Source organism: Dipteris shenzhenensis, chromosome 8 (genome assembly GCF_047967505.1).
Source record: "Dipteris shenzhenensis isolate YYH24624 ecotype China chromosome 8, Dip_SZ_1.0, whole genome shotgun sequence".
Classification (NCBI taxonomy): Eukaryota; Viridiplantae; Streptophyta; class Polypodiopsida; order Gleicheniales; family Dipteridaceae; genus Dipteris; species Dipteris shenzhenensis.
The window spans coordinates 3,703,406-3,804,989 of NC_141603.1; the positions used below are offsets into that span (position 1 = coordinate 3,703,406).

Below are 101,584 nucleotides of genomic sequence, written 5' to 3' on the forward strand. Positions count from 1 at the left end.
TTTTGTTGCCTGGGTTTTGGAGATGAATAGACTTGCATAGGGATGAACATCCAAATCACAAGAAACTCAAGCACACTCATCGTTCTTCTCAAAAGGAGCAAAAGAGAGGGAAGATGGATGTTTAGGCCTAGGATAATGTCTTTTCTGAAGAGACATGGAGGCAGGAGAATTCCAAGCAAAAATATGGAAAGCAAATGAAATAACAAGTGCTAGGTAATGATAACCAAAATACTCACATGATATAAAGCTTGATGTTGACTGATGTGTATGAATCAAGACAAGTACAACACTATATAGTGTGACACTAGACTCTAGAAAGCCATAGTGTATATGGGATAACTCCCAATATGACACGTGGCATGTCTAGGACTCACTAGACTATAAAACACCTCCTAGACACCTAGTACACTCATTTTTGACTCACGTTGGCTTCATATTCCAACACCCCCCCATGAAGGCAAGGTGAGAGACTACTAGAATGGAACCAAGAACAAAACATGACAATGACAGTCATCAAAATTGTGCATGCTGGTCTAGAACTAGACATGGTTCCCACTCAATCTCACAGGCAAGTGAGCATGGCTCAGAGGCTAGTGAGCATAACATAGAAATATCATCTAGCATGGCTCAGAGGCTCATCATGCATGGATGCATGACCACCTCAGAGGTCTAGGAGACCAATGCACCAACATCTTGGAACTCTCAAGCCAGGCTTGATAAACAAATAGACCTATCAATGCCAATACATATGGCTCCCACAGTACATCCCCCCTTGGCTTCATAACAGGACATGTTAGGAAGCCACATACCAAAAAAATAGGAAAACCAATACATCTTTTTAGGAGGACTATCTAAGGCAGAGGACCTTTAGACTCAATGAAAACCAAACACTCAATACATATCATTTGAGGGGGACTACCCAGGGCAGAGGACCCCAAAATACATCAAGCTGTAGGAATAATAAAAATTGATCTCTTAGCAGTAAGAGTTGTCCTCCAAGTAGCTAATGCACATGTGTGCACATCCTTGCAAGTCGATGATGATGTCAATGAAGCACTAGGCATGGATGCCCCAAAATATGTGTCGGTGAAGTCCATGGGGTAGCTACATGGAGCAGTCACGACGTGACTCTCAAAATGTCAGAGTGAGAGTCACCCAAAATTCGATGTAGAGGCCTCAGGTACCACGAGCAATTGGGAGTCAATCAATGTTTAGTACCTCAAGTGCCAATCGGAGAGCAAGGTCAGAGAAATCACTTGTTGATGGAGAGTGGTCTACATCATATTAAGAAAAAAACAAGAAGAGAGATATAGGAAGCAACCAGGGGGGGAGCAACAGTGTCCTCCACACTCAGCTCATATTCGCCCCACACAATACAATTGAACACTACTAAGGTCAACACCCATACATAGTAGATAAGAACTAACTATGGTTGAGTCAGTGTGACTCACCTTATTCACCTACTCACACAACAAGAACAATAACCGAGAGCTTGATTGCCAACACTCCCCCTCAAGCTCAAGTAGGGAGCATAACACCAAGTAGCTCTCTAAAGTATGTAAACTTATCTCTACCCAATGACTTGGTAAAGATATCGGCAACCTGATCTTCAGTCTTCACATGTATGAGATCAATCTTCTTTGATAACACCATCTCTCTGATGAAATGGTAGTGTACCTCAATATGCTTAGTTCTAGCATGATAAACCGGATTACTTGCCAATTGCACACTACTCATGTTATCACAATAAAGTATGACTAGTTTTTCCACATGCAGTCCCAAATCCTGCAAAAGCTTCTAAAGCCAAGCCATCTCACATCTAGCCAATGTTGCACCTCTATACTCTGCTTTTGTACCAGACAGTGCCACTGTGGGTTGCTTTTTACTACTCCAACTCACCACTGCACTACCAAGACTCAATGCATAACCACTGGTGGATCTCCTGTCATAGGCACATCCTGCCCAATCTCCATCTGTGTATCCAACTAGTTCTATATCATTTCCATACTCATAAAAGAGTCCATACTGATATGTTGCCTTGACATAGTGCATAATCCTCCTCACTGCATCCAAGTGAGGCTTCCGTGGCTTTTGCATAAACTGACTAATGAGTCCCACAGCATATATTAAATCAGGTCTGGTAATAGTCAGATAAATCAAGCTTCCAACCATCTGCCTATACATGGTAATGTCATCAATCTTAACTCCAGAATCAGCCATCATCTTCAAGTTTTGATCCAAGGGGATATCCATTGGTTTGCAATCCTTCATGCCAAACCTCTCCAGCATATTCAAGGCATACTGCCTCTGCATAAGCCAAATGCCATCAGGTGTTCTCAACACCTCTATGCCAAGAAAGAACTTCAAGTCCCCTAGATCCTTCATATCAAACTCCATTTTCAGCTTGCTCTTAATTTCAGCAATGCCATCATCATCACTACCAGTCAGAATCAGATCATCAACATAAATCACAATCACAACATATCTAGCAATTGTCTTCTTTGTGAACAGTGAATGATCAGCCTTCCCAACTGCAAAACCAAGCTCCTGCAGGCATCTACTGATCCTTTCATTCCATGCTCTAGGTGCTTGCTTCAGCCCATAGAGAGCTTTCTTCAACCTGCAAACATAGTTGGGACAGTCAGGGTGCACATAACCCTTAGGCTAAACCATATAGACTTCCTCCAACAAGTCACCATTTAGGAAAGCATTCTTGACATCCATTTGCTGCAATTTCTAGCCATTTGCAGCAGCCAATGCTATGACAGTTCTCACAGTTGCCATCTTGGCAACAGGGCTGAAAGTTTCCTCATAATCTAGCCCATACTGCTGTGCATACCCTTTGGCAACCAGCCTTGCTTTATACCTTTCCACTGATCCATCAGACTTGCATTTTACTTTGTAGACCCATTTGCAACCAATAGGATTCTTGCCTTCAGGCAACTCCACCAAATCCCAAGTTTGATTAGTGGCAAGGGCATCCATCTCCTCATCCATGGCATTCTGCCAATGACCATGTTGCACAGCCTCACCAAAGATAGTTGGCTTAGTATGTCCCATAACTTTTGTCATATATGCATAATGCCGAGTAGCATAACCACTATAATTTAACCTGTCAACAGGATACCTGACTCTCTGTGACCTTCTCACTGGAGTGCCTGACTCTCCTCGTTCATGAGGACATATGTACTTGCTTCCCTTGACTCCAAGTGTAGACACAGATGGTATACCCAGCTCACTATCCAAACTGTCACTACATGACGAATCATAGCCACAATTTGATCACCTAGGGACATCATTTTTAGCTTGCAAAAGCACCTCAACAACCTTGATTGTGACCTTCTCACTGGAGTGCTTGACTCTCCTCATTCATTAGGAGGTATGTACTGCTTCCCTTGACTCCAGGTGTAGACACAGATGGTATACCCAACTCACTATCCAAACTATCACTACATGACGAATCATAGCCACAATTTGATGGCCCAGGGACATCATTTTTAGCTTGCGAAAGCACCTCAACAACCTTGACTTTCCCTTTATCTCTCCCCCTCACTGACATAGCAGTGTCAGTGGAATTGCATAACCTGCCAGACCAAGGATTCACTGTACTAGAACCTATAGATGTAGGCCCATATATGGATGTACTAATTTGCTGATTTTTTTCATATGCATGACCTGCAGATGCATCATTTGGAACAGCCACTTTTGGCTTGCCATACCAAGATTCTAGCTCATCAGAAACAACATCCCGACTCACCATAGTCTTCTTGGTCGATGGGTTGTAGCATTTGTAACCCTTTCGGTTTTGTGCATAGCCAATAAACACACATCTTTCAGCTTTCGGATCTAATTTTCTCCTCTTCTCATCTGGTATATGCACATATGCCAAGCTGCGAAACACTTTTAAATGATTGACATCAGGCTTTTGTCGATACAATTTCTCATATGGTGTGAGCATATGAATGCCAGCAGTAGGAGTGCGATTCAACACATACACTGTAGTTGCAAGTGCTTCTGCCCAATAATAATCAGGTAAGTTCTTTTCATTCAACATGGCTCTACCACACGAACCAATCAACCCATTCTTACGTTCAGCCACTCCATTCTGCTGTGGTGTATATGGGCATGTAAGCTCCTGTCTAATCCCATGATAGGCCAAGAAGTCATCAAATTCATTTGATAGATATTCACCTCCATTATCTGATCTCAAGCATGTGATATATGACCCAAACTCCTTTTCAGCATGTTGTTTGAAATGCTTGAAGGCAGGCAGGACCTCATCCTTATGTTTCAAAAAATACAACCATGTATACCGGCTGAAATCATCAATAAATGTGACATAATATGATGAACCTCCCATCGAGGTAGTCTGAGCTGGAGCCCAGACATCAGAGTGAATCAACTACAAAGGTCTACTACTTTCCCGCATATGCTTAGTGAATGGCAACCTTGATTGTTTTCCAAACTGGCATGTAGGACAAACATTCTCGAAAGCATTATACTTAAACTTTGGTAGGCCAACAACAATGCCTTTATGCTGCATATTTTTCAGCTTCAGAAATTAATATGACCAATGCGTTTGTGCCAAATTTCCAAATCAGAGACAATACCCATACCATGGGCAAACATGGTAGCCTTTAGTTCTGGCATGCCTGCATCTAAAGTAAACATTCTTCCTTGCCTTTTCCCTTTCGCAATCAACTTGCAACCATTACCAAACTCCTCAATGAAGCATCCATCCTTATTAACCCGGACTTGCAAGTTCTGCTCAGCCATTTGTCCAACAGACAACAAGTTCTTGGTGATTGAAGGCACATGCAACACTTCACGCAGCTAGGTTTGACCATCATGCATCACCAGAGGCACAACACCCTTGTGTTTAATGTCATGCTGTGTATCATCTCCTGTGCAAACATAACCATGCACACCAGGAGTCATCTCATCAAACCACTCTCCATGTGGTGTCATGTGATTAGATGCTCTTGAATCAATATACCATATATCATCCAAGCCACCATCAGTAGACTTATGACCTTGCACATGCATCATAACAAATAGCTAATCTAAGGATGTCTCATGCGCATGACTAGAAGAGGCAAAATGACCATGCTGATTTGCCTTTCCTCTTTGATTTGCTTGCTTCTTGAAACAGTCTCTGGCAATATGGCCAACCTTGCCACAATAATGACATGTCTTATCACTATTAGGATTATGCACTATTTGTTGCGGTTGCTGCCAAGTACCTCTACCATGAGAAGCACCTCTCCCCCTACCTCTAAAGGCTCCACCTCCTCTCTGAGGTCCCTGCCATCACCTCTACCATAGAATGAACCTTTGTGTCATCCACCACGGCCTCTCTGATCAGAGTAGAACGCTACATCACTATTCCTTGAGCTACTTCCATTGGTATTCAGCCCAAGCTTCACTTCCTCATGGATCAAAAGAGCAACTAGCTCATTAAAATCTGGCATATTCTGTCTCACAGAAATAGAAGTGTCAAATGACTTATATTCGGGACTGCCATAATACCTCGTCAAGATATCCCAGGCATTCTTGGGGGATGTGCAACTCATAATCTGCATGACCATGGCATCTGAAATACAAAGAGAAAGCTAGTGTAGCACCTTCCGTGCTCTCTCTAGCCAAGCCTTGTGGCTTTTGATTTGATCCTGAGTAAGATTCTTGACAGGCATGTCAGGCTTTGCCTCATCACCAGTAATGAGATCCCAATACCCTTTTCCAATTAGGAAATTTTCCATCCGAAACTTCCAAATGGCATGATTATTTTGATCGAACTTCTCTCCAACAATCTGTGTAATGTTGTCACTGCCACTAGCATTAGCCCTGGTTTCCAATAGCAGATTTCTACAACTTTTTGATGTTTTGCACAGTCAATAACTTCTGCACGTTACCTTAGATGCAAAAACTATCAACAAACAAATTGTAGCCAATCCACAGGTCTACAACTTTCCAGTTTAGTGCAGGTCCAAATTTCGTAAGTTTTCACTATTATTTGCTGCTAAAAATAGGCACCTGCACACTTTTGATAGCAGTTCGGAAACTTCTAGTTACATGTTCACTGGATCAACTGGACTTAAAATGCCACTTTGCTACTATCACTGGCAAGGCGTAGCATCTTTCAAGCTACTTGACATTAACATCCAACCACTAGGCATCCAAATACCATCACATATATCCATTAACATTGCAATATCATGCCTGCAACTGCATCTGACAATTTGACAGTAAGTTGTAAACTATGACTTTTTCTGATTTTCCCAAGCTCATAACTTTTAACAATAAATCCAAATGAACTTGCAGTCCGGAAAATGACAATTTGATCACTTTTGAACAAAAAAACAGCAGCAACACTTTGTGTTTGGAGGAACACGGGAGTCCTGGTAGCTCACAGAGAGGCTAAGACTCCACAAAAATGATGTATGAGGATGTAGCAAACCTTTGGGGTGTTGGAAAAGGAAGAAAGCAAGTCGTATATCACTTTTGAAGTCTCCAAAAGCTGTCCAGGAGCAAAAAAACGAGATCTACAAGTTGAAGGTTCTCCTCACTTGATAGGAGATGTAGGAGAGTTTTTTTTTTTTTTCAACCACAAACAACCTCCAAAGAGAGACGTTTTTGCTTCTTACTACTGTATATACCTCTTGCTTGGCTCAAACCAAGTAGTAGTTGTCTAGAAAAGAGATCAGGTCCGTTCTATCACACCCAAACAGTAAAAACGAGTTGTGTTTGGTCAAAATACATCTCCCACAAGCAACCTATGGTAATAGCAATCTCCCCTTAGCAAGAAGACATCAATTGGACAGCTCCCAAGCCAAAGCAGAAGCTGAAAATTGCTACTTCAGCCCAAAAAACGAGATCTCTTCTCATTGTTTCGAAGCTTCAGAGTAGGAGAAACACTCCCGCAAGCTTCCACAAGCAGTGGGCAACCAGAAGGCAAGGAACGGTGGCTCTGATACCATATTAAGAAAAAAACAAGAAGAGAGATATAGGAAGCAACATAGGGGGGAGCAACAATCTCCTCCACACTCAGCTCATATTCGCCCCACATAATACAATTGAACACTACTAAGTCAACACCCATACATAGTAGATAAGAACTATGGTTGAGTCAGTGTGACTCACCTTATTCACCTACTCACACAACAGGAACAATAACCGAGAGCTTGATTCCCAACACATCAAGTTCGAGGCAATACACCAATGTCGAAGTAGAAGAGAGTGACCAAGGGTAAGAGCAGCTCCAAATCTTCCTGTGGGCAGTTGGAATAATCTCGAGCAAAGGCACGGGCTGCTAAACAATGTTGATGAGGGCAGAGAAGGCAGAGGCAACGTGGACAGCAAGTGCTGCGTGGGCTATTGAAGTGAGTGAAAGTTTGGAGCAGAGAGAGGTTGGACAAGGCGACGTGGGCATTAGCATTAGCGATGGACATGGAAAGCCAATTGATGAACGGAGCCTTTTGCTTCCTACGTGGTCGTTGGAGCGAGCGGTTCTATAGTGATGGAAGCTTGTTGGAGTTTGGTCGTCACAGCAGTGGTGTTGCCTTAGTTTGTTGAAGGCGAGGCTTATGAAGCTACTGGTCGTAACAAGCTTTGGAGAGGTGGGGAAGTCGATAGCTAGTGTTGTACCGTTGTATGCAGGCCGTAGAATACGATATAGGCGCTGAAGAGCAAAGCATTCTGAGCTATGTGGGCAACAGGAGCTGCATGGGCTACTAGATGGCCAGCAGAGGGGAGCTGAGTAGATTGCAGGTGGAGCCAGATGGTCTGCTGTAGATCACGGATGCAGAAGAAGAGGCTTGGGTAGGAGGAGGAGAGCTCACGGTGGAAGAGAGGAGAGCTCAAGGGAGAGGTCAAGTGGAGGAGAAGACCTTCCAAGGAGGAGGGAAGGTAGCTTCATGGCTACTCTCTTACCTCAACCTCTTGGAGGTGGCTCTGATACCATATGAAGAGACATGGAGGTAGGAGAATGCCAAGCTAACTAGGAACGGAATGGAAATATGGAAAGCATAATGGAAAGGCAAAATGGAAAGCAAATGAAATAACAAGTGCTAGGCAATGATAACCAAAATACTCACATGATATAAAGCTTGATGTTGACTGATGTGTATGACTCAAGACAAGTACAACACTATATAGTGTGACACTAGACTCTAGAAAGCCATAGTGTATATGGGATAACTGCCAATATGACATGTGGCATGTCTAGTACTCACTAGACTATAAAACACCTCCTAGACACCTAGTACACTCATTTTTGACTCACGTTGGCTTCATATTCCAACATTTTTATCCATTGTCTCACACTTTTACCCCTAGGCGAGCATTATTATTTGAACCCTAATAAAGGGTCTTGGTTTGATTCTCCCTTTCACAACTTTGGAAAGAGAGAGTCTCTACATGGAGCTTATGACTTCTAATTTTAGAATCCTTGAACCAGTTCCCTGGTGTGTGTCACTTGGACCTCATATCTTGTGTCTGTCATGATGAGAAATGGCCTTAGCTACTCAATTTAGAATAGAACATGCATGACATTTGGAAGACAAAATAGAACTATGAAAATGATGATACTTATGCCTTGAATTTATCTTGATAATTGCCATGAAAACCTTTTCAAGTAGCTGGGCATCCCTGATGAGTTTTGATCCAAGTGTTTTGCAAATTTGAATCACATTGTTTCTCCCCCATGAAAAGACCAATCAATTGCTTTATAGGTTGCAACACTTTGTAGCAACTCCCTACAAAAATGTAGTAATTGGATTAAGAAGTGTCTTGACTCTTACTGGTTTTTGTTGCATTCGTAAATCAAACACAGACTTTTTGAATAAGAGTGGAATAGGAGAAGGGAGAAAGAGAAGGGCATACACAATAGCAAAGAGACAAATGATACATGAACCTGCAAGCATCATTGATATGAGATCCTTTGGCATTGCCACTATGTAGAAAAGGAAGTATTGAGACAAATCTTGATTCTCTATTGTTCCTCCATAGCTAGACTAGTTGCATGATAACGTTGGGAGGAGTCCCATAAAGACTAGTATAAAAAATTATAAAGAGTTTATATACAATTCAAATACTTGAACATCTTCCCAATGTGCAAGGAGTTTATATACTATTTAAATACCTTAACATCTTACCAATGTCGTATATTAAAAAGTATATATATCCTCTTTAGAAAACTTGCATACACGTCAAACTTGCAATTCATGAAAATCGTTGTTTGGAGATCAAATTTCAAAAAGTGCTGAGGTGCAGCGTGGATGTAGGATTTGTGGAGGTGGGAATGTTTGGTGAGGTGGAAAGGGAAGAGCGTTGACTTGGAAGAGTGGTGGTCACATAATTCCATACCAAAGACTATCCTGCTAAGTTACGTGTCAAGTTTGAACACATTATTGCCCTGCCCCTGCGAGGCCGAGGCGGCGGCAACCCAACGAGGAGACGTTGTTGTTGACACAATCGTCAAATTCACAAGGAAACACAGGAGAAGGAAGAAGAAGACGAAGCGAAGCAGCTGAATTCGAGGCGCAGGGAAAGGGCGCCAAGCTCAAGAGGTAGACCCAGAAACGGAGGACCATCTTCTCCCCATTCAAGCCCTCGCACAGCCCATCCTTCCTCCATTCCATGGCTCCCACCCTTCTCCCTACCGTCTCCGCCGTTTCCAGCGTCAGAGAGGTGCCCGGTGCTGCCACTGCTTTGGCCAGCTGCCCCACTTCCTCGCAGCCCCTTTGTCACCACGGAAGCCGACGATCTTCGCAGAGTAGACCAACGCAGAATCCTATTTTGTATGCCCAAACGTGTCAACAACTCGTTGATCTCAAGGCTCGGACCAGGCGTTTAGCCAGAAGGCCGACTAGAGCCTCAACGATCATTTGTGCTCTTGTCGAAGACGACATAGGAATACAGGCTCTTCCCCCGGATTCAGAGGAGTCGTCTCGAAATGTCAAATTGATGATTATGCTTTCCGAGTTAAAGTCAATCAGTGACGCTAGAGAGCGTGCTGGAAAGTTGCTAACATATGCGTCCCAGATCCCTCCGTTTCCTGAGTTTCATCGAATCGCAGAAAATCGGGTGATGGGATGCACAGCACAGGTCTGGCTCACCGCCGAGTTAGGAAAGGATGGGAAAATGTATTTTGCTGTGGATAGCGATTCTGAGCTAACGCGAGGTTTCTGTGCCATACTTATTCAAGCTTTAAATGGGGCTCGGCCCCAAGAAGTACTAGCAGTCTCTTTGGAAACATTGGCCGGAATGGGTGTAGGACTTTTTGGAGGGACTGCATCGAGGGCAAATTCCTGGTACAATATCTTAATTACCATGCAGAAAAGAACACAGATGGCGCTCGCTAAGTCGGGCTTTGAACCATTTCCCTCGTTGCTCGTTACGGCTGATGATATGACGGCGCAGGGCAGTTTCGCACTTGCACAGGTTCGCTGATTGCTCTTCTAGGCTTCGTAGCGTGCCTTTAAGAAAATGGAATTTGATTCTGTTGGCTAATTTTAAAGCTTTTATGCTCCCCTTAGTGTGCGTATAAATGAAAGGGCAGAATAAATTATCCATTTCGGAATCTCTTTTACGGTTCTCTACTTGTTTCAGGAACGCAACCTTCCCGGTTCTATTCTCATCCTCTTACCCATTGTGTGCTTGCTGTAGCATATCCCTGCCGCTGAATACACACGAGACATTTCAAAGTCTCTCCAATCTCACTCATACAAGTACATAAAGATGAACCCACAAAACTGGAATTGCACAGCAGGAAGTATACCCAAAATATCCGTCTAAAAACCTCCACAAAGTGTGGGAAGAATCCTCAAAGGCGAGCTACATCCATGGGCGCCTGCAAACAGCCATCAGATGAGTGCAAATACACGTGTCATGGTCCTGTTCTCCTACCCCGCATTTACTGTGGTCTACTGCCCCTAGATCACAGGTGGGGCAATGGCCTCCAACACCCTCTCGTTGACATCACTGCCCATATGTTGCATGAGCGAGATGCTTATTCAAGCATGGAATACCGGGTCATTGGCAATCAGTTGCATAACTGATCTCTGTTGCCCGCATCCTCTAAAAGGCTTCCATGTCCTTCAGGATCCACATAAGCCATACAGACTCACAAGCTGTTGTCTAGACTTGCCTAGTTCGACTATCTTAGAAAAGTTGTGAATATCCTTAGTCTCTTTGGCTTTTACTAGAGATTCGTCCAGGCTTATACTGATTCTTCCCTGAAAGTCGTTGATCCTAATGAACTTTTTGTACTTGACAGAGTTGCAAGCAATAGGGCTGTGGAAGCTGTGTTGATTCTGAGCAGATGCCAATAAAGGAGCAGATCTCTCGAGCTGTTTCGGGGATAATCCGATTCGTGATGGCCTGAACCTTTTTGGGATCCAAACTAATGCCGTCTACACTGATAAAATATTGGATCTCCATCAGCCCAAATTCAATGTTTCTGGCATTTAAGTAGAGCTGATTGTCTCGTAATACTTGACAAGTATTCCGCACATCCTTGACAGGCTGCTTCGCAATAGCTTAAAATATGAGAATATCATCGAGAAAGTTGAATAGGCACACTTCTATATATTGAGAAAACACTCTCGACATCATTTTGTTTGACGTTGGTAGTTCATTCTTGAGTCTAAATGGCATAACCACAAACTCATAATGGGGGCATAACCACAAACTCATAATGGGCTGATTCTGTCGTGAACGCGGTTTTTGGAATGTCAGTGTTGGAAATGTGGACTTGTTAGCAGCCACTTTTCAGATCCCAATCTTTGAAGAATACTTTGCACCGTTGAGTCTCTCCAAAATGTACTCAATGCAAGGCTGGTTGAGGCTCTATAGTCAACAGAGAAGCATGCTGACTTATTCTGTTTCTGTACGAAAAGTATCAGGGCTGCGAATGGTAAACATGACAGTCGGATAAACCCTATACGCAGTATTGAGACAACTGCTGCTCCAATTCTCCCTCCATAGACTTGTAAAGCCAGTAGGGAAACTTACCGGGTGGAGTGGAACCTGAAACCAAATGAACACGATGAGCCGCAGAACTATTGGGCAGAAATTGGGGTGGAAGATCATCTTGGAGCATAATATCCTAGAACTCTTGGAAGTTGGAAAAGTCACCTCCCAATTGTAAGGCTCCATATGAGGAGAGCATGGGGGAGGTGGAATTAGGGTAGATGTAGTTGCCACATGGGCAGCACCTAGGCTGCCATGTGGGCAGCAAACTCAGAAGGAAAATCAAGAAGAGGGGGCTGCCACATGGGCAGCACAGCTAAGGGCATACGTGGCAAGGTGGAGCCTCCAAGGTGGACTGAATGTGTATGGAATTGCCTCGTAGTCACCTGGAACATTAAGGCGCAGTGTGAGGGAGGTTTGGTAATCTAGATCAGGTCGCAATAAGCCAGGAATGTACAATGCGGGTGCTTTACGGCTGCCCGTTGGAGCTTGTACGGAGCTGTGGTAGCAGGGCCAGGACAAGTGTGCAGCCAGAGGCAAGATATATGCAGGTAAAAGGTGCCTGTTTGGAGCAGGTCTATGGCCAGGAACAGACTCCATTTGGGGCTGTTATGGGCCTAGGCCACTGGCCGTATGCCACATGGCCAGGCGGTTACTTGTGGACCTCATTGGGCTGTTCAAAGCCTGCCAGCCAGGGTCGGTTGGACAGGCCAGTCAGGGTCGGTTGGCCTGGGTTGGCCATATTGAGCTGCCTGGGTTGGTCCATATGGAGGGCATTCAGCCCTGTAAAATCCCGGGAGCCCATTGGGGCTCATAAGCCATCCATTGTAGTAGCACTTGAAGAGCAGTTTGGAGCAGCAGATCAGCACGGTTTTGGGCCATGGCTCGTCATTCAGAGCAACCAGAGAGAGCTGGGTGCTGCATACATAGCTCAGGAAAGGGCTTCACCCTTGGCTGTCTTCCAGGGCAGCAGGCTGCAGGGATCCAGGAAGCTTTCACTGCCTCACGTGTGGCTATTCGGGAGGGATAGCTTGGAGTCTGATTGTGGGCACGGTGACAAAGCCAACTTACGCTCTATGGGAGCACGCATGCTGAGGGATCTAGAAGTGCCACGGAGATAGGTGGGGATATTTTGGTAAGGACGGAGGACCATGCTCTGGTGGGACTCTGGACTCATGTTGTATTGTGTCCATTGGACGGAAATATATTTACTAGTGGTTCTATATCTCTCCTGTGAGCATTGCCGATTTACTGGCTTGCACATGTATGTTGAGTACACTAAGTAAAGAAGTTTTAGATTCCACCCCTTACACCTCTGTGTGAGTTTTTGGGCTATTCTATCTATCTTCCATTGTGTATACCCTCTGTTGTGGTGTTTTGTAACAGTGGAGTTGATCGACCATGCTCTATCCTGGTGAAGGAACTGGCTGAAGTGCGGCCTACTGGCAACGGACATAGATAGGCGCACATATTGTGCCCTTGTGGATGGCATGACGAGCCTGAATATGTGAAATCAATGGAATCCACGGAATACTCCTATCCTCGCGAATGATAGCAGGTTCAAGAAGATATTCTACGATAGTGAAGGTATCTTGCAGCCAATCGGGAATATGTGAATGCTCACGGAACTACTAAATCCCTAAAATCACGTCGCAACTAAGCAAAGGCTCAGGAAGATCTTCTTTGATGATGAAGCTATCTTGCCGATAATTGGGAATAGGTGAGTGATCACATAACTACTAAATTCCTGAAATCATGTCACTACCAAGGAAAGGTGTAATAAGAGAACCTTGCTGAAGGGAGGCCTTCCGAACTGAAAATGAAAACTGAGTGGCCTTGTGCGTGATGTGAGTGCATAAACGTGGCGTGATGAGGTATGAGATTGCAACCCATCTTCTTGGTCAACTACGAGGAGATGGCGTCTTCTGAACTCCCCATATCGACAAGGACAATATTGCTTTCCTTTACCTGTATCATAAGCCCTGATAAGAGCCTTCTTTTGTTCTTTGAGCTCACCCTCCTCCTTACCTTCGAACACCAATGAATGTACTGGGTTCAATGAAGGTAAGGATGAATTGCTAGCTGAAGTCAGAGTAGTTGGAGCGGACACTGCAGAAGCAATGGCGGAAGCTGGTGACTTGGCAGCGTTCTCAGCCAACCACTTTGGGTAAACCTTCTTCTCGTGTCGTACAAATGATGTTAAAAGAAACAATGGTTTTCTGATTCGCACCGTTTCTATTCGTCGGGCTGTAGGTAATCTCCCGTAATGCCCTCCTTTGCTTTCTCATCTGGGGTCTTCTTAGGCTTGTTGTGTTTCTTTCCCTAGTCAACTCTACTGATCTTTCTTCTGGTTCTGAGTGTCTTGCTGTGTGCCCTTGCCCACTATGTTGGTGGCTGCTGCGGGGCCTTGGCACTTGATTGGACCTGCTTGGGCTATCTCCCATTCAGTATCATCTCTTGATTGTGAGTGAGGTGTAGCGCCCGCTAACAATAAGCGGGTCAAAGTTCCATATTTGAAAGTGGATATTGGAGTCCAGACCTCTGCTCAATTGTTGTCTTTAGATACTTCCAATTGTGCGCCAGTGTGGTGACCTTGTTAGCATAGGGCAACATAAGCAAACCATTCTAGGATAAACGAGATGACTCATCCTCTAGGCTAAGCATATACTGGGGAGGCAAAAAACGTGACTTAAAATTGGACACAAATGTATTCCAAATGAAATCCTTGACTTTCGTGATAGGGTCAGTATGACTACTGGCCCAATGCTTCCACCAAGTAACTGCCTCCTCTATTAGATGAAGGGCCATGAGATGGACTTTATCTTGCTCATCCTAACTACGTGCAAGAAGAAAATGTGCTAAGAATTGATGAACAAACTATAAAGTAGTTGAGGGGTCACACTTACCATCGTACTTGGTGAAGTTTGGGGTGGACCTCTGAGAAACGCAGCAATGCGGAGCGATGAAGGAGAGAAAAAAGCAAACACTCGCAAGAGAGAACCAAAGAACAAGAGAGACTGCATAGGATCTCGGGAAAAACCTCCTCAACTGTTGGAGAAAAACCCTCCACTGGTGGTTGCACAAGGGTGCACCGAGATGGAAAACAATGAGGGGAGGGGGCCCTATTTATAGGGTCACCCCTGCCTAGAAAACGGACCAGAGGGGGAGGGAAATAGCCAACCAGGGGGCCGACCTTGGGTCGGGTCAGGCTGTCCAGCAGGTTGGGTCTTATGGCCCTGGTAGGGCTTGTATACCCGCCAAGCAGGGTGCCACCTAGGCACCATGTGTGCGGCCTAGTAATTGGGCTCTTGTGCCCCCGCAACAGGCGCGTGTATCCCCGCGCTGTCCTGCAGCAGCCCTGGATTGGTGGCGAGCAGATACGGGCTCCATATGCCTATGCTCTTGCTCTGTACGGTCTGGGTGCATGGACAGCTATCAAGGTGATCCCCCTTTGCCTCTCCAAGGCCCTCACTCTCCCTCACATGGGCGGGAAAACCCACAATCAAGGCCCTCGCTCTCCCTCACATGGGCGGGCAGACCCACAACCAAGGCCCTCACTCAAGGAGACATGAGATGAACTCTAACACCCCCTCTCAGCTCTTGGATCATAAATCATCCGAAGAAAGCTGGAATGATCAGCGATGGCAGCCGAGCCGAGAGTGAAATAGTACCCAGTGGTGGAATGGCGAGTGTTGGAATCACCTCCCCAGTCGGAGTCACTCCAACCTGAAAGCTGGATCGTGGAATGCTATTTGGACTAACAGGACAACCCACAATTGCGAGACCCTTGAAGATACCGAAGAATTCGAAGACCAGCATCCCAATAAGTCTTCTTAGGTGTCTGCATGAAAGAGTTGAGAAGACCAACGGGATAACATAGATCTAGTCAGGTATTGAGGAGCCAAATCAGAGATCCAATCAACTTACGGTAGTTGTTGGCATCCACAGGATCACTGGGATCATACTTGGTCAACTTGGTACTGGGGTCCATGGGTGAGGAAATGGCACAACAGTCAAACATATGAAATGCCTCCAAAAGCTCCCGAGTATAACGTTTCTGTGACACAAAGTAACCCTCCGGTCCCTTTGAAATCTCCATTCCCAGGAAGAAGTGTAGAAGATCAAGGTTTATCATCTCAAAGTCCTGAGAGAGAGCTGCCTTGGTCTCAGCAATATGAGCAGTATGACTTCTTGTAATGAACAGATCAATGACATATAGGATGATGAGGGAAAGAAGTCTTCCTTGATGGTAAATGTACAAGTTGGGATCAGCATGGGATCGGCGGAAATGCTTGCGAACAAAGAACTCATCAATCTTTTGATTCCGAACTCGAGGAGCTTAAGTCCATACAAAGCTTTATGGAGCTTGTAAACCATTCCTTCAGTCATGGAAAACCCCGGCGATTGCTCTGCATAGATCTCTTCCTTCAAATCACCATTGAGAAATGCAGATTTAACATCCATTTGATAGATGGGCCACTGCTCATGAGTTGCAACTACTAGGACTGTACGAAGAGTGGCCATCTTGGCAGAGGAGCAAATGTGTCATCATAATCAATCCCAAGGCGCTGAGAGTATCCTTTTATAAAGAAACTACTTGGAGACAAATAAAACAACACTGAAGACTAATCATAGCTGAAGAAGAAATATATATCACCAAAGGAACTCAATACAAGATAAGAGATATCTGAGAGAGAAACTGTGGAGGGAGCAAACAGCAGTCCTCCAGAACAGCCAACTGAAGTGGGCTCTGCACTAGCTCCACTAGCTGGAACTGAACCAGATCTGGGTCAGCAACCTATTGCCAAAAGAGCAAAGGTTTGCTGCAGATCTGGAGGAAATAATACAGCAGTAGAGAAATAAGTTGATGCTGATCTGGAGCAGCAGCAGGAGAGGATGATGAAGCGGAGACAGAGGAGGCAGAGATGCTGGAGCTGAAGCAGAGGAGGCAGAGATGCTGGAGCTGAGGCAGAGGAGGCAGAGATGCTGGAGCGGAAGCAGGAGTGGAGGCAGAGGATGCTGGAGAGGATGCAGGAGTGGAGGCAGAAATGCTGGAGCGCAGGTGTGCAGCAGCCTGTTCCAACAAGAGGTGAGTGAGTAGCCAGGGGGCCACTGCCTTTATAGGCCTGACCCATCTGGTCGGCCAGTTATGGCCTTTTTGGCCATTTGTTTGGCCCTGGTTCCTGTGTTTGGAGATTTGCCAGTTTTGGCCTTTCTGGCCATTTGTTTGGCCCTGGCCTCTGCATTTGGAGATTGCCTATCTTAACACCCCCTCTCAATGTCCAAGGTAGAATGGTTCCAGGGGTAATTAAAAAATAGTTCCAGGGGTGATCTATCTTCTTCATCAGCCCTTTTTTTTTTTTTTTTAATTTTAAATTTTAAAAGAGGGTTTTCATTTAGATGGCAAAGTAGGTTTTCATCTTCGCTAAATGCCCAATAGTGATGGTACAATCATAAAGTACAGAAAGAGAGGTGCTTAAGGAGTGCCCTCGCAGGGGATTTGTTCACTTCCTTAAGCACTAGTATACAAACACTGCTAAGGAGAAGGAGGCGGTGCACCAATCCCAAGCTGTGGGCTAAGATGCTCAAGAATAGGTCGGTTAACTGGCTTGGTAAGAATATCAGCATGATTATTGGCAGCTGGAACATATATCAATTGAATAGTACCCAATTCCACTTGCTCGTGAGTAAAATGAAAGTGTACGCCAACATGTTTGGTGCGGTTGGAGAAAATGGGATTGCCGGCGAGAGCGATGGCACTTTTGTTGTCGACGTAGAGGACCGTTGGTTCAGTACAAGGAAAGTGTAGCTCTGCCAGAAACTGCCGGAGATATATGGCCTTTGTGGTACAATCATACAAGGCCCGGTATTCAGCCTTAGTAGAAGATCCAGCAACAGTTTCTTGTTTACGGTTGGACCAAGAAACAGGTGCCGAGCCGAACGAGAAAATGTAGCCGCCATGAGAATGGCGATTGTCCGAGTCGCCAGCCCAGTCGGAATCAGTGTAACCGTATGTAAACCATAAGAGTAAGTACCACGTATGAACCGCAAGATACGAATACATGCATGCCAATGAGTGTGCTTGGGTTCATTAAAGTACTGATTGAGAATAGAAACTGAGTAAGAAAGATCCGGACAAGTGTGAATGAGCCAGAGCAACTTGCCAACAACCTGACGATAGAGATGCTCATCAAAGGGAGGAGACTTCAAGTGCTTTGAGAGCTTGACTGTGGGATCCAAGGGAGTGGCAGCTGGCTTAGGCTCGTGGGGGATGATCTGATCAAGGAGTTGAAGAGCATATTTCTGTTGAGAAACAAAGATACCACCAGAATGCTCGACAACTTCCATGCCCAAGAAATAAGAGAGAAGACCGAGATCGGTCATCTCGAATGTGGTGCTGAGTTGTGTTTTAATGAATTGAAGTGTGGTGGTGGTAGAGCCCAAAAGCAAAAGATCATCCACGTAAAGTAAGATAAAGCAGACCCCCTCTGAAGATTGATGTATGTATAAATTCGGATCAAAAGGAGTGGAATGAAACCCATTAGTTTTGAGAAAGGTGTCTATTCGGTGGAACCAGGACCAAGGTGCTTGTTTAAGCCCATAAAGAGCTTTGCGGAGACAGAATACCTTATTTTCATGGCCAGGAGGAGAAAAACCTGGTGGGGTAGCCACATAGACTTCCTCATCGAGGTAGCCATTGAGAAAGGCACTCTTGACATCCATCTGATAGATAGACCAGCTGTGATGAGCGGCTAGGGCGAGGGAAAGGCGAAAGGATGTTAATCGAGCAGTAGGGGCAAAGGTTTTCTCATAATTGATACCATGTTTTTGGCGAAATCCTTGCACTACTAAGCGAGCTTTGCACTTGTCTAGTGTTCCATCTCCTTTGAGTTTTGTTCGGAAGATCCACTTTGTTGCTATGATCTTTTTGTGAATGGGTCTATCGACCAAAATCCAGGTCTCATTGCGATCAATGCTCTCAAGCTCCTGTTCCATGGCACAATGCCACTCAGGATGTTGAACTGCCTCCTGCCAAGTGGCAGGTTCAGAATGTACGATATAGGCTGTGGTAAAAATGGAGGTAGTGGTAGTGGAAGAAGCTGTCCGGGTAGAGCGTCAAGGACCGGGAGGAGGAAGTTTTAAGGGAACAATCCCGGAATCCTTCATAGTTTGTCGATACCAACGTGGCAGCGGGTCGAGAGAAGAGGATCAAGGAACGGGAGAAGCAATGGGTGGAGAGAAAGAAGTTTCGGGGGGAGAGAAAGAGGTTTCAGGGGGAACGGGAGAAGGTGCATCATCAGCAGGGAGAATAGAGGAATTTTTTAGAACATCTCTTTCATCGAAGACCACATCACGGCGAACCAAAACTTTGTTTGTGCGAGGATCAAATAAGCGATAAGCTTTGGCTTCCGCTGAGTAGCCAACGAGAAGTAGAAGTTCAGCACGAGGTTCTAGTTTACCACGAGTATCATCGGGAGTATGAGTGTACGTGCGGCATCCAAAGATGTGGATACGAGAAATAGAGGGTCGGTAGCCATAGAAAGCCTCAAAAGGCGTCATGTTCGGGATGGGCTCAGTAGGGCAACGATTAAGGAGATAGACAGAAGTGTTCACGGCTTTTGGCCAGAGACGTTTGGGCAACTTGGTTGCAAAAAGCATGGAGCGTGCCATGTTCATGACTGTGCGCTGTCTCCTTTCGACACGAGCATTTTGGGAGGGCGAATTGGGAGATGTAAGATGGCGTTGGATACCATGCTCGTGAAGGAAGTGAGTGAATTCATGGGAAATGAATTCACCACCATTATCACTACGAGCAATCCCAATAGGCTTCCCCGTTTGATTCATGACCAATCGAGCCCAAGTAGCAAAGAAGGAAAAAGTGTCAGATTTTTCTTTCATGAAGAACACCCATTGATATCGAGAGTAATCATCCACAATTAAGAAGAAATATTGTGAGCCATTCAATGAAGGAACAGGAGATTTGCCACTAATATCGAGGTGGATTAGACGCAATATCTCACTAGCTCGAGAAGTGGAATGAGAAGGAATAGGAGTTCGGCTTTGTTTGCCTAATTGGCATGGACAGCAAATATCTTTGGCTCGCGAAAATTGAGGTAGGCCGTCAACCAAATGATCCCGAGACATTTCATATAAAGAGTCATAGGACAAATGTCCCAGACGATAATGCCACAATCGTTCTGTGTCAGTTGGATCTTTCAGGATAGCAAGACCATGAAGCCGATGAAACTCAGAGCTGGTATTGGAAGGAGTCGCAAGAAATTGTGTCATGAGGTACAGACCATGAGGTTGGGCTTCGTTCGCCCCGAGCTAAAAGGAGTCCCGATGTCTCATCTATGATTTCGACATGCATCTTTGTAAATAGTACCGCGCGGCCAAGAAGGCAAAGTTGATGGACGGAAAGAAGATTGACCCCTAATTGGGGGACATAAAACACTTGATCCAAGTGAGCAAGATTGGGGCCTTTGTCGGTATCAAATGTGATTGAACCAACGCCACGAATAGGAGTGACAAAGTTATTGCCACAACGGACTCCCCCTGTTGCCGGTTGGCGAGAAATGAAGAGATCACGATGAGGGGTCATATGATGAGTGGCTCCACTATCCACAATCCAAGGGGCTTTAGGGCCACATGGAAGAGTATGAAAAGCTGATACAGATATGGATGGGGAGGAGTCAAGCTCGGTGATATGAATCAAGGCTTGAGAATTGAAGTCTAGAGAATCTCCAGTGGACCAGTCAGACAGGCCTTCGGGAGTGATGAAGGGAGGGGATGGGGTGAAATGATTAGTGACATGGCCCGTGGTCTCCAAGGACCAGTGTTAGGTGGAGGAGGAGCACTCCTAGGGCGCCAACGAGGTGGCAGAGGAGTCGTGGTGGGGGCTGTGGGAGAATGCCTTTGGCTTTGGAGAGACATTCGTCATCAACATGCCCAACTTTCTGGCAATGTTGACAAAACCGGTTCTTTTTGGGAAGGTTGTGCTAGGCGGGTTCAATACTAGAGGAGTTATTGGAGTCAGGAGTGGGAGAGGGCTTGCCGGAGCTGAGTTGATCTTTTTGAATCCCGGAGAGAAGAGCCCCCTCTGAAGCAAGAACACTATGTTTTTGGTGGACCTGAGAGTAGAGACGAGCATAACGCAAGAGTTGACATTCGAACTCATAAAAAGTAGGAAGGGAGGGTTGAGAAATGATTTGCTGCGCATAAAACTAAAATACTTGGGCGGGAATTTGTTCAAAAAGAAAGTAACTTGGTCATCCTCGGATTTGGAAGGACCAGTTGTGGCAAATTCAGCAATTAACTGCCGGTAGTCTGCCAGTTTGACCTTAAGATCATCGTCAGTAGTGATCTGGAATTGCTGGAGATCGTGGTCAAGGTTGATGCGACAAGTACGATCTCGGGTCGCATAGCGGTCAGTGATGTCACACACCGTTCTTTCACAATCACGATCAAAATTGTAGCAAGATAATAATCACGAATGAACAAGAAGAGAGATTGCAGTATGGATCAAACTGATGAGTCTTTACAATAATTTTGGAGAAGAATCACTCCGTAAAGGAGCTCGATACCACCCGTCCACCCCCGAGCTATCTCACTCTCACTCGCATGAAGATGTTCAAATCAGATGATCAAATGGTCAAATCTCAATCACACTCTCACTCTCACTCTCACTCTCACTCTCAAAATATCTTGATCTTATCTTCTTCTTTGCGCTGCCTCGATTCGCGTGCGCTATTGTCACTTTCGCAGCGTCTCGATATGCATGCCTTCTCTTCGTTCGAGCAACCTCGAGATGTGTGCCTTCTCTTCTCTTTCGCTCAGCCTCGATATGCGTGCGTTGGGATTGTGTGTTCTCCTTCTCACGATCTCCTCTTCTTTTATAGCCTTTCATGACTCCAAAAAAAGACGGCCAAAAGCCCCCTAATTCGGCCAAAAACAGCTTTTCTCGAAAAGCGTGCGTGTGCTTTTCACCTTCTTTTAGCGTGCGCTTTTGATAGCAACCGCGTACGGAATCTCGACGTCTCTCTTTTTTTTTTTTTCTTAAATAAATAATTTTTTTAAAAAGGCATGAAAACGGCCCTGTTCAAAGCATCACCACGCCTGCCTTGTAGATCCAATGGACAAGCTCAATAGCTCATCTCGAAGATCGGACCCTCTTCTTTCCCTTTGCATTTGACCTTTCGTGGCTAACTCTTCCATCTCGACCTCCGTCTAATGCCTGCAACTCTTGACACGGAAATCTAGAGGCACTTTTAGCTCAAAACCACTTTGTTAGCAACTTCTGACCTCCATACAGACATGCAAAGGAGTGAACCACAAATTTTTCACTAGGACAAAGTTTTTCTACTCAACAAGATCTAAAACTCTCTCATACAGAGTTTCTTCAAATTATTTCTCTAACCAACTCAAAATCAAGCCGCAAAATCCAGCCGACACCATAATGGACAAAAACCAAAATTTTTCGACCAACACCAAACTTTTCCAAAACCTTTAAAACATCAAAACCATCCTTTTTGAACACTATCTGTGATATATATTCCAAAATATTTCATATACAAAATTGGAGCGTCACAAGTGAGATGTGCCCATCGCTCAGAGGCAAGGTCAAAATGCTGTAATTGAGAGTGAAATTCAGGCAAAAGACCTTGCATGATTTCGACAATGGCAGTGGCATTACGATGTCGCCACGAGCGAACTACCTGATAAGGATAAACATGAGGATCAGGTTGCGGTTCAGTACCTTGAACGAGTTCCCATAGGTCTTGAGAATGAAGCACATGGTGCATGAGATTTGACCAAGTGGTATAATTAGACCCGTTAAAACGAGTCATATCAGTAAAAGCATGTTTGACTGTTTCAGAGACAGGGTGAGAGGAAGAAAGGGATTGATAGGGAGAAGCAACCGGTGGATGCGTGAGAGGACTCAAAACAGGAGCGGAGTGAGAAGGAGGGAGAGGCGGCACCACCGGAGGAACAAAAGGATTTGGAGAAGGCCTTGAGGGGGAGGGATAAACATGAGAGGCGGGATACGACATGAGAGGGAAAAAAGGGACAGCGGGAGAGATAGAGGGAAATAAACTATAGGAGCCCAGTGGCATGGGAGAAGACAGAGGATGAGAAGCCCCTAGAGGAAAGATGGTAGCAGAAGATATGAGAGGGATGGGAGGGAAGGAAGAATGAGAATCGAAAGCAAACTCATTGTCTGACGCATTTCTCCTTTCTCGTCTATGAGTGTTCACATGCATGTATGGATCTGTGTCCTCGTGATTACTTGTTCCTATGCCTTGCATAACAGACGGAGTTGCACCAAGGGAATAGGACAACATACCTTGCACTGATTCTTGTGGATAGGCATTGTCGAATAATCCATTGTCCTCATGCCGGCCTGTCCTCTTTCGTCAGGGTATGCTTGTTCTTCGTTGGCACCGAACTTGAAATGTTGCTCAGCTTCTTGCGAGTTGAATAGAGGTCCTTGTTGACGTTATCAGAGAAAAACGTGGAGAAGAAGAAGCACGGGGTGTGCGGGTACCTGCTTCAACTTCCTTCCATTTCTGAAATTCAGCAAATTCTTTAAAGAGTTGGAGAGGTATTCATCACCTTTGTTCCTTGCAGACTCTCTCTCGACATATGACGAGGGTAGTGGTTGAATAGAGGTCGATTCAGGCTGAGATCGCTTCGGGGAAGAAGGAGAAGACATCTTCAGTTGATGATCTATCTTCCAAGCTTTCCAGGTCAAGGCTCAGGTGTCGATAGGCACACCTTGCTCTGATACCGTATAAAGAAAGTACTTGGAGACAAATAAAACAACACTGAAGACTAATGATAGCTGAAGAAGAAATATATATCACCAAAGGAACTCAATACAAGATAAGAGATATCTGAGAAAGAAACTGTGGAGGGAGCAAACAGCAGTCCTCGAGAACAGCCAACTGAAGTGGGCTCTACACTAGCTCCACTAGCTGGAACTGAACCAGATCTGGGTGAGCAACCTATTGCCAGAAGAGCAAAGGTTTGCTGCAGATCTGGAGGAAATAATACAGCAGTAGAGAAATAAGTCGATGCTGATCTGGAGCAGCAGCAGGAGAGGATGATGAAGCGGAGACAGAGGAGGCAGAGATGCTGGAGCGGAAGCAGCAGGAGTGGAGGCAGAGGATGCTGGAGAGGATGCAGGAGTGGAGGCAGAGGAGCCAGAGGCGGCAGAAATGCTGGAGCGCAGGTGTGCAGCAGCCTGTTGCAACAAGAGGTGAGTGAGTAGCCAGGGGGCTACTGCCTTTTATAGGCCTGACCCATCTGGTCGGCCAGTTCTGGTCGGTCAGGTCGGCCAGTTCTGGTCGGCCAGTTATGGCCTTTTTGGCCATTTGTTTGGCCCTGGTTCCTGTGTTTGGAGATTTGCCAGTTTTGGCCTTTCTGGCCATTTGTTTGGCCCTGGCCTCTGCATTTGGAGATTGCCTGTCTTAACACCTTTGGCCACAAGTAGGGCTTGGTATAGAGGGAAGCCAAATGCTTCCAGATACTCTTTGATGCTGTCGTGTGCTTTACATGATTAATGACCTGAGGAGTAGAGTACAAGAAAATGAACGATCGGACCCTGGTGTTGACACAGTCCTAGATCTGGGCCAGATTCACGGTCGTCTGCTGTTCCAGAATGCCCAACCTTTAATCAAGAGGATCTGGCCTTGTGACACCTACTAGGATGAAGTTTGCCAAGTCATAAGACTGCAATACTGACTCCATCATTTTTTTTGCGCAAAAAGTAGTGCTAGTTATATTACTTGAAAACGAGAGTACAAGAGGGCCTAAAGGCCAGCGGGCTGCAATCACAAAATGGATACAGCCCGAGAAGCCAAAATGCTAATTACAAGCCTCTGAGGGCATAATCATCGGAGAGTGGACAAACAGCCACGGTGGGGGGGAGTAATGCCACTGAAGACTCTGAGCAGAGTGCTGGAAGAACAGCTCTTGGTGGTCCCAGTCGCGAAGGAAGCGCCGTCTCTTTTCCTTCCCTGCCCGGGACTCCCCCTGAATCTGATCCCACTGACCCTTGAGCGTGTGAATGATCGTGCTCCAAATGTCTGCTAGGGTCTGGGTAGCAGAAGAAGCTTGATCTCCTAGGGTCTGCGAGCATCTGGAAGTCCAGATATGCCAGCCTGCAATGCTCCCTATGATCTCCCAAACTGGGTGCCAAGTCATCGCTCCTGCATCTCTCTCTGTCAGATGCCAAGGGAAGCTGTCCATGTATGCCCAGGTGGCCTGCGTGATGAAGAAGACTGGATCCTGCCTAGAGAACTCATAAGCCAAGTGATGTCCCATCTCGGTGCTACACCAGCAAATGACTCCCCAAGTGACCAGTCCTAGCTCGGGTGCAGCGCTCGCTAAGATCCCCATGACTCCCTTCCAAACTGTCTGCGCATGCGAGCAGCTCCAAAGGCAGTGCTTCAGGGACGACTCCTCCTGAAAACACATATGGCAGTGCCCCTCTTGCCCCATCTGCCTCAGCCAACTGCCAACTGGTAGCCCCTTGTGTGCCACCATCCAAAGAAAGTAAGAGATCTTCCTCGGCCGCCAGCTTGCCCAAAAAGTCTTCCAGAATGTGCGAAGAAAGACCAAAGATATCCCTTGGGCATACCAACTATGTGCCTGTGTGGGTAGCCCGCGCTGGAGAGCCCCAAGAGCACGCCTACCAGTACGCGCACTGTAAGAGAAGAAGGGGGTAGGGTTCTCTGAGGTCTCCATCCTGCATAATCAGGGGGTCTATATGCCACGTTTTCCCTTGCAGCCCTATGATGCGAAGGCGCTGCCAGGGAAGCTGGGGGTCGATCACGGCCTCTCTGCTTTGGAGGCGGCTATCATCAGCAACGGAGAAGAAGTGGATCGAGGAGTCCGAGAAAAGGTGTGCAACCACCAAAGGAATGCCCCGGGGTGTGAACTGTCGTAGCCACCTCTCATCTCCCGGGAAGAGCTGTCTGGTGACCATGGGAATCCTCCAATTTGCAGGAATGGTAGCATCGATCTCCGCTCATCGAGCGTGGATCCCACGTGCCGTACCTACTACTGCTGCCAGCTCGCCTGGGCTCAGCTGGCTGTAGACGTCCCTCCAAACCCGGAGCGAGCACGCGGGCCCACGCGCCCAGAGCGCCCAAGGGATATGGGATCTCTCTCCAAGCTGGTGACCTGTATCATCTGTCACCTGGCTGCTCCAGATCAGGGGCTGTCTGTCTATCTCCTCTCGGCAGCTAGGGGGAACCTGGGAGAGGCTGTGTCGCAACTTCCTCCAGACCGAGACGAGGCTACGGAGGAAGGGGGAACGGGGCTGAGTCAATGGGGCAGAAGTGAAGTTCGTTGAGTCGATGGGGCAGAAGTGAAGATCCACCGGATAGATGGTTGCAAATCACCCCCTCTCTAGGGGGTACACGCGCTGAGACCATGCTGAAGCAAGAGCTTCCACGTCTGCCCTCCTGGGGTCAGACCGTGGATGACTAACTTGCCAAGTAGTGCATGACTCTGCAGTTCTGGATCTATGATGCCAAGGCCGCCCTCTGTCTGGGGGAGAATGACCGTCTGCCAGGCGACCCGGGCTCTGGTGGTGCCGGAACCATCTGAGCCAGACCAAAGGAAGTTCCGCACCAGTCTCCTCAGCTGGGCTACACATGATCTCGAGAAACACCAGCAAGAGGCCACATACCAAGCGGTGGCAAGAAGGACCTAGTTGACCACAAGGGCCTTGCCTGCCAAGGATAGCGGAGCTGTGCTCCAGAAGGCTAGCTTCCGTCGTATGGAGGCTAGGACCGGGGTAAGAATTGCTGAGCCGACGTGATGTCCAGGCCTACCTGGAATCCTAGGTAACGTGTCGTATGTCCTCTAGGGATCCAGCGAAACCCCAGGAAAATACCCCACTGTGAGCTGGCTTCTGGATCCATAAGAAAACCAATAGACTTATGCCAATTGATTTTCGCCCCAACGGCTAGGCAAAAAACGTCTAAGGACATCATCCTGCACATATAGGGCTGTGTCATCTGCATACTCGGAGTCGAGAAGTTCTGCATCGTCTCGAATAGGGAGACGCATCCCGTGAAGACCAGTGGTACGGGCTCGTAGGAAGTGGGTCATGGCCTCTGCAAAAAATAGGAAGAGGTAGGGCGCAAGCAGATAGCCCTGACGCACCGAGTGCTCGAGGGTGAATCTCTCCCCCATCTTGCCGCTGATGATAACCCGGCTGGAGGCCGACCTATAGAGGCTAGCAATACCTCTGATCCACTCGTCCGGGAAACCGAACCGAGAGTGTACCTTCCAAGAAGGACCAGTCTACCCTGTCGTACGCCTTCTCAAAGTCAAGAAGGAGTATGGCAAGGTGCTGGCCACTGTGCTGGGCCCACTCCGTCGCCTCTGAGAAAGTGAAAATGTTGTCCAAAATGCTGCAATCTTGGACAAAACCAGTCTGGGTGTCATGGATCAAGTCGTGTAGCAGAGGGCGGATGCGGCTACTGATCATCTTGGCGAGGATTTTGTAGGCAGTCGGGAGGACGGTGATAGGGCGCCACTGTCTGATCTCCTGACGGTCCCCCCCTTTGGGGATGAGGCAAATCAAGCCTGTCGCAAGGCTCTTTGGCATCTGTCCGCTGAAGAAGATATGCTGGAAGGCTGTGAGCAAGGGCTGTTGGACCTGCTCCCAGAAGGTGGTGAAGAAAGCTCTAGAGAGGCCATCCTCACTTGGGCATTTTTGCCCATCAATAGCGCTCACCGCATCCTGCATCTCTGCCACGGTGAAAGGGGCGAGAAGGGAATCACTCGTGCTAGGCTGCACGAGCAACGGTGTATACCTCCACACCTCCTCCCTGCATAGGCGGCCACGAGGGTCTGGGGGCTCCTGCTGGAACAGGGATCTGTAGAAATCTGTCGCCAAGTCCCGGGACCTCGTCTGGATCTGTCCTGACACTACCATCCTGCGCTCTAAGAGATCGGAGCTGTTCCCCTGCTGACCTCTGGCCATGAGTCCTGAAGAACTCTCTGCACATCTTGTCGCCTTTCCTAGCTCAGAAGGACTTGGAAGCATGAAACGAGAACTGTGAGCGTCGCTGGGTGATCTCCTCTAGCATGGCTCGGGCTCGAACCTCCTGCCGTGTGAGCTCCTCAGAGCCTGGAGAAGACTGCTGCATTCACTGAATCAAGGCGAGATCTCGTCTGAGACCCCTCTCCTTCGCCCACCACTGTTGCCTGGCCTGAATCGCCTCCTGCTGACAAATGAGACTAGACTCGGCAAGCGCCTGAGCTACCTGTGCTGCCATATCCCCCATGGGGTCCCAATCCTGCTCCCACAGGTCCACTATCCTGCTGCGAACCGCTGCTTTGGAGTAGATGGAGTTTGGGATGCGGCATGAGCGTGGAGGTGAGGAGTGAGAGGCTGAGTCCAGGACTAGGATGACTTGGGCATGGTTAGAGAGTGTTGTCCCTGGAACCACTACTTACTCTCCACCTCTACCAAGCGCCCAATCGCTGACATAGAAACGGTCCAGCCGCTCCAGAAGTCTACCTCCCTCCCTCCTGTAACCCCAAGAGAAGTCCAGACTCCCTGTCCATCTGCGAAAGGAAGGCTCCCTCCAGCTGTCCTGACCTCCCACTGCGAACAGGAAGAAGTCCCAATTTGCCTGCTCCGCCTGAGCTATACCGAGGAACTCTGGGCCCCGTCCCTGCTAATCCTCTAAGGTCTCAAGGTTGTTGAAGTCCCCTCCTACAATCCAAGAATCCATCTTTGGCAATAAGTCTGTCAAAGAGCTCCAAAAAGTGGCTCTCCGTCTGAGGTCGGTCGGGGCATAGATATTGAGGATGCCGATACGGGATCCCTCAATATTCAAGCCCACCCAAAGCGCACGTCCTGGGATCAGGGTGCCAAAACCACACACATGCTGAACTAGAGAAGCGTTGATGGAGGTACAGACACCCCCGCTTCTCCCCTGCTCGCCAATCGAAGGTTCCCAGTAGGTGTGGGAGCATCCTGTGAGGACCTTCCCCACAATTACTGGTTTGAGAAGCCGAAAGCTTGTGTTCTTGCAATAGGAGCACATCTACCCTTCCCACCAATGCTAGCTGGAGCTTCTGTTTGAGCACCATCTTCCTGGGGCAGCGGGTTCCTGATGAGTGAAACCCGTTGACGTTCCAAGAGATAATGCGTGAACTCATGAAGAGGGGAGATGGGCCACAAATAGCTGTCTGCTTGCGGTCGATGTTGAGGTGGTCGGAGGATGTCCAATGTGCAGACGAAGGCGCTTCTGTGAGGGTTTCGAAGGAGAGGCCGGATTATCAGACCCATCCTCTAAAACCTTCAACAGAGGGGAGAGGCCCTTCGTCCCATGGTGGCAAGCTCTCTTTAACCAGCTCGATGCCTCTGCCAGGGAAATACTATAGAAGCCCGCTACCTTTGAGGTCCTCCACGGGCGGAGCCCTTCCGCGTAGACCCACTCCAGAGTCGGCCGAATAATGACAAAAAGGCGGAATCGTTTGGCGCTGTGGCGCCATCTCAGACGAACGTCACCCTCCTTCCATTGCTGCTAAAGAAGCTCCGCTGCTCTGCTACCGATCTAGTCCTGCACCTGCTCCTGGGACTGATCTCGAATCGTCTCCCAAACATTTTCATTCGTCCATTGCTCATTCCCGTCACTGGTGATAGTGAAGGAATAGCTAGGACCATCGTGGGGGGCAAGGACAGACACCTTACCCTCCGCCCCCTTGCGGAGGAAGAAGATGCTGATGTCTAGGCATGCAGGGAAGGATCCAATACCCGCTGCATCCAGATAATCCCAAGGTCCTGCTCGGTAAAACTTGCTCGGTAAAACTCCAAAGGTAGAGCTCTAGGAGCAGCCCTTGGGTGTGGGGACGAGGATGAGGAGTCTGAACCAGAGAGAGGGGTGCTGGCTATCGAACAAGCTGGAGTGGTGCTGGCCTTCTGCGGGGAAGGGCCTCTCCCCTCCGCCGGGCCAGGAGAGATAGGCGCTGGGGAGGTCTGTGCTGGATTCGGGGCTGCAGGTGGCGTTGGCGGAGAGGGGGGTTCCCTCTGGATCATGCTCGAGGAAGAGAGGGGAGCGGAAACCACCGGTGCTGGGGGGGATCCTAGAGGGGGTGGAGGTCGGGGGACCGAGGAGGAGGGGGGAGGGGCGGGAGGGCGGGGTGAAGGATGAGGGGGAGGCTGGCTGATCTTCTCCTTCCCTTTCTCCTTCCCTTTACCGCGGTGGCTGCTGCTGATTGGTGACCACAGGGGGGGGCTCTTGCTGTAGATGGGAAGGCTTTTTTGGTCCTGCTTTGTTTCCTTTCCGTTTTCTTTTGACCTCAGTCCAGCCTTCCCCTTCGGGAGGGGGTGTCGATGCCTGGCGGGGGGGATCCTGAGTTGCCTGGATGGGGGCCTTCTGAGGTTGTGTCCTCGTGAAGCGAGGGCAGGAGCGCGCCTGGTGCCCGAAGCCGTGGCATCTCAGACACTGATCTGGGCGACCAGTGACCATAATGCACTGCGTCACCACACCTGTGTCCGTCTCGATCTCGAACTCCGAGGGGATACTCTGCGGATCTAGGATTGCCACTTTGACACGTGGCACCCCTTGGGCTGCCGCCGCATCAACGTAGGTGTCCTGCATGGGCCAGCCAAAGTGCGTCCCCAGGTCCTTGATGATCGGGCGAAGCTCGGTTGCGAGGCCTGGGAAAATGAGGGTAACTGGATGGCGAGGAATGCGGAAGCGGGCATCGAAGTCCGCTACACTGAAACCCCTATACCATGGGACCATAAGGATGATCTTCCCACCCACAGAAGTAGGGGATCGTCTGACTATATCGCTCGCAGCCTGTGCTGAGGAGAGCTTGAGCCAGAAGATACCACGTCCCATGAGTGCAACCTCCTCAATGTGGCTGTCCTCAAGGTAGAGGGTGGACTGCAACCAGTCCCTGATGTCTGCTCGTGAAGGGGAGTAGCCAATGACTCTCCCATAAACGGATGTCTGGGAGAAGTCCGTGGCGGCCTGCTTCACCAAGGAGACCTGGTGCTCTATCAGTGTTACGCGGTAGGCTGATGGAGGGGGGGGGTCCGTCTAGGCAGCCGGTTCCGGGCTCTTGGCCGCCATACCGCACCGACAAACTGCGAACGCTCCAAAGTCAGGGGAAATAGAAGGAAACGGCAGAGACGAAGGAGGGGGGGAGTGGTACGGAGGCGGGGGAGGGAAGAGGGAGGGATGGAGAGGTACGGGGAAGTGGGGGGGGGAGAGGTGGTGAAGAGGGAGCGGGTGGCGGAGGGAAGGAAGGAGGAGAGAGGGGGGGGGGGGGCAGCGCAGCGCAGCGCAGGGAGGGGGAGAGGAGGAGGGAAAGGGAGGGGGTGTGGCAGCGCCGCACGAGAGGCGGCAAGGAGGAGAGGCGAGGAAGGGGGGGGTAGCGTTGCGCCGCAGCAGGGGGGAAGGAGGGGGCGGGGGGGGTGGTAGCGCAACGCGAGGGGGGGGAGGCGGGGGGGGGAACGGAGAGCGGAGAGGGGAGGAGCGGAGCAGGGGGGGCTGGGAGAGAACGGAGAGTAGAGAGGGGAGGAGCGGAGCCGGGGGGGGGGGGACAACAGGTGGAGAGGGAGGAGGGGGACGGAGGGCCGCGGCGGGAGGCGACAGTGAGGGAGGAGGGGGAGGGGAGGGGCCGCGCAGCGCGAGGGGGGGGTAGACAGGAGCGGGGGAGGGGGGGGCGTTCACAGGAGCTCTTGTCGAGGCGATAGTACTGACTCCATCATAACACGCCACACACCATAATTGTTCCCGTCCAGTTTTCAATCAACAGGGAACGTGGGTAGAACAGGAATCTTCACCTTGTTTTCTGCCAATTCTTGTAGGGAAGCCATAGACTAAAGGTGAGAGAGACGGAGAAGACTGGGAGAGAGGAAGAGCAATGAAGGAAGAAAGAAGGAAGGAAGGAGAGGGCTGAGGGGAAAAAATGCTTCCTTCAACCTCCGAGCGTCTGGCCTTCACACAAACTACCCCTTTGATCTGAAAACACCCTTCAAAGCTTATGAACAGCAGCCCATATTTTCCACTACAAATAGCTTCCCAAGCTTGCGGAATCCCCTTTCCACAGCTCAAGTCTTTTGGCCAGCCTTAGGCTCTGATACCATGTGAGAAACGCAGCGATGCGGAGCGATGAAGGAGAGAAAACAGCAAACACTCGGAAGAGAGAAGCAGAGAACAAGAGAGATTGCACAGGATCTCGGGAAAAACATCCTCAACTGCTGGAGAAAACCCCTCCACGGGTGGCTGCACAAGTGTGCACTGAGATGGAAAATAATGAGGGGAGGGGGCCCTATTTATAGGGTCACCCCCTGCCTAGAAAAACCGACCAGAGGAGGAGAGAGAGAGCCGTCCAAGGGGCCGACCGTGGGTCGGGTCAGGCCGACCAGCAGGTCGAGCCTTATGGCCCTGGTTAGGGCCTGTATACCTTCCAAGCAGGGTGCCACCTAGCCGCCATGTGTGCGGCCTGGTGGCAGCCTGGTAACAGCCCCGCAACAGGCCCGTGTGGCCCCGTGCTGTCCTGCAGCAGCCGTGGACTGGTGGCGAGCAGATACAGGCTTCGTATGCCTATGCTCTTGCTCCATACGGTCCGGGCACATGGACAGCTATCAAGGTGATCCCCCTCTGCCTCTCCAAAGCTTGCCAACCCACAAACAAGATCCTCACTCTCCCTCACATGGGCGGGCAGACCCACAACCAAGGCTCTCACTCCAGGAGACAGGAGATGAACTCTAAGAGGACCATGTGGGTGGAGTGACTTTAGTTTGTGCAAAGGCTAGTGCGGGTGTGGAAGTGACACGCTCAAGCTGACCTGCATTGTAGCCCACATCTGTTGGTGCTGAAGTAGCATGGCGTCTCGGTCAGGTCTATGCTGCCTCTCAGTCTAGGTGAGCTCTGTGCGCAAAGTGCCTCCTTGTTTTTGCGTTCCTTTCATGTAAAAAAGAGAATTTTTTTGAGATTTGAGCGATTCTTGAGGCTCTTTTGCCTCCTTTTCTTCAAGTTGCTTCTTTGTCAAGTCCAACAGTCTTTTGCTTTCTTTGAGCTCTCATGAGTATTCTTCAACCTGGGCAAAGATGTGTCAATCGTCCTCCATAAGCATCTCCATTTCTTTAGTGCTTTGCATAGCATATGTTTCTTGCTGTCTTAGTCTTCTTGGAAGTCTCACTTATTGAACTCCTCTCTCCTTTCCTTATCCATGGCTCCCGGATGTGTGATCTTTCCTGATCTCAAGACAACCATGCTCACGGTAGTCAAGTTGGATCACAGATTGAAACTCTGATAGCAATGTAACATGCAACGGTTAAGATTGTGTAATCACAACAAGACCTTCTTTAAACCTTTAGCAAGTCATCTTTATGTCTGCACCACAAAGAGGGGGAGAGATATAAGGGTTAAGAGATAGAGAGTCAACAACCGATTGTGCAACATGCAATGGTTAATGATTGTGTAATCACAACGAGACTTTCTTTAAAGCTTATTGCGAGTCCTCTTTGTGTATGCACCATAGAGAGGGGATAGAGAGAGAAGGGTTAGAGATAAAGGGTCGACAACCAATTGGGTCCCTGTACACATTGAGGGCCCCCTCTCCCAATATAGGGGAGCATTTGCTTTAAGCTTGGAGAACTGAAATACAAAAGACACTCTTCTAAATGGAAATGCAACTTTGAAGAGAACAAAGACGTTGTAGACCACTCTGCGAGGCTATTGATGAGGCTAGTGCTATCCACGGGCATGCTGGGTTATTGCATCTGCCCTTCACCTCCGGAGTGCCGATAGAGACTCAATACGAAGTTTTTGTAGGATGGATGCTCAAGTATTTGTGGGTGTGTGGAATCTGGATTTGTATGTGTGAGAGTTTATACTATGGTCTACACCCGCCGTGGGACTCGAATGACGTCAGTGGGGATCAATGCGGATAGCTAGTCCTTGCTATGTGTGATGGAGATTATGGTTTTCAACCTTATGAGTGACTATCATGAGATTGAAACTGCACTATGTCGTGTTTTTAGAGGATGAGTTTGGGCATGTTCATGGACTCATCTAGGTACATGCTTCTGGCGTATTAGCGGACAAGCAAATTTCACTTGTGGAGTTTTCGTCCATGTTGCGGCCTGCTTGTTTTGCAATAATTCTTTCTATCTTATGTGGTGTGTTGCCCTATCAGCTAGATCTAGATGCTCGTTTGGGAGAGACTAAAATGAAATTGTTTAGTCTTCACAAGTAGTTGCAGCTTGAATGAAGAGATTATGGACTACCTTTTGATTAGCCTTCTCCTTTAGTGCTAGCCTTCATCATGGCTGAGTGTGCCCTTCACCTCCAGAGTGCCGACAAAAACTCAATACGAAGACTTTGTATAAGTGGATGGTCAAGTATGTTAGGGTGTGTGGATTTTATGTTTGAGAGCATATGTTTATACTATGGTCTGCACCCACTGTTGGGCACTGATGATGTTAGTGTGGATCTCATAGCAACTAGTCCCTACTATGCGTGATGGAGTTTATGGTTTTCAACCTTATGAGTGACTATCATGAGATTGAAACTTCACTATGTTGTGTTTTTAGAGGATGAGTTTGGGCATGTTTTTAGACTCATCTAGGTATATGCTTCTGGCATATTAGCGGACATGCTAATTTCAGCTTGTGAAGTTTTTGATGTTGCGGCCTGCTGGTTTTACCAATAATTATGTTTATCTTAAGTGCATCGGCTCCAAGTAGTCGCCAAAACCTAAGGGAACCCTTGGAAAAAGCTTTTGTCTAACCATACCGCCTCATGGGTTTTCAATCTCGAAACTTAGCGTAGAACTTCCGGATGCATCGTCTTGACCCATGCCACTTATGGAGAAGAATATGTTTTGGCTCTATAATCTCTGCATTGTCGGTCAATTCGGGTTGTGGCTCATCTAAGACGTCGCTGAGTGCTGGTCCGATTTGCACAATACCTATAAGACATTATGCAAGCTCAACTTTTTGGTAACCGCAACTTTATGGAGACGTTGTTGATCTTATTAATGATAGGGAAGCGTCCAAAGCTTCTGAATGAAAGCTTGGGACATCGCTTGCCGATGTGCTTCAATTTTTGCTTGATATGTTAATAAACCCATTCACCTTCCTTGAATGTGGCATCTCGTGGGGGTGTGTTTTTCTTAGTGCGTGTGTACTACCCGTATGGAGAAATCATCTTGGTGAGGAATAATTAAAACCTCTTGCTACGACCAATACTCAATGAGTGTCATTAAGAATGGCCTGCACCAGAGGAAGATAGCATTCCCACTTCATCTGTGTATCATGACAATATGCTTTGAGCAAGTCGAATGCCAACTGATTGTAGATTTATGTATATTTGTCTGTGTACGGATGAAATACTTTGGACAACTATAATTCGGCGCCGAAATTATCAGAGAGGGCCCTCAAATGAGAGGGACTCTTCGAATTCGTGTCTAACACGATGGTCCGTGGCAACCCTCCAATGGGATACCAATACCAAATAAACAAGAGTGGTACATCCTCTGCATTGGCCGTTTGTTTACAAGGTATAAGCATGCAAAACTTACGAAAGCAATTAATAATAGCTAAGCATTGTGTATTGTGCGTGCCTACTGATGTCAGATGGGGCCCCACGAAATCCGTGGCTACGTCCTAGAACGGACCTTTTGGAAAAGGCAATGGCATAAGCAAACCAGCCGCCCCAATACCCGCCTGCTTGCTGCAGGGATATGCTAGAAGGAATTGCGAACTGGTGGGAGCTGATTCGCGGCTGATCATGGTCTTGGAATGGTGCGGCGGGTGGCTGGAACTGAGCTGAGGAATGGCAGAATTTAATGAGAAGTAAGGGGGGGGGGGGGGGCAAAGGCCCCTTATATAGGCCTCTCAACCAGCCGACTGGCCAGCCAATATGGCTGACCAGTCAAGTTGGTTGGCCCACCTGGTTTGCTGGCTGGTAGGGCCAGGAAATGCCAGCCCTCTGTTTGGGGGCGGCTGAGGCTCCTATTCCTGTCCCTCCTCAAGTCAATAGGCCATCCTTTGGGGGGCCCTTTTGGGCTCCTATCCTAGGTGATGACCACTGTCCAAACCCCGCCGTTTGCTGTGTGTAGATGCTGCCAGAAATCGTGATCTGATTGGAGACGATTTGTTATTGGTCATAGGCCTCCCAACCAGCCGACTGGCCAGCCAATATGGCTGACCAGTCAAGTTGGTTGGCCCACTTGGTTTGCTGGCTGGTAGGGCCAGGAAATGCCAGCCCTCTGTTTGATTTTGGGGGTGGCTGAGGCTCCTATTCCTGTCCCTCCTCAAGTCAATAGGCCATCCTTTGGGGGGCCCTTTTGGGCTCCTATCCTAGGTGATGACCACTGTCCAAACCCCGCCGTTTGCTGTGTGTAGATGCTGCCAGAAATCATGATCTGATTGGAGACGATTTGTTATTGGTCCTGGTCCTGAACTGGCGCTGCAATGGGCTGGAGCAAAGGCTGGAGACTGGCGGAACTGAATGGGAAAACATAGTACAGAACAGCCCCGTTTATAGGCCTGAAACAGGCTGACTGGTTGACCGACCTGCTGGTTGGGTCAACAGACTTGACTGCTCGGGTCAAATGACCTGACCTGGTCAGCATGTAATGCTGACCTTTGGGCGACCTAGCTGGCCCTTGGTTGGGCTGCTGGAATGCTCTCAAACGGCAGCCATTAGGCTGGCCATTGGACTAGACTAACCCTTTCTGAATCCTAATCAAGCTGGGCTGACCTCTAACTACCTAACTAGTTCTCCAGTGGATACCAGAGGACTCTAACTGACCCTAAGTCTTGAAGACTGACGTACGTAGCTCATGCCTGACTTGTCCCCACCTGGGGTTCACAATGGGGCCATGGCATACGACAAAAAGCCTACTGTAGGGATCTACTGATGTACAATGCACTTGATGTTGAGTCTAGTGTGTCAGAATGCACCCTAATGCAGGGGTGCATGGATTTGCAAATTATTTCAGGCAAATATTGATCCTTACAAGAGAATTTGATGATTAGTGATTATTCCATGCTATGTGAAGATGCTGGGCTTTTGTAAGTCCATGTCGTAATTTGTTTCCTGTGTGCCTGCATTGCTCCAGATCTTTCTTTTCTATTTCGTTTCAATAGTCTATTATTTGTCCTTATTCCGCCTCTTCTGTTTTTTTTAATGATGTTTTATAGACCAAATATCTGCTACCAGATCAGTCAAAGGTGCAAGAATTGGCTAAACTGCTTGAGCAGAAGAAAATTGGTGTTGTCGCACACTTTTATATGGATCCCGAAGTTCAAGGAGTCCTTGCTGCTGCAAAAACGGCATGGCCACATATCTTCATATCTGACTCTTTGGTAATGGCGGACCGAGCTGTTAAAATGGCAGATGCTGGATGTAAGCACATTGCAGTCCTGGGTGTGGATTTCATGTCTGAGAACGTGCGAGCCATACTTGATCGGGCTGGTCACGAGCAAGTAATTGCTTACCCTTGTTATGTGATGATGTTTGAAATTCCCCTTTGCTCCTGCCCATGGACCAAAAAACTGACAAATCTAATTTGGCCTTTGTATTGATTTGCCACGCTACCCTAGAAATTACCGAAAGAAAACATCATCACTGGGGGGCACTTTTCCCTGCCAAATGCTAAGAATCTTGTTTACAAACTGTGTATTGGAATCTTTTTTGGCCAGGTTAGTGTTTATCGTATGGCAGTTGAGCAGATAGGTTGCTCTTTGGCTGAAGCTGCAGAGAGCAGCACATACCTTAAGTACCTGGAAACTGCAGCTCAAAATGCTCCCGCTCTCCATGTTATTTACATCAACACTTCTTTGGAAACGAAGGCTAGAGCTCATGCCATTGTACCAACTATTACATGCACCTCTTCAAATGTCGTGCAGACTGTGCTGCAGGTGTGTGTAGTTATACATCTGTTTATGGATAGAAAGTAGCTAGACATATCTCTAAATGGCTACTCCTGTTGTGATCAGGCATTTGCACAGGTGCCTACTGTTTCTGTATGGTTTGGCCCAGACTCCTATATGGGTGCCAATTTAGCAGAGATGTTTCGACAGATGGCAAATATGTCAGACGAAGAAATTGCATCAATACATCCTTTGCATAACAAGCGATCAGTGCTCTCACTTTTACCCAGGCTTCATTACTATCATGTAGGTTGGGTATTGAGAATTTGCTCTAGTTTGATGCTTGTGGTGCAAGAAAAAATGTATGCCTGAAATGGACTGTTTTCATGGATACATGCTTTTAGACGTAATCGTCTGGTTCCTTGTTCATAATACCAGCACTTCAAAAAAATTGAGTGTGTTTTTCTATGGCTGAATCAGACTTATTTTGTGATGTACTTGTAATGAAGATGTGGAAAGAGGTCAATATAAGATGAGCAATCGCAATATATCATCCATAATGAGGAGTTTCTTTTCATGGCAATTGTGAGGATGCTCAACAAAAGTGATAATACGCTGTTTTTTTGGGTTGTGCAACATACAGGATGGATCTTGTATTGTGCACAATTTGTTTGGGCATGAGGTTGTATCAAATGTACAGAAGGCTTATTGTGATGCCTTTTTGACTGCTCACTTTGAGGTTCCTGGTGAAATGTTTGCATTGGCCATGGAGGCCAAGCAGCGAGGCATGGGAGTGGTGGGTTCCACCCAGAATATTTTGGACTTCATAACACAGCATGTGCAGGATGCAGTAAACCGTAATTTTGACGACAGGCTTCAGTTTGTATTAGGCACGGAGGCAGGAATGGTCACAGCAATTGTGGGGGCAGTACGGAAGATTTTGACTGATGGGACATCAAAAGGGAATCAAGCCAAGATTGAGGTTGAAATTGTGTTCCCTGTCTCTTCAGATTCAATATCTGCAGTGCCATCATCATCAGCACCACATTCATCATCAAACAACAAGCTCTCAAAACTTGACATTGTTCCTGGAGTTTCATCGGGTGAAGGTTGTTCTGTTAGTGGTGGATGTGCTTCTTGCCCATACATGAAGGTATGTAAACAGAAAACCTTTCATTTCGTGTGGTTTAAAAGCACGTGCCGCAAACATCATTGTCCGTACATGGAGGTAATGCGAAGAAAACCTGTGCAATGTGTGGCTTTTAAAGTGAACAGCCAGATTGACAACCAGATTGGAATGGCTTTGTTAGGGAAAGGATCTGTGAAGCTCAGCTAATTGTCCAGTTGAATGTTGAATACTGATAATCCTTTGCCAAACAGTTTAATTCTCTGAATACTTTGCTAACTGTTACGCATACCCATGCATTTTCTTGTTTTGCTTGGATGGGTTCTATTCTGTGCTTAACATGTGATAATTGTATTGTGATACAGATGAACTCTTTGGACGCATTGTTAAAAGTATGCCATCTAGTGGGCACACCCATGGAGCATGCACTTGATTTGCAACAAACTCGTAGATTTGATAACAGTAATATAGCTGGGTATTCAGTTGCAGAGCTTGGTTGTGAACCAATACTTCATATGCGTCATTTTCAGGTAGCATTTTGTGAGTTCTAATGTGCCAATGATTGGCAGTCTTGAAAATAAAATTGCAAGGTTTTAAGCTTTCTCCTGTGGAGTGGATTTCATTAGTCTCTGGAGTCTCCATAGTGGGATTAAGCTGGCATTTCATTCATTGTTCCAAATAAGCTACTGGAATGGAGCTATTAAATGTGTTCTCACCTAATTCTTTTTGTGGATTTTTGCAGTCAAAGGGTAGTCTGCCACAGGCATTGGTTGACCAGATTCTCAGATAGTGCTCAACATATTTGTTCACAAACCAAATTGTGTTGCTCTACTTCAGTTTGTTAACAAGGATGCATCACTGGAATTTCCATGTACAACGAGCAAAAGTATTTGTTATGCATAATCTTTGTGAGCAATATGAGAAGTTTCTCCGGATGTTTATTGCCTTGTATTGGTTCTTGGTGGCATGCATGGGCTTGATGCCCAGAGTGATAGTGTCACGTGTGCCAAGGTTCATGAATGTAGGGAATGAGTTGTTTTCTCATATGGGATCTGTCATACAGTCTGGTAATAAAAAAATTTGGAATTTTAGTGCCAATGTCTGTATGGGTTTGAGTAGGTTAGTCAAAGAAGCTATTTTGTACTGTAAATGCTTACACTCCAATGTTGTCCACAGCAAGCTTTCTATATATTTCCGTAACTTCATTTCGTATATGCTGGGCTTTGACATGGTTCCTACGTCAAAAAGCATCTTACTACGAGAGGAGTTGGATTTTGGAACAGAGGTATTCAGCAGAGCACATGAATGCTCCATTGAAAATGGCTTTGGTCAATGTTCTGGAAAGAATTTTCAGGAATGGTTCTTTGAGTTGGAGAAGCGTGCTACTGCTGTTGAGAGGGGCGGCTTCATGACAATGAAAAGGCCATCTCATTTTACCAATCATATGACAGATGGATTTGGCAGTAATATGATTTCAAAAGCTTTTTTAGCTGAGGACACAAGTCATGCTAATATGGAGGATATGCCAGCATACAACCATTTAATCACACTTCAGGATGTGCGCACAAGCAGATAGAAGACACTTCAGAACAAGGAGAGAGGATACCGAGATGTACAGCCAAAAGATCTCATATAAAAAACCTGTCCAAAGTAGGGACCCTAAATAGAATGTATGCTACACCACCTCGTCTGAACTCCTGAACTGCTGTATGCTATTGCAGGCTTCAGTAGACGCTCTAGGCTGAGCCCTCTGCTGCTGCACTCATGCATCCCCAATTGCTCTACATAGTATGTTCGTCTGCGTCCTGGCGTGAGCACCGACTGAACAAGTTTGCCCCTCAAAGGAACCCCTCCATAAACTGGCCGACTAGCCTCTAGGGTTGGCAAACAGGGTTGACTGCCCCTTCTTCCAAAGACTGCTGACCAGGTCAGTACACCTATCGGCCAACCAGAGGTTGCTCCTCTGCCTATAGCCTTGATTCCAGGCACCTTTTGCTGGGAATTTTCTCAGCCCATATGCCCATTCCAGGCCTTATTGCTAGCCCTAACCAAGGGTCTATCGCCACTAGTGCCTATGTGGCACTGCCCACATGGCACCTTCTACACCCTTCATGCTCACAGCGTCAAGCCCCTCTGTCCTCATACGGGGGCTCAGACGTATTAGATGAGGCCTTGACCCTTATATTCCAGCAAAGAGTCCTCGTCTTGAGAGGCTTGATAATTATGTACTACCTCTGTCTCCTCAAAAGATAATGAATGGTGATCACCACCATTCTTTGTAGCATCTAATATATTAAGTGGAAGCACTGGTATTTTCATATCCACATCTCTATCTTCAAAAGTTGGTTTACTTTGAACAGTAACTTGAACCACTACCCTCTTGGATCATAACAATTTGGATGAAAGGCCACAATTGTTCAAAATGAAAATACTTTGATTAATTAAGATACTTTTAAGCATGCGAGAGAGGATTGAAATTGAGGCCACAAACTTAAATCATTTGTACTTGTTCATATTGCTCAAGAAGAACTTTTATTTTTCTAATATGCTAATGCAAGGGAAAATGAAAAAAACTACAAGCACTAATACACATATTTCTTAGCAAGAGGAATAGAATTCCAAAGTAGGAAACTAGAAATTCACACACTATATGAAGACATAGGGGACAACCAACTAGACACTATTTCTCTCATAATCCTAGTTCACATTCTTCTTGTCATCATCAACATCAATACCAACATTAAAGTCCCACTGGTCAGGGGGGAACATGGAATCCAAGAGGTGAGGTAACTTCATTAAAGGAGGTATTTGAAAAAATGAAAATTTCGAACATGAATGAAAGCAAATTCCATTCCATTAGAAGGCAAAAAATTTCATCACATACTTTCATCAACGGAAAATTTTCATCGACCAATTTTGATGTGAAAAGGTTTTTTGCCCAATATTTTTTTTCATTCATGAATCAAAATTCATCTTTTTTCATAGGACAATTTTGTTCTATTGACAAAACTTTTCCTTTTTTCAGACAATTTTTTTATTATGTTCACGTTTGGCAACAAAGCAGATTCAAGGATCTACATTTTCATCAAATTTTTAAAAAGACAAATTGCTAACATATTCACGCTTTAAAATCTAGTCTTTTTAAACTAAAAACTATATTTTTACAAAGGCTAGAGCTCTCAATCAAACCAATACACCGAAATAGAGTAAATGATAAATTATACTAATCATGACTATTTACAATTTGACCCTTTGAGTCATTGGGCTTCTATCTAAATCTAGAGACATGTTTGCTTTGAATAAACCACTTCTATGGTCGTGGACTCCATATATACCTACCCATCTTAATGTCAAAATATATTAAAATTCAACCATTTGATCAACTGTGTATTAAAAAGAAAATTTGTTTTGTTAAACAATACACTAGCCCAATGTGAAAGTGTTTCATCAAATTATATTAGATCTTAAAGTGACGTTAATTTTAGCCACCATCAATTTGTGGATAGCATGCTATGTACAAGTATTCTAGAAATGTATATTGGTAGACAACTTATCCATGAGGGCAATGTTATTACTTATGTGGAAGTTGATTCATTAAAAAATCTTTCAACCAATGGACTTGAGGGATCATATCATCTTGAGGTACTGAAACCACGTGGCAAAAGAAAAAAAAAGGAATTCATTGATGTGTAGACATGCTTGACTTGTAGGATGTAGAAATCCTTGTATCTAGATTTGAGTTAAAATATAGGGACACTTGCACAGAAAACAATCGGTATTTTAAAGCAAAAGCTCTAATGAATCTCTTAGTTGAATGAAGCACTTTCTTCTCCTTTGTAATTTGTTGTGCTTTTCAAATTAAAGAAAAGTATACTTTTTTCAACTGATAATACTAGACATTTTTAGGTTCTGGAGTAAAATGTAAGTAATATTTTATGCATTCTTTTTTCATAAAAGTACTAGTTTTTAAAAATGTTTGGCATGAAGTGTATATTTTGTCCCTATAATTTTTGAAAAAAATGTACTTTTTTGGAGTTTCTTTTCAAAAAATGAAGTTGACTTGTCATTTGCATGATTTTGTTGTGATATTAAGAAGTGTTTGTTTTCACTTCATTGAATGTGTCATTGCTTATACAAATCATTGTTGCTAGCATCGACTCACCCATACACATGCCAGCAAAGCTTGAACTAACAAGGACCATCTATGTCCATGCTTTCTACCATAGAATAGCACAAATAGTTACAACGCCACAATAAAGCAATCATGAAGTGTCGGCGAAACTATTTATGTTAAAAACAAAATTTCCCTCCATTGTCTTGTCATTGGAAGAGGCTTTACCACCACTTAAGGTATCATTCAACTTCATAATGATTACCTTCCATATCATCTGTGATACATCTTTACTCACACATAAGTTTAAGAAATTCCAAAGGCTAGCAATCTATTGCATATATGATTCACCTTTGCTTGTTAACTTGATTGTGTGTTACTTTTCTTTGCAAGAATATCACATAACCATACTAATCAAAGGACTTCTCTTCTCATCTAACAAACTACAACATTTACAAAAAAGCATAAGCATGCAATGTCAACCCATACACTAGAGAATTCTGGCTTCCAATGGCCTACAATACCATAGTAGTTGCAACTGCTAGTTCTTTTTAGAGCATTGTATTAAAAATGAAAAGTTTGTTTCATCCATGAAAATTTCTATCGGTTCAACTTTATCAACAAAGTGGATTCCAGAATCTAGATTTACATCATTTTTAAAAACGACAAGTGTTTTCATCTTCATGATTCATCTTTGGATCTGAACGACTAAATTGTACTACTCAAAATCGTTTAAAATTTGACCGTTCAGATATTTGATTTTTTTTCTACATCTATCAAAATATTTTCTTTCAACAAGCCTCTTCTTTCACTATGGGCTACATATAGCTACTTAACACCAAATACATTCTCTAATTCAATGACTAGGATGATCTTCAATGATTGGGATGAAGTTTTTGTAGAAGAAGAAGCACAATTTTATAGTTCTGAGTAAATCATGTATTATACTTTTCTTAGGCATGCATGAATTACTAATAGTTATGAAAATTGTTGTCATTAATGTCTCCAAAAGATTGTAAACTTGATCAATATTTAAGACTAGTAAAAATTCACAATAGCCTGCTGCAAATGACTACTCATGACTCGTCGTCGTTTTTCATGACTCGCTATTCTTAGAGATTAATTGAGGAGTAAAAGGCTATGGTAGGTCTTTTCAGACATGTATAATTATAGGTAGATTGTAATAATAATGGTGCAAAGGCATGAGATAATGAGAGTAGACATGGGCACATTTTTGAAGTCATAGTCAGTTGATTTGGATTGACTGATATGTTCTATGGATACCCCTCTCTAACATTTTGAAAATGGGACTAATATTTATGTATCACAAAGATGAATGTGGTAGGTGGACTAGGGAATGTTCTAGTGCAAAGCCTTGTGATAGAATAACTATAATGCTCGTCTATTATTTATTGCACCAACATTGAGGGAGATATGCCTACATTGACTTAGATATGTAGGTATGTCTTGATAGTTGCACAAGGCCATGAAAAGTCTCAAATTTTATTATAGATCATGAAATATGTCATTTAATCAATATGAGAAGAGTACTAACTCATAAGTGAGAATGACTATATGTTGAATTTAAGTGAATTGCTTAGTTAAGTGCCAAATGAATATCTCACTATAACGTTATTTTACATGTTAGAGAGATGAGATTAAATGAATAGGATCGATGAAAAACCACATGTGTGAGCATGTGCGGAGGGATGCATGCAGTTGAAATTACTATCTCAAAAATGTCCTCACTAGTTACATGCCTTGGAGGAAAATCAAGGTGTAGTTTTGGAGTAAGGATGGGGACTGATTTTGGAGAAAAAGATCCTCCCCCTTTTTTAGCTCCAACTACCTTTCCCATCTCTGAACTAACTCCTAAGGTGACACCTCTCTCTTTCATGCATGGATTCTCTATGAGATCTTTGTTTGCTCATCATGAGAGGTCACTTTCGTCCATTTTCCGCCGTTACACAGTCCCAACGATGATGCCAATCAAGGAGAGGAGCTGCGAAACAAGCAAAGCAACTTCTCCGAGCTACCAAATATTGGCAGTGGAGCAATGCAGAAGGCTGCAGCAAGGCCCTCTTACGTGGGAGTTGTCTAGGAGTTCAAAGGAGGGTTGTTCGCTCCTCCTTTCATGCGTGGTGCTCTTAGCGCTCCTAGTGATGATCGAGTAAAAAAAGGAAGCATCGCAATTGCACAAAACGTGACCCTTGCTATCGCCCAATGAACCTATGGAGGAGTTCCATGAGATACAGAAGAAGGCTCCAGATATGGAAGGCAAACGTCTTTCACCTCTCCAAGCTCCCCACGGACGGAAGTCTATCAAAGCCAGGCAAAGGTGCATGTTCAGCACACCTCCAAGGATACTGACCTAAGCTGAGGAAAAGGAAACGGAACAGGTGATGGCGCTGCAAGAAGACCCAACATTGGATAAGGAGAATCCAAGGGAAGAATAGGTGGAAGTGCCAATGCAGCGATTTCCAGTTGCACAAGATTTCAATTCACCAGCAAATCCATGCTCACATTAGCAAGAGAATCCTCAGTCGGAAGATGAGGAGGACTCATATTCTAAAGGTAAAGTGGTTGCTTTCTTGGATGAGGATAGATTAGAACAATCCATTGATTGGCTTTCTTCTCATGCCTTGATAGGTTTTCTTCCTGGCACCAAACCTCCAACAGTGTTTCTTGAAAACTGGCTTAGAAACAATTGGATTAGGAAGGGCCTAGTGGTCACTAGTGTGAGATTTCAAAGAAAGGGTTTCTTTTTCTTTCTCTTTAAAGCAGAAGACATGGCCTGGAAAGCTCTCGATCATGGTCTATGGACCATTAGACACCAGCCATCATATCTAGAATTCTGGTCCCAAGACTTCAACCTTACAAACCTAGGTCTACTTTTGTGCCAGCCATCATATCTAGAATTCTGGTCCCAAGACTTTAATCCTTATAAACCTAGGTCTACTTTTGTGCCAGTGTGGGTGGAGCTCCCTGATCTTCCTTTTTCATTAGTCAATCAAGCTCCTAATTTATGTAGGAGTCTAGGTCAGGTAATTGATGTTGAAAAAGAGCAGTTTATCAACCCTAGGGGGCATCCTCAAGTCTGTGTTAGGTTGGATGCGGCTAAGGAGCTCCCTAACACTTTAGTGATTGTAAATAGAAATGGAAACATCTTCATGGAGCAACCTTTAGTTTACAAGAATTTATTAAATTCTTGTTTCCTTTGTGGGTTATCCTCCCACAGAGTCAAAAACTACCCTTTGAAAAGAAATAAAGCCAAGACTCCACAGGAGCCTCCTCAGCAACCTTCTAACCAGCTCTCCAAACCCAAGTAGTTTGTCAAAGAAAAACAAAAACCCCACACACACAAAGGGGTTGTTGAGAAAAGAAATAGAAATATCCTAGTTGAAGCGTTAGAAGAAGACAAGGACATTAAGAAACACTTGGTGGATGACAAAGTCACTTTTCCTTTAGCCATAAACAATGCTTATGAGGCCCTGATAGAACAAGAATATGAATAGTGGATTCAAGAGGCTAGAATGGAAGAAGATGAGGTGAAACCTGGCTGGTCTAAGGAATTTGAGGATGATGCCAATCATCAAGATGCAAGTATGAGTGACTCTAAGTCGGATGACTCTAAGGAGGAGCTTCCTTTGGTTAAAAGCAGGAAAAGAGTACTATGGTGCCAACTAAACCTCAAGCCATAATTCAAAACAAGAGAAGAATTTCCCAGGTTTAAGGCCACGGTGTCCCTCCCAAAAGCCCTGCCCCCAAGGCAAAAAAAAATAAAAACAAAAATGGTAAGTAGCCCTTTTTCTTTCCTCACATTAAATGTGTGTGGACTAACTAATCCTTTGAGTTAGGAATTAGCAAATTAGCTGAGAGGGAACTCTCTTTCCCCTACTTTTCTTGCCCTGCAATAAGTTAAGGTTACAAATGAGGTTTTGGTGAACAAACTCAAAAGCATTGATAACAGAAGAGTGTTTTTTTTCTTCTCATGAAGAGGGTAGAGGTGGGACTGCAATAGGGGTCTTGATCTCACTACAAAGATTGTGTGTCCAACTTTCAGCAAGACTTACACCATAGATGGATTTCCATTAAATGCAAATTGAAAATAATGGCTTTCATTGTGGTCTCTGTTTATGCTCCTATTGGTTCTATGGCTAGAAGAGCCACGAGGGATTCTCTAATAGATGCTAATAGTGACCGCGTGATATTAGGGGACTTTAATATGGTTGAGGGGTCACATGATAGATGGTTGCAGAAAGGTTCTTTTCTTAGAGGTCCTCAGTTTCAAATGTGGGAAGACCTCAAGGAAAATTTACAACTTGTGGACATTGGTTCTTCTATCATTTTTACCTGGTGCAACATACAGATAGAACTCAGAAGAGAGGCAAGGCTGGACAGAATTTATGTTTCTCAATCCCTCCTAGATCAATCCTTGGAAGCCAAAAAGAAGTCTCTCTTCCCTCATTGTGTAGTCTCAACAGTGACTCACATGTCATGGGATCTTGAAGGAATGTCGATGGAGCCTCCAGTCCAAGCTACTCCTTGTGAGAGCAATGCAAAGAACGAGCTGCCCGCATGTGTTACTCTTGTTGCAATGTGTCTCCACTAGAGAAAGAGGGAAGGGGGAGAAGGAAGAGGAGAGGGAGAAGGGAAGAAGAGAGGGGAGAAGGGAGGGAGGAGGAGGAGGGAAGGAGAGAGTGAAGAGGGATGGAGTGGCAAACACAAAGGCACTGCAGGGGGAACAAGAGAACACCCAAAGACACTCTTGAAGAGAAGAGGGAGCTTGTATTCCAAACTTGTGCATACAACAATGAAGACCAAAGTCAATCATTGGCCTTTTATACGTCACCTTCTGAAGGGAAGACCAACCCTTTTTCTTTTTGCACTCTCCCTTTCTTTACATTCACAAGGCTCTTGGGCCCATAGGGTGCCAAGGCATCTTCACTACCCTTTCCTTGTCTCCTCTGTTGTTACTACTCTTCGTGTGTCGAAAATAGCACTTGTGTTAACCATATAAGAGCACTTGGGACAATCCCAGAATTAGGAGGTGCTCCTGCCAGGATGTTTGAGACAAGCCTAGCATTAGGAGGTGCTTCTAACTGAGTCCCAAATAGCGCTCGTGTTAACCTTGCCCATCCGAGTCCTAAGCCATCTGAGGCTCAAAACCCATCTATGAGGCTCAAAACCTGGAGTGGCGAGGCCAATCTTGAGCCATTTGTGGCTCAACCTCATAAAGCCTGTAACTATACTCCCTTCATGGCCACGACCGTTGAAGTAAATCATGAAGCCTAATCACCTCTAATCACTCATTACCATGCATTCTGCAACTGTACTCTGTGGGTGTTGACATGCCCCCCTTCCTGTTGCTGAGCCGCCAGCTGCGTTGGAGGAGGTGGTTGGAGAGGAACGTCTGGAGGAATGCGTAGCTATCCGATTGGTGGAGAGTGAGCCGAGTTAGGTATGAGTGGAATTGAGGTGCTTGATTCTGGCTATGTAATCCCGAAGGGATTCTTTGTCATTTTGCTTCACCTCATATAACTGATTAATCGGGCTCCACTTGTGTCAAGTTGGGACGAGATGAATGCTTTCCTCAGCGTCTCCCAGTTAACCTTTTCTTCTGTGTTGAGAGCCCTATATCGTTGGCCTACGTTGCCATCCAGACTGAGACCAAATGCATTAGCCATTTCTAGATCTATGCGAGCACCAAAGGCTTCACATATCTGTTCGAATCGCTCCACATGGAAAACTAATCTCCTTCCCCAAGGAATTTTGGTCATCAACTTGGAGATTGCTATGGGTTGACTCCTCAAGGGATTAGTGCTCCCTACTGGAAACACGGGTGCAGTCGAGGGTGGTGTGGCCCCCCTTCCTAGTGCATTTCTCCAGGATGCACATCGCCTCATCTGATAGCACCGTTTTGGGAGCTAGTGGAGGCAGTGTCATTGTGGGCCTAACAGGACGTAGAGGCAGCCTCAAGCTGGCCCTAATGGCTGAATCCACTCAATTGCTGGTACTAGCATCGAGGTAGAAGCGCCTAGCCCTCCATCCATTGGAGCAACTACGAGCGAAAACGAACGGACTCTCGTTGGGGGTGGGTCGCAGGGCATTTGCATGGAGGTTCCTTGCATTCAACGGCAGGATGGAACTTGTGGTGCCACATAGCCGGCGAAGGTCGAGGGGGCTTGGAAGGTTGAGAGTTCATAAGAAGTCACCCTCATGAGAGGCTCGCGCATCTCCTCGGCTAGGGTCTCATCTTACGAAGTTCCTCATCCATGGGTCTTCGTTCTCCATGCGTTCCCACTGAGGGTGCCTTGCGAAAGCTATAGGCCCTGGGTCCGCAAAGGTGGTTTCAATCCCTGTTTGCGGCTCAGGAGCTGGTTGTTGTTGGGCTTCCCTTCCCACGGACATACTGGCGAAGGGGTTCTCCATGTCTACTAAATTCATCTGGCCCAACCGCCCAAATCATGTGATAGCAAATCTTAACAAAAACACTGAAAAATGGAGATGGAAGCTTAATTTTGAAATGGTTGTTGAGGGTAAACAACCCAACTTGTAGAAATCTTTTACTCATGCATCCAAAGTTGATGTTTTTTTGTGTAGTATAGGTGGTTTAGGTAGTGCATAGCACCCACAAATACTCAGAGCTGGCATAAAAACTCAGAAATCACCAAACAGAAGTCGGCAAAATTCGTGTTCTCAGACATTTCCTATCCCCATGGGTCATCGTTATAGAGTTAACCCACCGACCCGTTGCCATAGCGCTAACCCGTCGGTCAAACCTGCATTGATCTGTTGGCTTAGTCCTTATCCCCACGACCTAACTTTTGATTGTCGTCTAACTCGTCGCCTTAATTAATGTGTCAAAATTAGTGACCCGTGGCCTTGAGCTTATGCCCACGATCGTTGCGTTACTATCAATCCTGCACCTGTTGCTATACTCGCATCTCGGTGAGCCAGATAACTCATCGATCGGCGCCCAATATATAGCCGTAGCTCCAACCCCATGACCGTGGGGATACCACCTGTATTCTATCCCGTCGACACGTGTCACTTTCCATCCCTATGATCGTTGCCTTAGCTTCAACCCTACGACCATTGCCTTAGCTTCAATCCTACGACTGTTGCCTTAGCTTCATTCCTACGATTGTCGCCTTAGTCTTGTTGCACGCCCATTGGGATATCTCTGGGGTAGTCTAAAAAATACAGAATTAAAGCTTCAGTCAGAGTGTATCATTTTAGAGATTTTATACATGCACTTGAGATCTGAAAGAATTTCGTCCAAGGAATCCATGCCCAAGGACAGTGTTTCGAGCTACGCTCAGCCCCCCTTTCGCCCCAATTGGGGATTGGTCCGAACCGGAAGCTTGGTTCCTAGTTCTCACTCAGTGATAGGACCTTGACGGGAGGATCCATCTAGCTCTGACGAGACAGGGAGAGCTTGAACGAGGAGATAAAAGACATCGCAGGTTCGAGGGCTTCCGAAGCCCCTTTACTAGTTTGACTCTCCCTAACTCTCATGCTCCTTCTGTAGCGTCCACGTTAAGAGGTACGATCACCACAACACCTTAGCAATCTTATAAACTACCGTCCTATCACTTCAAAACACTAACAAACATAAAAAATAAGGTTCCTATGCTCAAAAATACTTTCCAACAAAAAATGATAGTTTTCATCTCTTTTCTGTCTAAATTCACACTTCCTCACTCATTTCTCTCCTACAACTCCACTAACAAAGCTCCAAGTTAAGCTTGAAACAATGAGCAACGGGTAAATGATAAGAAAGCAAGTGTAATGCAAAAGCATACCTTGAACTCCTTGACAACGGCGCCAAAGATGTGGTCTCAACGATGACTTGTGTGTTGTGGGGATCTTGAAGGAATGCCAATGGAGCCTCCACTCCAAGCTACTCCTTGTGAGAGCAATGCAAAGAACGAGCCGTCCGCATGTCACTCAAGCGGATCCTGGATTGTTGCAATGTGTTTCCACGAGAGAAACAGGGAAGGGAGAGAAGGGAGAGGAGAGGGAGAAGATAGGAGAGAAGTAAGGAAGAAAGAGGAGAGAATGGGAGAGTGAAGAGGAATGGAGTAGCAAACACAAAGGCACTACAAGGAAAACAAGAGAGCACCCAAATACACTCTTGAAGAGAAGAAGCTTATATTCCAAACTTGTACATACAACGAAGACCAAAGTCACCTTTTGAAGAAAGGGCCAACCTTTTTTCTTTTTACTCTCCCTTTTTTTACATTCACAAGGCTCTTAGGACTGTAGGGTGCCAAGGCATCTTCACTACCCTTTCCTTCTCTCCTCCACTGTTACCACTCTTTGTGTGTCGAAAATAACACTTCTGTTAACTATATAAGAGCGCTTGGGACAATCCCAAAATCAGGAGGTGCTCCTAACTGGGTCCCAAATAGTGCTTGTGTTAACCTCGCCCATCCGAGTCCTAAGCCATCTGAGGCTCAAAACCCGTCTATGAGGCTCAAAACCTAGAGTGACGACACCGATCAAATAGCGCTTGTATTAACCTTGCCCATCCAAGTCCTAAGCCATCTGAGGCTCAAAACCCGTCTCTGAGGCTCAAAACCTAGAGTGATGACGTCGATCTTGAGCCATTTATGGCTCAAACCTCATAAAGCTTGCAACTGTACTCCCTCCATGGCTACGACCGTTGAAGTAAATCATGAAGTCTAATCACTCATTACCATGCATTCTACGCCTGTACTTTATGGGTGTTAACATGCTCCCCTTCTTGTTGTTGAACCGCCAATTGCATTGGAGGAGGTGGTTGAAGAGGAATGTCTAGAGATATGCATAACTGTCCAATTGACGAGGAGTGAGCCAAGTCATGTATGAGTGAAATTGAGGTGCTTGATTCTAGCTATGTAATCCCGAAGGGATTCTGCCATTTTGCTTCACCTCATATAACTGATTAATCGAGTTCCACTTGTGTCAAGTGGGGACGAACCCTACAATGAATGCTTTCCTCAGCATCTCTCCCAGCTGACCTTTTATTTAGAGTTGAGAGTCCTATACCATTGACCTACGTTGCCATCCAACCTCAGACCAAATGCATTAGCCATTTCTAGATCTACGAGAGCACCAAAGGCTTCACATATCTGTTCAAATTGCTCCACATGGGAGACCGCCAATCGCGTTGGAGGAGGTGGTTGAAGAGGAACGTTTGAAGGTCTGTGTAGCTGTCCAATTGACGAGGAGAGCTGAATCAAGTATGAGTGAAATTGAGGTGCTTGATTCTAGCTATATAATTGTGAAGGGATTCTGTCATTTTGCTTCACCTCATATAACTTATTAATCGGGTTCCACTTGTGTCAAGTGGGAACGAACCCTACAATGAATACTTTCCTCAGCGTCTCTCCCAGTTGACCTTTTATTTCGAGTTGGGAGTCCTATACCATTGACCTATGTTGCCATCCAACCTGAGACCAAATGCATTAGCCATTTCTAGATCTATGAAAGCACCAAAGGCTTCACATATCTGTTCAAATTGCTCCACATGGGAGACCGCCAATCATGTTGGAAGAGGTGGTTAAAGAGGAACGTCTAGAGGTGTGCGTAGCTATCCAATTGTCGGGGAGTGAGCCAAGTCAGGTATGAGTGAAATTGAGATGCTTGATTCTAGCTATGTAATCCCGAAGGGATTTTGTCATTTTGCTTCACCTCATATAAGTGATTAATCAGGTTCCACTTGTGTCAAGTCGGGACGAACCCTACAATGAATGCTTTCCTCAACATCTCTCCCAATTGACCTTTTCTTTCGAGTTGGGAGTCCTATACCATTGACCTACGTTGACATCCAAACTGAGACCAAATGCATTCGCCATTTCTAGATCTACAAGAGTACCAAAAGCTACACATATCTGTTCAAATTACTCCACGTGGGAGACCAGATCTCCTTCCTCAAGGAATTTGGTCATCAATTTGGAGATGACTATGGGTCGACTTCTCGAGGGATTAGTGATCCCTATTGAAAATACGAGTGCAACCAAGGGTGGTGTGGCCCCCCTTCCTAGTGCATTCACCAAGATGTGTATCGCCTCATCTAATAACACCGTTTGGGGAGTTGGTGGAGGCGACACTGTTGTGGACCTAACAGGACATAGTGGCGACCTCAAGCTTGGCCCTAGTGGCGGAATCCACTCAATTGCTGGTACTGACATTGGGACAGAAGTACCTGGCTCTCCATCCATTGAAGCAACAACTGTGGACAAAAACATAAAAAGAAAATGCTTTTAAAAAATTATCATAAAATATAAATAGTATGTGTTAAAAAATAGCATGCAGAGAGTATTCCACACTGATTAATAATGACTTAAACCATTAATTAAAACACCAAGGAATAAACCCCTTTCTAGAAAAAATACCAAGGGAATTAATCTACTCCATCCACATTTTAAACTAAATGAAACAATAAGGTGATCACTTAAGGGAATATTCCACACCCATAAAATAAAAAGTAAAAATAAGTTAAGGGAAACAAATTGATAAGATTTACCAAGTTAAAATAATTAATATAAGATAGAAAATAGATTTGAAAATCGTTAGCTTTCAAAAACTAAGACCATATTAATTACCATGGAAGTAATTGTTAAAACACCATAAATCAAAGGAATCCCAAATAACCAAGAACAATTACCTAAGGAAACAAAGAGATATAGAGAGGAACAATTACCTAAGAAAACAACAAGGAAAAAAGAGAAACCATACAATGGAAAATAATCTAAGAGAATAAAAAATAATAAAAATTTAAAGGAAATCTTTTTAAAGAAGAAACAAGGAGAAAGTATTTAAGAAAAAGTAAAAATTTGAGGGTTAAAATGAAGATAAAGATATAAGGTTAGGCATAAGGAGAGGTAAAGAGAGAGAGAGAGAGAGAGAGATGACAACAGACTTCTCAACGAGAGAGACACCGTGACCAGTGGCAAGTGGCTTTGGCAAGCCGGGCTGACGCAACAAGTACCAAGCTTGCCACGAAGGGACAGAGAAGGCTTTGAGAGCAAGTAAGGTGAGCGTAAGGCACGACAATATGAGATGCTAGGCTAAGAGAAAGATAAGTCAATGAATCAAGTATGTGAGCAGAAGCAAGGGGTGGTGAAGAATCCGTCTTACTATGAACTTTTAAAGTTGGAACCTGCTCGCAAGAACAAGGGCGCTGGCGACTCAGTGCTGAGTAGAGCCTAAGGTCATAAGGCCCACAGAGAGCTAGAGGTTAGAGTAGAACTAAAAGATGTAGGATTGCCAGACAACAATAACTGAAAGAGAAAGTAATCAATGAGTAACAGACCGAGAGCTTATAAGTTCAAAGCAGCCAAATTAGCAAGGCGATAGCTTGCAAGTTTTGAACGAGGGGCTTGTCACAAAGACCCTGTGATCGGGCAACCAGAGATTATTACGAGACGTGAGCATGAATGGCACGCTTCAACGAGTCATCAGAGGCCAAAGGCACTGTCTGGGGATTGAGTGAACGAAATGGAACACATGTGATATAAGCACTGAACAGGACGGAGGGACGTGAAGAATATTGGAGCAGCATCAGAGATGATGATGGTGATGATATCCCTTGGAAGGACAGATGTGGCCCAGAGGACCCCATACGTACGTAAGCACATTCTTTCACCTGTTTACACCTCACCCCTATGTTTGAAAACATGTGTGCCTGCAGTCCCGCTACATATACACATGCTTGCATTAGCAAAGCTTGTCCACTTGAATCTAATTTATTAAATTAGTCTCTTGTAGCACCTTACTGCACAGCAGTGTGTACTTTCAATTGAAATGTATGTAAGATAAACATGCAAGTCCATGCATTAACACATGTTAGGGAGCATATCAATGCTCAATACAATCTCTTAGCGCATCTATCCCATGTAAACAACGAAAAGCTTGGAGGAGCCGAAAATAGGTGTGATCTGGAGATTCCAGAATAGGTTAACCCTTTGTAACTGCTCCCGGAGCACAAAATAGGCATGGATTTGGAGATTCCGGAATAGGTTAACCCTTTGAACTGCTGCCGAATCCACAGGCAGGCATTTACAAAAATAGGTATGGGTCTGGAGATTCCGGAATAGGTTAACCCTTTGAACTGCTGCTATATCCATAGGCAGGCATGCAACAGACTAGGGGTAACAACTTCCTCTCAAATTAAAGAAGAATGCTCCTCCAGAAATTGTCACTGCTCAAATCTTCCCATGCTCCTGAAAGTACAAACACCTTCGCAATTGCAGCAGACTATGAATTCGTTTAAGAAGCTAAAACATGATTTGTAAAAACAGTCCACCGACATGGCAAATAAAGAAATTCTATTTGTTTTATTGGGATGGGGGCGGGGGATTTAACAAAATTTTCTCATCCTATGACACTAGGGGTTACAAATACTTAAGAGCTAGGCAACTAAAGAAGAAGGAAGGCTCCTTCAGAAAATATCCCTGTTCAAATCTTCCAGCACAGACTCTGCATGCTCCTAAAGTTACACAGACACATTTGCAATGGAAGCAGACTTATCAATTCGCTTAAGAAGACCAGCAATCACCTGCACAATTGTGCATGAGTTAGAACATAACCAGGAAAATATGGAGTTATTGAACCGCACACCACACAAAACATGTAGCCTACTTGAAATAATCAATCATACAACTCCCAATACCTTCCCAGGCCCTAGCTCATAGCTGTTCTTAAGCCCTTTTCCAAGAAGTGTCTTTAAAGTGCTTTCCCATTGGACGGGAGAGGTAACCTGCAGGGAACAAAATAAGTGTTACAGAGAAGTTTGAACATTACCAAACCTGCACTTCTTAAAGCTAGCTCATATGGAAACGGACATAAACAGACATATTAAACCAGCTTCTAGCTCTCCAAAGATTCAGACCCTTCTTACAATCTCTCTATAGAGATCCTAGCCCAGTTCACACAAAGTCCCATTCACGGATGGCAGCATCTGAGCATCTTGAGATATTCGGATGTGCCCAGAGTCTCTCTCTCTCTCTCTCTCCCCCCCCCCCCCAAAAAGAAGGAATGGGAATAAGAGATAAGGGAATGGGTTTGGGGGGGGGGAGAGGGGGGAGGCGCGGGGGGGGGGAGGGCAGCAGAGAGAGAGAGAGAGAGAGAGAGAGAGAGTTGATTTATGTTCTATGAAAAAGGTGCTAGTAAGAAAGGGGAGAAACTAGCTGCCTTGCAGACTAGATACCAGCAACCAGTGCGGAGGACTACACAACCAATGGATTCCTTGACCCCTAAGAATGTAAAAGACACTCGCAGAACAAGCCTTGCAAAAACGATGTAAGATGGAGTGTGATTTGTTTGCATTGTGTGAACCCAAAGACAACACTGCCTCCGCAAGGATTTGGCTAAAGCAAGCTGCTCTTTATTTTCTAACATGATAATAGAGCCCCAAGCGAGACTCACAAGTGTGTTCTGCCCAAAGGTGGTGAGAGCTTTGCCTGAAAGGAAGGTGACCTCAAATCAGTTTGCAAAATTCAATCTTTACTCAACATCTGAAGGACAAATACCTCTTGAGTGAAGGGTCGCCCAGATTCAGGTACGTGTGCAAGTATGGAATACAAGGTTTGTATCCGTTGCATAATGTAGTGTCCATTCCAGAATCTTCATTCCAATGGCTCTAGTCAAAATTTTGGAGATGCAGGCAACTGGGAGGAAGCAAGTACCTGCTTTGGAAAGTGAAGATATGGAGCCACATTGTGGCAAGGAAGTGTTGAACATGACAATAGGAGGGGAGCTGAAACCCCATCCCACAGTGGAGGCAACGGGAAAGGTAGCATACCCTGCAGATCCAGATGAGGAAGAAGGGTGGAAGGAGAACCATACTGAGGCACCATCAATGATTATTGGAACAATGGCAGATGTGGTGATTCTGCACACTCAGTTGATGGATACAGTCAAACAAGCATGGGACATCATGAAGGACCTGTATGAGATGAATAACTCTATGAGAATCCTCTAACCTCTAGAGCCCATTGTTCACCATGAGGATGGACGAGGGGGATACTGTGCAGAGGGGCTGGCAGTGTTGGGGATTAGCAGGGTGGCTGGCAGTGTTGGATATTAGGATCCTTTTGTCCCACTTGTAAGCCCCCAGATGAGGAGGGATATGGTATCAAGATAGGATTGGGGGCATCAGGTATGGATGCCGCATCGGTAGATATAGGTGGAGGGAATCACCCACAAGATAGCCACGTGGGCAGCACTGTAGGCTGCCATGTAGACCGGCAAATAGTTCACTGTTAGAGGAGGGCAGGAGCTCTCAGAAAAGTGCTGATTTGTAGGCTGGTACAGCAAACAGTACAGAAACAGTACAGAGGATCTGCAGGGCCTGGAACACAGGAAAACATGTGTGGCTGCTTTTTGCAGGACTGTGCAGGAACTGCCAGAGACAGACATGGCGGTAGGCTGCTGCAGAAGAGGCTGGCAAAGGCAGTACACAAAGGAGGCATAGTAGAAGACAGGCTGTTGCGGTTGCAAGAGATGGACAGTTGGCTGCAGCAGAGCTGGAGCAGGAGCCAGCATCACAGAGGCTGCAGAAAAGAGCTTTATATAGGCATGAACAGGTTGGCAGAGCCACAAACCAAGTCGGCTGGTCTGTGGAAGATTGGTTAGCTGGTCGGTCTGGTTACAGACTGGAGGCTTCCCAGCCCCCTATAAAAGGTGTCATTGTGGGGGGCAGAGAGTAGTTCAGTCTCTGGGCATTTCACCGTACTCCCGTGTGCACATCAAGGATCTACTGGACAGCAGAGGAGTGGACGAGTGTAGCAGCAGAAATTCTCACACATAGCTCTCACTGAAAGCGGCCTTTACATCTTGGGAGCAGGTCTTAGTAGAAGAGCACATGTCTGCGAGAGCATGCTGTCCAAGGAATGCGCACTACGAAACGTCACTGAAGCTCACGGAAGAGCACACAACCAAAGGAGTGCAACGACAGAAGTAGGAGCAGAGTTTGTGCTCACCATAGAGCTTCACTGCTGCATGTTTTGAGATCTCTGGTGAAGCCATCTGTGAGATTGTTTGGCTCAGTTTTCGCTGCGTGAAGAAACTAGCCAAGGGAGTAGGCGTTGCTAGAATGGGCTGCAGAAGAGGCCAGCAACAGGCCCATCAAAGGGCAATAGGTGCACCTGGTCAGCCTGGAACAGGCCGGCCAGTAAGCAGGTCGGAAGTACAGGGTTGAGTCGGGTTTACACTAACCAGGGTAGGCCAAACTGGGTCAGCAGACAGACTGTCTTGTCAGCCAGCTTGAGGGGCTTCCAAGCCCTGTAAAAGAGCCACCATTTTGGGAATCCTGACAGTTAAGCAGTCACCTCCTTGGGTGCAGATCTTCACAAGGAAGAAAAGTATCAAGGAGGGAATAGGAGCAGCATTCGACCAATTTGTGGAAAAGAAAGCAATTCAGTAGGGGCACGGCTCTTCAAACCACATAAGCAGTTGCACCAGCAAATCTTTTAAGAGTACCACACGAAAAAGTCACCTATCTCAGAGTATACTAATCAAATGTTGAAACTAGTGACATTCTCGACTTTCCTAATTTATTGCACAAATCCCAACACTAAGGAAATTTTGTAAAGATCCGAAAAACATACAAGACACGTTTCACATGCTTCTATAGTTCAGGCTTCAGTGTGTAGATCATCACAATTCGTATCTGAGAATGTTTCACAGCACCATAATTGAGCTAACCTATAGCCTCTTTTGTTTTGCATGCCACATCAAACTACAACGCTTAAGGAAAGGTATTGTCAATACAGCAGTTGACCAAAAGCTTCTTTAATACAAAAAGCACCAATCCAAGCCTGGGGGAGATGATATGATGCCAGTTTACAGTTTTAAGCATTTCAGTCTGCAAAGGGGCTTTAACACTAGCTTTCCAGATATACTTCAAAAAGTTATAGTGAATCGCTGCAACACCTGAGTAACTTGCAGTATAGAACTCGGATATTATGTCTTCAAAAAAAACACCTAAACAAATTTCCAATTTGCTCACTTGTTGAGAAAGGATTCTCTTGATTATAGCAGGATCAGAGTGAGGCTGCGCATCCACATTAGAAACAACAGGGATCCTGGGAACCTTGAACTCAGTTTCTGCCAAAGCAGCCTCCAACTTTGGCACAGCTGAACCCATAAAATGTGTGTGAAAAGCTCCTGCTACTGCCAAGCGAACCTGCAAGAGAGAAAATGTCACCGGTCTCAGCTCTCAGCTCTCTGAAACACCTATTCCCCAGCTTTATCCATTGCTAAACTGTGTTAATCTCCACTTTTCCATTGAGTTTATCTTGTTTGCAGAATTGTGGTAGGATAAAGAACATCATACCACCATTCGGGCTTTGAATGACTTTGCCTTCGCTTCTACTGCTTCCACTCCCTTTACTCCACCTGAGACTACGTAGTTCCCCTGGACAAGAAAAAAAATTTGCTGCGTGTTACATCTCAAATCTGCCAAGGTGACAATATTCTCAATTGAAAACAACTCATCAACTAAGGGGCATTTGTTATGGAAATCATACTGTGCAAAGGTAGTTAGCGATTTGCACTCTCTCCTCTTCACTAACTTCGGCATTCGCAGCATCACAAAGAGCTTGAACCTTCTCTGTATCCAATCCTACTACACTGGCCATTGTTCCCTTTGTAGAATCAGCAGCTGCCTGTATTTTTAAGCAAGCCAAATGACAATTTTATCCATCTCAATAATCCAGCAAATCAGTTGTCACTCTCATACAACCACAATCAAGATCAAAATCAGTTGTCACTCTCATACAACCACAATCAAGATCACAGAGGTCATAGGTATACCTGCATGGCTTCCCCCCTCAATTTCACAAGTTTGAGGCCATCTTCAAAGCTGAAAAGAGAAAAGCATGTGTCCTTAGCACAAATTAATTCACTGCCAACTACCGTGAAATAAAGCCAACAGTACAGGAAACATGCACTCAACAAATCTTCAATTCAAGTTCCTAACATGTAGATGTTTAAGTCAAGCATAATGGAAGGAATATCTTGAAGGGTATGATGTAACTCGGAAATTTCAACAGAGTAAACAGTGGTAATACTAAATCGTCTTGTACTAGTACACTCTTACAGCATCCAAAGAGCACTCTGAAATTCGAAGTTTCTACATGCAAATGAAGAGAACCTGAAAACTTCCGCAAATGCAAGAGCCGTATATTCTCCTAAGCTTAACCCACAAGTTACATCAACAGAATCAATGATAGCTTGACCTCCATTGTCAGCACGCAAGGCCTCAATGGCTGCCAAACTAGCCACATAAATTGCAGGCTGCAAAACTGAGACACTGTTAAATCCCAGCTGTTGTGCACAATTATTGATAGTAAAGGACAATTAAACAAATAGAAAGACAGAAAAATCAACTCAGTTTTAAACTTAGCCAGCTATTTGATCCAAACTATGATACCTGGCTAATGACAGTTGAATCCAGTTTTTCTTTTGGTCCATTGATACACACATCCAGCAAATCATAGCTATCTCCAAAGCAATCTCCAACCAGTAAGCCCAAAAGTACAAGGTCTATGATTCACAGCAGTACACAAAGACTGAAGGTCAACAATACAACTAAGGGGAATTTCCATTAAAGCCAGACAGAAATTACCCAAGAATTTCACTGGCTCTGCCAAACATTTCAAGAGCAACGGACACCTTCTCTGCTTCTTTCCCCATTCCCACTGCTTGTGCACCCTGGAAAATGTGAAAACTCTGAAATCTGAGTAACATGCTAAAGTTCTCATAACACCTCTCTCTCTCTCTCTGTGCGTGTGTGTGTGTGTGTGTGTGTGTGTGTGTGTGTGTGTAAAAGCTCGCCAGCCGGCACTGTCAGGGGCACTACGGGTTTGAAGCTGGACCAGAGGCATGATCCGAATTGGGATATGATCTCTTTGGGGACCTCCTGCTTGACCCAATGTCGCTCCCTCAACAGAGTCCATGCTGCTACCTCCAACTGCAAACGGCGACCTATACGGGTCATGTAACAGAAGAAAGCCACCTCCTCCACCCTGTCAGAGTGCCCTACTCAAGCGGGCCACAACCACTTCCATGGATCCCACTGAATGTCCATAGGAGCCAATGTGCTCCCTCCCTGTCAGAGAGAACCGTATCCAAGTCAATGATCTAGTTCCTGTGCAGCCGTCCCACTTGCGATAGGATACGAGTCTGAATTTCTAGTTGCATTGTCGTGCCAAATGCATCATGATGCAGAAATTGCAAGCCTGAAAGGCTAGACGAGGATTGGCCTCTCTCCCATTGCTGTGAATTATGGCATGAACAGTGAACCCAACACCTCTCCAGGCCTGCTAACTGATGGATAGTGCTCATGGTGTAATGAAGGGGGGAAATAGGCTAATTTAGAGGCCCTTTAGGGGGATTTTAGGTGGGACATGTGGAGGGACTATATAAGTCTCCATCCACCACTCATTGTAGCACCTTTTGATGTGACATCTAATCCTATCACTCCCACCTCCTTCATCCTACGTGCTGCTTACACTCTTTCCCTCCTATCTCTCTCTCTCTCTCTCCTCTTTCTTCTCCCCTCTCCTCTTCCCGCTCTCCTGCCATCTCTAGCCTTCACCAATTCAGCCCCTATCCCCTTCATTGCATTGGTATCAGAGCTCCTTCCTAGGGCCCTGTTCAGATTCAGCTTCAACGTCAAGTGACAATCCCACGAGGAATTGCAGGCTGCAACGCAAATCTGTCGACGCCAAACTCTGCCTAGCCCACAGCCTACGTGCGCTCCCGAGCGTCAGCATCAAGCCGGGCACAACGCCAAATCCTACCATGAGCATTGACCTACTAACAAACGATGAACGTGAGCAAGAGGGGTAGAAAATAGGACCAGCAGCATCGACCTACTACCCCCCCTTTCAAATCTAACCGGACGCCTTCAACTACCGTGATCATGTCATCGACCCCCCCTTCCATGACTCCATCTGCTCATGTGACCTGTCGTCGACCGACCTTCCTCCCGTGGCCCGTCGACAGCCATTCCCGAATTCCATCCCAAATTCCAACCCATCTCGTCAGCTTCCATGACTCCATCTGCTCACGTGATCCGTCGTCGGCTGACCTTCTTCCCATGCCTTGTTGCCACCTCCTGCTACGCCCACACCTTCCATTGCCTACCCAGAGCACCTCAGCCCACCGCCTGGCTGCTCCACCGTGCAGTCACTAGCATCGCTGCCAGTTTGTTGTGCCAGTGAAGACACCTCCCCGCGCCGCTCAATCTGCCAGATATGCCACGAATTTCTGCCCGTGTGCTGCTGCTCCTACATGCAAATATTAGGTGATGATTATTAATTCTTACGTTAGTCTAACCCTAGGTTAGTTAGGTCTAGTTCAATTAATTTACGTTGGGTTAGGTTTAGTTAGTTAGGTCGGTTAGGTAACTGGAGGGTTAGGTTAGTGGTTAAAGCAATCAAGGGTGAATTAAGTTTTACTGGGGTTAAGTTATACTAACCAAAGGGGTTTTAGTGGTCCTACCTGTCTTACCAATCTTTAGGTTAGGAGTCCTAAGTGTCCTAGGTGACTTAGGGGACCCCCCCCAAAAAAAAACAAAACAAAGAAAACTCAGAATTTTCCAGCCTCTTTAAGGGGTTTTCCACAGCCCTATTTTGGCTCATTCGGGCCCCGTTTTGAAGCTTCTTCAACAACCTTTCTTCCAAGCCTCTCCATCGACCTTTTCGTGGTTCCACACACTATCTAAAGTGCTCATTGCAGCAGGGAATTGCTGTCCATTTCTATTTGCCTACATTCAAGCTCCTCTCTCCAGGACCAGTCACCATGCCACGGAAGTGTGCCCCTCGTGATATATTGCATTACAATGATGAGGCTGCTCGGTATGAGCAAGTGCTTGCCACAGTGATTGCATCCACTGGTACAAAGGTCCTTCCACTCAGCCTCTCTCTCTTGCATCCCGGGAAGCGCAAGCAACACAGACATAGTTTTCGGATGCCCTTTCCTCTATGCTCGAGGGTTTCCGCCAGATGGGACAGGAGTTTAGCCAACAGCTTACCACAGCCATGGCTATGCAAGAGGCCGCTCTTACCCAGATAGGACAACGGATTGGGTCAGTAGATCACATCTACCATTGCAACGCAGGATAAGGGTAAGCAGCCCGCACCCCAGCATGGGGATCAGTCAGATAGCCATGATGAGTTCTCGGGTCCACGCAAAGGATTTATTGCTGATGCACGCCATGCCTATGAGCATGTACCCCAGCATGGGGATTACACTGATTTGGGAGATGCTTTTTATATGCCGCAAAGCACTTTCTTTACGGATACGAGGCCGCCTTTTGGCTCACAGTTTCCTACTTCTACGCAAGCTGTGGGTCGTCTATACTGGGCTGACCTTTGGGTATGCATTCATTCAGTACTGCACCCGTGAGCGTGCTTGATTCTGGTTTTGGGTTACAAGGCAGCGGGGAAAGAGGTCATCCCTCTTCTCAGGCTTTTACCACACCATCTTTTCATAGGGATGCCTTTGGAAGGCAGACTCAGCCAGGGCTGCATGTTTCTATGCTCCGTCAGTGAACAACTTTAGTCAGACACAGCCCATGCATCAGGTTGGTGGTGTTACTACGCAGCAGAATGCTGTAAATCGGCAACACGTGACCAAAGACGATATGCTCTCAGATGCCTTACGCTCTTACAGAGCCTTGCCTGAGGAAGTGCGGGATGAGATCCCCTTTCCTCGGTATGTGAGCCTTAAGCGTGAGGATGCCCGACATTCTGGTGGATACTATATGCCGTATGCAGCCAAGGATGTGAAGGATAAGCTCTCGGTGCATAAGTTTAAAGGGGACACTCGCACTCCCAATGAGTTGGAGGAGTGGCTCACGAAGCTGGAATATATATATACCTTTGTAAGACTAGAATAAGTCCAATCATACAAATTTAGATTTTTTGTTGTTCTAAAGATAAAAAATCTATAAAGAATATAAAAGAGAAAATTAAAGAGAAGAAAAAAGAGATAAATAAAAACTTTTATGAAAAACAAAACGTAAACAAAAGGAGTGGCTCACGAAGCTGGAAGACTATTTCCGCTTCTACCCCAAGTCTGATGAGGAGCGCATCATTTTTACAGGTATGCATATGCAGGACTATGCCCACACATGGTGAGGGATCCGCCTTAGAGACACCCTTCAAATAATTGATGATCACCACATTCGTATCCCCACTCGTCTTGGATCAATACTTGGCTGAATTATATGCCTTGTCACAGACCAGTACGGTCAGATTCGATATTTGCCTAAGGCAAACAATCATGGTCCTTGACATAACTTACAAGATCTTTAAGACCACTTGGCTACCTCCTGGTACGTTGTATACTACTACTGCTTTCACAAAGGATGCATGGGAAATCTTTAGCAACTAGTCCATAACATTCTATGGGTTGGCACACACAACACTAGAGTTCAGGTGGCTTTGCAGCAGGCAACATTCTTCCCCAGTCTAGAGGAGATCGGGCATTATTGCAGAGCAGAGCCCTTGTGGACAAGCTGATCGTATGGGGCCTCTTGGAAGCTTTTATTAATCCTCAGGCTTCGGGAGGCTTTCCCTGTTTGTGCAGGACGTATCTAAAAAGGGGAAGCTGCTGCATTTCATCCACGGGTTAAGTCCTTCTCTAGCTGCAGATGTGAAGGCGCATAACTCAAACTATTGAGAGGGCAGCCCAGCTGGCAAAGGTATTTGAGCCGAATATTCCAGCAAGTATAAGAGTGGAACGGGCAGCATACATGGTGCTGCATGTGAGGCTGAGAAGAAGCCTAAGATGGGTGACTCGCATGACAAAAAATTTGCAGCAGCGCCCTTTCCAAGGTTTCCAACTGTTTCAAGTAGTAAAATGCCCTATGCCATGCCATACAGACCATCATATGCCAAGCCGGGAACTAAACGTACTGCTGGAAATGAAAAATCAGAAATTAAGCAGTATACCAGGGCCATAATGGACAGTAGAAAAAAGGCAAACTTATGCTTTAAGTGTGGCGGGAAATGGATGCTTGAGCATTGGGATGTTTGCAAGATGCGGAAAACTGGTTCAGCCAAACTCAGTATGATCGTTGAAATCTCTGATGATGAGGAATTGGTTGATGCCACAGATTCAGTCAATGCCTCTCATGATCAGACACAAGATCACATGATGCGGATGAGGCATGAAGGGGATTGATTTCCCTTTTGATCCGGGTGGTGCAACTGGTCATGGTATTCATGATGTCATCACTAGACATTCATCCCACTCGTGGCATGCGAGGTCGTAGGCCTACGTCTTTTCTTATGGAGCATCAGGTTGCTAGGGATTTTCATGCACATGAGGATTCTCGTGGAAATGCTCTTGTGGACGAAGAAAAAATTTATTGGGATACCCAGCCAACACTTTATACCATCTCTATTCATGCCTTGTTGGGTGCCAAAAGTGCTGAAACTATCAGATTGCAAGGGATCATTAATGGCAGGCCTGTTACCGTGTTGGTGGACAGCGGTAGCACTCATAATTTTATTAATATCAGAACCTTACAGAAGGTGGCACTGATTGCTACCGAAATCGATCGGGGGCTGAGAGTTGAGGACCGAGGTGGCAAATGGACAGCACATGATTAGCAGATATAGCTGCCAAGATGCAAGGATCAAGTTCTTGGATGATTATGAATTTGCAGGTGATCTCTTGGCATTGGATAATGGGCCCAATCGATGCTGTCCTAGGCTGTGATTGGCTGAAATCCTAATCAGCATGGACTCAAATGCCTTGTCACTCAGCTTTGTTCACAGGGGAAGATCTATAACATTGCATGGTATTGCAACCCCTAAATTGCAGGTCATTTTAGCGAAGCATCTAGCCAGAGAGCTCCAGAGGGAGTGTGCCATCTATGCACTGAATTCAGGAGGGTAGCACTTCCCATGTTGAGGATGATAATATGCAGAAATTGCTCTCAGAATTTACAGATGTGTTTGCTGATATGCCTTCACAGTTGCCTCCACGAAGAGATGTTGATCATGCCATAGTGCTTGAGCCTGGTAGCAAGCCAATTAATAAGGCTCCGTCCCGTCTCTTGAATGTAGAACAAGAAGAAGTGGCCACACATGTGCGAGAATTGCTTGAGAAGAATTTTCTCTCTCTTAGCACTTCTCATTTTGCATCCCCAGTGCTCCTCGTGAAGAAGAAAGACGGTTCATACCGCATGTGCATTGACTACAGAAACTTGAATAGGGCTACTATCAAGAACAGGTTTCTGATCCCTAGGATAGATGACCTGTTGGAAGAACTCAAGGGTGCTCAATTTTTCACTAAGATTGATTTGAGGTTAGGCTACCATCAAATCCGAATGACAGAAGGAGATAAGCACAAGACAACTTTTCGCACAAAAAGAGGTTTCTATGAGTTCAAACTTATGCCTTTTGGATTGACCAATGCACCGGCTACTTTCCAGGCACTCATGAATAAGATTTTGCAGCCTCTTCTTTACAAATATGTGCTGGTTTTTTTTAATGACACCCTCATTTACAACAAGGACAAGCAGGAACAAATCAGACATGTCAAATAAGTCCTAGAAATCTTGAGATTGCATCAGCTTTATGCTAAAGCCATCAAATGCACTTTCGTGGCGGAAGAGGTTGAATATCTTGGCCACATTGTGAGCAAGGATGGAATTCGGGTGGATCCAGCCAAGGTAAAATGCATCAGGGACTGGCCACAGCCACAAAATCCCACCCAACTCAGAGGCTTTTTGGGTTTGGCTTCTTTCTACAGGAGATTTATTAAACATTTTGCCAAGAGGGCAGCCCCTCTCACTGACTAGTTGAAAAAGGATGCTTTCAAACGGTCAGGAGAAGCACAACTCAGTTTTGAGGACCTCAAACATGCCTTGAGTAATGCACCTGTATTAGTGTGCCCTGATTTTTCACGCCCTTTCATCGTGGAGGCGGATGCAAGTGGCAAATGCCTGGGGGCTGTTCTGAGACAGCAACATGGCGTTATAGCTTTCGAGGGCAGAAAATTTACAGCCAAGGAATTGGACTATCATATATATGATCAGGAAATGCTGGCCATACTACATGCTTTCGAGAAATGGCACCACTACCTATACGGTAACAGGATTAAGGTTAAGACGGATCATAGGACACTCCAGTACTTCCTTATGCAGCACAATTTGTCCATGAAGCACAAGAGGAGGTTGGCTGTTACGATTTTGACATTGAGTACAGGAAAGGGAAAGAAAATGTGGTTGTTGATGCTTTGTCTAGAATGTGGGCTTGCAGTCTGTCTGCCGTTTCCACCATCTATCAAGATTGGATTCATGAATTCAGGAAGTATATATGCAGAATTCGAAGGCAACTCCCATATTTCTGGAATTACAGGAGCCTTCCAACCAAGGGCATGCTGAATTTAAGTTTCATAATGGGCTGTTGTACTGCAAGGACAGAATTTATCTTGAGCCAGATTCAAAGTATAACGGCTGGTTTTGCAGGAAATGCACTCATCTCCTATAGCTGGACATGCTGGTATCACTAAGACATATGAAAGAATCAGACAAAGTTTCATCTGGGATGGCATGTGGAGGGATGTGGTTAAATATGTCACCGAATGCTTGCCTTGCCAACAGAATAAGGTGGACAGCCAGCTACCCTGCAAGTCTCTTACAGCCTCTCCCTATTCCGGAAGGCAAATGGACTCATATCGCTATGGATTTCATCACAGGGTTGCCTTCTACAGAGAAGGGATGGGATAGCATTTATGTGGTGGTGGACAGAATGACAAAACAGACTCATTTCATACCCACTAAGACCCGGTATTCAGTATCACAGGTTGCTTGGCAAACATCCTCTATGCCCCGGAGTGCATCGTGGGTTTCAGAGACCATGTGCTCAGAAACAAGATCTACATAGAGTATCTTATCAAATGGCAAGGTCTCCCTGAGGATGAAAATTCATGGCAGCCAGAAAGCATTGTCCACCAGGACTACCCCTATCTCCTTTCGGGCTGATTAATAGTTGCTGTTTGCTGCACCGTTTGGACAGCCAGGATGTAAAATTTTGTGGGCAAATTCTATGGGAAGGGATGGCTGGGGAAATGGGCTAATTTAGAGGCCCTTTAGAGAGATTTTAGGTGGGACATGTGAAGGGACTATATATAAGTCTCTATCCACCACTTATTGTAGCACTGGTTGATGTGACATCTACTCCTATAACTCCCACCTCCTGGAAAGCAGAGATGCTGTTGGAAAACATGCCTCTAAGCATGTGTCCTAGACTCCACACCATGTAAAGGAGGACCGACTCCACACCATGTAAAGGAGGACCGACCCTGTATCCCCAACTGAGAACACAAGTCATCATCTAATGAGAGAAGTACGAAATGCAAGAATCCCTTGGGAAAGATATATCCATGTTCAAAAGGCACATAATATGCAGAATAACAACCAGCTCCCACAATCTAGAGGTGAAAAAAGGTTGATGGACTAGACAAAGAATTTAAAGGGATGCGAAAATCTGTAAAAACTGCCCAACAAGGGAAAATGAAAAATGAAGAGCACTGTACAGCATACATGCATATCACGGAAAAGTACAAGGGACAGTACAGCAGCAATTCCCTCAGCCTGAGAGTCCTTGAGTCAACCAGCCAAGAAAATAGGTGCATATCTGAACAAAATTTTGGGTGGCCAACCAGCTGGTCAAGCACATACAAAACTTAGGAATTTTCCGACATTATATCAGATGGATGTAAAGGCTATTATCGTTTTCTTAGTCCCGTAGATCTTGTAGGGTCTCAAACGGACTTTATTACAATCATATATCTAGATGAATACAAGAACATGCCCAAAATCATCCTCTAAAAACACAACACATAGTAAAGTTTCAATCTCATGATAGTCACTCATAAGGTTCAAAACCATAAACTACATCAAGCATAGCAGGGACTAGCTACTATGAGATTCCCATCGACGCCATTAATGGCCAACAATGGATGTAGACCATAGTATAGGCATATGCTCTCACACATAAAATCCACACAACCACACTACTTGAGCATCCATTCATACAAAGGTCTTTAGGGCAGACTCAGCCGTGACAAAGGCTAGCACTAAGGACTTTAATACAATCATCTCTCTCTCTCTCTAGCAGCTCAGGGTGATCAGAGATGTTGGACGCACGCACATGCGGGTGGTTTGAGAGATTGGGTTTTCATTTAGGCAAGGTGCCACCTTCCAGTACAGCATTGATGCTCCATTTGTCTAGTTCCGGGGCAACGAATTCAACCCAATCCTTCGGGAGGATCTTCTACAGCTACACACATTCAGGACCTGGCTAGCACAAGCGGAGCTCCTTGTGAAGCTCAGTTTCTACCGGGACCACTGCTTGCACATTTCAACAGAGGGTTTCATCATCCCACCAGGGTACACCCAGATCCATCTACCACATTCACTCAAGATTGCCCTTGGACAATTATGTGTCATTGCACCGACTCCATATTGAGAGCGGGTGCGCAGAGGCGATACCCACGGAGAGTCGTATCTGCACATTGTGTGAGCGCCATGAGGTGGAGTCAGAGGAGCACTTTCTTTTCTGTTGCCCACTCTACTATGAGATTTGTGGATGATACCATTGCCTTTTTAGAAACGGATTCGAGGGCCTCTCCAGACTCCTCCTATACCCAGACCAGAGATGCCTAGCAGCTTTTATTCACGAGGCGGTCCGCATAGAGATTGTCTCATCAGCTCGAGGAGACAGGAGCAAGGGACCGTCCCCGGCCCATCCCAGAGTACGATCACAGAGTTCTTCCAAGCAAAGCAGGTTGCTATCTCAATAACAGTTAGCAGGAGAGGCAGAGGCCCTAAGACCAAGACGCGACACACCAAGCAGAGGACAGACGCACAGATCACACTCACTGACATCTCCTCTCTCTTCAGACCTGAGGTGCAGCCAACCAAGGTTACAGTGGCGCTCGTCAGACTTTAGATAGCGGCCAAGGGCACGACAAGTTACTCACCCAAATAGCAGACAACAATCCATTACAAGCTTCTTGCATTCATTGCCTAGTCCGCTCGGGTGTATCTTGATGTTCTATATGCCTATTGTATTGTACTGGATCAGACTGTCTCTCCAAATGAGTATGATGACGCCAAGATGGCTACATAGGTTTATGATGGACATGTACTATGATATCACTGACTATGTCTACACAGTTTTCTAGCATGGGTTAGGATGCTCGCTTAGCAGCTCCACCTTTTGCTCATTGTATCAGGTTTTTCTTCAATCTCATAGACCCATCAGTCTTTAGCAGACTTTAATAAACTCTCTCTCTCTCTCTCTCTCTCAAGCAGCACGCAGCCTATCAGTGAGGACACTTTTGTATTCAGTTTTGGAACTATATTTTCTATATCATTTGGTTGCCTATCTGGTTGTCTACTACAGATCTGTGTGTAGTTTTATTCATGCTTGTGTTCACAAGGAGAGTAGAATCTTAGACAGTGTGTGATCTGGTGGGTTATCACCCCTTTTCTAACAGGTTGCTGCACTTTTTTGATCCTGTCCTCATCTTACTGAATGCAATTGAATGGGAAAAACACCTTGTGTTAAAAGAATTGCAATTCAAGTTTTTAATCTCTTGACGAGCCATTACCATTTTCAATCCACTATAGGAAGATCTCCTGTATGACCGAGGGCATGTCCTTTGATTTGGCTATGGAGAGTGGCATGGTGATTCCAGTGACTTCTAGTGGCTCTGCCTGTTAACGCTCACAAATAATCGTTGGTATTTAGGTTCATGGATCGTAGTCGCTAAACATAAAACCAAGAAAAGCAGCCGAGGAGCCTTCATCACATCCTAGTCAGCATATTGATTTCCCGCGAATGGCCGCAGAAATGTTGCACAAGTATAGCTCCGGCTAGTTGTATTTGTTGCTAGTGTCAACGCATGTACAGCATATGCAATACAAGAACATGCCTAGAACACCTTAAGCCGATCACGCAGCACTTTCTTTTATTAGTCAATATACTTAGAAAAGTTCCCGTTGCTATATTCAAAGCTGTAATTTTTAAGAACGGTCAACGAGCTCAAACTTCATCGAAGTCATGAACAACAGAGGCTAAAAGATGATGGATAACAGCCCACCTGGCCTGGGAAAAGAAAAGCACAGCTGGCCTTATAGTCTGCAAAACGGGTGTCGGTAATAGAAGCATCTGTGTTTACAGTGACACTCATGCGAACCCTAGGTGTTGAATGAATCTGACGCCCCCATAACAGTTGCTGACGGTGCTCTTTGGAGAGGCGGCCGCGTAAAAGGCTGACGGGTCTCGGCTGAAACGCAGGGACAGAGGAAAGAAAATTCTCCATGGCAGGGGAAGACTTTGCAGCTGTGAGAGCGGCCATCACTGAGCTCGCCATAGACTCTGCCTAGCTGCGTCTTTTCCGTTCCGTGCTGCTTATATGTAGGCGTTTCTGTTTCTCTACAATGCAGCTAACGCGCCCAGCTGATGGAGGTCGTGGCCAATTCTGTCAAGAACGCATCAGTGACAGCTCTGATCCAATAGCTCAACTGCTTTCTCAGAAGAGAACTGAACTCAGTCTACGACCACCTTATGGTTCCTGTGAGAGAGAGTCTTTGATCTGATTCAAATGCTAACTCTGTAGCAAAGACCTGCGAGTTGTCTGAAATTGAAGCTCCACAAGTCGGGCATGCAAGACACCACGCGCTGGCTACGGGGGCGGAAGGTCCAAAGAAGAGACGACGGAGCTTCCCACATCATCATGTTGTAAGGTGTCCTCGGGTAGTTGGCATTATAGTTTTGTATTGTTCATTAACAAGGGTGTGTTTGTATAGTTCTGCCATTCGCAGCTCGAGGCTCATGTCCAGGTTCTCCATAGGAGGGGACTCTTCTCGTTCTCCATAGGAGGGGACTCTTCTAGAATGCCGACCATGCTTACGTAAGGGCGGGGGCGGCAACGCTGCTAGCAATTTGGGAAGTCCGTAACGGAAATATTTTCAGGCACAAAGTGCAGGTGGGTTTTTGAAACGCAGCCCTAGTTGCGGTTACCAAGGCGTTCCTCAAGGACTTTGCCCATACTCTGGATAGTTCTGATCCGATGGTGAGCCACGCGGGCCAAATTTTGTACCGGTCTCTTTTGTTACCATCTCTTTAATATATTCGGCATTTCCTTTTTATTTTTTATTTTTTTTAAGGGTGTGTTAACAGTTAAGGTCCTTGCATAGTTGGCATTAGAGCAGCTCCTCAAGTAGCGCTTGGCGCTTGGGAGGCTGCCCACCCCGCATGCATCAATGCAAATCGATAATCCAGGTTTCACCATCTGCAACCGGCTTGAGAAGTCACGACCACTTTTCAAGAGCTTTGCGGGATGTCAGTTGTGCAGAAGGTGATTGCACCTTTCGCAACCAGTCCAACATTCGAATGCTGGGGCTGGGATTCTCAAAATCCCCTCCTCCAAGCCAACAGTCCAATCCTAGGCTAAAATTCTAGCTGAGCATTTTTCTTTCAGGGGGATGTGATTCTCTAGTGCCAGTAGGGCTGGTCCAGCCCTACTACCTGGCATGGGGATCCCCTCTTATAGTTTTGTATTGTTCATTAACAAGGCAAAGGTGTGTTAAAACACTAGGTTGCAAGCCCAAGTCTTTTTTGTTTAACGCCCCAAGGCTGCACATGAATGCTCTTCATTTTCCCAACCACAATCGCCAGCTCAAAGGATGGGCACCACCCAATGGTCCCATCATGCATCCTCCCGCTCACACACATGCTACAACCAAGCTCTTCTATGACCAAGCTCTACTACAATTGTAGCTTTTTTATATGCTTTCGCTTGACATACGAGCGTCTGCATTCTTGTATAACCAAGCACTCATTTGCTATTTTGCAAGGTTTGCAACACCCTTTTTTCTAGTTGTTCATTACCTTTGGTTGCTACCTGCGTGAACATCATTGAGAACGATGACACTCGTTTTGTGTGGCAAGATCCTAAAGTTATATTTTCTATTTGAACTCACATGTAATTTTGGCAGCATGAGCAGCTCTTTCACCCATTTGCCCCTTCTCCTCATTATTCTCATGAGTGTACGTCCCTTCTTCTCATAATCCTCCATATGTTTACAATGGTGTTCTTGTAGTTATGTCTACGTGAACGAGGTTGCACTTGTGTGAGCTGAACCTGTGCTTCTGGCAGCATGCACTATAAAACAACATCAGATAGGGCCATCACATTAGGATGATCCTAGCATTTCTTTAGGAACATTGCAATCATAACTCCTACAAAGTCTTGCTTGATTGAAACAACCCCACGATTTGGCAATAATTCCCCTTTTGTAACTTCTCCTTTGCAACTATCAATTCCTTTGACGATTTGTCACAATAATCCCCTCTTTTGCAACCTCTTGATCTTGCTACTCTTGTAGAACTATTATGTTACTCCACATCAGAGTCCACCAATCTTCAGGTACATTGTAATTGAAGTTGCTATTCAAGAAACTTGGGATGCCATTTACAGTTTGCACCATCCTTTGGTTCTCCTTATGGTTCGTTGTTCTCAGGAACCTAGAACTAATGGACTCTTACATACCATCTCAAGCATTTGGGGAGTTCTAGCATCTCAATTCCCTACAAGCTAATATGATGGATTCTCAATCCACACAACAATCATGGGATACCTCCACTTATCCAATCAAATATGAAACCTCCACTAGTCTTCCTCGGTAGTAGCAAGACCCAAACCGAATAGATTATATCCATATACATCTATTGATTGTACCCTAATTGGCTCACCATTGTTAATTCATCCTCCTGTACCCTTGCCCTCTATCCGAATATTATGCACTCTTGCCCTCTATCCGAATATTATCTTCATTTTCCAACTACACCGTAAAATCATGTCTTTAGCCCTACAAAATTTACCATCCCTCCTTTAGTGATGAGTCCCAAGGACCCCCTTTCCACCACCAAAATGATGCAATCATATGCAATAAGGAACAATGAGTCCTAGTGGTATGCAAGAGGAAGTTAAGCCACCTCAAAATACAGGGACCAGGAGGAGAAGAAGAGCTACCAAACAAATCCTAGTGAGGACATGGATGACATGAAAAAGAAGACAGGGAACCTATTGAAGCATCCATGGATCATCATGTGCATGGTGTATCAGTGTGGTTATGGACAATGAATTCATGAAACCACCCAAGCAAGGAGTTGACCTATGGACCAAGGTTACCACACACATGGCAGGCTTGTACCCAAATTTGAATAAAGATTCTGAGGGTTGTACATAGAAAGAAATGGCGACAAAGGGTGTACAAGGATTACTAGGTTCATGAAGAAAGCCCCCAATTTTGTGTCTATGAATGACCAAAAAAATCCCATGCAAATGGTATCTAGTTGATGAGTACATGCATGCTAGAGCACATGTGAAGTGCGACACCCATGCATCAACAATGTAGACAAGAAGGAACATCACCAAACACACAAAGCACTTTGCAAGTAGATGTTGACTTGCCATCAAAGGAATGCAATGGAACATCAATGTCCACCACTTCTCACCAAGAGGACGACGATGTCATTGAGAATGTAGTAAAACACATGGCAGAGTCTGGCAAACAATTGCTTCAATACATGAAGAAATCTAAAACTTGACGAGAGTCTACAATGGCTAATTTAGTGCAAACTTGGAGCAAAAAAACTGTAGGATTTATGGATGTTTTGCAAGCCATTGTAAATTGTCAATCGTAGATAGTGGTAAATGGTTCTCTGTATGCCTTTACCGGCTTTTGATTAGCCATGGGCCGATCGCTAGAGTGATGAAATTCATATATTTCATATGTATCTCTTTTGTTTGGATTGAAACCACCAAAACTTTTATTGGGGTTTTGTAAAAAGAATGTGAGCATGAGTTTGTTGTTAAAGGAGGAGGAATGTTCAAGTTGTGTTTCTTGGTGAGAACAATGATACTAATGATGGATCTAAGTAGTAGGACTTAGAAATTGAATTGTTTTCGTTGTAGATAATTGAGCATTCTTGATTCCAAATGCCATTGGAATTCTTCAAGCAATTTTTATGGTTTGGTATAGAGTGTTGTAGTTACCATTTTGACTACTCATCTCAGAGATGAGAGGTAAAGAGTATTTTGGGAGATCAAAGAATGGGATTGCAACCTATCCACACATTCACAATCCATGCATTTTCTTAGTGGATATTCTATACTTGACTCATGTGCAATCAAAACTAGGAGGCATTCATGCTTTTGTTATTGCTGCATGCAAGGACATTGAAGGCAATGCACCAGCCACATATGTGTGGAGAATTACAAGTACCACGCTCTCATCCCCTTGTGGGATATGAAGAGGAAGTAGATGAGTACCCATCCCCGATGAGAATAGCAATGATGAGAATGTCGTTGGGCCTTTCTATGAAGGTGATTATGATGCCTCGAGTGATGCTATCCCCATTGGTAGAGGAAAAAGGTGTATAATTTTATATTTTCAAATGCAAAGTGGCAAAGGAGTTGATAGTCAAAGCTCAAAACAATGCATGGGGCATCTATATTTCAAAAGGATCCCAAGTATATTAATATGCTAAAGTAGAGAAAGACAAGTACACACTGCTTGATCGTAAACCAGTTCTTTTCGTGTACTCACATCAAGTTAGAGCAATGAACTTTTCCATGGTCTAGTTAAAGGTACCTCAAACCTCTGTTGTCTTTCATGAGAGATATATGAAGCCATCTACAATAGCATGCCCTTTGAACTATAACCTTTGTTGTGATATTACACATTGAATACTTGTAATGTGACATATTGAACATCTACTTGGTACTAACTTGGACATAGATAAAATCTTCTTGACCTACAAAGATATTTGAGTCTCTTTTTGTAATGCCAATCACTCAAATGAAGGATTCACGTCATGCACACTATCCTTATACTCAAAATCAAACAATCAATCACAGTACTCATTACCATTAAGAAAAGTCATCAAAGAAGGCACCCCATTTGAGATCTCTTAAGAGAGAGAGAGACATACAAAAAAGTTGTGTATTTATAATAGAGCCAATATATTTTTGCAACATAACTTCTATCGAATTCCACCTCTCATGAGGGATATACAAAGAACTACGTAAAAAACTAAGGTGATATATATCCATCGAAAAATTTGTGAAAAGGCTTGGATCCTAGTATGCTTTAAAACTCATTTGGTTGTAGATGCAAAGGAGCCAATATATAGAGAAATCTATAAAAAAGCCTCTAGTATACACTTGGAACTCGTTTGGCTATAGATACACACAAAGGAACCAATACATGGATATCTATAAAAAACTTGGATTCTACCTCTAGAACTCGTTTAGCTATAGATGCAAAGAAATAGGTCTATGCGCCATTCTTTTCTTTCGAGATGTTGGTTTCTCTACATGGAGCTTGAGAAAAGGCTAGTTTTTGGAAACCTTTAGAGCCACCCCCGCTTTGCATTTTGGGGAAGGAGCGGCACTTCGTGTTCAAGGGAGGGCTACTGAGCAAAAGCCATTATGCTCCTAGAGCATGCACAAGGAATAAGGTCCCAGGGAACAAAGGATTGCCAATTTAGAGAGGAAGATTGTCTTTACATTCATGAGGTTGAAGGGGCCAATTGTAGTCATAGTGAATTGCTTGTTCCACCAATCAATTGCAACCACTAAATAGTTCCAAAATGGGACAAAATGTGAGATAATTTGTGACATGCAATGTGGATGCCTAATCCCAACTTAATTTGGATTGCACATTGCATGAAGATGTAAGTCTTCCCTACATAGATGCCCCTCACTCCCATGTCTTCTACCCCTCCTTTCCTCCCCATTTTCTCAGCTTGCAACCCCTATCTCCCCCTCTAGGCCCCTTTCCTTAATTTTTCTACCCTCTCATCATCATCTCCATATCCACCTTTCCCTATGCCAGCATGCTTGGATTGATTTGTATTGCATGTTGTTGGATGTGAAGGAGGGTTGTGGTACCAAGACATCTTTGGGTTCCCATCTTGCCCACCCCCCTTCTCTCTCCCCTTCTCTACCTCTCCAGACCCCTCTCAACCTACCATCTCTTACTCCCTTCTCCTCTCATCCCGCTACCTTTGTCACCATAGTCGCCCTTCAGTTGCATGATTTTGTTATTGTCTTGGAGTGTTCTAGTCGTCTCCCTCTATCCCACTCCCTCTATCCCATGTCTCAAATTACTTCATTATACCATCAATTAATAATGGTAAAGTAGACTAGATGCTCCTCCCTGGATCACACCTTCTTCCCACTCTACATGATTCCAACATGGATCTAGAGGATGAGGGAAAGGCATTATAGAGTAGGCCATTGAGTCAATGCAGTACAAGATTCTAATTCATGGGCACAACCTAATTCTCGAATAACCCCCCCCACCCACCCTTGGAGCCCCTAGGCCCTCAGAACCCCCCCTCCTTTTTGTTAACTTGTTATCATTTTGGGAATACTTGTAATGTGAGATATTGAATATTTACTTAATATTAACTTGGACATAGACTTGAATCTTCTTCACAAAAATATTTCATCTTTGTTTCGTAATGCCATTCGCTAGGATGAAGGATACACATCATGGACACAATGACTTATACTTAAAGTCAAACCATCAATCGAAGTGGTTCTTAAATTTCATATGTATCTTAAGACTTATGAAATTCGGGTGATATGGAGAGAGAGAGAGAGAGAGAGAGAGAGAGAGAGAGAGAGAGAGAGAGAGAGAGAGAGAGAGAGAGAGAGAGAGAGAGAGAGGGGGAGGCAGGGAGGGAGGGAGAGAGAGAGAGAGAGAGAGAGAGAGAGAGAGAGAGAGAGAGAGAGAGAGAGAGAGAGAGAGGGAGGGAGGGAGGGAGGGAGGGAGGGAGGGAGAGAGAGGGGGAGAGAGAGAGAGAGACAAACATATAGACAAATAGACAAAGATAGAGGGGGGGGGTAGGCAATGTTCTTTTGTAGTTAACCAGCTTGATGGATAAAATAACAACCACTATATTGGTTGTAGCCATTATATTGGTTGTGTTGGTTGCATAGGCCAACTATATTGACCATCCTTGAATGCATAAGTTTTTAATCTACTCTTTATGGCTACCAGCATGGTGGATGAAATAATAATAATCATGTTGGTTGCAACCACTATGTTGGTTGTGCTGGTTGCAACTACTATGCTGGCTTTGAGCACTTCAATTTAAATAATGAAGAAAAAGTGAAATCAGTCGTATTAGTGTAGCAGCATACATTAGATGTATTCGAATAGCCATACATTAGGTAACTCGTATTCTAAGATCCATACAAATTCCTATGAGCCTTATGATAACTTTATTTGCAACCAATCCCATATTCATCTTTGCCATGCAACAAGGTCTTAAAACAAGAATGAGCTAGTATGGGGCTACTTTGTTTTGCTCACATGTAAACTATTAGATTAAACATTTACCAACTGTAACAATTGACTTCATATAGAAACCAATAATGTAACATTTACCAAGTGTAACACTTAATTTCATATAGAAACCAGTAATGTATAAAAGAGTAGAATGGGCTTACAATTTGTTATGAAATTTTATTTTCACTTAGCCATTACAAAATAAGGTGGGACTTCATACTCAGCTATAATTAATACACGTAATACTTATTTAATTGCACTTCTACAATTTCTTGCAAGTGATAGCTTGAGACAAACTTTGTTTCTCCTATTAACAATTCCAAGTACTTGGCTTAAGAATTAGTTTCAACATTATTAAATTGAAAATATTTATTGGCTAGCCAACTGAACCAAAGTACTTGTGCTCTAATTAGTGTCCACTTAGCTTGTTTCACTTTGATAGGATCTCTTAAGAGGATAGACTTCCATCTTATAGACTCCCCTAGTTGCATTTGAGTCCTCTTCCAAACTCTTCGAGTAGTAGTGGGCCATGCTACAAAAATATGAAAAATATCTTCTCTATGATTAGGACATCTTTTACATTGACCATATGCCTTACCAAATCAATGCCCTTTTTTAGTAGTCCAAACAGCTTTGTGCAAAATTAGCCACATGAGAGTGGACATTTTTTCAAGAATTCCTTTAGTTCATATCCTAACAAATCTAGCCTTCTAGCATCTTTGGCTATCCTCAACTTCCACATACCATTTAGCACTCTGTATAGTTCTTCAATGTCTTTAGTAGGAGTGGGAATAGGTAGGAAATGAGGAGAACTCACCCAAATGAACTCCTTAGAGTAATTTAGGGTTGTGCCTCCCTTCCACTAAATGTTCTCATCCCAAAGGGCTAGTTTTCCCTTAACCAAATGAGCAACTTGATTTAAAAATCTAAAATATATTCTTATCTCTATCCACCATGACATACATCTAGCTTAATCTCTTAACCATAATTGACCCAAAGATTGTAACCCCTATTTAAACAAAAGACAGATAATGGTAAAATCAAAATCATTTAGCGGAGATTTACTGCATATCACAAACACCTAAATGGAGTCTAAGCTCATGTAGGCCTCCTTTTCAAAGTGGCATTTGATTGATTCTCAAAATAAGACCAGAGTGATTTCCACAACTGATTGCCTTGGGTTGAGCAAGGTTTAGAGCAAAAAATTGCAAACAAGATAGGATAGTTCAGTGTTCTAAATATCCAAGTAGCAACAAGATTTTCAATAGCCTGTTTTACATCAATAACACCTAATCCTCACTCTTGTTTGGTCCTTATGTAAAAATCCTATCTCACCTTAGAGATTCCCTTGTTGCCAACCCAAAGGAAAGATCTACACTTGCTAATGAATTTTTCAAGACTAGTCTTAGAAGGGTTCTAGCATGATAGATACAAAATGGCTATAGGATATATATAGTGGTTCAATACCATTTTTCTTCCTACAAGGTTTGCTTGAAACCCTCTCCATCTATCCAGCTTCGTGTTAAATCTATCCACAACCCATTCCCATCTATCATTCAATGATATGTCAAAGCCCATCAGAATGCGTAGTAATCTAAAAGTTATACTTTTAGTAATTCTTTCACAACATCATTGGTCTATAAAAATATGGTTGTCATCACTGAGAGTGGAATATCCAGTCTTCAGGAGGTTTATTTGAGAACCTGAAGCTTTGCAGAAAATGTCCAGATAGACTAGCACCCCCTTAACATCCAAATGAGTGTTCCTTGGAGTAAGATTAGTATTATCAACAAATTGTGGATTTACAAGGTACTTTCTTGATGGGAGTTCAATGCTATGACCCTCCTTCACCAAACTGTAGGTTTCATTTTCTGCTAAGAAACAGCTCTCTCTCTCTCTCTCTCTCTCTCTCTCTCTCTCTCTCTCTCTCTCACACACACACACACACACACACACACCCACCAAATTGTAGGCTTCATTTTCTGCTAAGAAATAGCTCTCTCTCTCTCTCTCTCTCTCTCTCTCTCTCTCTCTCTCTCTCTCTCTCTCTCTCTCTCTCTCTCTCTCTCTCTCTCTCTCTCTATCTCTCTCTCTCTCTCTCTCTCTCTCTCTCTCTCTCTCTCACACACACACACATAACACTAGGGCCCAAGATAATTTGTCGGGCTGGACCCCCTCGAAGGTATTTTATTCATGAGAGATAATTTGAGTACAAGAGTTTCAGCATGGAAGGTATGTGTTACAAAAATTCCAACATGAATCCAAATACAAAGCAGCTCAAGCTCATTCTTTTGGCAAGTTGCCACTTGTCTAATTTCTAGCCTTATTCTAATCCCATGTTTTTGGGTAAGGTCTTCTAGGGCCCTCTTAGCACTTAGTCATGTGAATAACTCCTATACCGCAACAATAATTAAATAAAGTGCATAACCATGGCACCCATTAATTATTAGGGCTTCACATGTGAAAAATAAACTCTGGACTAATCCTACTCACTGTGGGCATCCCCACTGAACACATGTGCTACCCTCTTGATCCTTATTCATCAAAAGCCATCCTAGTAAGTCACCTACAATTGTAAATAAAAGAGGAGCTATTGCGCATCCCTGCCTTATAGATGTTCTTAAAGAGAAAGATTCTATCACTCCATTGACACACACCTTTGCTAAAGCATTCGTTAGTAAGAGTCTAATATAGGATACAAAAGTTGGCTCGAAGATCCTTGAGGGATTAAACAAGGACAAAGTCCCATTCAAGTCTAATCAAAATCAACCTTTGAAAAACATGTGTCTTGATGAGTCTCCTTAGCATACTCACATCCTTCCCATAAGTTTAAATTGCTTCCAATAGAGGTGCTTGCCCTTAATGAAGCCTTTTTGGTCATTCAAAATCCATGAGTCCATTCTTTTTTTAATCCTCAAAGTAAGTGTTTTGGCAAAAAATTTATAAGTTCAATTCAACATTGCAAGTGGTCTTCGATTCTTTACAGTATCTTTTTTGCTTCTTTTTCAGTATTTTGATAATGCCTCCATTAGTTTGAATATGTAACTGATTATCTTTAATGTTTTCTTAAAGAACTATAAGAAGTCTAGGGCCAACTACTTCCTAAAGGTCTTATAAAATTTTATAAGAAGACTTTCTTTAATAGGAGTCTTGCCATCTTTCATGACATCAGCATCCTCTTTAAGCTCTTTAAGCGTTAGTGGGGCTTCAAGAGATAAATTATCAAAATTTTGCATGGACCTTTTTCTAGTCTCCTAACAGGCCCTTCTTGCTAATATAACATCATCATTCACCTAAATATTAGATGATAGGAGAGATTGAACATGTTGAGCAATGAAGTGAAGGTTTTCTTCTTCAATTTGCTAATGAAGAGACCTCTTTATTATCTCTCTTTATTTTGATAAGCTTGAAAATTTCCTTTATAGGTCTATCTATTTTTCCTACCCACCACTCTCTAAAGAAAACTTTAGCATAATTCAGTTTGACTTTTTCTAGTCTCTTGAGGTCAAACAAAATGTTCTCTTGAGCTTTGACATTACCCTATAGTTCCCGATTCTCAATGGTGGCTGAAATCCTATCCATCCTTCTGGCTTTAATTTTTCTAGCATTTTTTAGTATCGTCTAAGTTTCTTCCATAGCCCTTTGCCAATACTTTGTATTGGAAATACTAGTATCACATGGCAGGCTCCACATTGCATTAATTTGACTTTGAACAATCTTTAAAGAAACGAGATAAGGGTTAGTATGAACATGAGGAAAATTTCCTTCCTATCTCAAAGTCACACACTAGTAAAGGGTCTTATGATTATATCTAGAAAGGGAGGAGAAAGTTTGGGTAGTGATATTGGTGGTCTTAATTAAGATTTCCTAGGATAGATAGGCCCTATCAAGTCTCACTTCCCTTTTTAGGTCCCCAACCTGTTTATTTGTCCAAGTAAAAACTCGAGTACCAAGATCAACCAAGTGCAGAGTGTCCTTAAGGGCATCCCTACTCAGTAATTCTAATTCTCTAGTAATGGTCCCTTTGCCAAGCCACCTATTAGTTATCCTTTGAACCATCTTGAAGTCACCCAAGACAAATGTATTACAATCCAATACATATAAACTATCCCAAGTTCTCTTTTTGTTTTGAGATCGAGTGGGAGCATAAACAAAAGCAACAATGAATTGTACTCTATCTATTGAACATTGAAGGGTAATCCATCTGTTTTCATTATCCGCTATCTCCCTCTCAATTTATTGTTTATAATGTGAGAGTGTTCCAAAAGTAGTATCACCTGTGGCATCATGCTTAGTGTAATACCATACTCTCCTACTATCAATGGATTTGAGTCTAACATCAAAAATATATAAGTCACCTTGATCTCCTACAATGCAAGGAAAGTAGGAGAGAGAAAGAGAGAGCTATGTCTTAGCCAACTAGCAATAATCTCCCCTTTGGAAGGGTCTATCAATGCACACACATTTAGTGTGAGAAAAGTGATGGGTTTAGTTACCATTATGTTGGACTCCTCTTTAGCACTAGGGTTAGGGCTCTTCACCTAAGGATTAAGTCCTTTGCATTTGAGAGTCTTCTCTTGTTTTGCATCACAACATGGGCCTTATTCTAAATAGTAATATCCTTTTCAAGCTGATGTATAGGAGGTATTTATTCCTGTAAATCCTCATCATTACCTTCTTTCAGCATTTCATCATGTCTTCCTCCAACTCTTTAGACCAGTCAGCTTCTAGCTCCTCTTTTTATTTCTCTTGTATCCATTCTTCAGTATCAATGTCATGAGGAGTATAAAAAATACCCTTTGATATAATAGAAGTTTTCCCTTTAGAATCTTTATTAGCCATTCTCATAGGATCCTAGGTCCTTTGGTCAGCACCCGAGACCTTGGGAGGATCACAATCCTTATTAGGCTCAATGGCCTTGGGAACCCACTACTCTTTAGTGGTAGGAATAGGATTACTAGGGGTAGATTTAGCCTTTGTTTTCTTCGAGGACAATTCTTGACTATGTGACTAAAAAGACCACACAAAAAGCATGGGTTGGGAAGGTTTTTATAAGCCAATTGTTGCTCCCTAAAAATACCTCCCCTTCTATTCAAGCTGACAAGAGTACTTGGGAGCTCATCTAATAAGTCAATCTGCACACACTTTTGTGGACTCCCCCTTGGATTTATAGACTATTCCTTTTCCACATTGACAAACTCTCCCAAACTAAATCGTAAAGAAGTAGGTTGATTTCAAAGTGAGAGTGAAAAAGGTTGGATGATTCCACCTAGACCAATATTTTAGTAAAGCGCTGATTATCTGGATTGAATTCAAGTGTCACCTCTCAAGATAGAGAGGTTGGTTACATATCATCCAAAGGCCTTGGAGTAAGACTCTAAACACCATATCAATCTTTTCAACCCTAAAAAAAAACCTCACATTAGCAACAACAAAGGCTTTTCTAACCTAGTTATTCCTGATCCAAGCTTCAAGTATACTGGTTGGAGGGCATGCTCTTGGGAGAAAACCAACAAGTGTATGTATAGGTAGGTAATCAATAGAATCATCTAGAATCTCTTCATTAATTGTAGCCAAAATACATTTACCTACACTAGAAGGATTCACCTTTCTAAAAATATCTTAGCTTCATTGACAAAGTTTTCATGCATTCTCTCCATGTCCTCTCTCTAAGAAGTCTAGGGTTGTAGCATCTGTTCCTCCCTTAGTGGGAACCGAGGCTATCTATGACAACTCTTTTCCTCTAACTATGGAGCCTTCTCCTCATGCATTTGCACCTCTTCTTGCATTGTTCAGGGTCTAAAAGTTTTAGCAAGAGTTTTTCCTTTACAAATGAGGAGACTAAAGAATCCGCCTTTATTACATAGAGAGTGCTTGCATAAGAGGGTTTGGGCTCAATGCCTTGAGTCGATTGGTAGGCTAAATTTGCACAACTAGTTGCAAGGTGTTTGAATCCACTCGCTCGTTTCTTGACGTTAAAAGAGCCTCTCCCACTTGCAAATGGAGCTCCCCTTCCACTAGCTCCTCTTTGATAGCCATGAAGGGCTTCTCCTTTAGGACTAAGGCCATGCTAGAAGATTGTAGGTCCATTTAGATCTAACAAGCTAAAAACCTTAAACAAGCATTGAGTAGCAAAGTGGCTTCTATCAAATAGAGGCAAAAAAGCTAAGAGGTCCTTCAACCCTTATTCCCATGTACAAAAGGGACATAAGGGAGATAAAAGGTACTTTGCAAATCCAAAGATGGCAAAAACATTGTGTCAGAGACTTGTCCAGTCCTTTTGAGAGAGTTGAGCCTGAAAGAAAGTGCATGATTGACATTTGGGGGTAGATGGGGGGAGAAGATGGGCTGTCCCAATTTGAGGCCTCCTCCATCCCTCACCCTCCCTTTCTTCATGCCACTTACCCTTTTCCATAACCCCTTTTTCATAACCTTGCTCTAAATCCCAGCTTTTAGCCTCTCTTCCTCCATTTTTTAATCTTTGATGCCAAGCCTTCCTCTCTCCCCTACCCTCTCCCCCTCTCATGAGAAATATTTCTTTGAAGTCTAAGCCATATGTTGGAAATTGTAGTCTTAGTATAAGTATGAGAGGGTTATTTGAATGTGTCCTTAAGTAATGGTGTGGACATGGTGGCATAGGTGAGCCATGTGTGTTTGATATCACATGTGATGTCATTGAGATTCCTCTCATTGATATCACCTATGATGTAATCGTGCATTGAAAGGTCAGGCTAATCCAAGCCTATAACTTAGGGCATGTGCCTTTTAGTCACATCAATAAATTCTTGAGTGCTCGCCTCCATGTGTCTCTCTTCCCATCCTTGTGTGCTTCTCTAGTTTCAACATGGTATAAGAGTTGGCCACTTGCCTCATGCATCTCTCTTCCCATCCTTGTTTTCTTCTTTTATTTCAACATGGTATCAGAGTCAACTACCTTGGAGTCCTTCTGTGGCAATGCTATAGCAATTGTGAAGTCTAATGCATTACTCAACTCACACACGTGGCCATTTTTGTGTCATCACCTTTTCAAAATATATTTGCCATTGATTGGCTTACCTTGATGATGAAGTTTTTTCATTTTTCCTTTTTTTAGAATGAGGATGCCCTGCACAAAGAATGGTGATCATACCAGTTATTGTTTATGGCATTTTCATCATATAAGATTGCCTCTATTTTACCACATTTAGAGGTATTCTTTGCCATGAGCCATCATTTTTTGTGTATGTGATCTACTACCCACCCCACCACTTAGAGCTCTCAACCCTCCAAAAAATGTGCCTCCATTAGTCTCATCATTTTCCTATGAAGGAGCTATCTCATACTGATTGTATAACTCTTCCAATTTGTTTGTTCAACCTCAATTACGTAGCACGTTATTTTGCAATTATGGAAGCACAAAGGGTTAGCATGCTTGTGGATAATTTCTGCAAAACTAAATTTCCCACATGGCAACCAACATTTGCTTTCTATTGATGAGAGAAGGAATCTGAATATTGTGAATGGAAAGTAAAAGATACCAACATTTGATTCCCCTTTTTTTTTGGGAGAAAGTCAAAATGATAAACCTATGGCTACCATCATACTTGGTCTCGCTGATACTTTAATCCATCATGTGGATTTTGATAAAATAGCGAGTAAAGTTTGGGAGAAGCTTGAGAATTTGTTTTGAAATAAAGTAAAGAATATGAAAGTAAAGTGTTTCTCAAGGAAAACTATTTAACCTAAAGATGAAGGAAGATGACACCCTTGGTGAGCACTTGAGCATGCTATGCTCACTTTTGTGACAACTGGATGCCCTCAAAGCTAAACTTGATGAAGATGATCAGATTGCAATACTGCTTCCTAGTATATCTCAAAGTATAATGAAGTACCTACAATACTTTGAGTAGCCAGAGAGATGGGCTACGATGAGATGTATCATTGATAAGAATAAATGATGTATAGAACAAGCAAGAGCTACACATGAGATTGAGAAGGAATAACTTTGGAAAAAATAAAGCAAAGAAGAATGGTAATGATTCAAATGTAACTTTAATAACAAACTTGGCCATATTGAGGATAGATGCTTCAAAGAAAATGGCCAAAGAACATTCATAGGAGCACTTGAATTTGATAGCAAAAAAATATAAAGAGGACAAAGCCACCAAACCTCATACTAGACCTCTTTGTTTGCCATAAACTAAAAGCTATCTCTTTAGGAAAACAAAGATACTAATAAGTCTTTCTAATGTGTGTGAGTCAAAAAAAACTCTTTGAACTCCACCTAGGCAATCCCCAAAAAATGATTGTAATAGATTGAGTTTTGTTTGCCTTATCAAAGTATTTACTAATCCTTCCTGGGGCAAGGGGTGTGTTTTATGGGTTATCTAATGTAGGTTTCAATGAGTGTTGAAGCTCTCATATAAGGCATGACTATGAGTTTTAGATGTTGGCATCATTGTGCTCTTTCATATCACATAATGTAAACTTGAGACCAAATTTGCTAGAATGTGTGGAATCATGAGTGCATGAAGGTGCAAGTGTTGATGGGTGGAGGTATACCATGAACCTCATGTTAAAATGACAGGTGGAAACTTTACAAGGACTTAATCCCACATACAAACTGGGTAGTCCAATGTCAAGGCATATAAAGCCTTGGTGAGACAAGACCTCAAAACTTCGGATCCATTTTAGGGGATGAGGCTCCAAAGGAGTGGCTAGGTAGTTGAGGGTTAGGGCTCTCTTAGTTCATAGCTCTTATTTTCTTTTGTTGCGTTGTTTAAGCATCTCTAGATGATATATTTCCTTAAGTCCATTGGTTGAAATATTTTTTAATGAATTAACTTCCACATAAGTAACAACATTGCCCTCATGGATAAGTTGGGTACCAATATACATTTCAAGAATACTTGTTGTACATGGCATACTATCCACAAATTGATAGTTGGTAAAATGATGTTACTTTAAGATCTAATACAATCTGATGAAACACTTTTAGTGCATTGTCTAACAAAAATGGATGTGGACTACAAATTGATGCTAACAATGTGAACTAATGCAGACATAAACTGATGTACTAGCATAAGAAACGTAAACCATAAAGAATATTGGCATGAGTAGGTGGACCTCGCCGGATGCGTCAATTTTATGAGAAAAACCTATGAGCAGGTTTATCGAAGTGTGTTTTTCAAGAGATTAAAAAAATTTGTATTTCTTTAGGAAACATGGTTTTTACACATTTATCTTCACTAGAACTAGATCCCTTTATCATAAAAATATACAGACTAGTCACTCATTCATTTTTACATAACATAAATTTTCTTATTCATAGACATCCCTTTGTACCCTTGTTATTACCTCAAAAATGTGTTTAAAAATAATTTCTTTAAGAAACATCCCTCATAATCACTCTCAATGTAATAATATTATACATAGATAATTACTTATTAAACACATTTATATCATATTTCTAGTGTTTTTATAGCATAAATAACAAGATATATATGGACATGTTTCTAAAGAAGTTTAAATTAGTATAAATAAGTATTAACTTGGGCTTATATATCACTCTCATAAAATACATGTAATAATTAATACTATCTATGCAAGATTTTCCAAAATATAACCCCATAGATGTGCTCAAATGGGGTTTTTCGATCAATTTGAGTGGCTGAATGACTATATTTGGACATTGGATGTGAAAGTTATGTCACTTTTAAAAGTGTGATCCAAGGTAGTTTCGCCAACGAAACTACCTTGCAAGACCTACTTCAAAGTGATTTCACTGGCAAACTACCTTGATGGCTTGCTTCAATGAGTTTTCTTTGGAGAAACCCTTTCATGAAGATAGGTTGAGAGAGTTTTTCAATGTCACCCCCTATTAAGTAAAAGTTGTAAGAAGGATCATAAGGGAATTTTCATAAAGAAGTCTACTCCATGTGGGTTTCTTCAAAAGCCATCCCATTATGTTCTCACCATTCTCAAAGATTCACGTAAAGATTTGTATATTAAATAGGCATTGCTATAATACTTTGCATATTTCTATGTGAAACTATGCTTTCTTTTGATCCATTTTTGCCATATTTTTGCATAGCTAGAAGGTTTTTTTTTCCTTCGATCGGACGCTCGGATGATATTGCTCAGAAAATGCTCATCCCTGACCTCGCCTAACTACTATAGCTATACAATAAGGTAGGCAAAGCACAACAAACCAAATGCACCAGCACATCAAATGCCCAAAACAAATTGACTAGACTATAAAACATGGGCAAACAACATGGACCAGACCATACAATAATGGCACAAATAAAAACACTGACGTGGATTGCACACAAAAGGATAGATTGGTAGTAGACTAGTGTGTGGCATAGGCAGACACACCAAACTAGCCTAAGCAACACATGCCAACATGCAATTAGGAGAACTGAGCATGACAAGAGTGTAGATTGTCACAACAAAAATTGCCATGACATGTGGCAGCAAGTGACAATTGAATAGGATGGATTTAGACTAAGTCAAAAAGGAGGGAAAAATGTGACCCTTGAAGGCCATCTTTGTAAGGCTAATAAATCACACACAAAATTCAATTCTGAATTCCAAAATCCTCTATAGAAGCCACAATGACACAAAGTCTTAACCTATTCAAACACCTGCAACCAAGAATATTTGCACAAAAATTCTTGAAGCTATGAAAGGACAAGGAGCCACACACCTCGGAACACAAAGCATGGAATCAACCATGTGACATGAAGCCAATGAAAAATTAGAGCCCACAAATTGCAAAGGGAGTGTATGATAATGGAATTCAATAACCAAATCGTGATAGGGGGCATTGTTAAAATGTGTGCAATCATAAGTGCATGAAGGTGAAGGCATTAATAGAGAGGGAACTGAAATGAACCTCACTGTAAAATGACATGTGTTAAATGTACAAGGGGTAATAACACATACAAAGTGGGTACCCAATGTTAAGATATGTAAAGCCTCGATGATAGGAGACCTCAATACCCTGGATCAATGTTGGGGTATGAGTCTGTAAAGGAATAGCCAAGTGATTGAGGGTTGGGATGCCTTGAGTACATAGCTCCTAATAATGCCACATATCCAATTATTTGAATAAAATCACCATGACTAATGAAGATCCACTTAGATTTCCTTGCCCTTGCTTCCAAGGGGAGCTTGTTGGAAATTAGAGTTTTAGTGTGAGTATGAGAGGGTTGTTTGAGTGTATCCTTAAGTGTTGGTGTGAAGGTGGCTGAGTAGGTGAGCCATTTTTGTGTTAATCACATGTGATATCATTAAGATTACTCTTACCTACATCACCCATGATGTAATTCTATGTTGAAGATAAGGCTATCCCAAGCCCATGAATTGAAGCATTTACTTTTCAATCACTCTGATGAATTCTTGAGTACTTTCCTCCACATGTATCTCTTCCTATCCTTGTGTGCTCATATGATTTTAATACCCTTATCCTTGATCAGTTCAAGAGTAAGGCTACAGTAACCTATCCTTGTGTGCTTGTATGATTTTAATACCCTCATCCGTGATCAGTTCAAGAGTAAGGCTACCACCTTTTGTATGAAAAACATATTTTCTCCTTGAATACAATCCATACAACCTATTTTACTTGAGGTAAAATCTTTAATCAACATGTACCTGCAAAAACTTGGTGTAGGATGATTCCACCAAAGACAATAGGAGATCATTGAAATGTGGGCTAGTACCCTCTTGAAGGTTGGATCCATGATTTCAAAGTACCCTCTTGGACATCTTCAAAAGTCCATGCTAGGTCCATGCTAGGTTGTGGAATGGCTTAGGACTACACATGCTAATCATTGAAAGGGAAACATGTTCATGAATTAGTTGCATATCCAAAAAAGAAAAGGGTACCAAACCACCACATGATTAGGTGTTCTTGATCTTGACAAAATAAGCATACTTGTTTATGATTTTATACAAATGATGGACATCTAAGTAACAAGACGATAGACATCCTCTATTATAGGGTTCCATTATATGCCACACATCTTGTTGGCTCCTCCTCTAGACTCATGTCATTGCAAATCAAAGAAGAATTAGGAACAAAGAGAATATTCTTATTGATAATGTTGAGGCTAATGGATCATCAACTAATTTTCAATGATGACAATGACGCTGGTCATAATGAAAACGGTGGTGTTGATAGCAAAGAGGATACACTCTTACAATGAGAGAATGTATACAATTTTTGGTTGTGTAGATAGGCCAAAACTTCATATTTTTGGGAATATGATTGTATAAAAAAATTACCCATTCCTTTAATTACAAAGCAAATCATAAGGGCTTTATATTGAGTTTTTCAAAACTATGTAAATGTTGATAGTTTTCAAACTTTTAATGAAAAGTACTCTTAATTTTAGGCCTCTTTTTTGTATCTTTTTTTTTCATAATGATACTCTGCAATAGTGTTTTCAATTATGATTTCAGAAAAATCTTGTTTGTATGCAATGTTACCCATTTTATACACAACAGTGTTAATGGATCCCCCATGTTAGATGACCTCTTCCCACAATGATACCCTTCTGTTCACATTAGATTAATTACTCCCTCCCCTCTTTTCACCCTCTCTCTTGCCCCCCCAAACAAATTTACAAAAATTTACATTTTTGCATGACATACTGACTACTCTTCCATTCCTTTATAAAAATTAAAAATCCCATTTTTATTTGAGTATGCTCACATAAATCCCCTAGGGATTCAACCATGAGAGTCCAAGAGCATGAAAATTACCACCCTTATCCAGCCATAATGGCCTCTAATTCAAGTTCAACTAGTTATGTGGGCAATCACAACAACAAATCTATCCATAGACAACCACGTGTAAGTCATTGTATCGATCTACAAGTGAAAGAAAATTAGTAACATGAGCTTGGCCTCTGCTAGGGAGCATGGGTGTTGAATAAATATGTGACATAGCTATGCTCATTTTTTACCTCCATGAAGCCCCTCTTCATTGGCCCAAAGTGAGGGGTCATATGCCCCTTAATGAAAACAACTCTTGAAATCAACTCATGGGACTTTGCCATACATTTGTATGGGGGAATGGGCCAAGGGAGGAATTTATTTTAGTAGAAAAGTTCATGGAAAATAGAGGGAAAACAGTGATTGGCCAAAAGGTTGTAAGCCATTTTCCATATACTTTAAAACCAAAAAGTCCAACCATATCCCATTTGCCCTTGGGAGTCACATCATGCAAGCCTATAAATGTGTAACCCAATTTGACATGTCAAAAGGTTTTTTGGCCTGCCCTATGTGTGGGAAGGGTATAGTGATGGTTCTCCAACTTTTGAAAGGTAAAATAATTTTATTTATATTTAAGGACTACATGCTAGGTGGAAATAGTTGATTGGCCATTGAGAGTGCCACATGTGCAGAGGATGCCCTCTTTAAATGCTTGGGTAGATCTGCCATTTGACTTATTTGTTTTTTGGCAAGCCTCTTTAATGATATAAATCATTCATCTTGTTATTCATGCAAAGGAAATGGTGGAGCTGTATCAAATTTGTTGTATGCCATATGGTGCTATAAAATGTGTAGTTCTTAAGAGAAACTATGCAAAATTAAATGCATCTCATGTTGGCATTGTGAAATGCAAAGCTTGACTAAAAGATTGGAAGGACAATGTTTACTCTCAAAATCACAGGTTATGCATCTAGAGTATGGATTGTAGGAACATAATTGAGATCATGGTAGAGGCAGAGAGTACACGAGATAGAAGCAAAGGCAAGAGTCATGTATTCATGAATAGAGCGCCATTATATAGGCACCATGTTATATCTAGTGTACATCATATGTGATGTCACAATGGAAGCCACCAAGATCCTATAATCAAGTCACCACCTCCATGAATCTCTCAATCACACACCACACATCTACATTCACTCAATCACACCTAATAGATTCCTTACCCACTCTAGCACACCTACTCTCACACACTCCTAGCCCTTAGGCACACATCCATACATCAATTTAACTCTACATGGATAAGGGGTGGACTAGAAAAAAACCCAAGTGGCCATTGGGTGGGACACATAGACGAATTATTGTGCATGTCCATTGGTTTGACAGTTTAGGGCCATGCATGTGATTGTTCTTGTAAAGCGTCCAAGGGAGGGTGGTAATTTTCTAGATGATTAAGTTGATGGTGAGCTTTTTCTAGTTCATTGATGGTGACTTTTGACAAACGTAGTGATGGATTTTTTTAAAACTTAAGCCTGGTTAAATGAGGAAGCTATCTTTGCCAAGCTTTAAAATGTTGCATTCCTTTAGGCTTCAAGATAATTTAAAAACTCAAAATGGATCTTTTAATGTCAACTCTATATAGCATATGCCTTTTTTACTTCAAAAACATAGATTATGTGAACTATGGTTTCTCATAAGCCCCATCAGTGCTCTCATCCAATGCCCATGCATAGAATGAACTAGACATCATAAGATGTTTTTAACATCAACAAAAGAAATCTTCTCGGTTGGATACAACTTGGTAGAAGATGAGTATTCACAACTCAATAGAATATTTCGCAAATGCAACTTACATATCCCAATGAGCAAAGTGCCTCATATTTACTAATAGCCAGGTCTTCATGTGTAATGAAATACATTAACTTCATGATTGTTATGATCCTATCTTTATTTGCATCCATCATCTTTTCATAATGCTATGGAAACTTCATGTTCCCCTTTTCATTGATCCATCCATGTCTAGCAAACTAAATGATAATTTGAAGCTTATGTAAATAGGCAAACTTTATGGTTACTTCCATTAAAAAATTATTAGGAGTAAATCAAGGTAAAAAATAAGGGGGAACATAGTTATGGAAGTATAGGTCAATGACCAAATCTTTCCCCATGTAGAGTTACAAATACTAAACTTACAACCATTTTCAGGGTGAATTTGTCTAACAAATTTGAAGCCCTAAATATTAGCCCAATTGTATGTTTAGGCATATTTATCAAATTTGAAGCTTTAAATATTAACCTAGCCAACTTGGAGAAGACTCTAAATTTGCTATCGAGCTAAAATTTGCCCAATAATTTTTGTTCTAGAGTTAAAAGAAACCTAAAATGGCAATGAAGCCCAATTTGGGAAGCAAATTTAAGTAGTAAGAAGGGTCACATACCTTCTATGAAAGTGGATTATCTCACCTTGGACATTATATTGGTGGGATCAGAGGAAAATAATCTAATCTATGGTGATTGGCCACAACCAATAGAGTAAACTTTAACCTAGATACCTTCTCATATGTGAAGAGCTTGAGGAGGTAGACAACTCAACATTGTAGGGTTGATGTTGATCACACATGTCTCATAGGTTTTTGAGGTTGCATTGGCAACCCACGGTCCTTGACATACACCAAGAGGTTGTTCCTGCTCACCACTCTACAATGCTCAAGCAACATTCTTGAGCATTTGTTAGGTCTTCATGAACAAACTATTCCCACAAACTATCGACCCTCTCCTCCTTGCCCATGTCTAAGAAAGAAACCTAGAATACCATTGGCTACAATAGGCTAAAGCCTTAGGGGCCCCAAAGGCCTACATGGAGACTCTTATTTTTGACAAGGCAATGGATTGCCACATTGCAGACCTTGATAGTCAGTGCAACCAGTGGGAAAATTGTAAGCATAGAAAAAAATGCCATGTTATGCTCAAGGGGTAGTGAGCTTGAAAGGCTTCCAATAACATTGAAGTGCAAAGTCTTGTGAGATTTTTGGCCCTACATAGGGTCCATGGGATGTTGGATTAGTGTTTTGCTAATCTGTATAGTTCTTGAAACATTAGTTTAGAAATCATTGTTGACTCTCTTTGGTTTCAGGTTAGTATCTTCCAATTGTAATTTGTTACTTTGGTTAGGAATAACCTATATTTTCTTGGGGTTAGCATTGTGTTGTAGATGTGGTCCTAAATGTGAGCTATATCTATTTCTAGCATTGTTCATGGTGGCCACCTAAGTTAGCTGGATAAACCAGCTTAGTATTGAAACTAGTGATAAGTTATTGGTAAGGTTAAGGGTCCTTTGGTTCCCTAACCTATTAGTTGTTTCTTTTGCTTCATAGGCTTCCCGTTGACCTCTTGCTGATGAGTAGACCTCCTTTTCTTCTATTGGTCCCTTCCTCTTGCTTACTCCTTCCTTCTCATGGATTTTCTCCTACTTTCCCCTTTCTTCTCTTGCCGGTAGGAGTCCTCTTCTCATCGCTGCTATTTGTATCCATTGGTGTTGCCATTTTGTTGATCCTCAACCATGAGCCTTTCTTTATTATGAGGTGCCTCTTCCTTCCTCTACCATCCTCCAAGCCTTTGTTGCTACAATGTTTCCATGGTAGGTGTCTTTACATTGGACTATCAGAGTTTAATGCTTAGGATGCTTAGTCATCGATGTTACATGTTGAACAAAGAAGAAAAGTGGTCGGTGTGTTTAATTTACTAGGCCACCTAATAGTGAAATAGGTGCCTCATGCTTCAACATCTATGATAGATTCTTCATACCTTGTTTAGACATTTTCACTGAGGTTTATGGTACCTTTGTTGAGGTTTTCATTGCTACATATTTGATCATATCACATATGTTAGCCTATGTGACACAGATAAGGTATTTTTGTTAGTCACACATATTCTATGATGTTTTCTTTTGAGATACTAGTGATTAATGTTCTCAGAATATTTGAGCCGAATGTTAGGAAAGATTGTCAGGAATGATTGCAGTAAGTTTCTCTCATTACTACTAGATTTCCACAAAACACCATTGCGTAATCAGTAAGAACTATTGTAGGTTACTCAATTTTAAGATTCCCTCAAAATTGTACGAGATCTTAACTACATTTTAAAACTAAGGTGAAGGTTAAACCTATCTAATAAAAAGCGTAATGACTTCATATAGAATGTTTTGTTAAGGTAATTCAGACATCCTCATATCAAAAAAACTATTCCTTTTATATATAAGATCTTTAAAAAGACATAGATAATTTTAAAATCCTTTGCAATCTAGAGATCATGAATTTTGTTAAGATGCACTTTGTCATGCATATATGTTTATTTTAGATTAATATTTATGACTTTGTGTAGATTGTAAGATTCTTTGCTTATGAATACTTACTGTCATGGAATTCATGACTACTTTTACAAGTTGGGAAGAACACTTTATTAAATCTAGGACTACATAATAAGACAAGATATAAATACTCTCAAAGAGAAACTCTCTTGACAAGCCAAGGCAAAAGAATGAACATTTTGTCTTGAATTCCTTGCATTGATCTCTAGATAGTAATCATCATCTCTTCAAATAATGACTTTAAAGAGACATCTCTCCTCTTGTTCTTGCCTTTCAAAAGGACATTAAGATCATCCTTTGCCTTGAACTACTTCTATCCCTTTACCTCCCCTCTTTCCCACATTCCAAATATCTCAGCTTGTAAATCCCATATTTCTACATATCTAAATCCCAAACGAAAGAATTCATCATATCTCCTCATAGCATCGGAGCACTTTGACTCATCGACAACTAATCCAGTTTCCCTATAGCCATGTTTTCTATACTATAGATTCACCCTATCTTTGGTTCTCATCAAGTTCAGGTATTCATTGTGAATTTAAAAAATCCTTTGAATAAATGACATACCTTGATGCTAGTCATTATCATTATTTTGATCCCATGCCAAAGGGTGGCTTCCTCCTTAGTCAAGCCTGCATATATCTTGCACTTTGCTACTTTGAAATGCAATAGAATCAAGATACCCACCAACAGCAAAGTATTTTACAAAAAAAAGTTTTTGAAATATTAGAACTTCTCATGTCAGGACAAAGAGTAGGATCCACCATGACAAGAAAAGGGACCACATTGGCAAATGGATTAATCTTCATCCTTGACCTGAAATTTGCCAATCTTAGATATGAAGAGAATGTTCTTTTAACAGTGTCGAGGAGGATAGATCATCCACTCCTAAATAGCTATCAAATCATGACAATGACCTTGATGAAGATAAAACTATAGGCTTTGATACAGAATAGGATGCAATTGTAGAGTGAGAGAGTGCACACACACTTTTTGGTTGTGGAGCAATCTCCAAAAGGTCGTCTCTTTTGAAACTTGATCATTGTACTTGAAAATTGCCCAACTTTTCAATTCCTTTGATGGAATTAGTAAAACCATAAAAACTATGTATTGTGTTTTTCTGAATCACATAAATTTTGAGAATTTTCAAAATTGCTATGAAAATAACACTTAAATTTATGCCTTTTCTTACACCCCTTTTTTTCCATAGTGATACTATACAATAGCATTTTTAGTTATGATACAAAAGGTATCAAATTTTTTCTTTTTAAAATGAATATTCAGTTTAGTTGTTGTTTGTGTACAATGCTACCTACTTTATATGTAATAGACTTACAATCCTTTGTATAATGAAAGTAGGTAATTTTCATTACATATTTTTGATAGATGTATTTGGATGTGATGAAAGTTTGGAGTTATGTTTTTGCTTTTCTCACCTTGTAAATAGTCATTGTGCATGTTTCCCATGTGATGTGTGTGTGTGTTTTTCATGGTAGTTATTGTCAGATCGCTATTAAAGAAGCAAGGCTATGAGCATTCTTCACCTTATAGCTTAGGATTTCCATTGTTTCTCCTTGTTTATTCAACTATGACATTATGATGTTTGAGTGTAAAGTTGAGAACCTTTTCCTTATCATTGTCTGAGTTCTTAAGAAAGCTTCTTCTTCACTCCATTTTGCCAACTATGTTTCTTTCATCCCATTTTTAAGCATTATAATGTTATATGCTAGTCCTCTACATTGTAATCTAAATTTTATAGTTTAGCTTTGGAATTGTATGCTGGTCCTCTCCATTTCAAATCCAAAGTTTCTAATTGAGCTTTGTAAAGTTTTGACATAGGCATATTTTACTTAACGATATAACAAAGTTTTGATTCTGTTATCTTTAAAGTATATGGAATATTGTTTGTTGATTGGGTCCATTATAGGTCCAAAGTTTGTGGTTACAGCTTTCATAAGCTGTGTATTTCAATTTAGTGAGGATACCATTATGTGCATTAGAAACTTACAACACATTAGAAGTTTGTGACATTGCTATAATAAGCATTAAAAACTTATAGTAGGATATATTTTAATTCATTGTTCTAAAAAATTATAGCACACTCACATTTGTATTGTAATGTGAATGTTAGATAATATTATTGGATAGATTGCCTATCTATGGACAATTTGTGGTTGTCGCTTTGATAACTTATGCACTTGAAGTTTGTGAGGGTACCATTATGTACATTAGAGGTGTTTTTCAAGGTTTATATGTGTATACTTTAGTTGCAAAGTATATAGTATGCACAATGCTGAGAAAATAAATGATCATATTCAATTTCAATCCAATATTCAATTATAGTTTTTTTTAAATCTCATAATAAATATACAAAACAGAACTATGGTAAGGAATATCAGGTTTTCTAGGGTACAATACCTCGAATTAGCTTTCATTTGTATAAATTTAAGATATTATAATAAATTTGAAATGCTATTCTATATTTCCATTTTATATTTGAAAATTTCTTTAAAGTTTTATAAGAAACAATGGATTAAATCAACTTTCATTGTATATTTTTAGACATTATAGTAAATCTTAAGTGCTACTACCAACATCTCAATTATATATTTGGATGTTTCTTTAACTCTACCATATTCAGGAAAAATACTTTGTACCAGCTATCTTTCGAGTACTATTAAATGTTTTCTAAAATACAAGAATGGAGCAAGATAATAAAAATACCTTTAACCTGAATTCTTTATAGAATTGTGGTACTAAATTTTAGATTTTATGAGAATTTTACTATTTTGGATATAGTTCTCATTCACATATTTTCTAAAGTACCTTCAATCAGTAATACTTTGTATAGCTTTTATAGAATATAGTAAATGTGAAGTGTTTCTCTATTAGCATTTTAGTTTTATATATTATTGTTTCTTTAACTGTGTCACAATTTCCAATAATATTTTTGTACCAAGTCTATTATAGCACTAATAAGTATATTCTGATATTTATTCTAAAACATCAAAAAAGGGATACATAGCATGCTTAAATTTTTATTTGAATTATTTATTTGTGAATGGGAAAAAATAATGAAAATAAGTGTAAGGTGAATAATTATTAGTGTATGGCCTAATGAAATTGTTATTTATATTTAAAGGATGGCAATGTTGATGATGGTAAAAGCCAGATTGTTTTGTCACAATTGAATCATCTTTAGTAAGTGTTCACCTACCCTTCTAAATGGGGTTGTGTCTTTGCTGACTTGCTCACCCCCTCTTACCTTCAAGGGATATCCTAGTAATGAAGATTGTGGTTGAATCATCTTTAGTAAGTGTTCACCTACCCTTCTAAATGGGGTTGTGTCTTTGCTGACTTGCTCACCCCCTCTTACCTTCAAGGGATATCCTAGGGATATCCTAGTAAGCCAGATTGTTTTGTCACAATTGAATCATCTTTAGTAAGTGTTCACCTACCCTTCTAAATGGGGTTGTGTCTTTGCTGACTTGCTCACCCCCTCTTACCTTCAAGGGACCTCCATGGAAAGATTCCTATATGAAGAAGACAAGAAACCAAAAATAGGGATTGTAGTATGGGAGAACTCAAACTTTGCTCCATCTCTTAAATGTTTACTGTCTGCACCTATGAATCCACCTAAAAATGGGATCAGAGAAGATGGTGTTGTTATTGCCTCTAAGGCCTTGTTGGTTTAGCACATTAACTTACTATCAAGCATGGTGTCTTTGAGGGCAGGACCCTTAACAAATATGGTACATATATGCTACAAAATGTATCCTACCCCAAACTTTGGAAGTGACTTCGTTGATAGGAGAGGGTTTGGTACAATTACTCTTCACACTTAGTAAAATCCCTCACCATAGGAGATTGTGTTTGAATTTCAAGCTTTCCTATGTATGTGAGGAATGCTAGGAATAATGGTGGCAACCTATTACTTTTGATCCCTTAACATGCATAGAAAGGATCACTACCTTCTTCATTTAACCTGACATTGCAGATTCAGGACCATCTAGTTTGAAGGCTCAGATTTTCAAGATCCACATTGTAGCTTGAAATATCCTTGAAATGGATTGATGTCTATTCTTGGACAGCTCTAAGATTGTAGATGATTGCAGTTCATTTGGACAATTATAGCCACTGGGTAAACACCAGCCCTACATGAGAGTGGTCATGACCATTTAAATTCTCTGCCTCACACTAGCTTGCATTTGAATGTTATAACAATGTCAAGACCGCAGGCTCGGATTAGCATTGAGCTGGAATCAGATTGTAAGAACAATAGGAAATCAAAATTTTAGAATTTTAGAATTTCTAGTCATAATGCCATTAAAAATGGTAGTTTGCTTGCCATTGAATTATTATGATATTGGCTCTAATGAGACTAAGAAATTTTCATGGAAACCATCTAATCACATGTCATGGGTGGCCAGACAATGATATATATGACCGCCTATGCTAGGCTAGGCTACCAATAAGGTGGGTGTTGGCTGGAATATTTAATTGGGACTCTGCATGTGCCAGCACTCCTCCTCCCTCATCCCAACAAGGTATCATCTAAGGGGGTGCCAGTGTTGTGATTGTCTGGTCATAGCAAAATCCAGTGGTGGTCTGTGTGATCATTGTAGCTATAAGCACCTAGAGTCACACGAACTAATGTAAGAAACTAAGGGAAAAAGAGGGGGAGGGTGGCAAGTCCTCCAACCCAATTATATAAAAACCTTAAGGGGAGAGAAACAATTCATTGCACCAAGGAAAAGCCCTCTCCTACCCACTTCCACACTCTCAAAGACCCCTTCTGTGATAAATTTCCTACTGCAACCCCGATGTCCTTTCTGCTTAATGCTACCCAAGTCATGGGATCCATTGTTTGCCTTGGCTGTCCATAGTGTAACACTCCACCAGCCATAGCCATGACCAGGGGAGTTGCAAGATGGGCAGCCAAGGGAAATGGTCTTAGTGAAGGGCTTCCAAAAAATACTATATAGAATTAGTGCCATGCAAAGGCGGAGAACTAGCTCTTAGCAGAGCACACAAGGCATGCCCTTCTTCTAGTTCTCCTATGGACCCATCATCGCGCTATCATTCCAAAAGGGAATGGTTGAGCCAAGCAATCAACAACTATGATTCAACAAGAAAGACCTTCCAAGTCAAAGCAAGGAAGATTGAGATCAATGAATCACATGTGGCAAGCACCTTCAAGCTACCCAATGAAGATGACAATATGACAAATTCAACAAGGCACCAGGCAGTCTTTCCATTTTCCTCTTCACCTAGAAGGTGAGGGAAATGTCAAAGATGTTGCGCATCTCTCATACTGTCCGACCACCGTGGTGGTGTTGAGTTGACAAGTGCTAAAAGTGCTAGCACAAAGATGCAACGAGTGCTAACACGTTCCTCTTTGGATGTAATCTCTTTTATTCAACTTTTTCTCTGGATGTAATCTCTTTTGTTTCAACTATTATCACAAAGACTATTATTACTGTTACTCTAGGGTAGTGAAAATGGCTCTAAAGAAGCACAAATTGCCCTCGTTCATGGTATACTATCACCCAATGAAGACAATATGACAAATACAACAAGGCATGTGGCCTTTCCATTTTCCTCTTCACCTAGAAGGTGAGGGAAATGTCAAAGATGTTGTGCATCTCTCATACTATCTGGCCACCACAGTGGCATTGAGTTGACAAGTGCTAAAAGTGCTAGCACAAAGATGCAACGAGTGCTAACACACTCCTCTTTGGATGTAATCTCTTTTATTCAACTTTTGCTCCGAATGTAATCTCTTTTGTTGCAACTTTAATATAATACTATTATGATCGCATAGACTATTGTTACTGTTACTCTGGGGTAGTGAAAATGGTTCTAAAGAAGTACAAATTTCTCTCATTTATGGTATACTTTTGCAAAAAATATTGTTATTGTTATTACTTGATAGTGGAAATGATTCTAAAGAAGCACAAATGGAATACTTTTGCCCTTGTTTATAATTTATTGCCCTCATTTATAATTTATTGCCCTCATTTATAATTTAT

At 43.3% G+C, this 101,584-nt stretch overlaps 2 protein-coding genes across 2 annotated transcripts; one reads left to right on the top strand and one right to left on the bottom strand.

The window, feature by feature from the left end:
- The first annotated feature begins 9,409 nt into the window (after positions 1 to 9,409).
- Positions 9,410 to 40,036, top strand: QS (quinolinate synthase). Its single transcript, XM_087378611.1, has 7 exons — positions 9,410 to 10,440; positions 37,175 to 37,459; positions 37,676 to 37,894; positions 37,973 to 38,152; positions 38,490 to 38,999; positions 39,338 to 39,502; positions 39,715 to 40,036. Exons 1-7 carry the CDS (start codon positions 9,637 to 9,639, stop codon positions 39,760 to 39,762), a joined length of 2,211 nt encoding a protein of 736 aa, XP_087234737.1. The 5' UTR covers positions 9,410 to 9,636; the 3' UTR covers positions 39,763 to 40,036.
- A 15,359-nt stretch (positions 40,037 to 55,395) lies between these two features.
- EMB3147 (Acyl-carrier-protein S-malonyltransferase) lies at positions 55,396 to 72,007 on the bottom strand. The gene is made up of 10 exons (XM_087378106.1): positions 71,215 to 72,007; positions 60,707 to 60,792; positions 60,512 to 60,578; positions 60,233 to 60,375; positions 59,893 to 59,941; positions 59,607 to 59,744; positions 59,414 to 59,494; positions 59,087 to 59,263; positions 55,748 to 55,834; positions 55,396 to 55,633 (listed from the first exon to the last, which is right to left on the bottom strand). Exons 1-10 carry the CDS (start codon positions 71,485 to 71,487, stop codon positions 55,571 to 55,573), a joined length of 1,164 nt encoding a protein of 387 aa, XP_087234232.1. The 5' UTR covers positions 71,488 to 72,007; the 3' UTR covers positions 55,396 to 55,570.
- Positions 72,008 to 101,584: the final 29,577 nt, after the last annotated feature.

Excerpts from the sequence above, each read along its gene's own strand:
- EMB3147 (XM_087378106.1), bottom strand. The coding sequence starts at position 71,487 with ATGGCGAGCTCAGTGATGGCCGCTCTCACAGCTGCAAAGTCTTCCCCT. Across the intron at positions 60,579-60,706 it reads AGAGCCAGTGAAATTCTTGG|CTATGATTTGCTGGATGTGT; the intron begins GTAATTTCTGTC and ends CTTTGGAGATAG. Across the intron at positions 55,835-59,086 it reads AGAGAATCCTTTCTCAACAA|GTTACCTCTCCCGTCCAATG; the intron begins GTGAGCAAATTG and ends TGTTCCCTGCAG.
- QS (XM_087378611.1), top strand. The coding sequence starts at position 9,637 with ATGGCTCCCACCCTTCTCCCTACCGTCTCCGCCGTTTCCAGCGTCAGA. Across the intron at positions 37,895-37,972 it reads TCGTGCAGACTGTGCTGCAG|GCATTTGCACAGGTGCCTAC; the intron begins GTGTGTGTAGTT and ends TGTTGTGATCAG. Across the intron at positions 39,503-39,714 it reads TTCATATGCGTCATTTTCAG|TCAAAGGGTAGTCTGCCACA; the intron begins GTAGCATTTTGT and ends GGATTTTTGCAG.